Source organism: Synchiropus splendidus, chromosome 6, assembly GCF_027744825.2.
Source record: "Synchiropus splendidus isolate RoL2022-P1 chromosome 6, RoL_Sspl_1.0, whole genome shotgun sequence".
Classification (NCBI taxonomy): Eukaryota; Metazoa; Chordata; class Actinopteri; order Syngnathiformes; family Callionymidae; genus Synchiropus; species Synchiropus splendidus.
The window spans coordinates 21,043,109-21,155,136 of NC_071339.1; the positions used below are offsets into that span (position 1 = coordinate 21,043,109).

At 41.1% G+C, this 112,028-nt stretch overlaps 9 protein-coding genes across 11 annotated transcripts; 6 read left to right on the top strand and 3 right to left on the bottom strand.

The window, feature by feature from the left end:
- The first annotated feature begins 273 nt into the window (after positions 1-273).
- smarcd1 (SWI/SNF related, matrix associated, actin dependent regulator of chromatin, subfamily d, member 1) lies at positions 274-9,333 on the top strand. Its single transcript, XM_053869189.1, has 13 exons — positions 274-484; positions 2,851-3,026; positions 3,096-3,138; positions 3,218-3,340; positions 3,457-3,579; positions 3,697-3,813; positions 3,886-3,987; positions 4,099-4,260; positions 4,508-4,605; positions 5,240-5,375; positions 6,217-6,339; positions 7,820-7,921; positions 8,335-9,333. The coding sequence occupies exons 1-13, from the start codon at positions 299-301 to the stop codon at positions 8,386-8,388; spliced, it is 1,545 nt and encodes a 514-aa protein (XP_053725164.1). The 5' UTR covers positions 274-298; the 3' UTR covers positions 8,389-9,333.
- A 1,267-nt stretch (positions 9,334-10,600) lies between these two features.
- On the top strand, positions 10,601-15,946 carry LOC128760711 (glycerol-3-phosphate dehydrogenase [NAD(+)], cytoplasmic-like). Its single transcript, XM_053868325.1, has 8 exons — positions 10,601-10,694; positions 13,314-13,491; positions 13,557-13,697; positions 13,768-13,906; positions 13,989-14,101; positions 14,885-15,121; positions 15,189-15,295; positions 15,675-15,946. Exons 1-8 carry the CDS (start codon positions 10,651-10,653, stop codon positions 15,769-15,771), a joined length of 1,056 nt encoding a protein of 351 aa, XP_053724300.1. The 5' UTR covers positions 10,601-10,650; the 3' UTR covers positions 15,772-15,946.
- Positions 15,947-18,486: 2,540 nt separating this feature from the next.
- On the top strand, positions 18,487-36,872 carry cers5 (ceramide synthase 5). Its single transcript, XM_053868949.1, has 10 exons — positions 18,487-18,797; positions 27,663-27,768; positions 29,835-29,965; positions 30,094-30,151; positions 30,217-30,267; positions 30,575-30,667; positions 32,817-32,945; positions 33,010-33,116; positions 34,148-34,304; positions 36,096-36,872. Exons 1-10 carry the CDS (start codon positions 18,625-18,627, stop codon positions 36,255-36,257), a joined length of 1,167 nt encoding a protein of 388 aa, XP_053724924.1. The 5' UTR covers positions 18,487-18,624; the 3' UTR covers positions 36,258-36,872.
- LOC128761062 (cytochrome c oxidase assembly protein COX14 homolog) lies at positions 36,844-38,215 on the bottom strand. 2 transcript variants are annotated; one of them, XM_053868951.1, is made up of 2 exons: positions 38,158-38,215; positions 36,844-37,160 (listed from the first exon to the last, which is right to left on the bottom strand). In XM_053868951.1, the coding sequence occupies exon 2, from the start codon at positions 37,148-37,150 to the stop codon at positions 36,974-36,976; it is 177 nt and encodes a 58-aa protein (XP_053724926.1). In that variant the 5' UTR covers positions 37,151-37,160; positions 38,158-38,215; the 3' UTR covers positions 36,844-36,973. The 2 variants fall into 2 exon arrangements, with proteins under 2 accessions (XP_053724926.1, XP_053724925.1); XM_053868950.1 differs by having other exon boundaries at positions 38,082-38,209.
- A 373-nt stretch (positions 38,216-38,588) lies between these two features.
- On the top strand, positions 38,589-40,016 carry LOC128760964 (pre-miRNA 5'-monophosphate methyltransferase). The gene is made up of 2 exons (XM_053868763.1): positions 38,589-38,786; positions 39,143-40,016. Exons 1-2 carry the CDS (start codon positions 38,589-38,591, stop codon positions 39,677-39,679), a joined length of 735 nt encoding a protein of 244 aa, XP_053724738.1. The 3' UTR covers positions 39,680-40,016.
- A 769-nt stretch (positions 40,017-40,785) lies between these two features.
- ppp4r1l (protein phosphatase 4, regulatory subunit 1-like) lies at positions 40,786-55,848 on the bottom strand. Its single transcript, XM_053867844.1, has 20 exons — positions 55,631-55,848; positions 53,944-53,988; positions 53,404-53,533; positions 52,262-52,368; positions 51,933-52,075; positions 51,675-51,821; positions 51,468-51,575; positions 49,999-50,064; positions 49,764-49,922; positions 48,960-49,069; positions 47,419-47,933; positions 47,039-47,337; positions 46,757-46,840; positions 46,434-46,619; positions 46,124-46,285; positions 45,009-45,109; positions 44,415-44,535; positions 43,677-43,811; positions 43,096-43,237; positions 40,786-42,252 (listed from the first exon to the last, which is right to left on the bottom strand). Exons 1-20 carry the CDS (start codon positions 55,635-55,637, stop codon positions 42,107-42,109), a joined length of 2,913 nt encoding a protein of 970 aa, XP_053723819.1. The 5' UTR covers positions 55,638-55,848; the 3' UTR covers positions 40,786-42,106.
- On the top strand, positions 55,702-65,792 carry rab22a (RAB22A, member RAS oncogene family). Of its 2 annotated transcripts, none has more exons than XM_053867847.1 (7): positions 55,702-56,177; positions 56,946-57,025; positions 57,691-57,772; positions 61,038-61,109; positions 61,834-61,928; positions 62,409-62,518; positions 63,229-65,792. In XM_053867847.1, the coding sequence occupies exons 1-7, from the start codon at positions 56,142-56,144 to the stop codon at positions 63,324-63,326; spliced, it is 573 nt and encodes a 190-aa protein (XP_053723822.1). In that variant the 5' UTR covers positions 55,702-56,141; the 3' UTR covers positions 63,327-65,792. The 2 variants fall into 2 exon arrangements, with proteins under 2 accessions (XP_053723822.1, XP_053723821.1); XM_053867846.1 differs by having other exon boundaries at positions 55,706-56,177; positions 61,822-61,928.
- Positions 65,793-66,797: 1,005 nt separating this feature from the next.
- vapb (VAMP (vesicle-associated membrane protein)-associated protein B and C) lies at positions 66,798-84,868 on the top strand. The gene is made up of 6 exons (XM_053868782.1): positions 66,798-67,033; positions 74,086-74,238; positions 77,569-77,672; positions 78,006-78,086; positions 78,517-78,690; positions 82,077-84,868. The coding sequence occupies exons 1-6, from the start codon at positions 66,976-66,978 to the stop codon at positions 82,227-82,229; spliced, it is 723 nt and encodes a 240-aa protein (XP_053724757.1). The 5' UTR covers positions 66,798-66,975; the 3' UTR covers positions 82,230-84,868.
- An 8,474-nt stretch (positions 84,869-93,342) lies between these two features.
- Positions 93,343-105,156, bottom strand: apcdd1l (adenomatosis polyposis coli down-regulated 1-like). Its single transcript, XM_053868532.1, has 4 exons — positions 104,798-105,156; positions 95,363-95,540; positions 94,774-95,293; positions 93,343-94,583 (listed from the first exon to the last, which is right to left on the bottom strand). Exons 1-4 carry the CDS (start codon positions 104,880-104,882, stop codon positions 93,810-93,812), a joined length of 1,557 nt encoding a protein of 518 aa, XP_053724507.1. The 5' UTR covers positions 104,883-105,156; the 3' UTR covers positions 93,343-93,809.
- Between the last annotated feature and the right edge of the window lie 6,872 nt (positions 105,157-112,028).

A 112,028-nucleotide genomic window follows, 5' to 3' on the forward strand; every position in this document is an offset into this window, starting at 1 on the left:
ACACTACATTCTAATTCTGATATTGCATCTTCTGTTACTCCAAACACTGGCTCTGAAACAAGCAAAAACATCTCAGGAGACGCTAACTAACAATTCACAAAATGAGTGCAGTATTATGAATGGCATTTTTTATTTATAATTCAGTGGAGTACATTCTTGTAAACGACGATGAGCGTCGACGTGTAGCTCCACAGATGCACACCAGAGGTCAGTATGCGGTAGCGTCCGCCACCTCGCTCGCTCTTCTCGTTCTCGCGGGAGTTCAACAGTTTCTCCACCGGCGACATCCACGGAGGAGATGGCGGCCAGAGGGGGGTTTCAAACAGCGGCAACGGGCGGTGGTGGCGGTGCAATGGGACCAGGGCCTCCGGTACCTGGTGCAGGACCGGGCATGGGTCCCGGAACTCCCACGGGAAGGATGGGGCCGTCGTCGGGCGCGCAGAACCACATGTACCGCTCTCCGATGCCAGGGCCCGGGTACCCGGTGAGACAACTCTGCAAGAACAAAGCCTCCTACCATCGCTTTGTCACCGCAGGCTTTCGCTTCACGTAGACTCGGGTGTAAGCGGTAGCTTTTACGCTCTGCCCATCCGAACACACGAGCTTATTCTCGTTACTAATTTGCGATTGTACCGTCGACCAGAAAGCTTTCGATGTTTGTTTCTAAAACGGGCTGAACGCTCGCGATGCTATCGTCATGCTACAGTGTTGGGAAAGTAGCTTAGCATGCTAATATGTATGTCAGAAAATATGTATAATTGAGAAGAAACGAACTCAACTTGTACTCTCTCACATTTCCTAAACGTTTGTTTCCCCGACTTACACACTGCACTTTGGATTGATCTCGATATTGATCACATAGTTCCCACCTAAAGCAAAGTAAGCAATGAATGAGTTGATGCGCCGACGCTCATAATGTAACTACTAAAACCGCCTTTATGCTCTCCTGATCCATTGATGGGCTTCTGCGTTCGATACATTTACTCTGCTCATCCCGTTTCAATCCCCGTTATCGAACTGATCGGAATCTACCGCCATTGAGGCTGAACTTATAAGTCCTTTCATTGTCGTTCGTGATTCAGTGGATGAGATGCAATGGACCCAAATAAAGGTCCCCATCAATCAGCTGAAGTTTAACAAATGTGTAACACAAATCAGATGTCTGTGCTCAGACTGTTTAACATGGCTTGTTTTAGTCTTAGAGTTTGTACAGAGTGGCTTGTATTGGGATAGGTTTTTATTACATAGATTTTGCCAATGGTATCTTAAACTGAATTCAACAAATCAAATAAACTGTAATTGTCCCTTTTGACTTAAACTTTGATGCTTAAACTGTGCTGATGATGGTTGTAAATAAATTCTCTACTTGCCTATCATCGCAAAGTTTTAGATTTTCTGCCATTTAATATCAAGCAACTTTACTTAATGGATAATTATTTGAAACAACAATGTTTGTGTTGACTTTCTGTGAGTTCTACCATTTTGTTTAAAGCATTTAAAAATATTTTCAGTTACACAGTAAATGAACATTACACACATTACAAAATGGCTTTGCAACTTGGGCAGACTATCGAATTCTTTGCATAACCTAGCATTTATGCCAACCTAACTCAGATTTAAAACTGTGGCTAGTGTTTCCAGTGCCGTGACTCTTGTGTGTATGTGCTCAAACTGTTATAAATTGAGATTGTCTATTTTTTTACTCTCAAATCTGACTGCCATGAACTGCCATCGTTTATTCTTCCCCAAACTAGTTTTGCTTTCTAAAAACAGATGGTGGTCTGTTACCTCTTGACCGCAGTACAATTTGTATTTACTCACTTCACTGATAGTGTGCTTTACTCTTAAATGGGCACATTTATTTTAAACATTGATGAATTTCTTCCGGCTCTGCTGCACTGAAAAGCGCCTGTTGCTTGGTTACCGGCTATCTGAGTCACAGTTTTGTGAAAAGAAGTATCTTTCTTTCCTCCGCAGCGTCCTTGACTACTTTCACTCACACAAGCTGCTTTTCACAAAAGAGTCGAAGCAAAATTTCCACCGCACATTCCAGCTATTCTCAGGAAGATCAAGGTTATACGGGATGTATAGTCTAGTGCCGTGTAGGCTGTCCTTTCTCTCTGCTCACTAACTGGCTGTATTAATCTACTCCGTGTTGTTGATAAGCCACTATCTGCTACGTGTCCACACCACTACTGTGGTAGTTGGAGGATATTGCCTTCATTCTGGTTGGGCTGACCACAAGAAGGACGTCTTTACTGACAGTTGTTGCTTCGTTACTGCTGCAAAAATGCTCTCTGATACGAGAAGTCGACTTTTTGAGTTTTTAGCGCACGGCTTGGTGAGTTTTTGTATCTGTGTTTCTATTTTCCCTGTGTATTGAACGCTACTACATTGATTTTGTGCCTCATTGCGCTGCTTCTCTCATGCATGTGAGCATTTGAGGCACCAATTTGGTTTCCTTAGAGTCAAAACTGCGTATATCTGTTGTATTTCAATCGCTGTTGCTCCAGCTTTATTACGGAAACTATATCAAGAGCGTCTTTAATTTTTCCAACCACTCTCGACCATACTGAAATCTGTACGGCCATTTCATGACCTTCAGTAGCATGCCACATATTTTTCCTATTGTGAGTCATTTTCTGTCATTGAGGTCAGTTCCTCTTTTAATTCACATGAAATTGTTCCAAGAAAAGAAAAATCAGCTTTAGGATCTTCACTGGAATGTATGACCTGTTAACTATTAGCACAAATGGTTGTGCAACCAAGTGTATTTGCAGGTGTGTCTTTAAAACTAGATATTTCATGAGCGTGACTCTCTGATAATAGTCATGTGGTCTGCTTTAACAGAGGCCAGGCATGCCTCCATCCAGCCGCATGACTCCGCAGGGACCAGCCATGGGTCCCCCAGGATACGGCAACAGCCCGGTGTCTCGCCCAGGGATGCCAGGCGTCATGGATCCTTCTCGGAAAAGACCAGCACCTCAGCAGATTCAACAGGTTCAGCAGCAGAACCGCAACCAGCAGTAAGTGTTTCTGCTTCCTTTCTTCCGTCACGGCAAATGAATTCCTGTAACATGGTTTGTTTTTAACAGCACAAAGAAGAAGAAAATGGCTGACAAAATTCTACCTCAGAGGGTACGTTGATCTTCATGTTGCACAAGCCTCATTTTTGTAAGTCACTCCCAGCACTTTTACCATTTCATTACCTGTCCAGATCAGGGAGCTTGTACCGGAGTCGCAAGCCTACATGGATCTGCTTGCTTTTGAGAGGAAATTGGACCAAACTATAATGAGGAAGAGGTTAGATATCCAGGAGGCTTTGAAAAGACCCATTAAGGTGTGTTGTTACTTGCTTACTAGAGACATAATTCCTTTAAATTGTTGACTATTCAAGCTTGACCTGCCTTGTACTGTTACTTGTTAACTCCTATTTGTGTTCACTCTTCATTTTAGCAAAAGAGGAAGCTCCGTATCTTCATTTCCAACACCTTCAATCCTGCCAAGCCAGATGCAGAGGATGGGGAAGGCACAGTCGCTTCATGGGAGCTTCGTGTTGAAGGGCGTCTTCTAGAAGATGTAAGACCTGGCTTGACTTTAAATATTGATGCTTAAGTCCTCCATTTTAAGATGCCTTTTCACTTCCCAAAGAATTGCACATCTCAATCGCTTAACAAGTATTCCTTATTTTTACAGACTGCTGTGTCCAAGTATGAAGCGACAAAGCAGAAGAGAAAGTTCTCTTCTTTCTTCAAGTCACTGGTGATTGAGTTGGACAAGGACCTTTATGGTCCTGACAACCACCTTGTTGAGGTGAGATTTTTTCCCCCCTATGGTTGAATCTTTTTAGAAAGGGAAATATCTGATCACTTGGTTTCTCTTCAGTGGCACAGGACTGCCACTACACAGGAGACTGATGGTTTCCAGGTGAAGAGACCAGGTGACGTGGGAGTTCGCTGTACTGTCTTGCTCATGCTGGACTATCAGGTGTGTGCAATTTACTTATTCGATTCTAAAATAAGAAATAGTGAAGCAAAAAATTGACATTTTGTAAGTGTAATTGTTTGTTTATTCTTGTCATTTGTTTCTGCCGAACAGCCTCCTCAGTTCAAGCTGGACCCTCGACTGGCTCGCATGCTGGGCATCCACACCCAGACCCGACCGGTCATCATCCAGGCTCTCTGGCAGTATGTCAAGACCCACAAGCTTCAGGACCCTCATGAGCGAGAGTTCATCAATTGTGACAAATACTTGCAGCAGGTAAGAGGAGTCTTTTTGAAGGAATTGACTCTGTTTTGACAAGCCAAGCAGTCCAGTTCCTGCTTATGACGCTGTGCAGTGCCTGTCCTCCCTGTCAACCTTGTCTGGAGCCGTTCTCCCTTAACGGGTCATGGAATGTTTCCCCAGTGATAAACACAGCTTTGGAAAAAACCACCTCAAAGAATTATGCTTGGGATGAAGCAAAACGGTAACATGAAAGATTGAATCTCGCCTTTTGACTTTTCAGATCTTTGAAACCCAGAGGATGAAGTTCTCTGAGATCCCGCAGCGGTTGCATGCCCTCCTGATGCCCCCTGAGCCAATCATAATCAACCATGTCATCAGGTAGGTTTGAAGCCGTTTCAACATGAAGCATCTTCTGAGGTGACACACTCTGCCTTCAATTTTGCGTTTGGCCTTTGTAAATCTTGTTTGGAAAAATAGATTCTCCGACTGTGAACACTGTTTTTATTAAGCTAGCATCAAGTTGCATTTTTAATACTTGAAGCATCATTTTACGACTAAACATAATAGTGGTGGGGTTTTTTTTCCAAAATATTATAATGAGACAGCGCAAATGATTTGAGAGCTCAGGCCTGCCATCCTCGAATGGAGCAAGTCGTTGTAGTGGTTCCGTTTCAAACAAGACTTCCAACATTGCATCTACTCCCTTGGCACTGTGTGATTTCGACCAGCAGGAGGCGGCAGAATTGCTTGTCTGTACCTTTTTTTTAGGTCACCAAACATTCTGAAAATAACCTGAAAAATTGGGGCATATATAATTTATCATATGCGTAATTCTACTTGGTCTATCAAGATGATCAATTGTTTTGAGCCTGCCCTTTAGACACAAATTCAACTGGACACTTTGCCTTTTATTGCTATGGCTTCTGTATGTTGTATGTATGTATGTATGTATGGTCATATTCAGACTTCTTGTTTGATGATTTACATTCTGCATTGCATGTGCTCGAAACAGCGTGGACCCCAATGACCAGAAAAAGACTGCTTGTTACGACATCGACGTGGAGGTGGACGACACGCTGAAGACTCAGATGAATTCCTTCCTGCTCTCCACTGCCAGCCAGCAGGAAATAGCTGGACTGGATAATAAGGTGTGGAAACGTTACTTTCCCCTTGTTATGATGGGTAGGGACCTGCGGACTAATGGTCATTTAATACAGATACACACTCAAATCTTTCATTAAACCAATTGTCCTGGTGGTTAATAGGAGGGCTGAGTTCTCCAGGGTTATTGCTTCACCCATAAACACTTAAACCCTGTCCCTCAAACATCTTTTTAAAGCTTCTATTTTCGCTATGTGCCATGGAGCGCCTCAGTGAAAACTCTATATCCTCCTCGGGAGTCACAGGATTTATATCACCACCTCTGAGGAGGCACTTATGTTCGGAGGTAAATGTGAGAAATTCAGGGTCTATTGAGTCCGGGGGCCAAGCCCATAATTCACCACGGTAGAATAAGGTTCTGCTACAGTAGAGAAATCACTGCTGTACAGAGACGCAAGCTAACAAGGCGTGGCATTCACGAGAAGGTGTTTCAGGTGTTTTATCATTTTTGCCAACACTAAAGGTTGACGGAGGATGAGGTATAGTTGGACAATGAAGTGCAGCTAAGTGAGACACTAGGGGTTGATGAGATTTGGAGAAGAAACTTTTGGAGAAAAAAAAGTTACATTGTTTCAGATCTAGGACAGGTTCTCCTCAAAGTGTTATAACCTCTTAAAATCTTTCATCCGAACCCTGTTGTATTTTATTTTACCGGCACTGATGTTATCAGTATTTTTGTCATGACTTGCTGCTTATTCTAGCTCACACGTAGAGGCTTTGTCGGTCTGTGCATCAGCTCAATGCCGCAGCAGTTATAACTCGTCGCATTATAGCTATGCTGAATGCAAATTTTGAGCCAGTGGAGTCACTTCATTTGCATGTCTTCAGATCCACGAAACCATTGAGACCATAAACCAGCTGAAGACCCAGAGAGAGTTCATGCTGAGTTTTGCCAGAGATCCTCAGGGCTTTATCAACGACTGGCTGCAGTCACAGTGCCGAGACCTCAAGGTGAGTCTGAGCTCTAAGAACTCAAACATGACACGGTTGGCTTGTCAGCTTTACATACGACATTTTTTTAAATGAATTGAAACAAAGTGTTTAAGATCAGGATTTACCAAAATCAAAATGTATTTTTGTCACGTGCTATCCAGGTCAGGTGTATTACCTAGAACATTTTAAAATAAAGCAAGATTATTTTGACATTTAAGTCATTCTATTTGAGCTGCTCATGTGCTTATTGACTTGTGGAGGAAAGGTTGTATCAAGGGTAACACAGTGATGCCTTCACATTCTAGATTTTTAGCTGCGTGTCTCTTGGCACTTAAGCTGCTTGTTGCCATTACTGCAGATTAGAATGGCATCCACAGTCACCACTGTCCATTCATAGACCCTCTGATGTAACACTCATTACAGTCCAGGGCATTTTAGTCAAGTGAACCAAATAGAGGGGTTATTACATAATAACTAAGTCATTAGTTGACAGAGAATAGAAAACAATTGTAATTGTTGTTTTTTGAATAATGTAAAGCTTGTTATGTTGCTGTGATGCTGGTCTACATTGTGGTCCTGAAACACATCATAGGCATGAGTCAGCGTTCAGCCAAGCTCGCTGTGTCATGGTGACTTTAACATGTGGATGATGGAAACCGAGTCAATGTAAACACATGGAAGTGCGGCTTCCTCTCACGATACAACGATCGCTGTGAGGTGTTGTGCTGCCACAATTAATCCAGAAATAAGTTCAGAATGGGATCTGTTGCTGAAGAAACACTCAAGGTCTAAAAGCAGGAGCTCTGGAAGCCATAGACGGCAGGGCTCCAACGAGCACAGGAGAGTCACACAAGACAGTTCACAGATGAATCCATGTTTGTTTTTTTTGTTTATTTTAGGAGTATTTCTTGTCCCTAAAATACATCAGAATTGAAAGTAGATTTTGAAATGGATGAGATGCATCAAGAATCTTTAAATGGAATGTGGTTTAGATGAAATAAAACAACAAACCAACATTCTGTGCATTTTCAAAGTGTAATTTCATAATCACACATGCGATGTCAACGCTTGATTTCTGTTTTCAATTTTTTCTTACCCTCCTCTCTTTGGGTTGTGACGGCCCCTCTCAATGGTCACAATATATAGTCTGGCCCCTTTGGAAATTGAATTGCCCTCCTCTGCATGAGAGGCCCCCTCTGGTCCAGATACAAGGTCACTTGGCAATATGTTCAGTTCCTCCTGCCGTTTACCAGAGCAGGACAGGAAGTGAGCAGGAAGTGGGCAGACAAAATAAAACAAAAAGCGAGCAGATTCCGACGCTCATCCTGCTCCCTCAGACCAGAACCTCACTCTCAACATTGCATGAAAGAATGTATGTGAACCAGAGATGGTTCCACTGGTAGCCCACCCCTCTGTCTTGGATGGTCAAATCGCTTCCATCTTCCTGACCACTTCTCCTTTAATGCTTCAGCTCACTTTTGTTGTGTTGTTTGAGCAGACTATGACGGATGTGGTAGGAAACCCAGAAGAGGAGCGCAGAGCTGAATTCTACTACCAGCCCTGGGCTCAGGAGGCCGTCTGTCGCTACTTCTACTCCAAGGTAATGCTCTTCTTCTGAGCGGTGCAGTGTGTATCTAAAATGTGTTCACTCTTCTGGTGGTGATGGTGTCCATGTTGTTCAAGTTAATCAGTTGGGCTACACATTTTAATCTGCTGTAATAATGATAATCTATAGATACTAATCTGTTGGGAGTGAGTGACCCTGGAATGGATTTTCTGTGACCACTGAAGGGTATTGCCAATGCTTATATGAGTACTTTTTAATGATTAAATACTAGCTAATATGTTGCTAATACCCATATGAATAGGCTGGTTATTTCTGGCAATACTCTATATGTTCCTTAATCTAAAGTGGGATCCGTGCGATACTCAGAGTAGAGCATTTGTATCTCTGTATATAAAAGAAACGGGTTGCCTTCACTTTTCAAGCGTCTTGTTTGTGGCTGTCCTCAGGTCCAGCAGAGACGTCAGGAGCTGGAGCAGGCGCTCGGCATCAGGAACACCTAAAGAGCGTGTGTCGGAACACGGGAGCGAATTCTCACTCGAAGGCTTTTCATTCAGTTGTTTTTGTTTTCAGACTGCCGTTAACTGACTTCTGTTCTCTGTCTCCCTTCTCACCCCCACCCCCTCAAGAGTTGGGCATTCTCTCGTGCATGTCGACGCCTTAAATCACGACATTCCTTTCAGTATCACATGTTGCACACTAACTCATTCACAAGACGGAAGCAGACTTAGTCCACTGAAATACAGCTATCTGATGTCAGCAGGAATGTGTGAATGTGTTAAATTGACACTATTTTTTTTATGTAATATTCTGTTTAACGGATGAATCAATTCATGTTATTTCCTTTCGTATTTTGCTCATTAACCATGAAGACGTTTAGCTGTTTGGAAACCCGACAGAATGACGAGAATCAATCGTGGAAGGTTATTGTTTCTGATTAACTTTTTTTGTTACTATTTTGTCATGTATTTACATGTCTCATAGGTAGGAAAACTTTTTGAGAAAGTAGCTAGTATAAGTACCTCTAGTCTGAGTAGTTTTGTAAATACTGAGCAGGATAAAAAGTGATGGATGTGATGTGAAACTGTACCTCTTTATGCTCACACAGAGGAGGAGACTTGTTCCTCCTGCTCAGTCTTGTTGCTGTCTGAACTTTGATGTGGAGGACAGCGACGACCTCATCGTCGGCGTGGGAGGTGAAGAGTTAAATGTAGAGACGGTCATGACCGCTGTTGGTTTGAGCTCTGCCTCCTTCACACGTCACTTGAAAACACGTGATTTTTGCATCTGAGAAAAACACTTCTTTGGGTTTAGATGGGTACAAAATCAAAGTGTCATAGTGTTGGACAACACTGAGGGGCGGGCTTTGGGGAACTGATGTGTCGAAGAGTTTTTTGATGGACCAAACCTATTTTTCTGTATGTTTTATTATGTTATAATAAAGGATATGTACAACTCACCTTTCTTCGTCACTGTAGACAGTGTTGTGAAACAGGCAGCAGAACCAGACTTCATCTGGCTGTTAAAAAGGTACTTTTATTTGTTTAACTTGATGTCTTTTACCGAAATGACAAGAGAATGCATCCAGTATGCTAACTACGAATTGTCTTGACAAACTGGAAAACCCCAGACACTCATGCAGTGAATTTTCTGATGGGACTTTTCAGACTCCATTATTCAATGTAGGAGTTCACAAAAAATGACACTGGGATAACAGTCCATGGAGTTGTGAAATATTTTTAATGACTTAGGTAATACTTTAAAATAAAACTCAACATGTACATTTTACAGTGTGTTAGTAACACCACAATATTAGGTTTGTAGGTTGCCTGTCTTTAACATTTGGATTTTACAATGGCAAATTTGGAAATGTGGTTGGCAGGGTGTGCGTTATGTGAAATCTCATTGACCTTGAGTTTGACCTTGCACTATCCTGGGTGGATAAATAAACTACACAATTGGTCACATGACTGACAGCCCCATGTGAAGTAATCCTCAAAAACAAAAAAAAAATCAAAAGTGCCTGTCTTTTTTTTAGAATAATATCAAAATATCTTTCAATTGATATTTTGTTTAATTTATATTTAATCATGGGTATGTTTTATTATCTTAAAATTATTATATATTATATTAAAATTATTATATTTTTTTGTTATACTTGTCATATTTTAATATTTAGCTTTTACTCTTAATTATATTTTCATATTTGTTTATAAATCCATTTTATAGATATTTTTTAAATTGTCAATCTTTTTTCTAATAACTTCAGATATTTTATTTTTAAGAATATTTTGATGTTTGAACATTAGAAAATTAAATTTATTTATTTGATAATTTGCTATATATTTATTCATATGTATTTATTTATTTAGAACACAACCAAATTTTGGTAAAGGGTTAATTATTATTCTTATCATATTTGCGACGTTAAGTACTACTTACCGCCAAAATGTCGACGCATTGAAAGTGTACACTTATGGCGTCACTTCAAACGACGCTCTTGAGAAGAAAAAATATTTTAAGTCAGTTTGGTCAAAATCAGACGCGTTTCTGTCATTTAAAAACGTTGGTGTTTTCAGCTGGCGCGTATTTTAGAAGTGGATGTGGCCAATAGATTCCGTTTTAAAAAAGCAAAATAGTGGTAGTGACGTCACCTGTCAGAAAATCAGTGTGTGCGTGTGCACGCGTGTGGCGTATATATATCCGGCGGGTCCTCCGGCTGCAGTCACCGGTACCTCAGGCAGCGAGCGGCTCAGGAGAGCGCGATGGCGGCGTTAAAGAAAGTGTGTGTGATCGGCTCCGGTAACTGGTGAGTGAAGCAGCGCGTCGTATTTCGTGTACGAGTGTTAGTCAGATGATTAAGTATATTTGCATGGCATAACTTGTCCTTCAGGAACCGCTGTTTACTTTAATACGCACTTTTAACGGAGTAAAATCCAACATCATATATGACGCTTGATACCCGTGATGTTTCATGCATAAGTGCTTAGCTTTTGCTCAAAACAAGAGCATAAAGTTACAAAGAAAGCCGTAAAGACAATGCGATGTTTGTTCCTTAACTGCCACCTGTTGTTTTCTTAAAGCAAATATCCAAGTCACGTGACACACGGCAATGCACTTTTAAATAAAGAGGGGTCCCACAGGGGACTGTTGACTTACAGTTTAAATCAGTGGCTGCACTGCTGGCTGCTTTATTGTTGTGAAAATGGAATTTGGGTTGTCCTTGCGTCAACACGAGATTAAGGAATCTCGAGAAGACTTTTCATCATAACGTCTAGGATGCTGTTTTGCAGACCTGACTTCTAAAAATAAAGACTGTTTAAAGGACTTTTGTGATGTAACAAATTCAGTCCAAGCCTGACCCTCAAGATGGTGTCAGGGGCTGTCGATCGTGCTCAAGGACGGAACTCAACACAGCCAAATGTCAGACGGTTCGACCCAGTAACCTTTAAAACGCCACCTTCTTCAGGGTTCCTAAAAACAAATATAGTAGTAGTCACAGACAATCCTTGTGTGATTCTGTCATTATTGATGTTCACATTCTTGTCTTTGCAAATCAGAAAACTATTCTGAACAACTGAAGATGTCTTTTTTTATTGATCTTTTTTTTAAACCGCAGCCTCTGGAACACTACTGGACTGACTTTGGCTATTGGTTAGCATCACTAGCACATTGTCGGGGCCACATTTTCTAATGCAACCTCCAAAGTTCATTAGTCTTTGTGAGGTTATTGATTAGTGACCTTGCCATGTGGCTCCTGTGTGAAGACTTTAGCCTCAGAGGAGGGAGGCGTTGCACAAATCAACTCCCTAAATAACTCATTTAAGCGACTTTGACTTGTTGTTTTTAAATCAAAACTAAGTTTCAGTTTGTCAACACCAGCTTGTTTTTGCTAAATACAAGGCTATATTTCAATATTTACTTGGGAATATTTTGCTTGTTCAAAACTTTCTCCCTATAAACAGGTGGAGACCTTTTAGCCCTGTGGCTTGATCTCATCCTGCTTTGAAGGCCGGCCTTGTTGCCATAATTCCACAACGCTGTGTCACGCAAACACCAAAAATGCTGACATAGCACTTGACTTTTGAGAAGAGAAAACAGCTTGTTGATAATTCTTATAGTTTCTCTGAGTGTTTCGGGTGGTTTGTAACTTGCAGTGAGTGAGTTAATAGAGACCTCTCAAGTGCATTTATCAACAGCAGCCCACACTTTTTTCACTGGCTGCTGAGGCCCTGCTGATTGACATGAACTTTACATTGCATGTAAACAAGCGCTTCAGGCTCCAGGAAACCTAGACATTAAAATCCGTGTTTTTGAGAAACATTCGTCTTGACCAGCATGATGTGGAAATGAAATTCTCTGATTTGTACCGCTGCTCCAATCAGCTACCTGTTTAAGCAAAGACATGAATAAATATAATTCTAACTTTAAGATATATACAGTATCCTAGCCAGACTATTAGCTGGGAGGGCATCTGGGCGTCCTGAGGGTGCTGTAAAAATGGACATCCTCCTGTATCCACAGCAGGTCGCCCTAAATGTCCCATCATTAGTGCCTGTATAAAGCCCTGCTCGTAGTGTCAGCACATTGGCTTCAATGAAGAGGGTGTTTCCGCCCGGGAATTTTCCCAAATATGATCGTAACTGCCAGTTTTTCAACCCTTTTGTAGCCATAGCTTGGCCATCACAGGCGCCATATGTCTTTACCGGCATAATCTCACAGTTATGATGGGATGTCTGACGCAGATGAGGAGGAAATGTGGATTAGTTACAAAACGCACTCAGCTTTTTAATCGAAGGAGTATTTAGAAGGTTTTTTTTATTTGGCACAAAGCTCACGCCCCCTGCTCTGTCTGCTCCCCAGTGCCATGCAGCAGCAGTGAAGGGAGATAGGGGTCATGCAGCGCTTGGCTAAAATAGCTAAATAGCTTAATAGGGATAAAAATAAAAAATAATGTAAAAGTCACATGGTTCTATTTATTTAATCAAGAGGCAATATTTTGTCTGAATGGATGAATGTTTCAATCTGTGAAAGTTTAGAAAACACAGCTTTAGATACACATCTGATACAACACTATGCTTGTCCTGCATAAATATAAATATATAAAAGAAGATGAACAAAGCTGAAGACATTTGGCTTGTAGAATGGGAAAGAATCATGATAAAAATATGTAAATGTTTGTCTAATTAATCATGGTCATCTGAGATTCCATCTCTGTTCACAATTCTTATTTGACTCTGATGTTTGTTATTTTTGGACGCCCTGTTTCAAAATCCTCTCTAAAAGCCTGGTCATAGCTGTGCCTGTCTCCTTGTGAGCTGTTGGGGCGTGTAGTGTGCCAGCATTAAGCGTTTGTGTCGTCTTCCATGACTTGAGGCAGAGCCCAATGGAGACCAGCACTCTGTCTCATGCATTTGTGTGTGTTCAGGGGTTCCGCCATCGCTAAGATCGTTGGTGCCAATGCAGCCAAGTATGAGAAGTTCGATTCCACAGTCAACATGTGGGTGTTTGAGGAGACGGTGAACGATCGCAAGCTCTCCGAAATCATCAACACCGACCATGAGAATGTGAAGTACCTGCCGGGACACAAGCTGCCCACCAACGTGGTACGTGACTGTCGGTGCCATTGGACTGTCTGAAGCGTGTTGAACATGCGGTTTCTCCTGCTCAGCGTGCCGTTCCGGACCTGGTGGAGTCGGTGAAAGGAGCCGACATCCTGATCTTCGTGGTCCCTCACCAGTTCATCATCCGAGTGTGCGACACCATCAAGGACCACATCAAAAAGGAGGCAGTAGGGATGTCGCTGATCAAGGTAACAATGTAAAAACAGTGTGACTTTATCAGCTTGAGATGGGAGTTTTGGCTCAATGTGACCTTGTCAGGGTGTGGATACGGGTCCAGAGGGTCTCAAGTTGATCTCTGAGGTCATCAGGGCGAGGCTTGGCATCTGCATGACAGTCCTCATGGGAGCAAACATCGCCAGTGAGGTCGCTGAGGACAAATTCTGTGAGACAACCATCGGTGAGGACTTGTTTTCGATGTCATGTGAACAGTGTTGCCAGTAAGTTCCTGTTCTATCCGGTGTTTGTTATGCTGCTTTCAGGATGCAAAGACAAAGCACATGGTCCAGTTCTGAAAGAGCTGATGCAGACAACCAACTTCAGAGTGACAGTGGTGGAAGAGTCGGATGTGGTGGAGATCTGTGGAGCACTGAAGGTCAGAGAACTGCTTGTTGTTTAATCTTTCTGTGTTTAGGCAAGAGAAATGAGTTGTCTAGAGTAGCTCGAGTTGACTCTGTCAGCACTAGCGTGAAAATATTGATTTAATCCAGAGGAACCCGCATGCCTTTTTCTTAAAAAACAAATAAAGCCACATGACCGGCTGCCATCCGACCTACCGGAATGTCTTTACAGGATGTTGAAAATGTGACACCTCCGTGTACTGTGAGTCCTCATGGATGCATTTTTAAAAAAAGAAATAGTACTTCATTAATTTCTGCTTTGTCTTGTCATATTTTATTTTGTTTTATTTTATTTTTACTGGTTGATTTGTGAGTTCGCTTTTCAATCCTACTTTTCCCTTGAAACAGCTTTATTTCTTTGAAAGGTTTATTAACTAGAAATATTTGGTGTAAATCTTGAAATGATCATTGAGAATGGTCACCCTTTTTTATTTCAATTCATTTCATTAATTTTCAAAACTTAATTTAAACTGAGTTTTAATTTTATTTTGTCTTTTTTTTTACTTCCAAAGTTTGTTTATTGATCCTTTAGTAGTGTAGCCCATTTAAACTTGCATGACTTGACGCTCGATTACATCTATGATAGTGATCATTAAATCTTTTTTCAAATGTTCTGCAGTAACTGTGCTGGCCGATTTAGCTGCAGCACCTGACTCATATTAAAAAATAAATAAATACATAAATCAAAATTAAATCAACAAACTTAGGTCCAAAATATGATCAGCTTCAGAGCCACCAGCGGTTTCCTCTTCCTCCAGAACATTGTGGCAGTCGGAGCAGGCTTCTGCGACGGGCTGGGATTCGGCGACAACACCAAGGCCGCCGTCATCCGTCTGGGTCTGATGGAGATGATCTCCTTCGCCAGAGTGTTCTGCACGAACTGCCCCGTCTCCGCCAGCACCTTCCTGGAGAGCTGCGGCGTGGCTGACCTCATCACCACCTGCTATGGTGGCCGCAACCGCAAGATCGGCGAAGCTTTCGCTAAGACTGGCAAAGTATGACGACAACACCCCTCTGTTCATGGCGTAACAGTAACTGGTGCGTGAACAACTCTGTGCACAGTCGATTGAACAGCTGGAAAATGAGATGCTGAATGGTCAGAAGCTTCAAGGTCCAGCGACAGCAGCTGAGATCAATCACATCTTGAAGCAGAAAAACTTGGTAGAAAGGTAAGCATGAGCTTTGAAGCAAACGTGTTTTTTTATTCCACATACTTATGCAGGTGCAGGTTTCCCTCTGAATATCAGTGATTGAAGATGGTTGCAAACAACGTAGTACACATGCCAGTCCTGTGAGTGGCGCTGTGTCTCTGTGTAGCTTTTCACAAACAACATAAAAGGAGCCTTGCAAAACAGCTGACAAAACCCAATTTTAAAATCGATTTACATTATACGTAAGTGAATACATTTTAAGTTTTCTGCCTCTTTGGACTCCGGTTTCCTCCTGCTGTTTCCTCCCGTTTCCTTCCGAGCTTGTCCTTCAGCTGTCTCCTGTTCTCCACTTGAATGAACGCGCCGATTACTTATTATCCATCAATGTTTTCTCCAGGTTCCCTCTCTTCACGGCTGTTTACCAGATCTGCTTCAACGGTCAGCCAGTCACAGAGTTCATCAGCTGCCTCCAGAACCACCCGGAGCACATGTGAAGGACCAAAGACTTTTCCCTCCAAAGCTGCGGAACCTTGTTTCAGGAACTTGACTGCAAGATCACTGCTGACACGCGAGTGTGTCGACATTTCAGTGCCTTAATGTTTTTACCCACCATTTAAAAAAGATGAAACTCCCAACCTCTACTATTTAATGGGAATTCTTTGCAATAAATCATAGCTCTATTTACTTTTTCCCCCCCAAGGATCTGTTTGTTCAGGGAGAACTGTGCTGTGGAGGCTCTGCAGGGCTCTTTTGAGGTGTGTCTTTATGATCCCACCGAAAGGGCACTTCGACAGCATCCAGAGCGCCAGTAACCAGAGCTCTACTTTTTCTGGCTGCCATCCTAAACTCTTCACCTTTACCATTTTCTAGAGCTGGGCTGTCACGCTCACTCACGCAAGGGTGTCCACACAGTCCAAGTTGTGGGGCAAATGAAATGCTCTTTTATTGAAGGGTCATTGCTTTTAGAGGAAAGAGGAGCGGAAACACAATATGATATTTACCATAGGTCATACCACTTCACCACACACAATCTCAATATGTGATTTGTCACCTCAATTTTGTTCCCTCTCTTTTCCTGACGTCAAAGACTCCTATAGATTTAAGGATGGAATTCCAGGAGCGATTTCCTGCTCACACCTGCCCATGTGCTGTCACTTATTTTTGTCAGCATTTTCCCACAGACCCAGAAGTTATATAACACAGCTGTTGGTTGAATTACAGCCCCACTGTTAAATCCTTTGCATAGCTATTGACTCAACTGGAGTTCTAATAATAGTTCTTCTTGAGACGTGGATGTCCATCTACAGTCAAATTTGATCTCACTGCAGCTGCGCCGGTTAACTGAAGATGAACGCAGTAGGACAATGTGTCTGAAATGGAACTCAAAGGTTCTTCCAATGGTTCACCAGGAGGATAGAACAATGTAAGAAAGTGTGTTGACTGAGGTTTTGTAGTTTACTCAAAGATAGCTCAGAGCGAATGAGGTTCATGCAATGGTTGAATTGTTTCCAGGAGCTCAGTAGGTGGCGATTCTTACATAGACACAGGCGAGCAGTCACTATACTCTATTGTGAGGGTCCTACATTTGCTTAAAATATGTTATTTTAGTTTATAATTATCATAAATATTGAAAGATCTTTTTAAGATAAGTGTATCTAACATATCTGTGAGTAAAACATTGAAGTAAAGGCACTTTATTACAAGGTATTTTTTTCAATATCTTTAGTATTGTTTCAATATCTTTTGTAGCACTGACCTAAATCAGGCCACACAAAATACGGCTATAATAAGGCTAAGGGCTACTGCAGTAGTGAGAGTCATCTGGAGGACACAGTTTTTTGTTTGTTTGTTTGTTTCTTTTCTTTTTTTTTGCGCATTTTACTTTGACACCAGCTGGAAGGAAATGCAATTGATGAGTGATGATGACTCGCAGATGACCTGGGTCCACTGAGGTGATTGCCCAGAGCGGGAGGTTTCTTAAGAGAGGGACATGTGGGCCTCTGTACTTCACCCGCTGCCCCCTCGACCACACCTGGAGTTAGTGGGTGAAAACAGATGATTGAATGGGTCTCATGTAAAGACAATCACCATTGGATGCCTGAAGTGGTAAATTGTATGAAGGTCTTCCTACAGCAACCAGGAAGAATGGATGTAAGTGAAAACTAGCCTATATTTAGCATGGGACCTGCGTCAACCTGCGTCTGTTTGCCTTTGAGGTGCTCTCATAATTCTGTTAAATAATAATGCATTATTATTATTATTATTATTATTATGATTATTATTATTATTATTATTATTATTATTATATGGAAGAGGATTTTAAAGTGAGAATTATGCCTTTTTTTTCTTCACTGGCCCTAATCCTCTTCCATATTATTATTATCATAACCAAAATATTTGCCGTTAAAATGGCTGTTTTCCAGTGCGTCCGGGATGTCTGGTGTTTCCCTCAAATCCAATGTATTACCACCAACAAAGTAGATGCCATACAAAGTTCCACGGATAAGCCATAGACTCACAGGGAGCTCTAAATATTACACTGCAAAATCTCAAACCCATCACGTGCCCAAATGCTTGTATTCTCGCGTTCACCACTAAGCTGTGCTGTCGCATCAGTCCCGTGTTTCTGAGAGAAAATACATCACAGTTAAGCAACACACAACATGGCTCCATAAGCGCCAAAAAGTCAATACGCAACGCAGAGATGATTGACACACTTTTACTTCAAGAAAGGAAGGACTTGCCCTCACTTCCTCAATTCCTGTCATTACAAGGCGGCAGCGTAAATCGTCAAGGTAGCATCAGCTAACTGAGAGCGGCAGGAAGCTTGTGGCTTTTTTAGAAAGTATAAGCACAACGTACACTGTTCGAAAGGAAATTATCAGCAAAATATAAGTATTCATTATTGGAATCAATTTGGGCTTGAATCAGGTGCAGTTGACAAAGAATCAGAATTACACTTCAGTTGAAAATCAGGCGTTTGTTCAATATGCTAACAAATTTGAGGTTTATTTTATCTTTTATCTTTTAACGATGGAGTAATGTAATTGCTTGAGTTTAAAATCAGTGTATAAGTTTTAAATCGAAATATTTAGTCGCGCATCTTTGGCAGAATTCTAAGCGTGCTCTACTCGCGAAACCCCACCTTTCATACATACGTCGTATTTTGAAAGTCAACAGCGGAAGAGTCATTTCCCGGTCTGCTGTTTTACCACGGTACGTTGAAGTTGCGTGTGGCAAGTCCTCCCAGCGGCTCTGAGGCGCCCAGCAACTTCCAAAACACCGCTGCTTCTGGAGTAGCTCCCGATTTTATTTGGTCGGCACCGGGACGGAGACGCCGCGGAGATATGGCTGCGCTCTCAGCCTGGTTTTGGAACGAGCGGTTCTGGCTGCCACACAACGTCACCTGGGCGGATCTGGCGGACCCAGCACCCGGGGTGGAGTATCCAAAAGTCGGACACTTGTTTACCGCTTTGCCGCTCGCTTTGGTCATTTTCTGCTTGAGAATACTCTTTGAACGGTTCGTATAATTTATTTCTACAAGTTCTTATCCTAGAAACTGCACCTTTTTCTTGCCAATGTGTTTAAATGACGCTATGTAAGCGGCCCAAACACTGGTCAGCAGTGACATCTGGATCTTCCTCCTTTCATTCACATCTTTTTTTAAAATATATTTTTAGCCCGAATAAAACGAACTAGCTTAAAAAATGACATTTTTTTTACCAGATGTACGTGAATGCAACGCTGTGCGGTGCACACCGGATTTGACTTTTCAATACGCGCTCACCCACGTAGCATGTAAACGCCTCTGTTTGGCTTCGATTTCCTTCTCGTTATCCGAGCTCGGGTCGCAGTGGCAGCAGCGAGATCGGAGAAACCCGGGTGCCCTCTTCCTAGAGGCGTCCTACAGTTAATCTAAAATGAATATTTCTAAATATAATAACTGAGCTTTCTAGCTTTTCTTTGGCAGGTGTCTTGAGTTATTCTCACAAATCTCATCCTGTGAGATTCTGCAGCAGAAAAACAGACACCTCTCTAGCGCTGTTATGGTCCAGGGCAGTTTTGAACAAAAGAGAACGGACGATTGCTCAGAGCCTTTAGTCTGTATATATGGCTAAGAATTTCAGGTTTCCAGGATTTCTGGGAGAAGATCGTAAACCAGGAGTTGACCGACCACCTCAGGGTGTGACGTCCCGTAATTGCAGAAAAAAAAATTGCCATTCGACTTACAATACCTAAATGCAAGGGGATTAGGGTTAAAAAAAAATGTACATTCATTTGTTGTTTCCTTTAGATTTTGCACACATCCTCAGGGGTGGTCAGCTTTGTTAGGTCAGAGGAGGAATTCCACAAACGCAAAAGAAATATTTTGATGGCAATTTTATAAAAGCTTCTTGTCTTCTTTGAAGTGTTCTTTGCAACTGTTGTTGCATTCATTGGTGCTGCTGCTTCAAGTCTTCAATGTTTCATTCAACAGAAATGAAGCCTGACAGGAACAGCAGTCAAATCCCACCAAGTTTGAGATTCCATGCTTGACATTGAAGCAGCGCTTCCTCGAGTGAACCACACCTTGTTTTCTGTCTTTGATAATTCATGGACACGATGATGGTCAGTCTTGAGATGAGAGCGTTTCTGTGATCTGGGTGGAAGCTTGAAACCTCCTCTTCTGGGGCCGTTCCCAGGTCAACAGATGAGTACAATCTCCCCGTTGGTCCTGGGTCTGCCTCAGGGAGTTTATCATAACATCCCTGTATAATGGACTGGAACTAGAGAGAGGTTTGGGACTTCCATCAAGTCGGGGTCAAACTAGGTGAAACTCATTTTAAATCAGCAATACAGGTCTAATTGAAATATAAGACACTCAGAAGAGAACCATTGCTGTGAAGTATGGGACTTGTTGAGGCATCTACTGGCAGACCTAGACTGAGACTTTATGAAATCATCGGTTTGAGTTGGACATGCTGAAAACATGAACACGGTTAGCAGCTCAGTCTTGACGTCACCCCAAGCCGTAGGTGACCTGCCTGGGAGAGGTAGAACATGGCGTTGTGACTGTATGCAGTTTTCAAATTCAGTTAATTTTCTCCTGACTTTGGCTCTGAGAACAGTGTGGCTTTTGCAGAAGGCTACTGCATGTCTTGGCATTCTCGCACTGACAGGACTGTTTGCACCATATGATTCCCTCTGAAAGACAGGACATGGTTCTCCCTAGCTCTTGATACAAGTCGTAAGTCAGATTGGACGTACGTCGAATGCCATTCAAAATAGCCGACACGAGGGTTATAGTTACTACTGTAGTGGTAGATGGCTGTGTGAGAGTGAGATGCTGGGATACTGTGCTGTCGTAACTGTCGTACGTGATGCCGGGCTGCTCCGGGTGACAGTCATTGAGTTAAAAAAAAAAAAAGCATCTGCTGTCCGTGTTTATAAGTACAGGTGGACGTAAGTCGAGCAGGTTGTAATTTGGACGTTACTTGTATTTGAATCCCCGTCAAGCTTGACCCACGATGACAGTGTTACCTCATCGACTGTCATTAAGGTGGACTGTTAAGGCTGTATAGCAAGCTTTTAGCAAGGAGGGCATTGGGTGTCTGGGACGCAAGACATGGAAAGAATGGACGCCCAGTTTTTCTCAGCAGGACGCCCTAAATGTCCGATCATTAGTGCCTCATCACACTGGTTTCCATGGTTTGCTCACAGTAATTTCACCGACTATGATCAAAATTTGCAGGTTCACGACCCTTTTGCAGCCGTACCTTGGCGTATCTATTTGTTTACTGGTGTAATCTCGCAGTTATCTACATCTAGTAAGTCACCACACTCGCAGCATGGAAGGATGCTGTGACTGATGGGATGTCTGACGTGATGACAGGAGGTAACCCCAGATAAGTTCCAAACAATCGGTTATAAAATTAACTCGTAGCTTTTTAATCTGCAGAGTATTGGCGTGTCTTTTGGCTCGAAGCACGCTCCCCCTCACACCCCTCACACCCCCCACTCCACCCACTCCCCCCACTCCCCCCACTCCCCAGTGCTGTACAGCGAGCTGTGCTGAGGAGTCTGCATTTCTTATAAATATTAATATATAAAAGAAGACGGACAAAACTGTAGAAATTTAGCTTGTAGTAAAGGAAAGAATGATTATAAAAATATGTATTTTTGTTTAATTAATCTGAGTCAGATGAGTAAAGCGCTGCCCAGGAGGAGCATCTGTTATTGTGGCAATGAATACTGAGGTCATCTCTGTTGACTATTATTTGTTTGATTTGTACAAATAGATGTTTACAGCTTGCTTTTTTTTTTTTTTTTTTTTTTACAAAGTAAGTTAAGTCAGTCGTTGAAATGGCGTGTCTAGAGGGGAATAGAACCCATCTGTTCCATCACAATGTTTGGGCTGTAATGTAGACACTAAAATGTAAATAAAATGTTCAGAAGTTTGCTCAAGTAGTTCGGCTTTTCCAGTCACGTCACTGTAAAAGATACAAAGTCACAGAATGACTGTTGCATGTAGCCAAGATAAAAGATAAAATAGTGTCGTACTGTCGTTCTCGTTTATTTTTTGTCCTAATATTAGTATGTTTATATATTGTATCTTACATTGTATTTAAGGTTGTTGTTGTTTGCATTTTTTTGTTCCTTTTAGTTTATCAAATACTTTCAAAACATTTCATATGAGGGTGTATTAAAGTGGCAGGTGTCTTGCAATACAATACGTATCCTGATACAGAAGTGGTGATACGAGACATTGTGATATATTTTGACACTGCAAGTTCAGCACTACAGTGCAATACCATCTGCATGAAAACAAGTTTATTGTTATGACGTCGGTTAGTTTTCCCAGTCCAACAGGAGGAATGACTTGCTCCCTTAATAAACAAAGTAACTCCAGTGCACAAAAAAGATGTTTGTTTTAAACTCACCACAAGTGCAGCAGCATATCCAAATATATTTTGATTGATGTAGCCGGCGTAAAAAAAATCGCACAATCAAGCATCACGATATCTGAGTGTGTCGATATTTTTTTGGCTCTCTGTTTCACATGCTGTAAAAACAATGTTTGTGCGCTTCCTAAAATAAGGACAAAGTTTCCGCAGGATTTTTTGAAACTATGGTGGGAAAAAAAACAGAACAGAACACAGCCATTGGTGAAAACTACCATTTTTACTGTCACCATGCCGTTTCTTCTGTCTGGCAAGAATGTGCGACTTGAGTCCCGCGAGCAACAGACTTCAGTCTCTATGATGTTTCTTTAGGGATTTTTCACAAAGAACACAGTGAAAACCATCATGTTCATGTCCACCTCCATGATGTGTTTTGTGTTAACCATTTCCTTTGATGTTCCACTTCATTTTAATACGTATCACTGAGAGTGAGATTTCATCGTTTCATCATTTTTCTGATGGCGTCGAAGCTCTCATTTAAGCCGTGGCTGTGCGCCACGCTTGTTTATATGTGTCAGAAACTTCTAAATGTCCTTAGATTTTTGTGGGGAGTTGCAACAGATGGACTGGATGGATGGACGTCATTGGTCGTCATTAGAAATGCCAGGTAGCTCTGCCCCCAGAAAATTTGAACGCAGAGAAAATATTTGTCCTACACCGGAAATGACAAAGTGAATCATCAGATTGATGCAATAGTGACAAACGTCTGTTGAAGACAGCAGAGTCTGGTGTTTGGTGTCTGTGGCTTCCTGGTCAGGTTCACTCGGCGCGCGCCTAGCCTCCCATTTCGCTTCAAATAGTTTCGTTTATGCAGTTAGCTGAGGTCTCAAAAACTTCTCACATACCCACAGTGCCTTCAACATATTTCCCTCGAGTTAGGCATCAAAAAGGCTTGACTTTCGGCATCAAAGACCCAAGTATTGTCATTCATTCCGGGCTCTGTTTTGGACAAATCCTTGGATTAACTTCAGCTGCCAGTAGCATGTGTTTGCCCCAAAGGCTGCACCGTATCTGAGTACACACTCATCCGCCCCTTCGACCACGGCTTCTACTGCACTTTTGCCAACCTTTTCACATCCTTTTCTGAGAGCTAAGTGACAGCAGCCTGAAGTGAAACTGGCGGAAAGCTGTTCTGCTGGATGATGATGTAAAAGAGGTGCACACTATCACACTGGTTTTTTTTTTCCCACAAACCAAGGATGTAACCAAATACAAAGCTGCATAGTGTTGGGAATCTTTTACTGTTCAGGGGGCTGTTCATTTCGAGGTGAGAGAGGTGTCTGTTAAATATACTTCGCTGTACTGTAAAACCTGAGCATTTGATGAACTCATCTCATGAGGTCTGCGGTTGCTCTTTGGAACATCTGAATATGTGTTACCAAACGGCATCAGGTGCTTTATTGCACAGGTGTTATTATTTAAATGTCTGAATACTATCTGAATGTGAAAGTTTATGTGACCAAAGTCCATTGTGGGGGACAATAAACGACTCCATTTCCATCTGATATGTAATTGTTCCTCGACGCTGCTTCTTAGTTGTTGGTTTATTAAACATGGAGACAGGTGTAATTCACCTGTGCGCACTGTTTGCTCTCCTGTCTGAGTTCGGTGCTATATTTAGCGCCCATCAGGATTGGCTGTGAAATTCACGGTCAAGTGGCTGTAGAAGAAGACGCAACCAGATATCTGAGCGAGCTCAGGAGGCTTGAAAGTGTGCTTGATAAGATACGGGGTTTAGTCACCGAGCTGCCGTCTCAGGTCCCACAGGATGCTCAGGAGCCACAGCCAGCGTGATCTTATCGCAGTTCTCACTGCTGCCCATCTGACTGGCTCATTCATGCCGTTACGCCTCAGAAATAATGATCCTGCCGGAAACATGTGAGAGCTAAGCTTTATTTGATCAGCGTTTTGCGCCATGTAGAATAGACTTATTGAGCTCCTCCAGCATTTTTGGTGACTTCCTGCTGCTCTATTTCGGCTTATCATTTTTGACAGAATAACTTCCTCCAAATTAGAGGTTCAGACAGAAAATTTGCATGAAAATGTTGTGGTCACTTTTGCTGCCTTTGATGCTTATTTAAAATCCAGTTATTAATTGACTATTTGTGCTTCACCAGCAGGACATTGAAGTGTTTTATTTTGCCTCTTTATTTTACTCTATGAAGTAGTATGAAACAATTGATTTTGGGCTTCAGGATTAGTTAACTCAATGGTGTTTTTGCTGTAAAGAAAAGCCAAAATAACTGTTGCTTTTTTTTTTTTTTTTAACCAGTCAGGTTTTCAAGTTTTCTCATCATAATTAAATGAAGTAACAAAATAATAAAACATGCCCTTGTAAAAATAAAGAGTAATAAACCCTTTAGGACTCTTAAACATATTGCAAAACTTTTTTTTGTCTATCAGTATCATGAAGATTCATATCTTAATGTGGATGCGATAACTATAAATCTTTTAGCCCTGGCTTTAAAGAGAAGGGACAACATGCTTCTGCATTGCACAAAGGTCATATTTTATATTTCATAGTATTTTTTATGTTACACTTTATCATACAGATGCATTTTGACTTGACCGAAAGTGACTTATCAGTGTTGGATAACAGTCACTAGTTTCTCTTGTTCCTTGGTTGTGAGACTGCATTCTGCACGCACAGTGGATTTTTCGGTTGTTGGAGTCACTTTCAAATTGATGGAGTGTCAACAGACTGGCCCGTCAGGTGTTTCTGACAAAGAGGAGGCGTTATCTTTGGTGCACTAATTCATCTCTTGCTGTGTTGCATCACAGTCAGGATGAATTTTGAGAGGAAATAATCGTAACAGTGGCTAAAACAACAACAACAACAACAAAACATCAACCATCAGTGAAAAGGTTGCGTCGCCATGTTTGCTGCTGTCCCGCAGTAAACTGTGTAACTTCTCTGAACTTCCCCCTCAATCCAGGATTCCTACCTGCAGGCTCTTCCTCTGAAGCCAGCTGAATCAATCCAGCTGCATTTTTTTGGTCCAAACTAGTTTCTTCTTGTTCCCCTGAACGCATCTCTCACTCTTTGACGATGACTTTGTAGCAGACGGGCCGTCGCGAGCCATGTTGGAACTGTAAACTCAAGATTAAGCATGGTGAGATTTGCTCCGTAAGCCGTCATCCTGGACACGTTGCCAGGATTTCCAGACCCCTTGAGGAAGTGCAGGTCATGTCTGGCAGCGAAATGTTGATGGAATTTGTTTGACGTTTTTTGTTTATTGCAAGCATATTTCTCTATTGTCTGTCACTTGAGGATCAGAATCGGAAGACTTTTTTTTTAATCAAATATCTTGGTTGGGTTTGTTTACTTGTCCTGCCATTGACATACATTAGCACAGACCGAGCCCACCTCATGTTAGTTGGTTTACGGCTTCTCTGATGTCAAACAAGGAAGTGCAAATGGTTGCTGACCTAGTTTTCCTTTAAGATTCTTCTCAGGCTTTTAGCTAGGATGGCTTGCTCGCTTCTCAGTTGGTCTCCCCCTTGTTTGCTAATAAGAATCTCACATGGTGTGGAACAGCCAATGGATGGATGACTGTTAGCATGGGGGACCACCATGTCACTATTTCCTGCATTTTGAGTGCTCAATTTTGCGTTTTCCGTAGTGAAGCATATGTAGATCCTGATCACCAATGTACCCATGGAAAACGGCACCCATAATGATACCGCTATCGGCAGCTAGCTAAAGCACTATACAGGCTAGTGGTCCAAATGTTTGGGCATGCTGTTGACAAAAGATGGCGTAAAAGTGTGTGTAGCTATTTAGGCACCATCGTCGCAAAATTGCAACCGGCATTTGAACAAAATGCTCTGTATCTTCTGTAGGTAGAAGAAAGGATTTCTTTAGTGGACATTAAAACAATCACAGTAAAAATATTCAATGTGGTAATAAGAATAGGTCACTACTGAACTGATACAAGCCTAGACAAAAACCATGAAAACAGAATGATAACATAATACAGTACTGCATGAGTATGGCCAAAATGTTTCAGTGTAGCAGTATTTCTTTATTTTCTCCAAAACATTTCATTGAAAGCCAGCCAGAGTTTGCCTCATGACTTAAGACAGTGGGCGGGGTCAGACATGGTGTCAGTCAGACGCAGCAGTACTCTTCTGTTTAGTGTGAAACCTCCACTATCTGTACAGTGTGGCAGTTGGTCTGGAATTTACTCCTGCTGTCTGTTATGTTGCAAAGATGTGTTCCAGTGCTCAAATACATGCGTAACTTGTATCTTTTACTGTTGTGTTCCATGCTTTACTGTTGCATAAATTGTCAAACACACTTTAGATTGTCTGTAAAGCGGTTTGTAATATATAGCACATAAAGCCAGCTTCAAAATGCACTGCTGAACCTTGCTTCCTGTCCGGGTTGAAAAAGTTCTCATATAGATTTGGTCTTCATCATGATAATCCCCAGCTTGAGGAGATACTGATCCAGTCCCATCAAAGAGTCAGTGGTGAGCTACATCCTCTGCGGTCCTCCTGGCTCACGGGTGTCATTCATCAAAGTGACAGTTTTAACCCGATTATCATTTCAGAATCCAAATATAGACTTTGGTATGTGAAGTGAAACTGCAGCTCAAAGTTCAGCTCAAGAATCAACGACGGAAGGGAAGAAAAAAATTGCATAAATCCCCGGCTGCCATCTGAGATTTGAGATTGAGAGTTTGTCAGGTTGGATTCCAAATCTTTTGTCCTGTGCTTAATAAGCAGTTGTCGGAAGAGCTTTGTCGTCATCAGTTGTGGGTGAAAAGGGAAACGGCCGAGATGTAAAGCTGGTTTTTCCAGATAGTGGAGACAAGTAGTGCAAGTGGAATTGCATCACACAAAGGGCTTGGTTTTTCTGCAATTATTATTGTAGAACACAATAGTTCAAAGTGAGTGTCCCGCCACTCGGACCTTCCTCTGGCTTTGTTAACCATGCACACAATGGATGTTTTATCACCCAATGACACCCACTTTAATGTCGGGTGTGTACGGGCCCTTTTAAGAAGTGTCCATGGTAAATATTGTCAGATTAAAGGTCGAGCTAGAGTCGCACCCGTCAGATGCCTCCTTCGCGTTCATATGTCTGTGAAGGATGTTTCAAGCCTCGGGATCTTCCTCAAAGTTTTGTTGAAATTCCCCAATGTTTGTGCTTGTTATTGATATTTACCAAGCATAACGTAGCTGTTTAAGTTGCCACTGACATGTGCGCAACAAAATCCTGCTTGTTGTCGCTGTTGTGAATTCAATGTTCCCTCTGGTGACACACGATGTGGCATCTGTGGATCCCAGCGCATATTATCAGATGACTCACCTTTTCCATGAGAGTAGACAAAACACTTTTCCAAGTCCATCGTTCAGCTATCAAGTTAAAGCTGTCGCACATGATGATCATGTGTTGTCGTAAACCAGCTAACCATCCCCTTCTCTCCTCCTGGCAGATTTATCGCCAGCAACTGCGCCAGCAGCATCCGAATTTATCCAGGTGTGGGTCGCCGAGCGCAGCCTAACACCGTGCTGGAGAAAGTGTTTACATCCATCACGAAGGTTTGTTGTCTGGTCTTCTTAACGTTTGTTTCCTGCTTCTTGCTAGCTTTGTTGGCCTTTCCAAACACATCTGACCATTCTCACCAGACTTCAGCGACCAGTAGATGACCTTGGTCGCTCAGGTAGATCATGTGACTTGGAGGAACACCTAGAATACATTCAATAAAATCCCTTTATCGCTCTTAATATCACAGCTCAGTTCAGTGCATTCCAGTTATTGAAGTTGGAAGATAACATAGCGACATCCACAAAAGTTATTGTCACACGTGCCTTGTCTGAATATTAGCTAATGAGTGCTGCATTTGCCACTAGATCAACTGGAAACACACATTTGCTGAATGTGTTTGTTTCATTCATCTTATTTCATTACTAGTGATGGCGATGATGAAGATGGCGTCCTCAATGCTAAACAGTAGCGATGGGCTCGTGAAGCTTCATGAAAAAGTGTTGTCCTTTTTAAGAGCCCACGAGATGGGACTAAAAAAACCTCAATTATTTAACAAAGAGCGCCATCTCCTGGGCTCTGACACTGTTTCATGAAGCCTCATCTGCCCATCGCTACTGTTTAGCATTGAGGACGCCATCTTGGATTGCATACTTGGGGGGGCATAACCAGGAATTTCCCTGTTCCTAGAACAACTGGAACGTACCACTTTGTATTTTCCTTACTTTGTAAACCAGTATCCGCACACACAGCCATTTCAAATGAACTCCTCAAAGTACATATGTAGTGTCACTAAACTCAGTAATTCCCCAGGAACTATTGGTGCAATCACAAAATTCTTTATACGCACTGCAGCATTGCGGAAAGTTTGGCATACAATTTGTTGACTGTTTATTGAAAATGTGGCAGAAGTCTTTTATTTCAATTAGATGGCTGGTTGGGGAGGCTTTTTTTAAGTTAGTTTCTCACAAAACCATTGTACTGGAGACAGCAAGAGTCCGACCACACCAGTTAAAAACACCCAGACATTAACTTGTCAACAAGGAGAAAAACTTAATGAAAGTCCACGAGTGAATGTTTACCATTGGAAACTTGTGAAATAGTTTCTTATAGTGATGGGCTGGTGAGGCGTCATGAAACAGTGTTGTCCATTTAAGAGCCCACTAGATGGCGCTCTTTGGTCTAAAATCTTTGGATTTGAACAACCAATTGAAAGAACTTCATGATTTTTAATCAGACAGCGTTTCATGAAGCCTCATCTGACAATCACTAGTGTCTTGCCTGTTCGTGACATTTTGGGTTCTTATCATGTTTCCAAAAAATATCGTCATGTCTTTGCCCTTTTTATGACAGTTTAAGCAGATAAGAATTGTAAATAAAAATAAATAAATAAAATCAAAACTACTCAATGACCATGAAATCAATCCTGAACCACCTGTGTAAAACAACAGTCAAAGAGTTAAAACACCATTTAAAAGGACGGGAAAATCATGGTTGTTTGTGCCTGCTGTTCATCATGATGAAGCCCTACAAAACAGTAACTTTTAAATGATTATTCTTTCAAAAGTAGCTACTGCAGCCATGTCTGAAGTCCAGAGACTAATGGCAGCACCTGTTAAACTTTGACCCACAGCTTCCTGAATTTTACCACACTTAAACAGTTGTTTTTTATAAGGGACAGTTGCGGAGGAAAACTTTATTTTTCAAACTCATGGCAGCGTCTGCACAGAAGGTTACCTACAACTATCACTGTTCTGCTGCTGATTAAAAGTAACCGGTGTCTGAGGTCAGACTCGGTGCACTCCTTCATCATCATCATCACGGTGGTGGTCGTGTAAGTATGTTTTGTTTGTAGGACGTGCACCAACAAGTGATCTGGTGTTCAGGCCTGTCAGGCAGCCTTCTATCACAGCAGTGCCGACTTAAGGTCCTGTGTCGAGGTAGAGAAGATCAGTTTCAACTTAAAGAATCATAGGGAAATTGATCGGAAAACCCCGACTTTTAAGTAGTCAGAGTTTTAGTTGGGCGATCTCCTCCATTCCAACCATGATACCTCTGCTGGATTGGTTGATTCTCTGTGGATAAAAGTCTGGACTTTAAACATGCCTTTTCTCACCAACAGAATCCAGACACTCGCCATCTAGATGGACTCTCCAAGCAGCTGGACTGGGATGTACGGAAGGTCCAGCGTTGGTTCCGACACCGACGGAACCAGGACAAGCCTAGTACACACACTAAGTTCTGTGAGAGCATGTAAGGCTGCCTGGTGTTGGTCTGTTTTCTCTTTTCTTCAAACATCTGTTTGAGGAAATGTGTTTTCTTGTTTGGTACATAAATCTGTCCCAATTCTTTGGATGATTATTTGCCTTCTTCACGTCCAGGTGGAGGTTTACCTTTTATTTATGCATATTTATCTATGGGATCCAGTTTCTGTGGCAGGTGAGCTCAGCCATGATCATATTTTCTTCTCATCTGCTCAACTGAAAGTGCTCTGTCCGTGGCAGACTCCCTGGATGTGGGACACGCGGCACTGCTGGTACGGCTACCCTTATCAGGTAGGACTCTGCTAGTGCCGAATATTTGCATTACATCATGAGTATTATAAATACAATACAACAGTCTGAGGTCACTGTAGCCGAACCCTGGCTGCTTTGTGTGTCAGTTTAACTGACGTCTGCTGAGAAAGTTGTTTAATCTGTCATTCATTTGTCTACGCTGCAGCTCTTCTCTACAAATGTTTGTTGGTTTTAGTGAGCATCAAAACCCAAACCCGACTTCCTGATGACACTCGCCCTAGATGTAAACTTGTGACTCAGTTTGAGCACCGTGATGATCACATGTATCCACTCTCTGTGCCTCCAGACGCTGCGCCCAGGACTCTACTACTACTACGTGACAGAACTGGCCTTCTACTGGTCGCTCATGTTCTCCCAGTTTACTGACATCAAGAGGAAGGTGAGGTGTGCGATGGTGGTCCACTCTCCGTCTGCAGCTGCTTTGTGGCTCCAAGTTTTCCTGTGTTCACTTCAAGAATGCCGTGTGCTGCCTGTCATTTCTCATACTGTGCAGCAATGTTTAGGACCTGTAGGTGTGTGGTGCGGGGCCACGAGCGTCCCCTTCACTGCCCCCCAGAGCACAGTGCAAATCAGTTAGCAAGGATGTAATATTGTGCCATCAATGCAAAGTGTTGCCTCATTTCATATTTAAAAAAAAGTATTTTTTAATGCTCATAATGCTGATAATTGTTGCTGATTTATTATGTAAATATTTATATATTTTTTGAATATTGCTCATGTGTTTTATATATAAATTATGCTTCTTAGTAACCTTCAAAAATAGTTACATTTCACCTTGAAATTCATATTTTTTTCTCTTAATATTTCAGTGTTTTTAAATGAAAGTTAATTCATTTTTTATATGATCGCATAAGATGTATTTATTTTCCTATTTAACATGATATTGGCACTTCTTGTCTTTAAGCTAATCCTTTCTTTTAGGCTTTCCTCTTGATGTTCCATGGCATTTCTTTTCTTGTTAAATGAACCAAAATAGAAATGGTTGTTGAAGTCGGATTGTCCTCCAGACACGCTGCTGTGTGCCAAGTGTGTGTTTGACTGCAGATGCATGGTTAAGTGTCAACTATATCCCAGGTAAAAGAGGTCACATTTCAGCAGAGTCAAAAAGTCTCTTGAGTGTTTGATTCTCATCAATAGTTTGTTGACTTCTATTGCATATTGAAGTGTTCAGCTCTGCCTTTGCTCGCAGGCTCTTTTTCCACCCCTGACTCATGTTATTTGGCGTCTCCTTCCTCCCCTGTTTGACTTGTTGTGGAGCCGCATGTGTCCCAGACGAGGCGTGCGCCGGCGCTGCTGACTCTGTGAGCGTATTGTGTTTCCATCTCAGTGTCATGTGATTGCAGCGTGGCTCGGGCCTAACCGTGTTAGCATGATTGAAATTCCTCACTTAACTGTGTTTGTGAGGCTCATCACTTGGGTGGAAAGTTGAAGCGCTGGATCCCAGTTAATGATCTGCTCTGAGCTACTTCACTTTGAGTTCCTCGCTTTGTTTTTTTTCTTCGACGGTTGAGCCAGAAATAAGACAAGTGAATTCACGTCCCACTCTTTTGTTGAACTGTCAGAGCTGGTGACTGGTGACTGTCAGCTACATCTGTTGGCTGTCCAGCCTTGACGGCTCCGTCCAGCAGAACTGGCATTAGTTTTACCAATAAACAAGGAGACTGAGTGGATCTTTTATTTTATTTATTTTACATTTTTCTTATTTTGTTATTTTGTGGGGTTGTCAAGAATTAATTCCCTCATAGTTGTACTTTTTTTGTGCTGCATATAAATGTTAAAATGTTACAACATTGTGTTATACTTACAAATATGTATTTTACTACTCAGAAAACTCATTCCTATTTTTTTGTTATATATTTCTTTTATTTTTAGATTTTTTTTCTCTCAACTATTACCAACTATAACCATCTATTTTTTGCTTAAAATGTTTTCATTGTAAATTCATCTATTCCTGTCTATTTATATTTGTAATAATATATATATATATATATTTTAGATAAAAAAAGATATATTTTTTTATATCACACTATTTAGAACACTGTTCACAAGGCGCTTATATTAGAACTTATTTATTATTTTAACAGAGGGTAAATTAATCAAAGATATTCTCATAATTTCAACTTTTTTGTTTTAAATTTGTTTTTTAGTGTGTATTTACATTAGCATTACAAATGTTTTCCACATAATAACCTTCAGATTTTTCTTCTCTTTTGAGCATGTTAAGTTTCTTTCATAATTTTTCATGATATTATTTATTTTTATTGACATAATGGATTTTTTCATGATATCTTCAGTATTTACCAGCCAGAATTATGCGTACATAAGAGTCAATTATAGAGCGTTTTGGCTGTGGGAGGAAACCGGAGTACCCAGAGAAAACCCACGCAGGCACAGGGAGAACATGCAAACTTCACCCAGAAAGGTCATGAGCTGGATTCGAACCCAAACCCTCCTTGCTGAGAGGCAGTAGCGCTAACCATGAAGAGAACAACAGAATGAGTGGCTGAATGTCTTTTCACCTTCGGCAGGATTTCCTCGTCATGTTCATCCACCACTTGGCCACGGTCAGTCTCATCAGCTTCTCCTACATCAACAACATGGTGCGGGTCGGGAGCCTGGTGATGTGCGTCCATGATGCCTCCGACTTCCTGCTAGAGGTCAGCAGAATAACAGTCTGAAAACGACCTCCAGATTTCACACCTCGCCTCCTCTCCCTCGCAGGCAGCTAAAATGGCCAACTACGCCAAGTCCCAGCGTCTGTGCGACTTCCTCTTCGTCATGTTCAGCGTGGTCTTCTTCATCACACGACTCGTGGTGTATCCCATTTGGTGAGTGCATGACTTGGAGTACTATCTTGTCTGAGGAAAAAGTGTCAAAAGAAAATGTAGACTGAAGATAGTTTTACTTTTTGAGCTCCACTACAGTGAATTCAGACCGTTGCATCTGTTAAAAGTGGTCTCATGAACATCATGACAGATTTACCACAGAAGTTGTTCACATTGTGGAGAGAAATGACTTGTGTAAGTCAGGAATTTGAAAGAAAGGGGGAATTTAGATGTTCAATATTTTATTAATGTAAAATATTGAAAATATAAGCTGAAGAGAAAATAAATTCTGAATCAATGGGACAAATTGTGAAAACAGAGTCCAGAGCAGAAGAAATTCTACAATTGAATGTCAGCGGTTTGACCTCAGGTGGCCCCTCCAGCTCTCTCGGGCCTCGCGCCCACAAGGCAGCGAAAACCTTTCCTTGTCTGGTTGAATTGTGGCTGTGACGGCTGCATTGACAGACTGAGAAGGCCTGCAGTGATATGGCTGATGATAGCAGGTGACTAAATTTCTGCCGTCTACTTCGTTTGTCAGCTTAATGAACAAACCAGAAGAAGGAAGTGAGTGTCGTGATGCGGCGATAAGCTTTATCTTCTGCTATTAAGTTGCCAGATAAGACAGGAGCCGTTTGTGAAGGGATCTGTGTGATCAGACGAGGGGTCAAGGACGGGCGTTTAAGGAGCCGTCCAGCGAGTCAAAAGGTCTGAGATGATCCGCAGAGGAGCTGAAAGACCTGTTGAGTCACTCTTCCTCGACAGAGGGGAAAGTAACCCGAGCAGCGATATTCAGTGTCTTGGTGTGGACGCCGGATGGAGCTAGTGTTGCTGTGAAATCCAAACCTCTGCAGGGGGAGACGACTTCCTGTCACTCAGCTGGATGTAACGCATGACATCACCTCCTCAATGACTCAGTGGCAGGCCAGCGAGTGCGGCAACTGACTGGTTTTCAGTTGTGTGAGAGAAGTTCCGGACCACGGCTCCGGCGACGGCCTGTGCAGATGTGTAAAACACGTCCTTGTTCTGCTTCTCAGGGTCCTCAACTCCACCATGTTTGAGAGCTGGGCCATCGTGGGGCCGTACCCGTCCTGGTGGCTCTTCAACATTCTGCTGCTGGTCCTTCAGATCCTGCACATCATCTGGTCCTACTTGATCGCCAGGATAGCTATCAAAGCTGTGCTGCGGGGCAAGGTGGGTCTGCAGAACCGCGTGTGTTCACGTTGTGCGCAGCTTTGGAACTGAAGTCGTCCCAGGTATCTGTCAGTTTGACTGCAGCCAGTGAAGCTACTGAGGTGACTCTCCTCCTGAGGAATTTTATGATTCGCCTCATGAGGGAATTGGAAATCCTCCCGAGCAGAAGACAGGAATCCAGCTGACCCGACCTTTTCTCAGTGCGTCTTCCTTTCCCTTCTTCTTGTCTCCCATCTCTCAATCACTGTTAAAAAACTGGCTCAATCTGCTGGGTCATGGGTCTCAAGTCAGTGGAGAGGCAACTCAGCCTTCAAAAAATGGCAGAATTGAATCACCTGATCCTCGTGATTAGGTGGAACAAAAACCTGCGCCCACTGTGGCCCTTTGTGGACCTGTTTGAGACCCCTGCTCGAGAGGTTGGGTTAGGAGCTCAGTCATCTGGGAGAGACTCAGAGGAGACACGCTGCTCCTTCTCATCATGAGGAGACAGTTGGAGAGGTGCCTCCCTATGAGGTGTTCCAGGCATGTTCCACTTGGAGGAGGCCTGGGGCAGAGCTACCTAGAAGATACTATGTCTTTCAATTGGAATAACTGATGAGGTTTCATGAAACGGTGTCCTCATCTCCTGGGGTGACTAGATGGCGCTCTCCACTTTTCTTTGACCTACTATTTCAATGAAGCTCCACCTCATTTTTGGGCCGAGAGCACGGCGAAACTCTTCAAAAAGTGGCTTGAAACTGATCCACGGTGGGACTGCGCGCATGCTAACCAAGTTGCTGACCCACTCCCCAGTAAAAGAAGCTCTGGCGAGAACCCTCCTAAGTCAAAACTGTTGTAAACCTTTTCTTGTTTCCGCTCTTCTTTTCCAGCTTCCTTCACCGTCTCCTTCACCTCGCAGACAGGCTTTTCCGTCCCCTTCGGCAGCGAGAGTGGGAGACGCTGCCTTTCTGTCTTTCTCTGTCCTGTGATCTGCTCGTGTGTCTCTTCTCTCTGCTTCACCACTTCCCTCTTCTGTGTCAGACTGCAACAACGGCAGGTGATGAGTCCGCGTGTCGTGAAAGCCATGCGTGTTGTTTAAGTTAGTGATGGCTACAAGAGGTCTCATCGAACAGTATTGCATTGTTGCTGACACCGTCATAAATTTCAGTGGCCACTAGATGGTGCCTAGTTTAGAAATGAGGTGAGGTTTCATTGAGTTGTTGTTGAAGTCCAAACATTTACAGCAGACAGCGCCATCTGGTGGCCTTTGAAGATCATGACATTGTTTCATGAAGCCTCATCTACCCATCACTACATGAAACTGTGCCATAAACTAAGCAAGGACCTGTGTGAAACATATGGTCTGTGATATTGAATTGACCGTCCTGATGTTGTGTTCGGCTCTGTCAATACTCACATTACTTTTATTTTTTCATAGAAATGAGACAGATTTTTATGAGAATAAGGGTACTCAGCCTTCATCTGTCGGCCTCTGGTGTAGCTCTAGTGCACGTACCTGCAGCTCGAAGCAAACTAAAGTCAGCTTGGACATCCAAACCAGACTAAACAGAACCAATATGATGCTATTATAAAAACACAAACGTGGTGACCACGCCGTTCCTTCATGTCAGGTTCCTGTCACTCCACCAGTCTTCAGAGTCAAAAATCTGCTCCTAGTTTGTCCTGATAGAAGGGTTTGTGATCCAACATCTGCTTGATGTGCACGTGGCTGTAAAGATGTCCACGCTTACCCCACCCTCACTATAGCCTTGTTACCAGGAGACCCAAATCTGATGGTGTTTACCCCTCTAGGTTTGCAACGACGTCCGCAGCGACATTGAGAGCAGCTCAGAGGACGAGAGAGACTCGCCCACTGAAGATCACAAGACTTCCACTCACATGTCTAAAGGAGAGAACGGCACCAACGGTCACTGCGCTGCTCCCAGAGCCAGAGTCCAGAACCACAGCTTGTGACCAGCAGACTTGATCCAGAGTGGCCCCTGCTGGCTGTCTTGAACCTCCGACATTCCCCACCTGTCCCACCAGAGAGCCAGCTCCTCCTCTGTGATGTCAGAGGCAGTGACATGGTCCTTCACAGCTTTATCTTCGTTGGGATTCAATGCTGTTGTTTTGTTCAATGTTCTCTCCCAGTTTTATTGGCCAGATGAACTTGTGTTTTATGGTCCAAGAGGTTCCTTCACACTGGAGCTCAACAGATTACCACCGCTGCTTTCGGCTACAAAGAAACCACTGAGTGCCATCATTTTCATGACCACATTTTCTGTTAAACCATCTGCGATGATGCGGCGGTTTCTGTTCTCAGCTCAAGTATGAACTTCCTCTCTGATCTAGCTGTATGTGACTTCTGTTTTACTGTTTGTTTTTTTACGTCTTCTGAGACCAAATAATTATTTTTGCCACTGTTCCTGAGAGCTTGGAGGACTTGATGTGTGACGTAAGGTATTGTGTTTTCATTTAAGTGCCTTGTTAAACCTCTAAATATGTTGTGTTCAAAGATTCTTCTTGAGTGTGGAAACATTGCACCTTTTCTTGTGGATTAAATACATTTAATATAAATCAAACTTCCACATGTTGAGCGACTTTTTATCCACCACAGTTTGATATAATCACGAGGCTCCTCAGCGGGGCCTCATCTTCACACAGTCCTTCTTCAAAAACACAGAACGAGATCAGTCCTTGATGAGTTCAGCGTCCTGGTTTTCCGCTGCCAGTTTCAGCTGCTCCTGCCGCTTCATGTAGCGGTATCCTCGCATGGCACACAGGTATCCGCCGTACAGCGTCAACACCATCATCGACGCAGAGAACGCCCGGTACCCGATATCAGCCAGACGCTTCCCAGAAACCATGTTGAGGGCTCTAAAGAGAGATGACAGCAACAATGAATTAATATTGCAGCAGCACAGTCTTAACTAGAATGCTCCTGAAATCCAAACAGGCCTGAACTATCACTGTAAAGTGAGAGAAACTTTGCATTTTCTCTCAGACTGATTTCAGCAACCATAAAGGTTCTCATTTACTGTCCATCAAATGGCTTCATGCGATTCGTTCACTAATAACTGCTTTACTAGTCACTAACACTAGTGAAAAGGCATGTTATGTTTGGGTATCGATTATTTGAAAACTTCGATTATTTATCCTTTTGTTTCTGATCTTCACACTGACAGTCTGAATCAATAGCCATCTCAAACATTAAGTAATATTAAAAATATTTTACCGTTTAAACTCTAACACAATTAAAAATATACATGTTTAATTGACATTTTCATACGACCTAACCTGTTGTGTGGTATTTGCGAATTCAAATTGACTACAGGAACAAATACAATTCGGGTTTAGTATGAAGAAAATGTTTAAAGGGAACAGTACAATCATTAAAAAAAAAAAAAACAAAAAAAACAATCGTTTTGTATTGCAGAATTACTTTGGTAACAGAATCAATTGAACCACAAATCACAATATTTTTTCAAAAAAATGTAGATAAATGTTAATATCATTGCAGGAATGACAACTGAATGAACGAATATCAGGAAGTGGATTTTCTAATTGGAGAATATGAGAGAAATATTTTGCTTTTGACAAATGACAGAAACGATGCTAAACGATTTTGTTTCGCTCGACAGATTTAACACTTGATCCCAGTTAAAGTGTGAAACATTTCAGGAAGCTTTTGACATAAATAACGTGCGGACGTGACGCGAAGTCGCTATCTCTCAAAACGATTAATCCGTCAGCAAATCCGGCAATTTAAGACACGTACAAATGTGTATATATTCTTGCCTTTGTTTGTGGAAAAACTCCCGATCAGTTCAAAGTTGCAGCAGGAACATGCGAAATTAGCAGAGACGCTAGTCACCTTTGCTTTCGTAAGCTACGGAAGCCGAGCAGTAGCGGAGCCACTCTTCTTCCCTCATTGGACGTCCTCGCACAGGCGAGGCAGCGACCTCTCGTGGTTCGGAAGTGATGTCCGTTCTGCGTTACAAATAGATTTTAATGTAACTGAACGAAAACAGTGAATTGACTTTCAGATAGACTTTTAATTCTATCAAATTATGATTCACTTGACAGACATTTAAATACATCTAACGATGTAATGTTTGGTTAGTGCACATTTATATATATTTATGCATTTGAAGTACTTGGAATGTTAAACGTGTTCATGCGTCATGTCTGATATTTCAACAATCAATTACAATAAAACTCTCACGTAGCGAGCATGACAGACACACAGAAGGGGCGTGGTCTTGTGAGGGCACGTGACCCGGAAGTGACCCTGAACACGCGAACATGGCAGCGTGTGGAGACGATGGCGGCTCTGAGTCGATGATACATTCAGGGGCAGCTCCTTATGGCAACTTTATTAACTATTATACGTTCAACGAGCCGAAGAACAGGCTGAGTCTGATCCCCCCAACGTTGCTGCAGGATTTAGGATGCGAGGGTAATCCCCACACACTCCTGTTGGATGTTGGCTGCAACTCAGGGGTCAGTTTTCACGAATTCTGCCTCAGTTTGACTTCAGTTTGTTTTGGATTTTACGCCTGTGGTGTTTTGTTTGGGTTGAATTTATTTAAAAACGTCTCCTTCATTTACAATTCGAATCAACAGCCATATCTAAGACATAAACTGTGCTGAGCAGTATTTAATACATTACACATCATTAAAATGATTAAATAAAGAAGTTAATTCGTATTTTCCATACGAATTGTTTGCTCGTATTTTCCAGTTCTGAGCTGCGTCTTTTAATTTTGTTGAATGATTTTCTATTTTATGGTTGGGTGTCGTGACGGAACAGGTCCACTAGATGACGCTGTTTGATTTGAGCGCTGCTGTTCCTGCAGGAGCTCAGCATTGCCCTCTACAAGCATCTGTTGCAGGAGCCTGACACAAACGTTCACCTCCTGGGCTTCGACCTGGACCAGACCCTGATCGAGCAGGCGAGGAAGAGCAACCCTCTGCCCGCCAGCATCACCTTCATCCCCCTGGATGTCACTGAAGACTCTGAGCAGCTGCTGGACTACCTGGCCCAGCGCGGCTGCTCCCGCTTCCACCTGACTGTGTGTCTGGCCGTCACCATGTGGGTCCACCTCAACCACGGAGACTCGGGTCTCCTGCGGCTGCTGTCCCGCCTGGCGGACCTCAGCCAGAACCTGCTGCTGGAGGCTCAGCCCTGGAAGTGTTACCGCTCGGCGGCCCGGCGCCTCAGGAAACTGGGTCGCACCGACTTTGACCATTTTAAAACGCTGAACATCAAAGGGGACATCAGCCAGCACGCCACCGAGTATTTGGAGGGACAGTGTGACATGGAGCTGGTCCAGAATTTTGGGAGTACGACCTGGGACCGACGGCTCCTGCTTTTTCGGAGGAGGCCCACTTAGTTCACCCTTCCATTCGTCAGCTCATGACTTGTAGAATATTATCACTTTCACAGACCTTAAGAAACTGTTTTGTAAAGGAAGGTTTTCTTGCTTTGTCAATTTAATTTTAGTATTTTTAATAAATTTCCATGGTCAACTGCCATTACAGTTACTTAATATATTTGGAGATTTTCTATGATGGATTATATATAGTACATTATAGTACAGTATATTATAGTGCATGTATACATGTATATATAAAACCGATACAACAAATATTATTACTATAATATCAACTAAATAGGTGCACTAAACAACACCGATTAAATGAAAAAATAACAGACAAATGTGGACAGAAATGACAAGACTGCTGATAAATGAATCATCATAATCATTCATCAAATCATTTATTATAAATATTTTATCTATTTTTTTCTGCACATTAATAATAGCAATGTTTTTTAACTTAATGTAAATTATATTACCTTATATGACATTTTAATTTTAGCAAAATAATGTTTTGCTAAAATGTATGTTTATTGAAGCAAATTTTTGTTACGTTTTTAATTTTCACTTCATCTAATTACATTTATAGTTGTTTTGTATGGGTTTTAACCCAATTTCACAATATAAAAAATAAAATTAATTTCTACTAAAATAAATGTTCATTATATTTTATATAAACCTGCATTTTTATTTTTTACTTTGTGTTTTGTTTGTTTGAATCATCTGAATCTGCATCTCAAACACTGACAGCACAAAAAAATAGATCAAACGGTCAATGACTCTGAGGCAAAACTGAGTTCAATAAAGTGAATGCTTGTATAAATTAAGTGTATAAAATAACAGATGAAAATACCCCCAAAATATTCATTAAAAATACACTATAAACAAATAATGGATGCAGCACACAGTGTTGCATCTTCACTGATGAAACTCACCTTGTCTTCCTCTCTCGCTCCTGTGAAGAGCTCAGCATGCAGCGCACTATTTCTAAGACAGATGTGCAGTTTCATTAAAAAGTGCCACCTGGAGGTCTCAGAAACTCCTTCATAGAGCCTCAACACAAACACCAGTTACCAACAAAACACCACATAAAGGCAAAAAACGATTTTTATTCTCAGCATTTTAATTACAGAGTACTAAAAATAACATTACATAAAATGTCTTTTTAAAAGAAACCATTGAATATTACAAAGATTGTAAATTTTGTAAAGTTAGGATATAAAATCTTTGAACAGTGGTGCATAATTGAAAAGAAAAATATTTCTCATAAAATGTATATATTAACTGTTCTACTACATTTAAAAAAAATGAGATGGACACAAAACCGCAGACAGGTGAGATGGCGCCGCCATTACCGCGGCGAGCTCTCCTTTTTCCGAAAAAGGAAGAAAGACTTGAGATGCACAGCACACACCACAATCAGTCCTCGAGTTACATCAAGGTTAAAAAAAAAAACAAAAATGGGTTACCATTTACAACAGAGGGGGGAAAAAAGGAGGCGGGACAAAAACTTGGTGAGTGCTTCCGATATTCACACACTGGGCCGTCACCCGACTACACTGGCCTTGGTTCCAAGAACACGTAGTGGTTCCACAGGTTGGAGCTGTACAACTAACTGGTCAGCCAGATCCACAGTAATCGGGAGGTCAACTGGGCTCCAGTGTTCACAGGGCAGGGGGGGTGGAGAGTGGGAGTGGGGGGCATGCATAATCCAACAGTGTGCTTTGTGAGTGTTTCACATCATCAGGAGCCCTTTAAGATGATTTGAGTCAACACCACCCAAACTTGTGGGGGGAGAGAGAGAGCGCACGTGTGCGTCTCTCTTCCTCGCACGCTGGTCCTACAGAGGTATTTTTGCGTCTCCTGCGTTGAGTTTTTAGTAACCAAACAGGAATGTTCTCAAGAATGTCCTGTCCAAAAGGGTCCGGTGGAGGCGGGGCGGGCCGGGCGTCAACCAGAGGAAGTCCCACAGGACAATGAGGAGGAAATGAGGCAGCAGCACAGCTACTTGGTTCAGCTGCTCCACGGCCCACCAGCTGCTGCGTGATCACGTGAGCTAATGCTGTTTCGGTTCAGATGAGACCCCCTGAGTTAGTGCACGTCAGAGTCCTGTTCATTAAGAAATCCTCAAAAAAAGTAGTAGTAGTACAAAAAAAAAAAAAAAAAACAAGTCAGAGCGAGCTTACAATTGACTTTGGAGAGTCGGGAGTTTGAGTCCGTGTTAGTGTGGAAGAGGAATCCGGAGGAAGTTCCCTGACAGACCTGAGCCCTGCAGAGTCCGTGAGGAGCCTGACCAGACGTGCTCCATGCTGTGGCCTGATGTCGCTCTCATGTCGGGTTCTGGTCAGGTGCTGGTGTTGCGGTGGATGCAGACATGTCTCAGTCAGGTAGAAGGGCAGGCGGACTGAGACGAGGGGAGGAGGAGGTGGGAGAGCTCGGGGACTAGATCAAAGGCGCCGTCTCCATCAGGCCTTTGTTGGGGTCCAGGCTGGCGAAGAAGCGGACGTCTCGATCCTTGTCTGACTGCAGGGCCATGACGGTCTCCTCCAGCTCCTCAGAGAAGGGGCAGCCTGGTTCCTTGAAGTAGGCTGCACAGAAACACGCCAGGGGTCAGAGGTCATCACAGCGACACAGGTCAGTCTGTCTTTAGTGAGTGTTGAATGATACAGGAGCTGCGGTTCACAATGAGGCTTCTTTTGTGTGGCAGAATGTCTTGTGTTCCAATACAGACTCAGTCTTGTAACTATCAAACACTTGCAGCAACACCTGGAGCTCATGCAGCTCACGGATCAATCGGACTGATCCCTCTTGCACTTGATGTGGACAGGAAAAGTAAGAGGTGTAGCTGACCGAGTTCCATGATCCCACAGTGCTTTTAAGTCAATTGGTCACATGACCCCAAACGCAATTGACCAAAATATGGTGTAATTTGGATGCAATTAATGAATAATAAATGTATTGCAATGTGGACAGGAAAAGCAAGAGGTGTGGTTCATGTAGCGGACTGAGTTCTATGATGCTACAATGATATTGAGTTTCTTCTGCTTTCTTTACGTGGACATTTCTCAGACTCAGACTCTGCTCTCTGTTTGGCAGAATGTATCGTGTTTACTCCATCATTGTACTGTATTATTGTAAAGTGTATATTGGAGGTCTGTAGGCAGCTGGAAGGGAAATTGCTGATGAAAAAAAAATGGTACTGTTTCTTCGGATTGAAATGAAACACCAGCAGATGCCACCTGAATATGCTGACAACACTAAGTTAACACAAGCAGCAAACTCTGAGGGAAAAAAAGGCACTTCAGTCATGGCATCTTTCCTCTGGTCAGGAAACCCAATTCATAATGTTTCCAAAGTGTTTGTGTTCAGCACCACCAGAAGACTTTACGGCTCATGAGTGTGGAGTTATTGTTAGCACTTTCTGCATTTACCTTTCTCCATGACACTCTGCCTCAGTGCCTTCGCTACGAGGACTCGGACGTTTGCTACGGGATCGGAAGAAAGACTGAGCAGACTGGGTAAGAGGTGCTGGCTGAACTGGTCCATAGGCATGCAGTCCTCCTCCACAATGGCCTGCAGTGAACACAATGAGAATCAGTACATGTCAAGGTCAGCACTGGTGGCAACACTTGGTGAAGCACTTGGTAAGTAACATCAAAACAGGCCATGAATCGGTGAAAATGTTCATTTTTCAAAAAATTTGCATGATATAAAATCAACAAAATGTAACAAGGTGTCAGGTTCAAGCATACAAAGTGAAAACGAAATAAGTTGGCGAAGAAACAAAATATAAAACATGAATGAATTAGGCTCCTTTGCCTTACACTTCGCAAAAATACAGACTAAAAAAACAACAACAAAGGAGGCGTGTCTCTGCTTGACCAAAAATGTCCCAACTCCTAAGTCATGTTCAGTGTCAAGTTATTCCCCAGTAAATTCCACCCAACAATTCAACAGTGGGAACCTCAGAACTTTCAAATGGGCTGGAGCATGTCAGGCGTCCACCACTCACCTGGCAGATGAAGGCGAAGGCCTGCCGTCCGACCCACTTGGGGCAGTGACAGAACCTGACGGTGAGCTCATTGATGAAGTTCAGACCCAGCTCATCGGCTCCGCTCGTGTACAGCTTCTGAAGAATCTCCACAACCTAAGAATGGAACCGTGCATGACAGAAATGACCGGCTACTACTTTAAGACTGTCATTCTTCACAGTGGCATGAACAAGTTTAAACAGCAGTTATTACGACAAAAAACGTTTTAATCTCGCAGCAAAAACTTTTTGTAACGTATTCTCAGCGGATTCCTCCATGTTTGTTGTTGTTGTTGTTATCATCCTAGTTGTGACGTGTCTTGTGCATCAGTGGGATCATTGGACCAGGAACTCCTGCACTTACAAAGGTTCTGTGTTGTCTGGAGAGCAAACTGTTCAATTAATTACAACAAAAAAACGTGTTAAAATATTTAATTTAATTTAAACGTAATTAACTTGTTAAAGTCCCACCACTAATATACACATTTTAAATAGATCAATAAAACACTGTATTTAACCGGATTACATGCTGCATGTACATGCTGTGTTTTGCTGCACAAAACATAAGGTCGCACAGTGTTCGACCCCTGCAATCCAATACATCATCTAGAGTTCATCTTTTGTAATGTTTACACTGTGGTCCGGAGTATCGTTCGCTGGACTGACTAATCGAGACACCCCAAGTGAAGACACGTCCCATCAGCACAAGCAGTCACATACCAGTTTGTAGGAGATCCACCGCACTTCGGAGACCTTGTCAGAGCAGAGAGTGAGGGCTATCTGTCGGAGGTAGTCATACACGTCGTACTGGCTGTACAACTCTATGATCAAGATCAACTGTCTGGAATGGAGCAAAGGACAAGGACGTGAGTCAGCACTTAAATCAGAGGATGCTGCCTTCAGTATGAGCAACGCCAAAAAAACGGATCAATGACGACACAGTAACTGCTGGATTTTACATCAGCAGAATAACAATTATCTTTGAACTTATTGCATTTGTATGCAACTTATTTACAGCTGACATTTGGATGAAAACACTCAGAAAATGTCACCAATTATGTTTTGTCAAAACTGTGATTTAGGGAATACGTGAACCACTGGCCACCTGTGCCCTAACACAGATTGCCATGAAGCAGCTTTCATCAAAAGAAATAACCAATCTGATTCCAGAAGTGCAGTCTTCAGACTGTAAAATGCGCAGCTTTAAAGTTCGCTTTTAAACATTAACATGCTGCACATTCCAAGGTCAACAGTAAAAGTCAGAAATGTCATCATTTCCAGTTGAAATTCCTGAGTCAGGAAAAGGAAACATACTCCGCCAACTCATATCGGAACCTCCAGTTGCGACTGTTGTCCGTGACCATGAACTCCTGCAGCTGGTACAGATACTCTCTCCTCTTGTCCGCGTGCAGCAGCTGAAACAACAAAACAGACAACCACATTTTGCCTGGTTTAAAGGAGGAGGGAGAAAGAATCATGGAATTTATCAGACAAGCAGAGACGCGCCTTTGTTACCAAGAGCCTTCAGACAACCACTCGTTTGAGGATTTTGTTCCATGTCACAGTCATAGTTGGTGCAAAACCAAAGGATTTAATGGATCATTGGTATCAGATGATTTCCAATAAAAGTAACATTGACAAAACGCATTGAAAAAGGCTACAGTTTCAATCAAAATATGTACAGTCAGAAGCTCTTAAACAACAACATTCCTTAACATTTTTGCTTTAGTGACATTTAAAACTCTTCATATACTGAAGATCTACTCTGCTGACTCCACAGCAGCCAACACAGCTGCAACAGATCTGTTAAGCAAATCAACCGCTCCCGAGACATACACGGGCCCCTGAGAATCAAGCTTGTGATCTGGGCTGAACTATAACTCCTGGATGAAATTACGAGTTATTAGATTAAAGCTCAAGGCAAAACATCTGGATGTGATTGGGTGTTTCAAGATGACATAATCCAGTTCAGCAGAAACACTGGTGGTTTAATAGAAGATGACAATTCGGAATGAAATGCCATTAAATGCGAGTCAGAGTTCTCCCCAGAATTAAAAAATTCATTCGTTTTGCCAGGTTGCACTTTTATTTACGCCGTTAAAAGCTTACATTTTCATAAAGCCTTAGCAGTGGTCCGCATCCTCAATGGTGTGGTGTTTTTAGGCATCAGTTTTAAGTACATCCATAAATATTACTAGCAATTGTTGACAATTCGAAGATATTGGATCGGAATCAACACATCCTCGAGGCTGCAGTAGCAGATGTGCAAAAGTGGTATTCAGCCATCCCTACTTGCAAGTTACACTTCACTTCATGTGGATAGAAGCATCTGATTTGTAGGCAGTTAAGCCGCTGGGGAGAACCCAGTGAGTGCTGATGTTTAGCACCAGTCACAAAAGCTTTGAAAGGTACGGATGGCACAATCTTACCTTGAGGAAATCATACAGATGTTTCAGGACACCAATTCGGACTTCATCCAGATCTTTGAGGAACCCATTGAAGATTGGTACCAAGTCTGCCGCCGTCAACTGATCTCCAAGGATGACAGCCAGCTCATGGATGGAGAAAGCCAATGTCCGTCGCACTTTCCACTGTAAAAAAAAAAGATCAGAACAGGAGATAACATGACTTGATAACCACACTTGGAACCAGGTCACCTCTGTATTCTGGAGAATCAGAGTATTTTGAATCAGGGAATTTCCTCTTTAACCGTTAAACAAAAACGAACAGAACTCCCACCTGAACATCGGTAGCAAGGGTTTCATATGTGTCTTTGAGGCAGTGCCAGTTCTGACGTCCCAGAGTCAGTGCTACCCCTGGCAGGCTAAAGGCACAGTGTTTGGCTATCTCTGTATCCACTGTCTGAGCACGTGCAGGGTCTGTCATGGAGAGGTATTGGTCCAACAACTGTTGAGGAATGACGTTCTGCATGGACACAGAGGGACAAAAGAGTTGGAACTGGCTACTTTGACAGTTTCAATAGTGATCATGACACACACAGTCTTCAAATGCCTTTCTAGCTGATCAATATTAACAGCATGATCTAACAAATGCAGACAGACCTGAATCTTGGGTTTATCGTCGGACATGGGGCTGTCAGAGTCTTCTTTCTCCTCCACTTCCACACTTTCTATGAGCTCAGACTCCTGCAGAAATAAGTGAAAGCACAAATTAACTGAAAAATATTATCTGATTCGGGTTTAAACATTCAGAATAAAAAACAAATACCTAACAGAAGTAGCAAACTTCTCAGTGTTTCAATGTCGTGCAAAGTCACACTTTTTTCATAAGAAAGGCAACATGCATCTTTAACCCAGAATTAATCATGAGTCAAGTGTTCTTACTAGAACAGGTGAGTCAGGCGGCGACTCTTCTGTGTCCTCCAGGGTTTCTGTCTGCGTCTGCTCGTCTCCTTGCTCCTGAACAGGGCACACCTCTGTGGCTGGTGGTGTCTCAATTGGTGGCTCCTGCTCTTTGGGACCCTCGTCGCCCTCTGACTGTACCTCCACAACTTTGCTCTCTTCTGTCTGAGTTGAGGTGTTGCTTTCAAGTTCTGGTGTCGTCGGGGATTCTGTTGGACTGTCATCTGCTGGGCTATCAAGCTGAGCTGCTTTCAAAGCAGCCGACAAAACCTGGACTTGAGCTGATTGGAGGACTCAGAGTTAGCAACTAAGATAATCAAAATGAAGACAGCAGCAGTTTTCTAGTTTTCAACAAAACTCACCCTGGACATCTGGATCATCGATATGGGGTTGCAAACAATCCAAAACCATTTGGATCTTGTCACTCGTGCTTTTACCAGAGCTGGATTTTGCATCAGAACAGCTCTCCACCAATTCTACAACTGCCTCCTCTCTCTTTTCAGATTCAGATTCCTCCTTTGGTTCCTCTGTGTTATGACAACTTAGCATCTCCAGCTCGCCGCTGATGTCAGGCAAGGGCGACCTCCAATAGTGGAAAGAGTTAAAGTTCTCGTCTGTCTGGTCTGCCTCTTTTGTGTTCCTTGCGTTTTTCGTGGAGGCTGTTGCATCACCGCTATTCTGGACATGCGCAAAATCCTCATGCATCTCTCTGGAAACTAAAGTTTGGTTGTCGTTGAAATGCATTTCCTCGCCATCTGTTGAAGGGACGTGCTCCGGTGAGGGTGTGGCTCTGCCATCTTGGTTTGGAGGCGTGTGGGCAATGACTCGCTCCGTGTGGCAGCTACCAATATCAGAGCAGTTCAAGGAGTTGATGGAGCTTCATGAAATAAAAAGAAACATTTACATATATTAACAAACATACGTTTAGATCAAATTCTACCTTTATATATTTCCTCATTTCCAATGAGAAAATTTCAAGTCACTACATGATCATTTTAGTCAAAACTAACAAGTGAAGTATAACAAAACATGGTGATCTTAATTTCCGTGAACAGCTGACATCGTATGCATGTTTGGTGTCATTACAGTCGATTATGTTTATCTACTAAATGACTGAAGCCGGAAACAAATATTGGCCTTGTTTAGTTAGGAGTGGTGGTTTGCTGTGAATGACTCACACCACCACGTCTTCTATTACGATCAGATAACTGCAGGTATAAATTCTTAATGATGTTAAAGTACTCGGTCATCTGCTTATCCTCCAGTTCTGAGAGTGTGGATCTGCTTGAACTGACATGCGGCGCTGACTTCTCCTCCCTAACCCTCATCTGATACCCTAAAACAGGGATTGGGTGTGAGAGGCTGTAAATTAGCTTGAAAAAAATGCTTAGAACTTCTTTATTTTTTTAGCCTTTTCAGTGAAGACCTGAAATTACCACCAATTAATATGCTCGTATAATACAATCACAGATGGAACAGAGAATTCATTGATGCACACACAACACGATTCCTGTCAGAGTTACCAGTTGTTCCATCAACAATAAAGCTTAATAAGTAAACCAAACACCAAAATTTGAACACCGACTCTTTGAAATGATATACTGTATGTAATTGAACTCAAAATTGTCAAAGAGGAAACTTTGTGCAACCGGTTTGTCTGAACACTCCCTTGTGAGTCATGGGTCTTGATGAATATGACTCATTGGAATATAGTACAAGTGTATCAACTAAGCCTGAGATAAAATGAAAAGTGCTTTAAAAATAAAATTGTCTGCTATTAAAGGAGGGTATTTTACATTATACATTATTTTACATTAACAAATACAGCTAGTCATCCATCACATTTACACAAAACAAAAAGATATCAACATAGGAATATTGTGTGTTATTGAGACACTCTCACCTGGGAACCTCTAGTAGAGCCCCGTCCTCACTAAAATGGAGGCCAGTGCTGGTTGGGTTTGCAAATGTAGAGATAAAACGCCCTAGGGACTGAAAAGCAGCTTGCCGCACCTAGAGAATGAACAAAAGAATAGCTTGTTAAACCAACTCTGACAATGATGAGGAGAAAAAAAAAAAAATCAGAGAACGCACAAACAGAACTTCACAAATCAGCGAAGGCCATTACATATACTCCACTATCATTACGTCAATTGCAAACAGTCAAGTCCACTTTTTGGAAGTGGCATTATTGTATACATTTTTTTATTTAGACTTTCCTAAGAGCTATCAACCATTTGTAATAGAAAGATGACAAAGCAGTATTGGAATTTATATAAAGCAATTTTACAATTTAGGCTTCCACATCAGTTTCACACATATGAACTCTAACAAAGTTGTAAAATAGATAGAAACAAAAAATGGTTGTAAGAACATAAATATGAAATACACAGTCTGCAAACATAAATCAAACACAAACTCAAAGCTCATTCATCACAGTGCGATAAATAGAATAATTTCTAACCTCTCAACATGTTTTTAAGAGGAGCAACATTATACTCATCCACAGCAAAAAGCCAGAGTAAAAAAAGTTTCATGTTTGATGTTCATTCTTTCTGCAAAATTATTCTATGTAACTCACTTCTTAGATGACCAGTTGTGTGTGCCTTGATTGTTTTCAGTCAACATGATGGTAAGTTTGTTATTTTGTGGGTACGCTCTTTCAAAAAAAACAGTTTCAAGCCGTTTGAGATGCGGTTTGACATACCCAGCGCGACTGGTCACTGATGAGGCTGATGAACAGTGGAGACAATTTTGCTCGTCGCACTTCTGGAGATGTGGAGTTGGACACCATCATGAAACACTCAGCACAAGCCTTCCTGATTCCCCAAAGGCTGTCTGAGCACAAGTCGAAGAACTTGGGCATCTGCGTTAAAATTTATTGAGAAGAATAACATAAAGAGAGGAACAGCAGAAACAATTCATAAAAATAAGAAAATTACCAGTAGTTTTTCTGTTGCTTCTTGACCCACAATTGAACAAAACTCTCCAAAATTGGCAGCACAAACCTGAAATCAGAGGAGTAAATAAAAAATATTAAAATTGACAATATTACAATTAACAATATAAACATTGTAATGAACAGATATGACAGATAAACAGTCAACAGATATGAAAACAATATTCTTCAAGACATGATGTCTGGACTTCCAAACAATTTTACAATCCACAGAGTAGAACTTTGGAGTGTTGATAGAACAACAAATTAGAACAACATACAACCAGTACCATCTTCGAGAGCGAGTCTGCTAATCCACCCCAAGGCATACAGAGTCATGTGTCAAAATTAGTGCTGTGTTTAAAAAAAATCGATTTTCCGATTCTGAATCAATTCGTACATCAGTTCCATAAAATCGATTCGTATGTCCAAAGATCGGATTAATTAATTTACATTTTAACACATATTCTCCGGGTGAAGTCCAACCCCTTTGACGACCACACGAATCATGTGACGCGACATCACCCAGAGCTCCTGTCCAAGCCATCCACCGGGCCACAACAAATGAAACTCGAGCGAACTTTACCACTACCGGGTAATTCTGCACGCTCTGTCAAAATAACTGAAGCGATTGCGGGCTTCATTTGCAAAGATATGCACCCGTCTTCCGTCGTTGAAAATGAGGGCTTCAGGCGGCTAATGAAAGTAACAGAGCCACACTACGTTATGGTGTCTCGCAAACGGCTGTTATCCCAAACATGCACCAGTCAGTAAAAGAAAACGTGAAAAGTAAGCTTCAGTCAGCAGTCAGGGTGGGCATTACAAGTGATACGTGGACATCTTCGCAATCTTAAACGAATCTGACAACTCACTATATTGATGAGGAGTGGAACCTCTTCTCGTACGTACTACAAACCACAGAGAACTGTTTACATACTGCGTCAGGTTGCTGTGAAATCAGCAACCAGCACTCTGTTCACATTTTCAGTGGCTGAGAATATCTTTCTTTCATTTTGGTAATAAAATAAAAATGCATTAGTATTAAACAGCAGCACCTTTTGGGTGAATTTTTAATGTCATATTTGTAATAATGCACCAGTCCCATGAGCAGTCACATCTGGCGTTCTGTGTCTGGATCTTTATTATCATTTACTATGAATCCATCATTAACTTCCTGTTGAATGTCAATATGATACTAGTATTAATACGTTGCGTAACTTGTCATGTGATTATGGCAACAGCTCAGAAAATGGTTTATATACTAACCTGAATCGAGATTGGATCAAATCGAATTGAATCGTGATAATCGATTCTAAATCATTAGAATCTGAATCGAATCGATTCTTGAAAGTAGAATCGATACCCAGCCCTAGTCAAAATAGTCTAAAATAAGCGCCGGATTGCTGCTTTATCAGAACAAGGTGCAGCTTAGATGTGTCAAGGATAACAATTAAAGCTGCAAAATGTCCTTACCTTGCGAACTTGGAAGAGCCTGGCATCGCTGCACAAGTCGCAGAAACGAGGAAGTAACAAAAGTTCCACTGTGTCTTTGCTCAACATGGTGACGACTTTACACATGATCTGTCAGGAGACAGGATTGTTTCATTTATAGCAGCTGGCAAACAGAAATAATGTAACGTAATGAAAAAAATTAATGCAACAATGGAAGTAGTTTCTTACAGCGACCGCTTCGATTTTATAGTCATCATCACTGCTGGACTCTGTCAGCTCAAGCAGAACTGGGCAAACTTTGGTCTCCATATCAGCCTTGCAAATGAGGCCCTGTTCCAAAAGAACCAGCAGTGCTGCTTGGCTGGTCTTCCGCACCTTGAAAATGGGGAAGGGAAAAAAGTTTAAAACGTAAAAACGTCACAAGTTAAAATTTTTATATGAGCAGACAAGAACCACAAAAATAATGGGCTGCATATTTACACCTACCTGGTTATTCGGATCAGTGAGATACCGGACCACAATTGGGACCAAGTACCTTGAGAAAGCTGCGGGGAAATTGGGCCGGCTCTCATGCAAAAACATGGCAATATTTGGGACCTGCTCCATCAGTTCAGCTCGCACAGTGGGCTCTATATACAAGAAAGGACATACATTATTGATATACATAGCATGATAAACATTCCAGAGTATAACATGATAAAATGTAGGTCCATAGATGTATATTGGCATTCTTCATAAAAGGGTGTTATGAAATTGTCCAACAGGTATTAAATTCAATCTTCTGCCAAATTGCAAGAAAAGAACAAAACATGTACCTCCATCTTCTGACATTCTGGCCACTGTCTCCATGACACTGATGAAGTCGTTTTCATTCTCACTGAACTCTCGAAGCACATCCAGCAGGCCCCGAGCCACAATTTGCCTAAAAAGCAACAAGTTCGAAATAAGTGCATTGACAACAGCGAACAAAGAGCTGGGAGTTTAACACCCACAGTGCATGGAGTCAAAATCTGCAGAGATGAGTAATGAGAGAGAAACCAGCCACTGGACTAAATACTTTTGGCATTTCATTGGTAAATCCCTTTTTGAGGTTTGTGGCTCATAAAATACAGAGCAATGCAGACGGTGAAAAAGGACTTCCAAAAGAAATAGAAACGCAGTTTACTACAGGAATCTTGTATTGAAAAAAAGACATTTTTTTTCCACCCACCACATGCTTCCTCATCATTTTTGTTAAAACCCAGATGTTTCCTTATGACTACATTAACTTGTGTGGATACTTGCGCAAGTATCGAGTTGCCAACACGGGTCAGTGACAATGCTGTACTGCAAACACTTTCAAATGAACTAAACTTTCAGCTCAAATTAATCGATTAAAAAGCTTGCCACAGTAGTGACTCCCTTTTAGAGGAGAAACTATGAACCTCAGATTGACATACAGTGACACAGAGTTACAAAGTTCAATGTCATCAGCAAACGCTCTGATTGCAAAACTCAAAGCTGAGTAAAAGCTTAGAGAAATTGTGTTTTTAAACCTAAACAGGCGCAATCACGATGTGTCCTCTTTTTGCTTCAATACAACAGTCAAACTGCTTGTGTTGAGAATGACAGAAATCCACTTCAACATATACAGTATAACAAGTTTGCTTTCTCATAATAAATTAATTTTTTTCTGAAATATCACTGCTTTTCAAAGTTATTGTCATATAGTCATTTGACAATATAAATGCGATTGGGATGTAGCTAAAATACCTAAACTGTTGCAAAGAATGTGCAAAAGTTCAAGTTGCAATATGACCAAAACCACAGAAACTGCTCCATGGAAGATTCCTTCCATGAGGAGGGTCACATTTAACTGCATGACAATGCATTTCCACAAAACCATCCATAGACTGACATGGATAGTCTATGGATGAGGATACAAACAGTGGTTTAACAACCTGAGGTCTCCACTTACCTGTTGAAGACATTTTCACTGAAGGCATATTTCTCTAACCTCCCAAGAGGAGTAAGGTTGTCTTGCCCAGCATCTAAGAAGGCTGTGATGCGAATCCCGTCACATTCTGAACCATAGTCATCAAATCCAACTGCAAGAAATTAGTTGAATTAAATATCAGTAAAACCTAAGTCAAGAAATGATAGTGTCCTTTAAAAAAAACAACAAAAAAAAAACAACCAAACAAATGTGTTATGTCGTCAAGTAGTTCAAGACAAAGTAGAATCAAGCAAGCTTTGGAATTTTCCAACACTGAACACAATGGATTTGGAGGGGACTTTAAATGCCTTTTTTATTATCTGGGTTAAGAGAGTACAGTTGCAGCTGGTCTATATAAGTGATAATAATAGTATCACTTAAACCCTGAAATATCAGATGGCTTTAAATGGCATATGAATGATGCATTACAAAGATCACAATGTCAAGTTACAAGATGTTGACCTGTTAGCAAGAAAGGGAAAAACTTGTATGTGCTGCTGTAAAAAGTTTAAATGTACTCACAATCATCCAAATCATCATGCCCATCTTCAAAATATAAAGATAGACCTGAAGAGAAAAAGAGACATCCTTGGAGTCAAAAATATAACTCACATCATGCACCATTTTCATCCTCTAATTAAGAAAATTTCTCCGAACTCATGTCTTAAGAATCTGGAGCTTTTTTTTAATCATGCAAAAGCTTTTAATCAACTTGTATTCGTGAAAGTGAACTAATAATTTCTAGTCACTTTGAATCTGTGAGGCAAAACAAATAAAAATCAACTGTAACAGCCTTCCTGACTATGGTTGCTTCTGCTTTAATAGAAACTATCATTAATGTTACATGATAGAGATATGCACTAGATTTATGATTCATTGAAATCTGTCAATTAGCAGAATAATGTGCTCACTTTCTTTCCTCAGCTCTCACAGTGTGAGTCAACTTTATTTTGTAAACTGACTTGTGTGATTATAATGTTGTTAACAGTCACTTGCACAAAATGTGGTGTGATCAGTTTAATGTCCTGGTGATCCGACAGACGACAGTTGGCAACTAACTGATTAGTTTATTATAGTCCAACTCCTTGTGTAAAGGAACTTGCAAACCTGGCCTATCAAAATAAAAGATTAGGGGACTGATGTTGATGTGATGCGGTTCTAAATTCTGACATTGCACTTGCATCTACCTGGCTGCTTAAGTAAAGTGAAGGGATGACAAAGGCTGAACTACAAACAGACCTGATTTGTGCCGTGAAAAAACAAACATGAAATGTAAAGCTTAAACCTCCCAGTTAGCATAAGGTACAGCAATAACACATTAAATAAACGTGACTTCATTCAACTCGAGCACCCTACTGAATAGCAACAACGTCTCAGTTGGCTGGCTCACATCGCAACACACGTGTGCAACAATGTGAGGTTATGCCACCACAAATGTTTGTGTGACATTACCACATTCCGATACTGCCAGGTGACATTCAAATCGTTGTGTACGCTGTACCGAAACCCCCCATACTTAGTCCAACAACTTCTGAAGTGGAGGTCAAATGGTTTCTCTCAGACATAAGCCGCTGAGAAGGAAGATGGGTCGTGCCGGCTAATGCCAATGTTTACAGCTGGACTCGGAATGTGAGCCGAATTTCAAAAACAACCTCTCTAGACAACACATTGCTAAAGGCGGCGGTTTCAAAGAGCGGTAGAAGCCACAAAAAGTATACATTTTCCACAAAATCTGCACCCTCACGTCCCTGTTAGACACTAAAACAGTCTTGTTGATGGAATATGGAGGATTTGGTCAGCTTATGGAAGAAAATGACTTAAGCCACCAGGTTAGCCACAGCTAGGTCAAGTAGCGTTCGCTATGACAAGTTTTCTGATAAATATAGCATTCTCGGAGACTATTTTGAAATAAACCCAATTTGGGTCGTTTCAAAAGAAGCTGGAAAGTGACGATACGCTGGCCTTTTGGTCGCAAGTTTCGACTAGAGCACAGCTTTTGTTCGTCAAAACGCTAACAGAGCTAAGTGTGCTAACATGGTGTCCAGCGCAGGACTAGAGTCGCCGAGTCCGTTAGCAGTCCAAAGACTAGAAAATAAGACAACGTTTTCACGTGTTACAGTTATGTTGTCGTTACAGCAGTAGCACGTTCTCTAACCAAGTACAAGAATGGAATATATAAGGAACAACCCCGTGGGTTCGCTGCCGTTACCTGCCATCTTGAGTGTCGGCTCGGCTCTGCGGGCTGCCGTCACCACTGCTGTCACTCAAACGAGCCAGCAAACTACTTCCTGAAAGTACTTCCTGAAGCCAAGCAGGAGTTATGACTTGGCGATTAAACACCGATTAGAGTCGACACTTATCAATACGGATGAAGTCAGAGTATAACCGAGCATAAGTGCCGCCTTTGTGTACGTCCAAACAAAAAAAAAGCAGTGAACAGGGTCAGTCACGTGACCGGGTGTCGTACTTCAAGATGGAGATTCTGCGAAGTGTTAGCAGTTAGCACAACTAGCTGTTTACATTTGCAACAAAATGGCTAAAGACGCCTTTCTGGCTTTCATCTGCTGACATCCCTTGGATTTGACTGAGAGCTTCGTATTTTTGGGACGGCCATGAAATCAAATTAAAACGGAGCCGCCGAGGAACGTCCGATTTAAGTGAGGGCGAAAGAAAAACTGTCAATGTGCGTATTCGCAAACTTATTTTAAGAGGAAATCGAAATGGCATTGAGAGAGTTAAAAGTGTGTCTCTTGGGGGTAAGTCAAAATTAACTATTCTGTAATCAATGTGTTTATTTTGCTCTGAACCTGTAGCTGTTGCAGTAATACACATTGAAGTTGTATGAGTTTGGTATTGCCCCATGCTTGTAACTTTTATATTAATTGATGTACAAAGAAAACCGTGCGTTGCATCATTCTTCCAAATGTATGTTTAGCTGTGGTGCTGTCACGTAAATAAATGTCATGGTTCCTCAGCGGGATATATAAGCAAAAGGGAACATTCCTGTCATGATCTAGTCCAGTGTATAGGGGGCAAGTATCAGATGGAAAGGTTATGTCATCTGACATTGAACGTATTTGTATTCTTTTGTCAGAACTGCTTTCATATCAGCAGCTTGAGATAATACATTTCAATTAGTTCCTATGCACTTTATTTTAACACAAACAAAACCAAACAAAATTGATGACCAATCAGACAATTACTCTTGACCGAGGGTGTTATAAGCATTAAAAGCACTTCTTCAAAAATTCAAAACATTTTATTGCTTGTACTTGTGCCTTCGGACTTTATTGCATGTGAGGATTATTAATTTGTTAATTTGTCTGGGTGGTTGTTCACATACTGTTGACACCAGCACGTCCAAATTGTCTAAGTTATACCTGGGAAAAGAATTACCATACAATTAAATTCAATAAATCCCCTAGAAAACATAATAGCTCATTTATATAGAGTTTTTTTTTTATTAAACTATTTTACTTTAAAAGAATTTAAAGCTTTGTATTGTCTTTATTTTGTCTTTGCAGGAGACTGGTGTTGGAAAGTCCAGTATTGTGTGGAGATTTGTGGAAGACAGTTTTGATCCCAATATCAACCCAACAATTGGGTGAGTGGCTGGCATTAACTAACTATTAATGAGTCCCATACGTCATTCTGAATCTATACTGTAATTGAAAATGAGCATTAAAAATGTACCGTATAATCTGGACACATATGATGTTTACTTTTATTTAATTAATATCACTATATCACTATATTTCTTTTGAAAAATATATATAAAAAGAAAATAAAGATTAAAAAATAAGGAATACAATTTCTTAAGCAAACTAGTGTAATGCAAGTAAAATTCTATCACATTTACTTAAGTAAATGTTGAAAGTTGCAGTTAAAAAATAATAATTTGTAAAAGTTACTGGGCTTTCTGGCCTGCCTCGTGTGGCTTTAACAACTTCACCATAATGGCTCGTGAAGATCTGCAGATCTGATACATTGAAGGTCACACCTTCACATTTCAGGAGTGGGGATGCAGCACATTACCTGCGGTTATGTTATTAAAAGCAATGACAGTTTCCTCTTTTCAAATACAGGAACACAGGGGATTATAAAATTCAGATAAGTACATAGTTAATACTAAATATCAGTATGTGTTTGAAAAAAATGTTCTTGCAAAAAGTACAAATCCACAAAAGGCAATTATTCAGTCAGTGGAAAGTTTCTATATTGTACTTCTTATATGTTTACCAAATCTACTTCTTTGGATTTTTTTTAAAGGGCTTCCTTCATGACTAAGACAGTGCAATATCAAAATGAACTGCACAAGTTTCTCATCTGGGACACAGCTGGACAAGAGCGAGTAAGTACATCTACTTATATTCAAAATAATGTGGATTTTCTTTCACCATACATACGTAAATGGACCAATGTGTTTAATCTTAAATACTTTGCCAAATTCATTTAATTTATTTAATTGATTTAGCAGTTATTTATACAATTGCCTGTTATCTTTTCTCCTGTTACTGGAATTTTAACTTGACATTCAGTATTTATTGCAGTTTTGTTGTACAGTATTTGAGTTCCTGCCAGGTGTAAACATTGAACAATTGGAATCAAACTACACAATAAACTCAATTGCAGATCAATTCAGAAGAAACAAAATGTTGAATATGAATACATTAAAATAGATTTTTCATTATCCTGAACTATTGTTATACTGTTATTACTGGACACTTGCTTTTTGTCAGCTGTTGGAAAGGAAAGATGTTGATGACAATTGTTGAGCAAAAAAAGGCCATAATATAATAAATACTAATTAAATATACTGAAAGAAACAATGTTTTCAAACAGTCCTTCTGCAGTTGTGCTCCCATCTGCACGTCACACAGATGCTTTTAGAAACTCAATGTGCAGTTGTGTATGATGTCTGGTAGGGGGCAACATGTCCTTTCAAAAGAGATCCTCACGAGCTTTGCGTTCACACCACTTCTACATTACATTGGAAATATGAGCTGTTCGCTTCTTGACTTTAAGTCAATAGAAGCAATGAGGCTAGCGTTTAATTTTGAATTTAAAAGTGTAAATTGTATTTTGACAGTCTGTTTGCTGCTGTCCTTCACTTTCTTTCCTGCTGCTGCAATTCTTCCTGATTCATTCCTGCTGTCATCGTCTTTAGGGATGTGAGATAAAGTCCCGCTTGTCTCCCCAATTCTCCCCTGAGGCCACAGCTCCTTCAAGGTCTTAAAGAGGACATCAATACCTTCCCTTTAGATAAGCGAAGGGGGTGTAACCTGAGTGTCTCAGCCCACCTGCATTTGTTGTTACCATGTGTTATCTGTGATCGGCTGCCATTCTCCATCAGACAGATTGCCCCTTTTAGTTCCTGTCTGCTTTATCTCCTTGCGGTTATATGGGTTCCTGGTTTTCTTAAGACAGGATATTTTGGTTTGGAGATGTGAGGCTTTTGCAAGTGTGAACTGCGACCATGGGAATCAGCTCCTCCAATTCCTAAATACTTGAGTCAGGCATATAGTGTGGTTGGTTTCTTAAATGAATTTTCTAGATGAATTTATAAAGGGCAGCACCCACAAAATTCCAGGTGCCATGCGTGCAAGACGGTGTGCAGAGATACAAATGGCGAATGAGCAGGGTTCCTGATGTAGTAAAAAGATGTTCTTCTATAAGCTCTGTCTTTCACAAGAGACTTGGAGTAGAGTCGAAGGGGAAAACCTGGAAAATAGTGTTACTCCTGATGAGAAAAACACATTGAAGTCATGATGTCCTGCTTTAACTTGTTTTCTGTCTTGCTGTTTTTCACTCCCTGAAAAAGTAGCAACATTCCTTTGGTCGGCTACAAAGCCGATGTGGTATTTTAAAGCCTTTCATGGCTACTTTCCTGACCACTGCGGAGCCTCAGACTATTATAATCTATTGAGTTGAGAAAAGGAAACGGCTAGCCAGCAAATTCATGCCGAGGCAAACTAAGTCCACCTGGAAGGCTCCATGATTTCCACATTTCTGGGACAGATGAGTTCCTCTGAGCCAATAAAGCCTCTCCTCCTCACCGAAAAAAAGGATCAGTTTTGTTTGCCCCTGACCGGAAAGCTGCTGTTTTATTGTGCCGAAGTTGTGGTTTTCAAAATGAATCTGTGCACACCGGGCATCAATGAGGTTGCTTTCCAAACTGTTATGTGGTCAGACGTCTGGCCCGGTTGGTAGTGCTCCTTGAGTTCAGGCAGCGATGGACCACACAGGACTACCGGTGGTGCAGCCCACGAATACACAGAACCTCCTCAGTTTCCCTGCCAACTATTCCAAGTTGGATTTTCGTTGGTGGACTCTGCGCCAGTAACAACTATAATTATATGGAATGTGTGCTTTCCTGAGGTAACAGTGTCACTTGAAGATGGATAATATATTCCATCATATTGTAAGGAAAATAAGATTGGTGCAGAGGAAGGGTCACTGCAACTGAAGGCCAATTTTTCAAGCACTGATTATTTATAAATGCTTTTAATTTGATTATATGTCTCTCTAAGTTTATGAGTTCACAACTGGAAGCAGCGTTTAGAGAACCGGAAAGACTTAAATATCAACCTCAGCTTGAGAAGATAATCTGACCACAAAAGTAATTTACTCTGTGGTTTTCTCAACAAATTGTCAGTGATTTTCCTTTACATCATTTTATGTCTTTTAGCATCACTCATTTATCTTCATCCTTCACTTTTGCCAAGGCACAATGTTGGGCTTTAGCACAGCCACTTGCTCAAGTAGAGTCGCTGCTTGGTCCTCCTAAACATTATGAACTTGCAACGATACTTAAAATAATTCTATTAAGAAATGTGTTCATTTTGCTTATAACCATTTCTTTGTCATCAAGCTCTCTATTCAAATGTTGCTTGTTCTGTTCGTATGTTTTTATTTGACGCAAAGTCCCTTCTATGAACTGTGATTTGTTTTCATTCACTTCCTTTTCACATGACATAACGAAAGCCAAGGGCTTCCTCAGAGCTGTTCCATGTGAGAGCATTTCATCCTTACTCTATTTAGAGTCAAGCCTCATTTACTCGCCATGATGGAGTTATGTTAAACCCGATTAAAGAAATTTGCATCGTGCAATGTTTTTCCCCTTTTGTTCAGTGTTAAGGCAAATTCAATAGACATTTCATCGTCTATGTGGTTCCAAATGTCCCTGGCTGAAGGCATCATTTCTTTTGAGTTGGAAAGGTTTATCTCCTGGAAAAAATACTCATGACTGGCTCAGAATCGGAGGCGATTGAAAATGTTGAAAACAATATTTCAATTAGGCCACACTGGGAGATACAATGGGTTAAAATCATGTGTAAAGGCCATAAAAATCCAACAGCTTTTGACGCATTCTGCTCATCTTTCCCACATACATATGTGTGAGGTCTCAATGAGCATGTCTGCTGTGTTAACAAAAACACTTCAACTCATAAATGTCTGTGTTAACTTAATGTTGATACATGATGTTTTCCTACTCACTGTTTATAGCTCTGTGTGGTGTATAAAAATATCCATTTCAGTAATACATTCAACTTCAAAAATATCCTTTTCCTCAAAATTTTTTAATTCAAAATTCTTGGTCTTCTGTTTTCCCACAGTTCCGTGCTCTGGCTCCAATGTACTACAGAGGTTCAGCGGCGGCCATCATTGTTTATGACATCACAAAAGAGGTATTATCTATAATTGTACATTCGCAAATTGAGCGAGAAAATCCACAGAATAATAGCTTTACTTTTACAATTGGTCACCAAGTACAACTACAGAATTAGCTATGTAAATTAAGGTTTTATTATTTAATGAGTATAATTTTGCAAATATGCATTTCACCTCTTCTTTCTCATTTGGTGTATTATCATCGAAGTTATAAAAGAGCTAAATGCACAGTGAGGTTGTCACATACTATTGTTTGTGTAGCAAAAACTAAAATATGTTAAATAATCTTATCTAAATACATTTTTCTGTTCTCATATGTTGGTTAAAAAATGGGCAAGGGAGTTGCCACTGGTTTTCAAATGCAGCTGCTTCAGCGGCATGTAATATTGGCACGTTAATTTCTATACGTGAGAATATTAAAATCACTGGTGAAGATAAAGAAAATGTGACATAATTAAGTAGAATAATATGGCGCCTACCAATGTGTGTTCATATTAAAAATGAAAAGGTTACATGTGTTAAAAAGGGTTGCAAAAATAAATCTTTTCAAGACTCAATTTTGTAATTTTGAATAAATAATGCTAAATAATAATCTTTAAAACTACATAGATGATGTAAAATCTCTATGTAGTCACATGGTGAAGTGTAGTGCCTGTCCAATTGAAGTAACTGAATTGAGGATCTTCTTTGAATTATTTTAATTGTTAAGTGTCATACGTTCATTATCAGGAGTCCTTCCAGACACTGAAAAATTGGGTTAAAGAGTTGCGCCAACACGGACCGCCAAAGATCGTGGTTGCCATTGCTGGTAACAAATGTGATCTGTCGGATGCCAGGTGAGTCACCGGTCATCTACATTTGTCTTCAGTTGCACGACAACTTTTGATTCTCAGGAATAAAAGGTCCACCGTCATTGACTCATTTCATATTAGAATCTTATGTTTCTGGAGCCAGGAAATGAGAGTTGAAACACACACTCCAGGAACTACATCTGTTTAAGTGTGGACAATAGCTAAAACACGTTATTTTTCTGATTGTTATTCATTTAAATGTATTAAATGTGTCACGAAACATTCAAGATGGCAAGATGACCTCAATCCTACACCTAGCTTTTTAAACAGCCCAAACAGTGCAGGCATCTGCTCGCTGCATGTTTGAAGTTGTTGTCTTCACTCCTGCCTGCTAATAATTCAACGCAGCCAAACGCGTACTAAGACGATTAAATTGGTCTCCATACTGTTGACGCATGAGTGGAATGCAGGTCAAGTGTGAAATCAAACATGTATCAAAATAATAATGAGCTCATGTGTTTCCAGGGAAGTGTTGGAGAAGGACGCCAAAGACTACGCCGACTCCATCCACGCCATCTTTATAGAAACCAGTGCCAAGAATGCCATTAACGTCAACGAGGTGTTTATAGAGATAAGTGAGTGTTTTTAATTCCAATTAGACATGTGAACATGGTTCTCTTCAGCTGCATCGGGAGTCTGCACTGAAAAGAGAGACTTTTGAGATTTATGAATTTTAATAGAACCTGTTAATAGAGGCAAGTGCTGCAGTAAACAGCATTTTTCTTTTAGGTGAGATTTGCAATATTCTGAAGCAAGGATACAGCATTAATGGGTCTTCACTGGTGTTGGCTGTGAGTGTTTTTGAGATGGATAACAGTAAATATAACCAAGTTGTTAATATAATCACGACCCACTTGAGGATCCAAGTGCCGTGGCAGACTTTTATGGGGACAGCCCTTCGGGACCAGTCCAAAACAGATTTAGAAGCCATCAATTAAAATCTTTGTTGCATTGTGAATTCTTTATGGGTTGGTCAATTTTGTGTGTCGCCCAGATAGTAGTGAAAAGATGCGTGGTGGCAGTGATGGTCCCTCACGTGACTGAAGACATCCTGTCCAAAAAATATGTCAGAAACCAGTGTCTCTGATTCTCATCAGTAAAATTTTGTCATCAACAATGACCACATGAAATGCACCAATATGAAGGGCGTTTCCTACTGTGAATTGTGAACGACTTTGTCTTCGATCTTTCATACCCAGTCCCGTGCTTTTTGATCCCTGGTGTGGATGCATTTATGTTTTCTATTATTCAAACCATATCTTTGAATCTATTTATCTCCTCACAGGTAAACGTATACCGGCAGTAGATGAAACCGGAGGAAGTCCAGGTAAAAGTTTCAAACTGGGAAGGCAGGCTTCAGACACCAGCAGGACGTGCTGCTGAGGATGGGAACGGTGACCCTCTGCACATGATCTATGACTTCGCTTTTGCATTCAATCCTGCAACTCTGATTTGTGCTCTCTTCGACACCAATAACAATTTATTATTTTTTTGTTAAAAGCACCGGCCACTCTCCTCTCTTCGCTGATGCACACAGCAAAGTTTTTTTCCACCCAAATGTAATGCTTATTTATTACAATAACTAGGCTTTTATTTTCATTTAAAACCTGTTTGATGATGTGTGGGTGACTGACAGTAAAATAACCATTGAAATATTTTTATATTTTTGACTAAATTGCACAACATGTCATCATCCTTTCTCTTGTACTAAAGCATCTAGTCGCCTATTTGTTTCATCCAAACAAGGGAAAATTTACATTTAAAGTTTTAGGAGAATGTTAAATTCTTTGTGCTTTGTGTCTAATTGGATTTTTTTTTTTCTCGGTTGGTGTTACGCTCATAATTCTTTGCACACTGAACTTAACAGTAATGTGGAACACATTAAAATCAAAGGACTTAATACTATGAAGTAAATACTTCAATATTTTATTTTTACGACCCCCTAACTCATGATTAAATACTGTTAAAATGTAACATTACTTCACCTTTCAAATGATATTTAAATAACTTTTGGTTACACTTTGTTAGATTAGGGAACATGTATTACTGTGAATAAACTACTAGCATCATCATATTGGCCAGTAGTTAAGCATAATAAAGTGTCGATTAGCATCTTGTTAAGATGCTAATATTAACTATATTTTACCCTGGAGTGGTCACTGACAGTTTACTCTAAACAACTGCACAATTACTGATTATTAACAGCAAATCAGAAACGTATGCGCATTTAAGTGGTTAATATGTGCTCTCCAATCTTAAGTGTTACCCACATTTTTGTAAACCACCATTAAAAATGTATGACCTACCATTTTAAAGCTACTTGTATTTCAAATAATTCCATTATTGCTTTGTACGTATGGGGTCTTTCAAATGTTCTTGGATGGCTGTTGCAATTCATCTGATTTGCGTAGTCGCAAAGATGCATTGCAAGTGCAGTATTTTCCCAAGTTCCAGCCAATTTACAGTTTCCTGGCCGGCATGTGTGCCTTCATTTCTTTACTGCACCTTTAGTAGAGTTTAACGCGAGTTAATTTGCAGAGTATTTCGCGGAATTGTCCTATAAAAGTCCTTCAGCTCTATTTTTCAACATGCAGTATTGAATTTATGACCTGATGAAAAACCATGGAAGCTCACCCTCATGTTTAAATGAGCAAGAGGTGCAAGATGCTGACCTTCGAATGAACCTCTCTCTCGCTTCTGCTCTCAATTACGGTGTTTGTTCCCGGGCCTGCTCCATGGTTTTTCTATCTCTCTCTGTTTTTTTTCTCTATGATTCCTTCACATTATGAGCTCTCAGTCTAAATTTAGTATACAGTACTATAGAATCTCCAACTGGCAAGTGTTGTGATAACACCATGAGTTTTAGGTAGCAGCATTGACTTGTTTGTGGTTAGCGGTCAATGTAAGGTTGAAATCCAATTTGTAACAGTACTTTAATATCTTCTTTAGTCTTGTAATACAAAGACATACATTTTTGACCTCATCTGACACCACCCAAAGTTAAATCCACCTCTTTGCACTTCAAGTTTTCAGCAGCTTAGTGCCTCTTTTTTGTTAACCAAACCATGAATTTTGGGATAGTAATTTTATAATTATTTTCCATAGTGCCAGCCAGTTGCATTCATTATTTACACTTTTGTGCATTATACTATTTTACCTGAAGACATTTGGGCTTGTATATGGAGGTCATTTAAAGTTCAAAAGCTTGCCAGAGGTCTTTAATGTTTGATTTTAGTGAGTCATGCAGCACTACATTTTATTGAGATTGTCCATCGGTAAGAAAGAAAGCTCTGGTCATTGGATACCTGCACTTTGACTGTCTGTGTTAATTGACGTGTGATATTGACTCTAGACAATGTTCTGTTATTAATGTGGGTATTATTAATGTTTTTTTTTCATATATGTTTATATGCGGTCGTAGGTCTTGAGCGTTCCTGTCGATTTGAAGAATATGGTGCCAATGAAGCCATTTAATGTGCAGTTAACCATTTTTATTGTTTATGTTATGCAATGATTTTAAGTGCTGATTCATTACTTTCAATGTGTAACATTAAAGTGTTTATTTTACCTACTGATCAGAGGGCATGACCAGAAAAAATGTGAGCTTTATATAAACGTATGCACATGAATCTTAGGCTGGCCCTGGGAGCGTGATGGATCTACGAAGTGTGTTTTTGTCATCATGTCAAAAGAGGTAATAGATCAGTCGATTTCTTTGCTTGTTGTGCACAAAACATCTGTAAAACTTCTGCAGTAATCTTTTTCCTGAAAACAGTTGTCATACAGTGTACTTACGAATGTGTGAAAAGGGAATTGTTCATTTCTAATAAAACATTGATGAACTATAAACCACTCAGGGTTGGTTGGTTTAAATGTCGTTGGTTGCCTCTTGGGAATCAAGTGACAATGTTGTTAGCGTCTTGGCATCCAGCTCTGTCTATAAATACAAATATGACACTTGATATGCAGGTTTGAGTGGCATGGGGTGACACAAGACGAATAGTGCCAAATATATTCAAAATACCACAGTGTACATGTCGGCCCTTCAGTAATGTAATGTGTAATTGATGTATTGGTGTTAACAGAAGTATAGCAGTTTCTTTTTCCTAACATAGGCAGTGTCTTCGATCGGGGTGGCGATTGACACAGTTGGACAACAGGAAAGACAAAAGCAGGGGGCATTGTGACTGTGATGGAGCGTTAACACTGCAAGTAACACCTTAGTATTAACAGTATATTGACAAAAAGAGCTGAAAACTTCACCTCTGCACCGAAGGAGGTGAAAATAGCAGGGTATGTGTGCCCAAAGCTGTTCAAGGGCCTCGGAGAACCCTGAAATTAGTGCAAACATTCAGCCATGCTTCCAGCTGAAGTCTGTAAAGTCTGTGAAGTCTTTTTTTTTTTTTTTAACCAAGATAGCGGATAGTTTTGTAGGTGTATACAGAACCGGGAAACTGATTGATAGAAGCATGTAAAATAGATTCAATTTAATTGAGTTTTGTAGGTGTATACTGAACTGGGAACCTGATTCATAGAAGCATGTAAAATAGATTCAATTTAATTTCTGATTAAAATATATTTGAAAATGTAATTGAGCTGGAAGTAAACAAACTTAGTCCTCTAGCATGGAGGCGATATGTCTTTTATTTATAGTCAGTAATAGCTTTGAAAACTACCGGGATTGCCCAGTGTAACATATTATGAATCAATCTGTTTCTGAAAAAAAAATGCCGTTAAAAAATAAAAATAAAATAAAACCGTGTCTGCGTGTCTCCTCTCGAGAGACCCTCCATCACCCCGACTCACCCTCCTCACTCCCCGCCGTGTGGCTATGCAGAGGCAGTGACGTCACCGAGCTGGCTCTCACTCCCTTCCTGCTGCATCACAACAGCCTGAGCAAGTCGACAAGCAGTGTTTACCGGGAGGGAGGCTGCCTCGCTAGTCTTTCAAAACAACTCCACGGACGTCCTGCCACTGGGGTGACCGACGGGAACTGGTTGCAGAGTGATAACCCCGCGCCAGCTGTTGGGACATGGCGAGGCCAGAACAGGTTCTGCTCTTGGAGCCTCAGCAGGAACTGAAATTCCGAGGTGAGAGGGGAGGGCCCGGCTGGAACGGAGAGGGGGAGCTGCGGAACCAGTGGTGTTCGGAGGGGGCAAGGAAGAGTGTGGGGGTACTCTCCCTCGTAGCTTCAATTAAACGACTTTATTGGAGTTTATTCCAAGTAAAAGCGTGGTGGATGACAGCTTGCTAGCTGCGCGCTAGTTAGCACTGGTGGCTAAATTAGCAGGCCCGGCTGCTCATTTATTCTAAAACTGGTGAGCTAATGCAGCGTTAAGTGGTGGCAAAAGTGTCGTAAATCCATATATACGAACCCAATAAAGCGACTACCTTTTTATTATCTCGCGTTTTATTGCACATGAGCTGCGACATCCTCGACAGATGAAGCTGGCTACCAAACATTGGCTTGCCCTGTCATTCAATAACCTGACAGCTCCAAGAGCAGGAAACTGGAAACCTTTGCTCGACTTCATCAGCATACTCTCACTGTAGCAAGGTTAAGAGGCTTGTCATCAGGTGCCACGTTGTTTTAGGCCTAATGATGTTACATAAACACACTTTGTGATATTGCACATTTCTCAGGAGATCATTAGCACAGACGCAGTTTTTTTCTTCTCTCGTGAATAATTCGGGAATTATATCCACCTGGTAGTTATTACAAAATCTTAACATGGCAATTACACATTTTGAACAGAATATTTTCATCATCAGTCCATGCTAAATATAATGTAGGCCCCTTCAGTTTTGACCCATCCCATTGAAAAGACTTCTCTCGGAGCTCGTATTCATACTTTCCTGCTTCCTTATGATTATCTGAAGAAACCTAACACATCACACACATTCAATTCTACTAGCACCAAAGTCGCAAAACGTCAACTTCTAAACAAGCCCAGCTGCAATTATGTAGCCTGACTTAGCTACTACTGTAACTCCTACTCCTACCCCTGTAACTTCAATCTGTACAGCATTTGAGGGCGTTTCTATGAATGTTTTGTGCCATGTTATGCCAGGGGATGAAGCCGGTTGTAGTTTCAGAGTAGTACCACAGTATAGGAGAGCAGATTTGACTGACTCAGATTCTGAAGAGGAACATTCACACATCAATGAAGATCGCAGAGTAACTGCGAGTCTGTTCAGCCCACAAGAGGCTCATTATGGAGCTTCGCCTCGTCCGAAACGTGTTAGAGGCACGGTCAAAATGGTGACAGAGGAAACGGGAATGTTAAAAAAAAAAAAAAAACAGTGGTAGAGTACACATTTGAATTGCAGCACTGATATTCACAGTCCTTTTGTAGGCAACAGTGATGATATTCAGCAAGCATTATCGTCATTGTTGCTTGAGAGATCAGGAAGAGTACTTCTAGTAGATTAGATGAGCACCTGTAAAAGTATGTAATTCACTACATCACCTGGTGACATCATAATATGTACAAATCAGACGAGTGAATTTACTCCCCTACCAAACTCTAGATCATTTACCTTTCACCATATGTCTTTATCTCTAACCATTTTTAAGCTACAAACTTTAGAAATTGTGACATGAAAGTTGTTTTATGCATTGAAAAAACTTACAGGATTATCAATGCAGTAGTTCACTCATTGAAAGTATCTCATATAAAAATCAACTACTACTCAACACTTATATCCCTTATTTGTGAAAATGGGAGCACAGATGTGTATAACCCAACTTGTAGCAACAGGGGGCTACTGCAAAGCAGCAGATTCTTATGAAGCTTTCTGCTGTGGCCATGGGGTTAGCCTTTGCATACTGACAAGCAGCTTATCTGCCTTATTTGCAACAGACATTGATGCTTTGTGGGTCTTAATTGATCTTTAGTTACATTTCCCGCCAAGAATTGCCATTTTTATTTTTTCACACATCAGTGGGAAGCTTTCTTCCCCTCATGCATCAGTGAGTCTGAACTACCGCTATCCTCGTCTGGTTTATTCCTTCGCCTTCTTTAGACAAGGTTTTCCATTCAGCCAAATGCACTTCAGGCAATGGCCTGTGACAAATTATGAATTCTCACACTCAACAGTGGACCAGAGATCATCTGGGCTATGCATTTTAATCCACCTTATATTACAAAAAAACAATATTACTAGGATGGAATTTATTCACCCATTTGTCTTCACTGAAAACTTTGACTACAGTTTGCTGTAACCGTGACTTATTTGTCACATATGAGGTGGAAATAGGGATGGACGATAACTTATCATACGCAATATACCACCAAAAACTATCTCCATGATTGCAATTCTGCATCTTACGACAAATTCGAGAAACACGCGGAACACTCGCTGCATTGGACTTGCATACATGAACACGACTAGACCGTTAGAGCACGTAACGCTCTCCTGCTCCGACAGCTGACACTGGCATGTGACAGTTGTGGAGAGTTTGGTGGACTTTGGTTCCCGATCATAGTTTTTAATTTATTTTCAATACAGGAATTCTTTGACAATTACGTTGGTCGACTCTGAGTCTCTGGATCTGTGTTTATTTTATTAGATGAAGGCGTCCTAACATGGTTGTCTGCCTTGGTTCACTGTCACAGGCAGCGCTAATGCTACAACCCAGCATCACTCAGGGACCCTCAACAAATTCTAAAGCGGTCATAGTGTTGGTGACATCTTCAATAAGGCGATGAAAAACAACCATTTTAGGAGCAAGAATTGTGAAAAGGTTTTTCATCACACAAGACAAAGGACCGACCACTTGTATAATGATTTTCGAGAATAGAATATAACTAAATGATCATTTATTTCTTCAATAGCATCCACAAAATGCGTCTAGACTGGTCCATAGTTAAAGTAAACTGTGAAGAGACATGAGATACAGCAGACAGACAGCTCAATTTAACCCCTAAATAAAACTGGCAGAGCAGTCTGTCAGACACAACCAGGTTCTACGACTGAATTTGTCATCTCTACACTTAGTTAACTATTATATTTAAACATTAAATATGATGTAAAAACAAAAAATAATGATGTTGGCGACTAACTCCACAAATAAGTTTCACCATAAAACACTTTCAAGAGAGACTGTAATGTGTACAACACATGTAATAGAATGAAAATGTATTTATTGTGATAATTATTGTTATCGCCGAAATGATATTAGTCGTAGAGTAGAGGACCCTAGGTTGTACTCAGTTTATATTTATATAGGATTTCAGTCACTCATCTCTCCTCAGTTCCTCGTGTGTTTTATTATCTATCAATGAATAAGACTGTAGTTACTTGTTTCCTTACAGATGGAATTCAACTACATATTTGAAGCTACTGCAAAGTTTGGGGCATTGTATAAGTGGGTTGAAAACTGTCTCTCATACATACCTGTGTGTGTGTCATGATACAAGAATTCTGTCTCTATCATTTAATGAATAGAAGCATATCATGTATCTGAAATTACTCGGAACAATTCAAGAGTGTAAATATTGGAACTTAATTCTAGAGATTTCATACTTGGTGATTGGTGAATTGTTTTTCATAAGTAGTTTTATCTAAACATGTTGTTTGCTTTTTAAAACCGTATGTGCTTCAAATATCAGTCAGTCTCCCAAACCTTTCGTTGTATTGTAGATCTACTTCTTGCTGACATTATAACATTTCCCATTACTGAAGAACACTGCACCTGAAACTCAGTGACAAATGATGCTGGTGAAAACTCACTATGATTAAAAATGTCTATCACTTTAATGTACTTGTAATCACATTACAGGGATGCTTTAAAAGTACTGGAGAACCTGAATAAATCTTCATCCATGCCTCAGTTCAGCCATGCTACACAATACTACATGTGTTCCATGTCTCTAATTTATTCTTGTTATTTCTGGCAACACTTACTTACTGACAGAATGTTCAGTGGATTCCAGAAAGTGCACAGTGATATCTGTATAGTTGAAACTGGTCACTTCTGTGTTCATGCACCTCAAGTGAGCACTAATTCGCAGCTTAGAGAGGCACCACGATGAATGACGGGTGTACAGTGCAACTTTTTAAACCTGGTGGAGGCAGTTTTCTTATGCTTATTAACTTAATACATGCATGGTCTACCATGTCCCAGGTATGTGGTGTGAGAGATAGTCATTTCCATCATTGAGACTTTATGCACTTGAAACATAAACACCTGCTATTTTTAAGCTGCTGGAGCACTGAAAACTATATCTGTCAAAAGAACAAACAGGGATTTCTTACAGAGGATAGTACTTTGATGGTCATATTGTGTTGTATTAACCTTAAACTTGAATTGGGCTGTGGCTTGGCCAGGTGCCAATACAAATTTTACGTAAATAGTTGTTTCAGAAATTTTAATAATCACACTAGCTTTCCAGTTAGATAAAGCTGTTTCTGGAACAGTACATATTTGTCTTGCCGCTTTATCTTTATCAGCCATTGAAAGCAGCAGTTACGTCCTTTCCCTGCTAAGCAAAAACTGGGAGGAAGTCCAGTTGCTCACAGATTTGGCCGGAGACCTTACATCCTTTAAATTAAAGCCAGGCATAAACTAGTGACTTCTGAGCAGCTGATCTTCAGCTTCCTGAATGTTTTCTGGTTTCTTGCTCAGGAAAACCACACATGATATTTCAGCCCTGTTGTCAAGGTTAAATCTGACATTTACATAGCAGTGATAGCTGCTTGTGGTGCAGTGTATTTATTTCAAATACTGAGCTGATGAGATTCATAGACTGTAGTAATAATAATTTTCTCAGGTACATTAAAATATATCTATATACATTTTTTCCATTTTGTTGGAAATGTCTCAAGATGGAATTGCATGATTCTTTGGTATTCACAAGAATCTGGCCGTCAACTGTTTACTGGCTTGATAGCGCATGTCCAAAGGGGTAGAGGATAGAAGCAGGAAAAAAAATGCCCACCATGAAGACAATAATTTTTAATATTTTTCATAGTTTATAGCAAAGACAGACTCAGAATCCAGATTACAAAAAGCTATGAGTATATTTTTTTCATTTAGAATGATAAATCACATTGTTTAACATGGCTCACACTGAGAACAGGCTCTCCATTACATTGGACAGCAGCATTGTAGGGATGTCCAAAAGTTCCTTTCAGAAATGCAGAAATGGATTAGGTAATGCTTTATCTTGACAACTGTCTGTGTTAAAGACAGAGGGACGATGAATGAGTACCTGCACCCTTTAGTGGTAGAAATTAAAAACTGAGTTTCTGTGAACATTTGGTTGTATTTCATTTTATGGTTTATTTGGTTGTTTAAATTATTTTTTACATCATTTCTATTATTTAGGGTACAATTAGTCTTCTGGGTCCTTAAGAAGCAGGATATTTATCGCATCTATTCAAATCTTCATCATCAACCTCAGAGATTCCTGCAAGATGTGGCCATAGATCATCCTTCTTACTGCTGCGTTACATTTTCATTCTATTATGACCTGAGTGTGTATTACTCTGTTAATGGTACTGCTAGAAACCTTCAGTTGTCAGCTGTTTTGCTTAGCCATCACAAGGTTGATTCATTCTGTGTCAGAAGCTCCTCGCTTGTTAGAGAAAAACAAGTCAATTAAAAAGGCTACTACTCTGTTTAAGTACATGGACCTGAGTGGTTGAAATGAGGTTCCACACAACTGTGTCCAAAATTGATGTTGTGACAAGTTGTCTCATCCTCTGTTGGTGAGTAGTGCTATGTCTGTCACACATCTAAGAATGATATTCATGTTGGCTCTTGAATAAATGACACAAGTTTGCTCTTCTTCCGAGGAATGTGTGAACATGTCCAACCTAGGTTTGGAACTTGTATTGATGATTCATTCAGTGTTCTCAACTACACCACAAAGAATTCTTGATTGAAACCAATGCCTCCTTCATGCCGGTAAGAGACAAAGGCCAGCTATTAATTCACTGTCTCACACAGTTTATCATGCTTGAATTTATCGCCTTGGATTCATAGCCATTACTATGATGGCAAAGATTGATATGGTTTCACTGTGGCAGAGGGATTAAAAGTATATCTGCAAATCTACTTCTACCCCCTGCATTGTCCCTGACACGAGTAGCCAGCAGGTCATGTTGAAGTGACTGCTAAATCCTCTTACTGTTGTCATGTAATAATCTGATAGCAAAAGGTGAAACATATGGTGATCCAGTATAGTCCGGATGAGATGATCCAGATGAGTTATTTGCCTATGCATTGCTCCATGTGTGCAATAATTAAAAGATCAGCCTTAAATGAATGTGTTATTTTGAGAAAATCCCCAGTGTAAAAAATTGTCAAAACCACTGCAAACCTGCAGCAGTTAAGTGCAACTTTGTTTGAGAAAGTGTCAGGTTCAATAAAACAAGCATCTAGCAGAAGCTTTAAAATGTTTGCAGCATGCCGAGTTTGCCATGATCAGAGTTATCTTCAATCACACTTTGATCAAACACAATTTGTTCGAATAAAAACCTTTTTACACAGTAACATTATAAACAAAAGTCTTGAACTCATTGATTTTATGCCTTCCTTACTTGGGTTACCTTTTTGTGCTCCCCTGTCCTTACCATAGCTAGGGATCATTTTTTGGCGCCCAATGTATGTATGCTTGGCTCCTGCCCCCCATAAATTTTTATTTGTATGAGCATTTATTCTGGTGTTATTGCGAACTTTGAGATCACGAATATTGTATACTGTTGTCATTTAGTTTTATGTACCTCTTTACTGCAACTTCATCCTTCATTACATTACAAAGCATTTGGGTTGGATTTGAGGTTTCAGTTTTCAGGAACACACACACAAAGCTTTACCTTCCTCTGTCTAAAAACAACATCACATAAAAGTCACACGAGCATGTCGCACTATTTCACTGGTCCATCTGCAAAAATATAATTGAGAAGTGATTCAGTCCCAATACAGCTTTATTGGCCCCAAGTACAGTGTTCACAAGGGCAAGTGTTGCAACATATTCTTAATCTTTAGCTCCCTTGCTTGGTAGCTTTTTTCCCTTCCATTTAATGATCCATTTTATTTCCCCACCCGTCACTCTTTTCAAGATTTAGTGCCTGAACCTTTTAGTGTGATAAAGCTTTTCTCAGTACTTGTGTTGTATATCTGTCTCTGCAGGTCCTTTCTCAGATGTGGTCACCACAAATCTCAAGCTCTCCAACCCCACAGACAGAAATGTGTGTTTCAAGGTTAAGACAACAGCACCGCGCCGATACTGCGTGCGGCCGAACAGCGGAATCATTAATGCAGGCACCTCAATCAACGTCTCAGGTAATGAATAAGGAAGTCAAACTCCATTAAAGGTTTTTCTACAGGTTGGTTTAGGGTCCATTTCTGTGTTTGTTCGTGGAGTCTGTTACCCCGCTGTGCATCAGGTTCAAGTTGTACCCATGCATTTGTGGGAGTCAGGCACTGCTCTAGTGTTTCCTGGCCCCTGCCATTTACAGAAACTGACTCAATGTACAACCTGAAGTGTTTGGTGTAACACAAGTGCAGGTTTTGCGAGCAGTCAGCAGTCATGTTAATTGAATTCTCCATGATCAGTTAATCCATTATCAACTATTTCAAGACACAGTTTTGCAGTTCTCTGAGTAAACAAGTTTGTCCAACATACATCATGTTGCTGTTATTTCTGTCAACGAACCTTGTTCCTTGTTAATACTTCAATTGAACTCAAGGGTCCACAATCAAGAAAAGCAGAAAGGCTAAAGCTTCGGTGAATTCTGTCATAGTATTCTATACATCATCACAAAATTGTCCCTTTGGAAATATTTCACAATTTGTGTCTATGTACAAGTCTACCTCAAGACCACCAAAAAATTATTGTATCCGTCTCAATATGTATGCCAGGAAAAAGAAGCAGATACATTTCAAAGGAAAGTCAAATGGAAGCAATGATAAGTGGCAATTTTAGTATGTTTATGCGCTACAAAAATATTTTTAAACCTTCTGGGTAACAAAGCAATGTATGGTCTAACCCCAGCAGGATGTGCGATCAAGTGAGGATATACACTGTGGTTTGTTCAAGCTCATCATGGCCGTAACTGTATATGTTAAACTCGGCCTTGACCTCAGGAATGTTGCCTAGCTTGATTGGAGTTGTGTAGGATCCAGCAAAAATTGTGAGCCTTAAATGATTTAAAATCCAGCCAAGCCAAAAAAATGTTATCATGTTTTAAGCTTCTAGTTGAATGTGTGCAAGTAGCTGAGTACACTTCATTGCAGAAAATCAGTTTGTCAAGGTGGTGGTGAGGGCGCTACCTTACAGACAAACAGGAAACCCTGCACTTTCTTCACTGTCATTGGGCATGGTTTACTTCTTATTTCCTAGCATGATGAAAAGGTCTTTGTTTGACATTGGCATGTTGGGATCCTGGCTACACTATCTCTAACCCTTTCAAATTGTTGTTTATTTTGGGTTAAATGAGTTGTACATTTCAACTTTTAAATTCAATTGTATGTGATATGCCCTGGAGGGAACAATCAGGACTGCTAAGCCCTGCTACCCTGTGTGAATGAAATATGAATATGTTTGGTAACTGAGCTTTCACATACTGATGTGTTTCTCTTTGAGGGTTGCACTCTTCCTCTGTCCTGCTTGATCTTTCATTTCATGTAATGGGGTTTCCATCCACCTATTCACGTTGTCACAGTAGAAATTTGGAAAGGAAAAGATAATCAGAAAATTTCCATTTAAGAGTTTTGGAGAAGGTCGAGTTGTCTTTGCATCGATAAAAGGAAATTAAGACTTTTTGCTATGGCAACAGGTGTTGCAGATAAATGATGACTGGACCTGGTATCACGTCACACGTATACATAGATGAAATGTGTTTCGGACATTAGTAAACAGAAATCAATCTGTCCATTATCAGTTGTTGTCACCTCACGGTGCACTCTCCTCTCTGTAATAGCAACATAACATTTCTTTTTGCGCATTTACACTAAATTCACAAAAATAATGGCAAAACATTTGGATGGAAACTGACTTGTGTGAGCTACATTGTTGAAGGGGCAAATATAATATTATATATATATATACATGTATATATATATATATATATATATATATATATATATATATATATATATATATAGAGAGAGAGAGAGAGAGAGAGAGAGCGAGAGAGTAAGATCAGAGACCACATGCAAACCTTCTGGACAGACTTATACGTAAATACTTAGTGGTAATGGTGTTACAAGTGTCCTCACTTAGGAGAAACAATGAATTAGGCACAGGAAGGGAAAGTTTTCTTACCTCCGTCCTCACCCCTCTGATGGTTCCGTTCATCACCCCTAAGCAGGCAGGTGATTACCATCCTGCTTGACCATGTTGACCACAATTAGCCTCTGTAAGTTTCGCAAATGACTTGCGTGTGTGAAGTACGAGTAGTAAATCATACTGTAACCAAATGTTTTTTTTTAAGTCCATGTGCAAATACTCTGATATCAGAGTTGATTTAAATCACTTTCTCTCCTACAGTGGCTTTCTTTTTTTTCACCCCTTCATTTGGCTGAAGGTCTTTTCAAGTTGTACTGTGTTTCTTTAAAGAATTTACATGCTTTCCTGATTCCATTCTCCAAATTTGTCCCCTCGGACCAAAAGTAGATTACAATCCAAATTGCTTTCGACTGAAACAGGACATTCTCAATCTGCTCATGCCGTCTGTTTCTGGTTTATGATATTGAACTGCCCTGATTACTGAATTGGGGCACTACAGCGCAGAGATTTCTTTCACCCTGGGACTAAAGGCCTGTGTCATATTTGAATGTACTCTAGACTAAGTCAGACTTGAGAGAAGAGGTCATTTGTTTTTGGTCAAAGCATGGAATCGTTTTGAACCAAAGTCAAGGTGTTAATTTACAGGGTTTCGTTCCAATCATCTGTTGTAGGTCTGTAGGCACATTTTCTCATTGCGCGTTGTAGCTTGCCTTTTTTATTTGCCCTTCCTCTGACTTCAGTCATTTATTTTAACACGGCTGAGACTAGTTTTTCTTTTATATATCTAATAGTGCTAAGGTAGTAGGGAGTTTGCCATCCTTGGTCGGGGAGGGGTAGAACTTGCTCAGCGTTATGCGTGTACCCCACTTCACAGGCATCTCTTTCTACCTTGTCTATTTCTTCATTTGGTCTTTATTTCCATCTGTTTCAATGCTCTTTAGTCTTAACTTGCAACTTGGTTGTTATGCAGCTCATTCTTTGGTGTTTAGTATTGACTGCATTGGATAAGAATCAAATTACAGTGCAGTTATCAGACAAACATTAATTAATGCACAACTAACCAATGGAATGATGTGGTGGAGTCCAGCAGAGCTGCTTTAAGTTAATGAGATGCATATTGTCAAAGAAATGACACAAGCTGTGTGTGAGACAGCTCCACACCCAGAGTATTTTCTTTATTCTCTTTATTTCTCTTTATTTCCTTTGTCACTGTTTTCACTGTCGAAGTTACACAAACATGCAAGTGAACTTGGGCCGCTCCTCCAAGCTATAGGAACTAGCCTCACAAACCTCAATTGGCAGACCTGTTTCTTTAGAACATCCTAGTTTGTGCTGTAATTTAATTTTCTTTGACACCTTTGACTGTTGTTTTTGAATTTCAGTCATGCTGCAGCCTTTCGACTACGACCCCAACGAGAAGAGCAAACACAAGTTCATGGTCCAGTCAATGTTAGCGCCCCCTGACATGACCGACATGGAAGGAGTGGTGAGTCGTTTGCTTTTGCTTTGATGAATTCTTGAACGCACACAGTAACTTCAGCCTAAGGACAAATTCACCGTGAGGTTTAGACACTTTTGCCTTGTTGCTCTTAAGAAGAGGAGCCTTACTCAGGGGTTAGGTTTACAAGTGAAACACCATTCATTGCAACAACCAACTGTGATGATTATGTTTAGTTTGGATGCTATCAATCAGCCTTGTTGTGATTCAGGAAACAATCTCTGATCAAAATGTCTTGAAAGAGGCACACTGTGTTTCAGACACTTGAATGCTGGTGCTTGTGTGTTATGTTTTCTACCACTAAAGCTCCTTTCTCTCCAGTGGAAGGAGGCTAAACCAGAAGAGCTAATGGACTCCAAGCTGAGGTGTGTTTTTGAGATGCCTGTGGAGAATGAAAAGACGGTATGTACAATTAATCTGCATTAAAAGTTAAAGTGAATATTAATATTTATAATAACACAACACTGTTTATTTTTTACTTTTAGGCTTAAGCCCAATTGGTGTTTTTTAAATGTTACTGAGCCAAGTCCCTTGTTGTAGTTTAGGCTTCAGAGCGTACATAAACAGGTCAACGTGAGCGTCATCATAATAAGCATAATAAGTAAAGTAGTCATGCTGTTGAACAAGCATCAGCTCCTTTAGAGGGCATTGCAGTGAACCATGAATACATACGTTAAGATACATGATTTAATTACGCCCGTGGGCGTCAGAGATCCCCAAATGTAAACTTGCAAACATTCCCAAGCTTTTAGTGACCTCACATTCGTTCTGGATACATTCTGACAGTAACTCAATACTCACCACATTCAAACATATCTGTCTTCTCTACCAGCACGACATGGAGTCCAACAAGATGTCATCCAGCTTGCTGAAGTCAGAGTCCTCGCTTCCTCCAAAATCCTCGAGCTCCAATCTTGATGATGGCGAAGTGAAGAAGATAATGGAGGAGTGCAAGAGACTGCAGATGGAGGCGCAGAGGCTACGGGAAGAAAACAAACAGATCAGAGTGAGTCAGAACTTGTCATTTGCACTTCTCCGTCTACATGTTGTAACTGCGACTGACTTCAGCTCAATTGAAGTCATGTGAAACAACAGAAAGAGTTCTCTCACAGAGCCGTTGCCACTCAACTTTCTCCACTGACTGGTTAAGATTTCCACATTTTATCTCCAAACAATCGCATAAATGAAGGCTTTTTGAGCTGACACCATTCAGTGGCACCATATCACTGCACCTAATCATCCACTCTATGATCATCTGTGACATCATGGGAGCCAAGTTCAATTGGCTTGCTAAAGAAAAGCGTTTCTGAACTCCAGCTTTACTGTGGGTGACATTTGTAGCCCAGAAGAGTTTGATTTTAGTTTGTCATACATGCAAGATGTTGGTGTCCACAAGACTGATCCATGAATTACTCTCAGTATGCGAAACTATTTTAAAAATGTTTTTTATTTCTACTTCTGCAGTAGTTTAAGGTGAACTGTATCTGTTCTGTTCGTTTGTTCATTTATTTTATATTTTGGGAAAATAGTAATTGAAAAAACAGTCTTGTCAGTAAAATTGTTACATCTCAAATAAGGCTACAATTCCATCCTGACATCACACATAAACCCTGGAGCTATGTTTTCCTCTTCTCTCTCCAACAACCTGCTTTCCTGTACTGACACAGCCATCATCTGATACTCACAAAGTCACTATATTATCTGTCCTGCTCTCAAATAACCACTCCGTTACTCTGGTTCTGTATTGTTTTTACATTTTTAATGTGTCATAAGTTGACCCTGGATCTCATTAAAAGAGCATTTAAAGTGAAACATTTTGAGTTAAAGCAGACCTATTTAAAAGCCAGACCCTCCAACACACACAATAGCTCCTAATCTCTTCTGTTGAGGTTTATGTATGGATCAAAACCAGAGCCCGTCTGCCTGGAGTGAAACGCGACCATGCATGATAGGCTCTTCAGGTTACTCCAGATTAGTTTTTTCATTAAGTCCACTTGTTTTTAAATCTTCAACAAGTGGCAGGGCACATGCACAAGGCCGAGGCTTTCAATTAAAGTAATATCAATTTAATCACCAGTAACAGAAGTGAACTTTAGATTCTGCCCACATCTGGTCAAGACCAGCACCACAGCCTGAGATTTTTTTGCCAGAGGCAGTGTAACCGTTGGCTGCTCCTCTGGCTGACATGAGCCCCCCACCCACCCGCTGCTGGGAAATGAAGTGTGTAAAAGCCTGGCGCCTTTTAAACTCCCTTTGAGTTCAGCTGAAGATGGAACCAGATTCCATTTCCCTAGGATGATGAATAGATACCAGTGACTTACTGATCTGAATCTCTGCTGTTTGTTTCTCCACTGGCTCATTCATGAATCACAAATATGCTGAATTCTGTTGAATACACACTGCCGGTAAATTTTAAATATGGTAATTCAATGTCTTTTATGGAAAGATGGAATATTCATGATGGGAGAGTTGCAATAGAAGGAAAGACTTAGTTCAGCTATTCAAAAAATAAACGACTATTAGAAGACATCATGGCAGTCACCGCATGTAAAACATGGAAGTCCATGCACATGACAGCCTTCAGGCTAGGAGTATAGCCGAGCGCATCGTATGCCCTCTCAACTGTTCTCCTCAACAGTCTTCCTGTTCTTCGATATTGACTGTGACCACCAGGTCAGCACTAAGGGGTTCTCATTTTGGCTGTCGTTTTGTGGGTGAAGGTGATGGGCACTGCCAAAATTGTCACCTGAGTAACATGAACAAGCCTTTGTGACGGTGTATCAAGCAGGATTATGTCCAGTAGGATTATGTCTCGACAATTTGGATACCACCATTCCACCATCCTGAGGCCATCAAACAGGGACCACCAACGTCCAGGCTACTCACATGTTAATGCCGCCAGCCCAAATTGAGATATTGTTGGGCACCGTAGTGAGGATGTAGTGGTTTGGTTTGATCTGTGAGTTTTCGTTGTCAACTAGTCACCAACTATCCTTATGCCTTGTTGGCATATGAGATGCACCGGTTGAATGACGAAATGTCTATTTGTATCATTAAATATTTGACTTTTAATTTCCTAAAATATGGTAAAAGCATAAAACTTTACCCATGTTTGATTTTGAGTGTGTACGTGATTTTAACATCTATGTACTTTTGAGTATTTAAGTTTTGGGATTAAAGTGTGTGAGTGAGCGACAGCCGCAGTCCACTGAGGAAGGCGCTGTTGCTGGATTTAATTTACATTGAGCAACTAATTTCTCAGTGGTTTGTCAGAGCGGTTAAAATTAAATGTGCCATTTAAAGCTTCAGCACTTGACAGAGCACAGAGTTTTCCAGGCTCATGAAAGTGAGACTGCTGGTTCCTCAGCAGCAGGCTGTTAGCACAGATGGAACGCTAAGAAATTATCATTGATTTCACCGAGCTAGATGAGGTGTCAGGTGTCGTTGCAGAGACAGAAACGACTGGATCCGTGCAGCATTCGTCAGCCCCCTGAATCTGAAACTTTCGAAAACCAGAGTGGAAACTTTCATAAATGCAGTGGTCTCTGTCTCTTGAGTCCCACTATAAGCAGCCAGTATGTAAATATTTCACGGACATGGCAAAGTCTCACAAGATTCACCAAACTGCGACGTCTCACATCAAATTAAAGGTTTTTCAGTTGTCCTTTTGACAGAATAGTTGCTGCACTCTGCAAGGTTTTTCTCTGTACAGTATATATTTTTTTGCCTTCTTGAAGAGGTATATTAAAACGAATAAAAAAAAATACATTTTTTTTAAAGTTCATGTTCATCATTTACACAGGTACACATTATTTTGACTGCAAATTCATTGTCAATCCATGCGATCGGCATCGGTGAGCATCCCTACTTTAAGAAATATGTGTTTCCAGAATAATAATTCCAATAATTCCAAATATGTTTCATCAATGGTCCCAGAGCATCAGTCATTTCTGGTATTGTGTTCGCTCGTACATTTGTACAAAAGAGAGCAATGACTAATGTACTGGTCGGCTAGTCATTGCAGCCCAGTGTCCACCATCCAATGTTGTCTACGTGCTGCTGGAATACTTACATTAGGCCCATCCTGATAGAAGTAAGCATTGACAACAGCTGCAGGCTGAACACCTTCATGTGGCGGTTGCGATTTTGGCTTGGTGTTTTCCTCTCAGATGAGTCATGCCGAACGGCGTTGATGGGGCAAATGTTAGCTAGACTGTGTTACACAGATGGATCCCGCCTCGCAGAGGTGTTAGCCACAGTCATGTCAGAACGAATGACAACATTACCTTTGAACCATAAGTCACGTTGTTTTTCATCAGTCAATTGAGACCTGCTAAATAGTGAGTTGAAATTGATGCTTTGCTATTTCCTCTTGTATCCGAATCTCCTCAGGAGGATGACGGCCTTCGAATGAGGAAGAGCAACATGATGTCCTCCCACGCTCCAGTGGGGATGAAGAAGGAGGAGGGCTTGAGCGCCCGCTCCATGGCTCTCATCGTCATCTTCTTTGTGGTGGGCGTGGTGGTGGGCAAGTTGGTCCTGTAGAGCACAGTATGGCGGGCCGCAGCATGCTTCTGTGGGGATCACACCAAACATGGGGTCTGGGGATTTTGGATCAATGCCGTACCTGCTGGGTCGGATTGGGTGGGAAGGGTCAACTTTTGATTTGTGTATAAAAGATGATGCTCAAGGCAAAAAGAGTTTTCGGAACAGACCTGCTGCTACAGATTGGGTTGTAATCCACACAGTTTTGTTCAGGCCACCCCCTCCCCCGCCCCCAAACTGAAGCGGACCATGGGTGAGTGTCAGTGTACAATAAATGCCCCTTTAGAGTCTCTAATCCGGACCAAGTCTGTTGTGCGAATGTCATTTTCAAACCACAGCATTTGCAATAGTGGGTCGGCCACTGCAGAGCATATCAGGGAGTTTCCTTCTAAAGAAGGTGATGAGCCAGAGCAGAGCTGTAGGCGGTCGGGTCACACAGGGCTAACAAGTCAGAGACTTGGTCTGTGATTGCACTGCGTTTGTTTGTTTTTTTAATTTCCCACCGCACCTGTCACTCACACACACCGCACATGGACTGCATGAAAACACAGTGTGGCATCTGGACCTTTGAATCTAATTGAATTGCTTTGATATTAGAGTTCACGTTTGGTTTGCCTGTAGGTTTGCACATTTGTCCTGTTGCTTTTTGCCTGACTCTGAGGGTTGTTTCTGTTCATGTCCTGTAACACACAACACACCAGGCGCTTCGCCTTGTGACCTGTGAGGCCGAGCCATTCTCAGGCCGGGACCGAGGTATAAAGTACACGCATCCACCCCCGTGATGGTTGTTTAGATTCACCTGGTCACATCACCGCTACGTTCTCCAGCATTTTAGTTCCGTTCCATGTCCTTTCTCAGAGCCATATATTGTTTTCATGGATCGAGCGCTAACTCTGTTTGAACTCCTCCTTCTGCATGTCGGGAGTATATTTTTGCTGAGTCATCAAGGCGTTTCATTTGTTTCTGGGCTTAATGCACTGAACTCATGTCTGACTCATCGACCGCCTTTACACCTGGCATTCAAATGTTTCATTGTTCCTCGATTGGAGCCGAGGTACCACTGCAGATTTTTTTTTTTTTTAATTAAAAGTGTAGATTCTATCTGGGCCTCATGCCAATGAAACAAAACAAAATCCTCATTATTCTCTAAGGCTGCATCAAAGGGTTAAAGCCTTTTTTTGCTGAAAGCTTAAAAAAGTAATTTGTGTAATGGTTTTTATACGTGGCAGCTTTGCCTTGTTTTATCTGATCAGATGGAGGAACTGGAAAACACTGTCATCATTCATGTGCAGCTCATTTTACCCACTGATGTTTTTTGAAGCGTCTTTTTCCCCCAAATGCTTGGCAGGAAAACAGCCAGTTAGTGAGTTTTTACAACACAAACTTCCACAAGTGAAATTGTGCAACCACTCACTCACCCAAATGTGTCCGAATAAAGTTTTCCCAAAAGTTATTCCCAACTGTCAGTTACACTTTAATTTAAGGTCCATGACAATTACCCGGGTGAAAATGAACCAAATGCCACATGTAAAGGGGCTGTCGACTCTCACGCTTAGCAATGGGCATTATCTGTTTATTTGGGGGGAGAATGGAAAGTTATCTCACAGATTGTTACATTTGTTGTATTATTTCATGTGTGACAAATGTATAAATGCAGGCTTCAATGCTACCCTGTTAGATTGCAAACAAAGAAAAGTTTTATTGAGGTGAACAAACTGCATTTTAGAGCCGTTGAGAGAGTCTGATTCTCATGCCACATTCAAAAGTATCTTGGTTCCGTTTAAGTGAAGTATCCCAATCACAGCACATACTGTCAACGTATTTTCCGTTCCAGTGGCTCTCCATTTATCCATTAGTTTTTCTTTTCACGAGAGCGAGTGAGGACATTTACGAAATCAAAAAGAGTCACCCTGCAAAACTAAGTCAGTAACAGGAAATGGTGATGTTTGAGTCTGAGCCAGACATGCAGTCTGAATTAAAGTTCTGAGCAGCTCATCTTCTTGTCTCGTCTGTTTGAGGTGGTTTTGTTTAATGAAACGTGAGGCAGCCCATCCCTCTCATGTCCAGAGCTAGACGAGGAGAAACTGATCCATGTGGACTGAGAGTCTGTGGATGTGAGGCCAGGATGTTCTGCTGAAGGTGATGTGTGGCAGGGTGCTTATGAACATCCACAGTCACCTGGTTCCTTAGTGTGGCTTCACAGCTTAATCGAAGAGTTGCGTTTATAGTTGTTCAAAGTTTTTGCCGCAGTTGTCGAAAGGAAGTGACGCAACGTACGCCCCAACATTTCTAATGTAGTTTGCAGAAGACTTGCTGCTGACAGGGAGGGTGCCGCCGACCCCCATCATCTCCGCTCGCCCACCGCATTTTATCCAAGGAAAGTCGTGCAGCTCTGCGGAGGAGCCATGTAAATACTCCCTGGTCCAGGCCCAGATGTATAAACACTACACTGACCAGTCTTCAAGTCACCGTGATCTGTGTACGCAGACGGGAAACTGTTTTGTATGTAAATAAATAAATATGTCTATCTGAGAAGAAGGTTACTATTCCCAGTCAAGTACTCTCTGGTGTTTAAAACAAATGAACCTGGTTGGACAATGTAGCATCTTAATAAATTAATAAATTAAGTCTGGACTGACTTCTTTCTGTGTTTTTGAGATGTGTGTTTTGAGTGTTCAACTCATGTCGTCTACTGGTGGTGACGGACATCCTTCGACAACAGGCCTGGTCAACCAGTGGCTCCTCTGCACCAAGTGAGCTGCCAAACTGGCTGCCATTTTGATTGGTTGAAGTTGCCATTGAGATGATCGTTTAGATGTGAAATAAGACGGAAAAGTAAGAGCTATTCATATATATATATATATATATATATATATATATATATATATATATATATATATATATATATATATACCCTGTATATATTTACAGGGTTGTGCTTGAACTGTTGTACTGCTGTTAAGTCACGTGACCAGCTGTTCAGGTGAGCTTTACAACCTTATATATTTGTAGGACTTGTCTCTTCAGCAACACAGTAAAACATAGTGACTCTTAGTCTCTGCCTGGTTGACCACCCCTGTTTTATAAGCACCAAGCCAAGACAGCATTTTCACCACTTCATGCGATGAGCCGACTCTAATGTGCGGGTGTCAGTTGGGATTTACACTCGACACGAGACACCTCCTCCACCAGCTAACACTCCATCAATGCATTTGAACAACCATGCCAGACCTGATCCTGCCTCGTTCCAACTCTTCACCTCACTCCCGGAGCCATGGCTTCACCCCTGGCGAGTCCTCTCTCACTGAGGCCTGTGCATCATTAAGAGCGCAACAGCAGAGATTTCCTGGCTCCCCAGGCGCCCGAGGTTGGACGCGATAACAGTCGTAAACACTCCGCAACGGTTGCTGCCAGGAAGCGAAGAAACACAGATACCTGTTTAATTGTGTCAAAGTTGAAGCAGAGGCTAAAATCGATGCTCATCAGATCTAAAAATGAAGAGCCAACTCTCCGAGTTGGAGTGGTGTTGGAATAAATTGGACTTCAACTTCAGCGTGGGTTTGTCTTACAAATCCGCCTCGTTGTCAGTAACATCATGGGGCTTTGTGTGCTGTTAAACTTGTTAAAAGAGGCTCAGGATGGAAGTTGAAAGGACATTTACAGGGTATGTAACCAATGAGATTGCTTGAATGATTTTCATTCAGGTCAGATAGCAGTATATTCAGATTTTGAAGACATCCATCACATCACACAGAGATTCAATATTTATTCATATACAACACAAAACAAAAAAAGATACCACCACAACTAGACAAAATGCTGCCCCTTAGAAAAGACAGAATTATATTTCTCAAACAAAACAAATCCTTAATAAATTGTCCAGATATTTAAAGTGTTCAATGTGAAAGAAATGAATATTAAAGTTTATATAAAAGTGTTTTGCTGGCCAGCTTAAAAAAATTCTTAAGAATTCCTTTGTTTATGAAGAGAGTATCAAGAAAAATACTCATTCCTATCCAGTGAGGTGAGAAATGAGGACTTGTCCTCTGTAACCTTCTGCACACGTCCTTCGTAGATGCAGTCTGGGTTACAGGTACGCTACCTAGTTCTTTAAAACAATAGTAAAAAAATGTCGATCCATTTGTTAAGATTATTTTATGAGACAAATCATTAAAGTAAAAGCTAACATTTCGGAGATGAGGCACCATTGTTCACCTCACAATTTATAGAATCCTGAATACCAACTCAAGAGCAACCCTCTCTTACAAGATAACAAACTGGAAATAATTTGAGGCTGTGACACATTCATTTTGATCGACTGATTGTTTTTTTGTTTGTTTGGTTTTTTTTTTTTTATGAATGAAACGTATAACAAATACATTTTTAGGAAATGTTGCTCCAGTATTCCACCCTGAATATGGCTTGAAATTGAAGAAACAACAAATGCATCTCTTTTAAAATAAGACATGAAAATATGAATTCTACTCAAAATATGAGTAAAAAAAAATGTCAGTTTTTGTGGTCTCAAATTTTGTGTAGTTATTATTATTATATATATATTTTGAAATGTGTTAAAGTTATTATCAACATTGTGGCCTTATAGTGAACTACAGGAAGAAACATGTATGCTTTTTGGGACGGGAAGTGTACTACAGTCATCCTGCTGAGGCTCCGACTAGAACCTTGTCTTCTCATGACTAAGAGTTAGACCACAGTATTCACTTGAAAAAGGGCTGTCAGGTCTCCAGCCACCCTGTCAAGCAGGACAGAGACACCTGGGTGCAGAAACACAGGTGTACAGCCTTGACATCTGGGAGAGGCTCAGAGTAGAACGGCTGAGCCGACACATATATATTGAGTGGGCAACTTTAAACTGTGTGGTCTCCAGACACGACCTCTCTGGGATCACATCTAATGAGTCTAATGTGGTGCTCAAATGAGAGGAGAGAATATGAACATTAAGATAACAAGTCATTTATTACACTCACGTCCAGATGAAAGTGTTTAATCCCACAGTACAGTAAAAGAAACCGTCCAGGGAGAGACAGAACTAACACAGTGTGTGAGATTATTACTCTCCCTGTAGCTGCCAGGGACCACGCTGGCTCTCCAGTTGCTCCACTCCTGCTTGACTTGGCAGCCGCCGCATTGACAGTGGGATAAAAGTGTTAGAATATATGGCTGTGGGGAAGTCAATTACCCTCAGGTTTCTTCTTCGGAGGCTGAGGTGGGGAACTAGATCCGGTGGATTAATCCTGTGTTATTGTATCAGTAACAGTCCGGCAGAGGGGCGGTGGTTTGTGTAAGAAACGCCAGGTGTGCTGCTCACACCAGGGACATCTGTGTGGACTGTCAAATGTTTAGATGACAATAACTTTTAAAACCACCAGGTAGGAATTTCTGAGTTACAAGCGAGAAGCTACACCTAAAATACCCCCTTGAAGAAACAGGAAGTTTTGGTAGCAATAATGTGCCTTTGTGTTTCCTCTGGTGTGTTTTCAAGTTGTGTTTTTGTACAAGCCTAGTGCAGGAATTGTGTTTCTTTGAGGTTGGCATCTTGTTCTCCAACAATTTCCAACCACTTTGCTGAGTCTGGACTGGAGGAAGCACATCCACTTCTCAAATATATTTCATACTTTCTGTTTCTCAAACGTATCTGATTAACAACCTCGAATGTTTTGTTTCTTCTCTGTTTATTCAAATTTCAACCTTTTAACTTTTAAATGAGTTTGAGCTCCATTGTCTCCCTGGGTTTCTAACCTTTAAGAGATGCACTACTCCACGCAAGCTGGAGCATTATCTGGTGCTTCAGTTGCCCTAAAATAGCCTCCACAAACATCAACGTAGAAGTCCACCATCAGGACCTCAAGTTACACACCGCCAGAACCAACAGAGGAGGCTTCTGTCAGCGCACCAAACACAACACTAAGCTGAAATATCTCCTGCTAAATGTTGCTTTTTTGCCGCCTGCTGTGTTGAACCTGCAGAATAAGAGTCGGGTGTTAACTCAGGGAGATTCAATAAATCTCAGATTAGTGGGAAGGAAAGTAAACGCTGCATTTTTAACCGGCTTCGTTCCATTTAAGGCGGCTGATATCTGCTGCTCTGGAAGGCATCAGCATGATTTCATACACGGTTTTGCAATGCTGTGAGCAGCTTTTCCTGGAAAGGGTGTGAAATCATGAGTCAGAAATGTTTTTACTCAAGATGCTTTTTTACCATTTTTTTACCAAACCATGCAAATGATGCGGTGATGTCATCTTCTGTGAAAAAAATATACTTGATCCAACTGAGCACAATTTCATAGCTCTTTTACTGTACTTGTGAAATATATATTGCAGAATGATGAACTCACATCAAATGTGCTGTCAACATCAAATATATTCACATGTATTCACTTGGCATATGTTATATAAAAAAGCAAAATACATTCATTCAATTTATTCTGTTTCAGTTTTGTCACTACTACACTACTATACTACACTATATATATATATATATATATATATATATATATATATATATATATATATATATATATATATACATATATAATCAATTAAAATATACAGTACATATCCAGTCAGGCTTGGTTAATGATACCAGATTGTTAAAAAAAATCATATTTACAGATCATATAAATAGTTATATGATGAGGATATATGTTTCACACACATATACACATGTAGTTTGGAGAAGAAAATACCATTTGATTACCAAAAAATACCATTTGATTAGAAATTAAAGCTACTGTAAATAGCATAAAGAAAACTAGCTTTTATTTGGAATACATATGCAAAAAAAATGGAAATACAGTATTGTTATTTTTAGCAATTGCAAGACAATAAATATATTAATCAGGACTTTTCAGTATAAACTCTATAGAAGTAATTTTATAACATATCAATAACAAATATGTACATATATATGATGACATATATATTCCTGTCCGGAATAAACAGCGGAAAATTAATGCATTACTAAATACTTCTTGAAATGTATTTGACAGATCACAGAATTTCATTAAAGGTTTTCTTTATTTGTGGCCTCAAAAACCAGGTTGCAATGTAAAGAAAAATCATATGATAGGTTTTTGTCACGAGACCAGCTCACTTGAACTAATGCAAAGTTTATGAAAAATGCTGATTTATAATGGGTTAAAGAAGTGCAAGTGGAGAGACAGTAATGGAAATATTGTTCTATTATTCTACAGCAGAAACTGTATTAAAACAGAAAAATCAACACTGAAACCAACATTTAAAATGATTTGTTTGTGTCACAGCAACTTTTTGTGGCCCTGAGTCCCCACTATTGGAGGGCCGATTCTAAGTCATTAACATAACGTTCCAAGGTTTTGGTGACTTGCTGACGTTTGAAATGTGCTTTGCACTTGGTTTTGAATACGTTCTGTCGTGTTTCAACTCATACTTGAATCGCTTTAAAGTTGGGCATTTTGCAGGAGCAGTAAAGCAGCTCTCCTGTGAGGCCTCTGAAAGAGAGCATAAGATCACTTCCTCTGCGGCTTGTGTCCTGATGGATGAGGTGCTCCAAGAAGAAAAGAACAAAAAAGAGAGCAGCTGGAATGTGTTGTTGAAAAAAGGGGCATCTGTTCAGTAGTTGGTTAAGTATATGAGCATTAGGTCATGACAGGACTTTTTTTTTTGGCGTGAGATCAAGCAGACTCGTGGTGGTTACTCAGCAGCTCCACAGCTTGGTGGGCCAAACACAATTTGTCTTCAGTCTTCAGTCTCATTTGTGTAACTACAGCTCAATTCAAACAGAAACAATGAGCAAATCTAAATGAGCTCAGGTCGACTTCACTGCCATCAAAGTGTGCTTGCAGCATACAGGAATGGGCAGAAGAATCAAGGTGGACGTGTGAAGATATATATCTCTGCCCTGTTTATTTTCCCGCCTCTGTTAAATATCATATTTTTGTGTTTAAACCGCCAAAATATTTGTGGCTTGGACACCTCAGTTTTGCGAAAGGAAACTGCTTTAACCTTGTTTTCTCTCTTTTGGACGTTTCTCTTCGACTGGTTTTAGTGGATCTGACCAGTTGGCGCTGAACTCTTCTGCCACATTGGTGATGGAGCCACTCTGAGCTTTTAACAGCATCCAACCGTTTTGTACCTCCCCGCTAATGTAGGATGACATCACGTTTTCAGTCACTTTCGGGATTGTATTTTCTCCTCTGAGGAATTTAATAAAAGTTCTTCTGTATGTTTGGAGAGCCTCTTGAATTTCATCTCACCAGACTGACAACGTAATAAATCATGAAACTATCGTGACCTGTTTTTCCTGGAGGAATGATCAACCACGGCGTCCGTCTTTTGACATACATTGGAACTCTGTGAAAAAGCAGCTTATTTACAGTCACACTTGAGCCATGTCTGTATTACATTGGCAGAGTCGGCAGGCTGCCAAACTGTTCAGAGAAGAGACAAAGGCAAGCATGTCTTTTCACCAATAGATGGGTCTATTTCTATTGATTTGAAATTATGCCAGCAGACATGGCTCCACGTTTCATTATATCAACCTAAATATCTCAGCAAAGGTGTCATTTTTAGTACAGTCTGGCACACTGAAATAGCCGTCTACACTGGGGCTAAAACTCACTCGCGATGACTTACAAAATCAACTGGTTATTCTACCTTGCTATCAGTCCATTCCACTCAGCAACAGTCCATTGTAATGTGTTGACTTGTTTCAATGCATAGAGACAGGGTTTTAAACCCGGTCTTCAAAGGGCCGCAGTAGGTGTGGCTTTTCTGTTCCAGCCAGTTGCCTTCTCACCAGTCAGGGATATGAAGATTGTCAGCTGTTTATTGTGAGTCTAGTGCAGCTTGTTCCACCCTTTGTGGATCAGTTTGAGACCCCTGCCACAGCGTGATGTCATCAACAAGCGACATATGTACCTGGTTGGATTCATGGTTTTATGGATACAAATGTTTCATGTGCCTTTGAGACATCAGTTTCAATGAAACTGCCATGTGTAACATCAAATGGCGCTGGCCCTGACACTGTCACTGCCTAGCTAGATTCTATTTATCACGCAAGCGATAAAACACTTACAATGCATGCAGCTCAATTTATACACGACTCAAGAAATTGTTGTAAAAGACAGCGAGAGAAAGCAATGTAAATCAAAAGGGAGGCAGGGCCACAAATACACAAGCAAGACAGTACAGGATGGTCCTTACTGGCAAAGTACAAAGGTCACCCCTACTTATTCATGTGGTGTATTAATAATCCAACCATCAAAATTATTGTCTGCTTCCGATTTATTTATCAACATAAAGCACTTTTGGCCATAATTGTGCACTATTGCAGATAACATTGGATCATGAGATAACTGGGGCTTGATGTAAAGCGTTTGTCTGAATGGCATAAAGAAGTAGGGATAACCTTAGTACTTTACTAGTCAGGATCAACCTTATCATACCACGTTGTGTGTGTACTTTGTGGAAGCACCGTGCCTCCTTCATTCTTCATTTTTCTGGTTTATAAAATTCCATTAAAATGTATGCAAAGCCAAGGAAAACCTTTAGCTTTGACAGCAGTTCAGGCATTTAACGAACCATTTCAAACTTTTAACATTAAATATTTTATTTTTATATTGTAATTTTACAAGGCAGGTAAAGTGTTGTTTTTTTATTGTGTATATACAGGAGTTGGACAAAATAATGGAAACACCTTAAAGCTTTTTTTTTTAGCTTTAAGGTGTTTCCATTATTTTGTCCAACCCCTGTATGTTAAATGCAGGTGCACTGAAGTCAGGGGGTACTGAAACGTCAGGCAAGCATGTGACCTGAGGCTGCTCTTCACATATCCTCCATCCTGACTGATATTATTAGGTCAAATCTGAGTTAACCACTAAGTTGACCACTAAGCATGCAAGTCACATTGCAATTGTATTGCAGAAAAATTAAGACAGAAGCTGCTCACGCTCAGGACCAGAGGAAAAAATGGAAGATGGAACTTGGACTGGACCCATTATCTTTCCACAGAGACTGCATGAGACGCCACAGCGACAGGTCACTGGAAGTATTGTCTTGGTGAGTGTTTTTGGAACAGGATCACTGGGATATTTGCTGATTTTGTCGGCATTCAGGATGGTGCTTTTGAAATATGGTTTAAAACATCGGCTGCCGCAGCATGAGGAGTTCTTGGCCAGAAGAATGTCTATGCAATGGAAAGGAAACTATAAGATTCTTTGATGCTGTTGATAGTTTGAGTATGAAGCCTTTGGTTTGCGTCTACTATAGCCTGCATGGCTGCTTTAGGAAAACAAACACTTCCCTCTCCAGACTCCTGGCAGCAGGTGGAGCTCATGTACTCAGATATAGGTTTACCGCCGAGAGAAAATAAACCTCAAAGTCCTTCAACACTTTTGGCACGTTTGCTTCTCTCACCAAATCAGGTCACAGTTTAAAGTCTCTCCCTGCTCGTCGAATGGATGTATTCAATGTTCCCCTGATTGCTAACAGCTTGGCTCTGGACTCCCTCCTACGTTGACAGACTTCGTACATCGTGGCGCCCAACCAAAACCACAAACAGAAAATGAAAAATCCCCCGAAGCTGACCTGTGAAGAGTCAAGTCCAGGGCTTTTTGCGACAAAACCCGATATTGGATAAATACTTTATGCCCATTTGACTCCCTCAGTTGACGGCAGTCTTGGTCCTCGCTGCTTCTCTGAGGCTTGATGTCCTCCATCGACGCCTTGGCGATGATCTCATGGGGCGAGCAGCTGCCACGGCCCGTCTCTCTCTGGAGCTAATGGGAACAGTATGGACTTTCTGTAAATGACCACCGCCGACTTTGCTTCCTCCTCGCTTTGTCACACCGCTACGAGAGCGGAGAGCCTGCTAACAAGCCTTGCATTCACTTTCAAGTTGCACAGGGTGTTTTTCTTTCATAATCTGTTGACAGAGAGGCAGGAATGGGCACCAGTGGCCGTCATCACTCTCTCAGTACGGAGAAAAACGAAGTTGAGGATGTGGGAACTTCATACTTTCATAAGCCATTTTGAGTCTTACATTATCCCAGATGATGAAGGAATGAGTGAAAAGAAAAGTATTCAAATCTATTTTAATGAACAGAGCATACACAGGTATGGCGATACAAGCTGAAGCTAATTAAAAATCACAATTAATATCCTTTAGAAATAAATAGCTTTTCCATCATGGGTGACTGAAGGGAGAAAAAAAGTCACAATCATAAACAGGAGGTGAATTTTGTACAAAGTGCATCAGTTGTGTGGCTGAAGGCTTTATTTGTTTGCTGGAATGTTGGATGACATACAAAGGTTTTAATGTAGAAAATCATTGATCATCAATATACAAAATGGCTTGAAAGAATATATTATTGAAAAACAGCATCAGTGTCAAATGTTGTTACTGGTGATGGTTTCAGGAGAGATTTCCTTTGAAGTGTTCCTGAAGGCAACATCGACTGTAGTTGACCCCTGCACGTCTCATAAAATGTCTGCACCATCGGCGGTCAGCGTGAATCAGGAGGGAGGCGCTGTTGTGAACAACTGTGTCCATGTTTCTTGTTGTGGCTTGATTTGTGAGTCTCTAGAGAAAACAAATCCAGCTGCACACAACCAGTCCAAACAGCGCTGATACCGCCTGTGCTAGCTTCTCTGCTCCACTGGTTGGTAGCTGGACTTGCTTGCTGTTAGAACCCAAGTCATGTGAGTATGATGCTTGTGAGTCTTCGTGGCTGCATCGCTCCAGCGGAGCCTGAAATGAAGTGGGTCTTCTCAGCGGTCGGTCTGGACTCGACCCATCACTCGGCCTCTCTCCGATAAAAAGCAGCGGGTGTTTCTCGTGGTCCAACTCCAACTTGAAAAGCTCGTACTCTTTATGAGGCAGCTTGATGCCCAGAACCGTACAGCCATCGGTCTGGGTCAGGTCCTGCTCCACTCCCACTGCCCATCCACCAGCTTGACCACACTTCCCAGGCCTGGTGCTGTTCAGCAGCTTCGCAGTCGCCTGCTCCTCAGGTGTCACGCTCACCTGCGTGACCTTGAAGACAAACTCCGTAGCGCCTGACACTTTAGCGGATGGGTGACCGGGAGCATAGTGTCCGGAGGCCCGTAGAGTGAAGGTAGGCTGGGAGCAAACGGGGTCGGAGAAGTGGCGGTAAATACCCTCCCATCCATGGCGTTCCGGCACAAAAGTGAATTCTCGAGTGAGGAATAGAATCGTAGGGCGAGTTTCACATCGCTGACTGACCCAGCGACCCGCCAATGAGAGATGAATTGCTCGAGTGTGGGGCAACACCGGGGGGCGCTGTTCTGAGGAGCGATACACCAAGGCACACACAGGGCAAGGATGGACGTGATGCTGCGAAACAGAAGAAATGGTCAGTGATGCATCAAATGCATTATTTCATTCAAGTGTCAACAGCATAAGAAACATGGCTGCACTTGTCCTCCATTCTGTACTGAATGGTTCATGTTTGTGGTTTGATTTTACACCACAGAACGTTTAAGGTTTGCTTCTGTGTAAAGGACCAAATGTATTCAGGTCTCACCAGGGCATTCTGCAGGGGCTGCTGGTAACCCGTGGGTCTGTACTGAGTCCTCAAAGTCCAGTCAGTGTGCAAGTCTCCCAAAAACAGCTCCTGCACTTTGCCTCCATGACCATGATGCTGCGTCTCCACTCGAACCAGATCCAGCTCCATCATGGAGAAGCCGAGCGCTGCCAAACACCCTCTGCCAGCTCGGGTGTTGTACAGCTCGTGGAGCTTTCCTGGCACAGCACGTCCCAGACTCAGCCCAACACAGGATGAAGGAAGTCTGGAGGTTAACCTTTGCTTGGCCACCGGCGTGTGGACCACAATGCCCACCTTGCTAAGGTGATGTTCCGCCTGAGTGGCTCCCAGAGTGATCCACGAGGCCTGTCTCAGCCGGAGCTTCCCCCTGATCATCAAAGAGTAAGAGGGGTCCTCACAGCCACTGTCGCTGTAGTAGTGCTGCAAGGCCAGGAAGTGACGAGAGGGCTGGAAGGTGTAGGACCGAGTGAGGAACTCTGGACCCGGACGGACTTCACACCTGTGCATAAATCATTATGTTTAATTTGTATGTAACGGAAATATGATGTCTCTGTGTAAAACTGTGCACCTTGTGGACACCCAAGTTCCATCCAGTCTAGGAGGAAGATCTGAGGTGATCCTCACGCCGTCCTGTGGGTGGCGCTGCAGGCAGGAGGGCTCCCATTTTAAATTCTTGCTGATGTTGGTCATGGATGAGAAGGAGGCTGTGGGCACTTCCCACAGTTTATTCCCAGCCACAAACACAGCTAAAGAGAAATAAAGTTGTTAGTCAATACTGGTGTCATCTGGAATAGACACTGAATACAATTATAATTTGCTTTACTGACAGGTTCACCAATTCCGAGTGACTTTCCGGATTGCGGCTTTGGTCACTGCCTGAGTATCACGTGGTGAGTGAGGACTATTGAACGCGTTCATAGCTATTAATCAATTTTTTTGGCTGCAAAGATGAAGGTTTTGGCTTGTCACGCGCATCAGACGACAGCTGCGTCTTATCGTCCAACTTGGCTCCAAGAAGTCAAGCGCTCGCGCGTCTTTAAGAACATCATCACCTCGCGCTCTTTGTTCGTTTCAATCAATGCAGCCAGCCGAGTCGACAACATCTGCTAATAATGTGGTTTAAGAAAGTTCTGATGATGGATGGCGGCGACCGAATTTTCCCAAACACTTCTGCGTGTAATGCTTATTGATTTGACGTGAGCACATCTGCAATCTCTCAGGCTGTCACTGGTCATAACTGCGCTTTCCGCTCAAATCCTATTGCGTGGATATAAGGGTCTGTGCGTCTCTGATTTGGTCTTATTAAAGACATGGACTGCAACATGACAAAGAGGGTTCTGGCAACGAATTTCTGGATTCAAGGAAAGTTGGCTTTGCTCCTGTTTCCATAGGTGAGATGAGTTCAGGCAGATGGTTTCACGCACGTTTGACTTCTTTATGCGAGTCAAGTTTTGCTTCAATCTCTTTCAAGTGAGCAGAAAACAAAACAACAATCTCCCGCCCAGGCTCAGTTGAACATTAGGTTTGTGTCTGTAATGTATTGGATTGAAAATTCACTCAGCCCAGCTACATGAACCTACAGGCAAGTGACGTCCATGACAGTTGCTGCTTCACCCACCTTGGTAAGGCATTGTTAACCATTATTAATCTCTAACTATACAGGGGGACGTGTAAGACTCACCCATTCTCACTCCTAAAATGTCATGTACCAACTGTTCCCAAGCAGTTGTTTGCGTCTTCTTCCCGTGTATCCAAATCCCACCTGCTCTTTTTGGATATTTGACTCCTTTGAATGTGTCAACATGCAACATGGGGTAGCATGTTGGCAACTTAGTGGAAGGGCTCATGGCATCAAAGATGGTGATCCAGTAAAGTCTCTGAAGAGAGACATCGAGCCCAGCCTCACCAAAGCTTTGCCTCTTGCAACCCCCTTCACGCAAGTCTTTCCACAGACAATTCTGTGTTCAGATCATTGCCCATGTCCCCGGAGTGACTACTAGCTGTCTGGTCTCAGCACCTCTGATCCCTGGCAACCGACCTCGTCTTTTGTCTTCCCCCCAATCTTATGATTAAATGTAGCCTCTATTAAAGATAACCCAAGAATGAACGCTACATTCAGATGAGCTATGACCTCATCTTGAAGTGAGTACCTTCGGAACGGCAATTATCTATTTCACAATTATAGCAGAGTGTGTCATATTCACTTTTGCAATCTATATTTATGTGAAACTGGACCATAACTACATGCCTGGCTTCACAGATTCGAGCTAACCGGGTGATGTGTGCTTATTAAAATTATTAGCGTCACAGGCAGGATATTTTTGTGCCTCATATACTGACCACAACCGCAGACGTGTGTGTAGTTATTTCCCTTCGAGCTAATAAAACGATACACAGAGCTTGCAATATTTCAGCTGAACACACACTTCTGAGAGCAAGATGTTGGCAGATGCTGCTTTCACACAGACACACACACGTTTGAAGGTTATTCATGTTAATGATCTTTGCTGGAGATTCGGATCACGTTTGTCGGTTTCTTGTTTGCTTTCGCTTCCCTGAAAAAGGATGCGTGAAATGACTGATTTGATTTCAATTGCTCAGATGTACACGCTGATTTTGGCTGCTGAATGGACGGACGGACGAGTCGCAGTTTGGGTTTGGTCCTGCGTGAGTTGCCAAAAGCCTTTCTCTGGAGTGACTCTGGAGGTCACTTGTCATTCACGCTCTTGGATCTGGGTCCAGTTAGGCATATGGTTGCACTTACCGAAAGAGAACTCATAAAACGTCGGCTTAGTAAAACAAAATTGCTCATTGTGGGCTTTTTTTTTTCGCGTGTTGCTTTCGAGCACAGCCACAAGTGATGTTGTAATTCCGATGATAACATCCAATCTCCTCATCAATTAGAGGAAATGAAGGATTGTAGTGTGTCGGCATTCGTTCGCTTGCTTTCTATCGAACGTTTTATTTTCAATTCCACCGTGGTTTTCTGCTTCCTCCACTTGATTCTGCGGCTTTGAAAACGTCCTGATCGAATGAAATCTTCGGCAAAAGTGATGCAAAATACAGTAATCGTTCATGACATCACTTCCACAGTGACTGATGAGTGAAATGTTGGAGCTCTTCATGGACCTGAGGTCAAGAACTGTGCTTTTAACCTTGCCTTCTGAAGGAACATCATTTTCTGGCGCTGCCCAGGTTCTCGGGGCGAGTGGCAGGTATCACACTGGACAGGTCAAACAAACACAGCCCACAAATGGATGGTTTTGGACTGTGGGAGGAAACCAGAGTGCCTGGAGGATATACATAACCACAGGGAGAACATCCAGACTCCACACCAATTGGACCTAGTTTGCGTTGCCACAAGTGTGATTTATAAAGGTTTGTGTTTTGTCCATTGAGCTGTCATTACGTCTCCAATCCCAACGTAGTTAAATAGAATCTTGGATTTGTCTTTTTCTTCAACCGCTTCTCTGTTCTTTTGGGTGAGTATCGTGACTTTGATTGTGATCCTGTGTGAGTCACAGGTTTTTTTGCAAGCGGGTGACAAGAAGGTCAGTTATATTCTCGTAACTCATAAAAAAAGGTTGCTTTTACTGACACCCAGGATGAATATCTTGACATCGTAATGCACCTGTGGCCTTAACAGTGGTGATATTTAGAGCAGCTCTGTTGTTTACAAAATTATTCCGAGATGATGAATAGCTTTCTCTCGTAGGAAGCCAGGAGTTTAGTGAGACAAACCACTGTGTTTTTGCCAGATATTCCAGTTTATTTTTGTTGTGGAAATCCAATTTTAAATGCCAAAGCCCTAAATTATGTATTCCACGCATAATTCTTCTTCTTCTTCTTCTCAGTCCCGTGTTTTGAACTGTTGCCATGCAGTATCCACATTCCTCCACAGAGGGTCAGTGCAACAGTCTGTCACCACCTCATGACTGATGACTGTCTGACACACACATGCAGGCACACACGCGTGTCCTCAGACACACTGCACACATTGATCTTCACTACAGAAGGGATTCTATTTATGAAGGACCTCCAGGCTGCTCGCCGCTTGTTTGTTTGTGTTCCTGATTACATTTTGGAAACTTCGCACACATCTTATCCGCCGTGCCAAAGTCAGCTACATCTTCACTCCCGGTTGTCCAGCGAAAACATCCCCCATGAGGCAGCCACTTGTGATTTAGGGGTTTTGTGGAATCGAATGCTCTGTGGGGGCCAGTCGACTTAGAAGTGGTGGTGTGATCACTTTTATTTGGATTTATAGGCGGCTCTCTGTTCCTTGATGGGGCCAGGATGAAGAAAACCTAACCACTACCCACAACTGACCCAACGGAGAAGCAATAGCTTCTCAAGGAACTGTGGCCTCCTCAGGGCTGTGTCGCTAGTGACATCCCTCACAAGAAGATCCGTGCTGTCAAGCTACTTTTGAACAGCCAGTCTATCCTCAAATGCAACTATCCACCGTCTCAAACACCAACACCGAAGTCATGAACAAAACAGCTCCATTTGTTTGCTATGTGACACACATTTTTAGCTTCCAGTAGAAGCTCAACTTTTCAGAATGCAAGTTTTAATACGCAGTTTTGTAACCTTTTTATTGGTCTAACTTCCTTTTAGACTTTCTGTCGAACCGTTTGATCCCTCAGATTTACTAGATTTTTCAAAAGGCTGCATTAACTAGCGCAATTTAATTTCCTGAGGGGCCATATACTGTAATATACAGCGACCAACATTAGAGGTTGTAAAGCCAAAAGCCAGAAGGACAGAACAAAAATAATCTTTTGGACTTTGATGTTATAAAAGTGGGGAAAAAATAGTGCGATAAATCCATGACATTGATGCTTCATATATAATATGTTAGCATGTCATTTTATATGCATTTTATGTCTACTTCCAAGATAGAGCGTTTCAGACATGTAATTGTTTTAAGTTTTTTTGTTTTGATTTCTACATTGTAGGTCAAATAGAATTAACAACTGTAACTGCTGCAGCTTTTGGAAGAGCTTCTGCTGCTGCACTGCATTATGGGACTTCCATGGATGGCGGGAGACAGGAAACTCACGGGCTATTAATGATAGACATAATGAAATGAAGTTGCAGTCCCTGAATTTGAGTAGCTTGGTATTGGTGTAGAGCAGGGGTTCTCAACCTTTTTCATCTCGGGGCCCACCGTTTCCAGAACAAATGGGCTCGGGGCCCATTCAAGTAATAAAACTGATTCACCACTCTTGATTTCATTCGTGATCTATAACCATATTTAATCTATTTACAGGTAAACCTTGTGAAATGTCATGAAACCATGTGATCATTGCAAAGATATTTGTCATGGAAAAGTCCAACCAGCAGCAGAACCAGGTGCAGGTCATATTCATCAAATTTACTAAAGAAAAAAAGAAAAAAAATACACTTGATGCAAACTGCTGAGAAAACTGGAAAAACTGAATGCATTCTGAATAAAAGAAATATGTCAAGATATCATAAAATAAAAATGATATGTTATATTCCCCAAAGAAGATATGAGTGAAGTGTAAATTAAAGTATTGTATATCGTATAAAATGTTCTAATTCATTTTCAAAGAAGCTTCTGCAGGTACTTTCATGAACAGTTTTTACTTTCATTTTTTCTTTTTCTCCATAGTGCCACCATATGTGCTGTCCTCACGGCCCAAAGGTGCAAAAGAAGAAAACTTTTAGCGGCCCTCTATGATGGGCCCCGGCCCTATGGTTAAGAATCATTGGTGTAGACGATGGATAATGGAGGGGTTTATTTTATCAAGCTCATACATCACGTGAGAATTTTTCATTACATTCTACTAAACATCCACCAGATGACCAATTTTACATTTCTAAATGTCTGGGTTTCACCAGAGCATGTCACCGATCTTGGCACAGAGAACTCCATTTCATCGCATTAATGGTGATGAGAATGTTTTATTCCTCCATTGGAGCCTGTCATCACTTCCAAATGCTGAACTCATGTGGAGCCACGTAGCTTGACAATCCTTCGGCATGAATATTTCTCATGACTTCCAAAGCCACCAGCAGTTAAGGACACACTACAATAAGCCACATCGCTCAATGAGCAAACTAAAACTGAAGCAGTGATGGAGAGAATTTTCATTTCAGTCCACTGTCTCCTTCTCTGCAAGTCACGCAAGGGTCAAGTTGATTTATGGTTTTTGAAAAGTACTTGAGTTGTGTTGTGATTTTTGATTTCCTCTTGTCCCCGGCCCTCCAGACACCCCCCTGTGACCGGGAGTCATGTTTTAGGGCCGGTGGTGGACGACTACTGTTGTCTTTTCATCTCAGTGTAAGCTGCTTAATCCAGCGGCCGCGTTTATTTGGACAAGGGATCTGGAGGAGTTTGCCCAGTGGACCCTGCTGCCAGATCTACTGCGGTTCAGCTAACTCTGGCTCCCGTTCACAAATATGAATAAAACAGCTGTCACACAATTTCCACCCTGTTTTTATTTCTCACCATCTTAATAGCAGAGATGACCATTTGGACCATCCGGAATCACAGCAGGCCCACATTTCAGCAGTTGTGAAAATTTCATGAAAAGTCATAACATGAAAAAGAACTATGGCGCTGTGTTCAGTTCTTCAGCAGGACACAAGGGGACAAAGATAAATATCTGGATTTGTCATACTCGCGTTTGCTGCCATAAAAAAGGTAGAAGAAGGTCTCATCTAAAATACACTACCAGTACATTCTTAAGACATCATGATGCATTTGTAAAACTTGATAGAGGAAGTTTTGAATGATCACAATCATGTATCACAGAGTGAATAGTGTTATATAGGTGTCTTTTTCGCCAGACTAGTTAAGTTAAATCCACAATTTATTTCACTTTATAAACCGTGCCATCAGTTACCATACATGGTTATTATGATGTCTGTTGAATGTACTGATAATGAATTAAAGATGACAGTAAAGTATTAACAAATATACATCATCTCACCATGAGGTAAAATGCCATCATATTTATCACATATTCAAAATGACTTATATCGCCATTCAAACGTTATCACAGTGTCTGTATGTTTTTACTCATTTAACTATTAGCTTTTTCATAATTTTATGTATTCAATGTTTTCCTGCTTTCCATATCTAATTTTGCTTTCCAATACGTTTTCAAAATAATTACTGATTTATTATTAATACTTATTACCAATTACTCACTCGTATCATAGAAAATCAAACAAATCCGAATTAATAAAATAAACAACTCAACTTTTATTTAGAAAATTGGCGAACGCTTCAAAAGTTCATCATTTGAAGAAGAGCAAAATGTTGTATGTGAACTCACGATTATTGCACTGGATTTCGTTGGATTAGCAGTTGGTATTTGAAAGCAGGAGGCAAGTAAATACTTTGTTTTTAGTCACATGAACTATTAGTTAACGTTAGCTAGTTTGATGTATTTGCTGCTACATGCTAGAATGCTATTTTCACACTACCCATTAAACTTCTGCATTGAGACTTTTTAAGGCTGAACAAACGTAAAGTTTAATGATAGGCTTTGAAGACAAGCTGGTCAGATGTTTATTTATTTCATCATATTTAAGGAGACGCTAAAAGTTCTGATGTCAGTATATTGATAAATGAATGGATTCATCTTTCAGACTAACCAAAACACACAACAGTCGACACATATATCTGCTATTTTCTCTCTCTTCAATACAAATATAGTCTCTTGTTTAGGTGCTAGGTCCTTATGTAGATAATCGAAAATGAAATATCTAGAATATAAATATATAATGGCAGGACTTTCACACAATTGCAATATATTTTAGCTGCAAATGGCCCAATTCAAATGTATACACAACCCAACTGAACATACAATCACGAGCAGCTGTAAGACTTCACAATAAGTGTTGTAATCTGTGAATATGTGAACATAAATATGCGATCTCGACCTATTATTTTAGAAGGAATGATTTCCCATTATCATGATCTGGAAGCATTTAATAGCAAGTAATGATCATAATTTAATTCTGCAACTAATCTAGAACATCTTTTACTGTATCTGTGACTTAAAGTCAATTTGAAGTCATTTTTCTTCTTCTCATCCATCATGGGTTGCCCTCACAAGTCAGACTCCTCCAGCTCCACTTTCAGGATCACCCTCCTTCTTCACCCCTCCGTCCTCACCAGTCCCTCCTTCACTGCATCCATGGAGCTCTTTGGTTCCCACTTCGGTCTAGCATCTCCATTTCCAACATGCTCCCTGTCTCGCCTCTCCATGTATCCAACCCATCCAAGCCTGGCCTTCCTAACTTCAGATCTGGACTGGTCACTCCCAATGAAAACCAGAGCATCTGAAACTCCCTAGTTCCAGTGTCATAACCAACATCCTGTTACATGTCTCCCTCTGGTGTTCATTGACCTAACATCATCATCCTCACCTCTGTGCCCTTCATAAACAGAATCGCCTGGATAAGTTCCTAGTGAAAACCTCATTATCAGCTTTATTTGGGACGTGATTCTATGTGAGCATCCAGCCACTGACTCCTGTTTGACTTGAGCCCTGCAACTCACTGAGAGCGGGTGGGGGGTGGTGGCGGAGGATTCTCCCGTCTCCACATCACTCTAAACTTTCCTGAAAGCTGACAACACTGAGCTTCCGCACCCGAGGCGGCAGTGCAGCCCAAGGTGAGGTCAGAAATGTCTGTCTCCTGTTATTCCAGCCATTAACATAATAGCAACATTAGTTCCAGGGCCATGCTTCTCCGCTCGCACAGAGCCATTGTTCTGTTAAGCCAGACTCCTCTGCTGTTCACCGACGCAACTCGGGCCTCAGAAGGCAGGAACACAGACTGTCTATTCATAAGTTCTGTTTTCTCTCTTCAAAGTGGTTTGGAAACGCTGACAAATGACATAATCGCTTCCTGGTGGTCAGTGAGCCTGTCATAACTTTGTTTTATCACCCCGTCCTGCCATTGCCTATTAGCTCAATCTCTGAGTGCTTGACTTATTCCTCACAGGAGAAAACATTTATCTCATTGTTTCCTGACCGAGGGAGATTAGATTTTAACCGTTATCAAAACACAAGTGGAATATGTTTCATCCACGACTTCGTTTTTTTCGGCGTCTTTGATCCAGAATCACTTTCAGGGTCGTCGCTTGTGCTGAAATTTAAATTGCTCCCGGGAGTCTTCAAGAAAAGTTGGTGAGAGGATTCTCCAAGATATTAGATATCGCCTCACAGCTCTGTTAGCGCCAGAGATCTGGTTCTTTTACTTGATACTACATGACTGAAGTTCAGGATCAACAGTTTGTTGCACCTTTTTCTTGGATTTTAGCTACAATTATAGTGCCTTGTTTCGTCTAGCAAGCGAAAACATGAAGACATTTACTTCACGTATATACGTGTTAAGAATTTGTAATGTTTATAAGTAGACAATAGATGGTCATTAGTTGTAAGGTCAAGCATTTTTTTAATCACTTTCGCCTTTTTAACTTGTCTGATGCCCGTTTAGCGACCAAACTCTTGCATTCATTTTTTGTTTTTCACTATCATACAGACATAATGTACTATTGATGAATTGATCCAAAATGCTGCTGACTTGCGTAAAACAAGAGTTGTGTATTTCCATTAAAAAATTGAATTATTGACATCAAAACTTAAAGTTACTTTAAACGTCAATATAACAATTGCAAAAGTGCAGATAACTAATATGAGTTTTTTGGCTCCTAATAACTTAATTTTAAGTTCAACTTCTGTTACAATAGAAATACAATTCTATGTAGGTCATTTTTTTTTGCAAAGAAATGAAAAGTTTCAAACTTGTGATGAATCCCAGTTAGTTTGTATTTTGTGTTTAATATTTAAATTCCATTTTGAACAGCAGCAAAAGTCGCTTGACATCAAAGGGTTGCGCTTTTAAACGTGTTATACATTATCACATTAAACACGTTAGGAAATGTGCCACATTCAGAAAGTACAAAGCGATGATCAAAAGCCTGGTAAAGAAGCGCTTGTCTTTGAGTGCTCACCTTGCCAGAGCCAGAGCAGCCAGACTCCCCTCAACAGGTGACCGAAACATCTGCTGGACATGTTTTCCTGCCTCTTCTGCCACATTCACCCACACTTGAGAAACTTTCTTAGAAGTCCAGCAAAGTCAGCGAGAGAGAATCATCACATGTGAGCGGTAATCCTCCAAAAGATGAAAGTCTGCAGGTTGACTTCTCTTTATCTCTTCTTCTCAGCTTCCATGCTCGGGATAAATTGGAAAAACAAGGCCGCGCTTCTGATGCAACTTTTCCACACTTTTCTGTTTTTCTCAGCAAGAGAGAGTTAAAACGTGAGAATCCCTGTCACAGCCGCCTCGCTGCTGCTCGACTGGGGACTTCCACTTGATGCATGTGCAGCAACTGTGTGAGTGTTATGAGTGTGTGTGCCCCACCGTCTGCCTCTCAGGCTTTCTGGAAGTGGGTGTGTGTTCGAGTGGGAGAAGGAGAGAGAGGGAGGAGGAGATTTAAGATCCAAACTCACAGGAGTGAAAACACCATGGAGCTTTTAGAGGAAGGTGCAAAAGGTCAAAATCAGTAGGTGTCCCTGAAAATGTTTGCATTATTCTGGTGTGAGATTACATTTTATTCCAGGAGTGGACGTAACAACTGGTGACAGCCTTTCGACTCACAAGACGCTTTTCAAGGGAGGTTTGTTTTTTATGTCATAATGTCAAAAGAATAATATGAGTATCACTTTAACACACAACATCTTTCTTTCATGAAAATATACCTGCTTTAATGATAGACTTATAGCATATATTCACACTTGGTATGGTCCTCACTCAATACTTTAAGGTCTAAAAATGTATTTATAATGTATATATAATAGATTACAATTTTATTCTCAATTAATTGCATGTTGCTTAAATCTTCTCTTAAGTTACATTTAGCACAGACACAAAACGTTCAGCTTTTGGTGCGATTAATAGAGAATAGATTGTAATCTATTGGCAGCCCTAGTTAATAATTAAATGGAAACAATATAACACTGTAGAATCCAAATGAGTCTGCTTTGTGTCATATCTACTTGACTTTCAACACATTTTTTCTTGAAATCTGAATCTAAAACCAAATTAAACTGATGAACACAAAGAAAATATGGATAAAAAGAGATTGCTTTGAGATTGTACTCACAATTTAAAGCCTCCATACGATCTGCTTTTGTGTCCATATTTTATGAGACAATAGTTCCACATTTCACAAATAACGCAAAGCTGCTCTCCAAATACAGGTGATTGTACAGTGTGCTATTTGTAGTGATGACCTTTGTAGAACCTGCATTTTAAAGAGATATTTATCTTCTTTACACTCAATTTTTGACTTCACGCCCAGATGTAGAATGTTTTCAGAGCAGAGTTTGTCACACCTGATGTACTGTTGACCCTCAGTACATCGGGGTCAGCAGTACAAAACATGTATTGCGTAAACAGTAGGACTTTCAAGGTGTTTTACCAGAGTATTGACGCCTCCTCACGGATGTTTTCGATAGTTTCTGTGCGCTGTTTTCATTGGTTGGTATCTTCGATTGCTGTTTGCGTTTGAAAACCAGGACCATTTGCGGTCGGTTTAAAAATCCGTATGAAACCGGGGAAAAAACATCCTGCAAAGCAATGAAATGCAGTTGGTTTCCACACATCCCTCATTCTATAAACTTGCTTTACCTATTTCTGCTGATTCTCTTCATCTTTTGGTTAGAAGTACAGGCTTATATGCTCACTGGCGCCAGTATAACATCCAGATGTCATGCAACGATCAACGAGATGATCATTTCATTCTCCATATTTATGCATTACTCCTGAGGCGTGTCCTTCCTCAGAATGACCCAGTTGGAAGTAGTGTGTTTGAGCATGGTGTGGCTGAAAAACTGAAAACGGCATTCTACGGAGGGTTATAGTGGTACATGGAATACCCAATACTGCACTGCAACGGTTGAAGGTTTCTTCAAAATGAGTACTTCTGATTAAACTTGGAAACTGAACATTGCAAACTTGTAACTACCTGTGATGTTGATTCTGAAACCCCGATCTCTGAGAGGAAAATTTAGTTCAGAGGGAACATCATCTTGATTTCAACATAAAGGAAACTGTTGGTGGATGAAACCCTCTTTTGTCCATAGTTGTATTGTACCGTATACATATATACAGTATACTTTATCACTCCGACAACCCGGATAGTTGCAGCATTTCATTTGATCTGACCTGGTTTGACTTCTAAACTTGGATGTGGTACATCAGAACATTTGTTTGATGGACCATTATAAAAAAAGTGGAACAATCACAATGTCTCCTTTACCCTGGACTTTCATCAGACTGTGCTGTTTGCACTGGAAGACTGTTTGTGGAACAAGAAGTGATATATTCAGGCTGTCTGATTTAGGCCCACACTTCAGACTCAGACAAGAAAAGATATTTTTCAGAGTCCCTCACACAAGCTCTTTGCTTTCTTGATGGAGATCCAAACAGCCACGATCGCTCTCAGATTTTACTCACAGTTAAGAACTTGTGACTTGGCTCGTGACGCGTGGCGTATGAAACACGTATCAATTGGGATTTTTTGAGGTTTAGCTTTTGTCAACTGTCAACATTTGGACTCAAGCTTCGTCTGGACACCCTCAGATTCAGACACTCGTGGTAAGAGTTTCCCTCCCCTAATTGTTAACATTTTAACACATCAGAAACACGTACAAACGCTCCATTCCGACTGATTCATAAACTCCGCACACATGTGGTCTGTTGACACTGTGGACCATTGCAGACATAGATTTGGGTTTAAAGTGGCTGCCAAGCGTGAGCTGGCAGCACACGGACGTGGGGTGGGCTGACCAGAGTCCTGGCACACATGAGCGATGACCAATGAAGAGTTTTACTGAGCGACTACAGCACCGGTGCAGAGTTTTATTCGACAGATGTCTAATACCTCATCCTGCTTACATTAGCCTTTCTGTTCCACTCACATCGCCTAAATCTGGAACTCTGTGGTTGCTGCAACAGTTTCTCACACGGCGCCTCGCTCATATTCAAGGTCAGTTTATTTCAGTAGTTTTATGAGTCACATACTGACAATCGGGATTGATGCATATCAGCATTTTTAAAAGTACAAAGAACGAATTTCAAAATTCATAAAATAAATACCCAAACTATGCTGAACAATATATGTCCAATAAATGTACAACCTGCAAGGATTCTGCGTGTCACCAATTGAAACAGTTATCTCCAATTATCCAACAGTATCTTTTATGTGATCTCAACCTAAAAGCACTCAGCAGAGTTTCTCTGAGTGCTTAGCAACTTCTGCTCCAGCTGATGTTGAACTGATTGTTGTTCATCACCTCTGGCAAAGTGCTAAAGTGGTGTGACAGACCCCACAGAGGGTGTAGAGGAGGGGGCGCAGACGCCGCCAATCTCTGATCCCAGATCTGACGGCAGGAAGACACTGCCTGGGGAGCTTTCATCTACCTCTCCGGAATGCACGTACACAAAACTGCATGGCTAGAACATCTTAAGATAGAGACTGTAACCTCTAACAGAAATATTTTGACAAATAGTTCCCACCTAGCCGCTCATTTATTACGCTGTTGTAAAAACTGTGCTGCGTCTGCGTTTTACGTACAGCGCTATACAGGTCAGTTATCTTGCTGAGAATCAAAATATGTAGTGTGTGTGTTGAAAAATGCTGAGACAGTCTTCTTGTAGGAGGGTGGATGTGCCGCTGGAGGGTCCCAAACTGAAGCGCTGTTGAGGCACAGTGGCTTCTTTTTAATTGAGTTTATTTGTAGTATGGGTAGAATATGAGGATAGCTGTTCATGAGAAATGGAAATTTAGTCAGTCAATATGTGCGTAAATAATAAAAATGGATGACCTCCAAACTTTATGCTGCAAGAGCTTCACGTGGAAAGTGAGGAAAGTCTTTTTTTCGATTAGAAACCTTCAGTCATGAAACTGGTTGTATGGCCAGTGGCATTGCTCTGTTTAAATAAGAGGACACAATGAATACATGTTTCTGAATTAACCTCTGGTTTGTTATGATATGAACAGACATGGATTGACAATAAATCCGTGGCCTGTTTAAGACCCCATAACGGCATCAACACTTCATCCACTGACAAGATGGGCAAGGTACTTTGGCGTGAGTTGATATGTACATTTCTACATGTCAGCACATGCACATACGCTATAAGAGTACAGTCATTCATAAGTGAGCTCTGACAAACTGAACCTGTACCACCTCCTGAAGTGCTAGTGTTCACACATACAAGCCTCCTACTTGGATATGTCAGAATTTATTGTCTTCTTCTTAGTTTTACATAGAGACAGACTGTCCCATAGAGGATAATTGGCTTTTGTCCCATGTTGGTGTGTGTAAATGAATTGAATGGGACGTAAATTACTCCACGGGGCATGTCTCTCCTGATCTGGGAGAGAAAAGAAAGGGACTAGGCAAATGTCTGTCAGTTAAGAGTTTAACTTTTGTGTTCAAGTTTATTTAGGGTTACAGGGTCAGTGAGTGAGTGTCTCAAGATGTGAACTAAAACTGCTAAATTCCCTTCAGGCTTAGATCCAGAGTGTGCTAAAGCTAACTGCTTGGCTTTTGGATTATTATCATCCTTTAGTTTCTGAACAAGACTTCCAGATATCAGTATGTCTCCACCAGACCAGATCCTTTCTAGCATGAAGGATTCTGCTTGTTTTCTGTGGTATAATATGATCATCATCGTATGGGACCAGTCCAATGATAAGTAAATACAATGGGCTGATAGCATGACATCATCTGCATAAGCAAGCCAACAAACCAACCTGGGGCTACCTCAAAATCTGGACATTTGTAAACAGTAAGTACTTAAAAAGAAGATGTCACACTGTGAAAACAATAATCCAACCTACAGAATTATCAGTTCATCTTTGGATTTTTGGCTTTTTTTTTTTTAGATTCACAAGACAAATGCAGTCATAGAACTCTTCATCCAAGCTGGTAGAGTAATGAGTTGTCTATTGTTCCAAGACCAGGGGAATCTGCATTGTTCCTTTTGGCTCTCAAAGTTCAGACATTGGTCAGGACTGTGAAATGCCCTGGAGGTAACGCGGTACCCTCTTTATGGGCACACACAAGAGCGGAGCAGGAACTATTCTGACTGCATGCCAGACTTCCCTGCTGTGTCCAAGAGTAGTGTCTGCCACAACGTTGTATCACCCAGTAGTTTTCAGTGTTCAGGCTCTGCAAAGATGTCATCGTCTCTCCATCCTAGTTTTTTAAAACCATCTTTTTCAAGTACCCAACAGTCCACCCTACCACTAGCTTCATCCATTCGTTGACTAGTTTTCTAGCTCCTTTAAAATCAAAATAACGCACCACAATAGTGAAGTTACCAACGCTGATCAAATCATTTACTTTTAATGATACTGCTCAAATGAATTCTGGAGAGAGTGGTCAACGGGTGGCAGGGTGGCAGTTTGGAGACTGGCAGGGCACATTGTACATCCTTGACGGACCTCGACTGATGGTTAGGGTGTGCTGACATTGCGAGTCACACTCCACTACATGTTGATAAGAATAGTGGACAACTACCCTTTCGCTGTGAAAATCTCAGTGTAGCTGGTTAAAATCCCAACGTAGGAGCCCATATGGTATGCGAAGGTGCAAGGGTCAGAGTCCTGTCATACTGGCACATGTACTGATATTTTGTGGGGCAGGTCGATTTGTTGTGTCCTTATTCAGTCATATTACTTATATATTACTTCATTTGACATAATAAAACAAAACATGCGACCAAATCAGTGAAATAATCAACTTCAATGTGTCTGTTGTGACAAAAATGTACTGTTCATCATCACCATCAACTTCACAGCACTTTTACTAACAATCCAAAAAGGTCAGGATAAAAGGCATCAAAGCTCTGGCTGAAGGAGGTCGCACAAACACTGCATTCATCTGTCTGATGCTGAGGGTCAGAGGAGCCTTTTGACTGCCTTTGTGTGCGGCATGAGTGGGAAGGGCAGCTGTGTCGCCTTGTGTTTGTGAAGTCAACTCAAATACATGTCCATTCTCATACCAAAATACATTCGGATATAAATGATTTTTTTTTCTCCTTACATTATCAATGACGAAACAATGGGCTCCAGAAGGGAGCACACATTCAGCTGAGAAAAAAAGGCTGATCTGATCCAGTTTGAATGTATATCCATACGTCAGAGTCAAATGTAATGTCTTGGACTTATAGTTTCAAAAATCATTCTCAAGCGCTTTTGATCATCGATAAGACAATCTGTTTTTTTTTTTGTTTTTTTTTACCTCATTGTAAGTATCAAGTTGACTCCAGCTGAGTTGCTTTTTGACCTTCTGGTGTTTTGAAAAAAATAGAAGTATTCATATGCAGCCAAGGATAGGTTTTAAGTTACACCTTTATTTTAACTGACAGTGGGGAGCTGAGACATCACCGTTGCCTCCAGTCCAGAATGGCCTGTTATAGCAATAATGTGATGTGAAAGTAGTTGGAGATTTGATGAACTGTACTGCAGTGAGTTTGGCCCAGTAAGGTACTGTCATGAGAAAACCTCTCCTCTATCTGTTTACTCTCTGAATTGGATCTCTTTTGACCAAATGGATTTATTAAATTACTGTTATGTTCATGGCGCTTGGAGACATTTCGGTTACATTAAATAGAAAAGTAGACTATAAGAGTGAAAGCACTCAGACCTTAGATTCTCATGTTCATGATCTTTCGTGATTTTATGTTAAAGACAAACTCATACTGTATTCAATGAAACACAACCACACACCCACAGAGCAAACTGAAGGCAAGGAAAGTATACCAATAAAAACAGATGTTCCAGTCAGAGAAAAAGTAAGTCTGAGGATAACAATATAAGACATATGGGAGGATGGCCAAATGTTCTGGTAACCTCTGACCTCTTGTTAACCCTGCAGCGAGCAAGGTTGATTGGGATCTTGTGCGCTCATTCTTGACTGCCATCAGGTGTGACGTTTCAAATGGTTTTTAAAGTCGAACCAGTTGGGTTTTCACTGAGACTTGCTGGTGAACAAGATCTTTGTGCCTTCCATACAACGGGGAAATGCAAGACATCTAATTTCAGACTGATAACTTGGCTACAGGTTAAAATGAGGCAAATATTTTAGTGGTTATAAGTTGGCAGTGTCTTGTGCAGCACGCACACTCACACACACACACACACACGCATACTCGCACTCAGATGTCTG

Coding starts and splice junctions, on each gene's coding strand:
- LOC128760711 (XM_053868325.1), top strand. CDS start 10,651: ATGGCGGCGTTAAAGAAAGTGTGTGTGATCGGCTCCGGTAACTG. Junction 13,907..13,988: donor ATTCTGTGAGACAACCATCG/GTGAGGACTTGT, acceptor TGCTGCTTTCAG/GATGCAAAGACAAAGCACAT. Junction 15,296..15,674: donor CAGAAAAACTTGGTAGAAAG/GTAAGCATGAGC, acceptor TGTTTTCTCCAG/GTTCCCTCTCTTCACGGCTG.
- rab22a (XM_053867846.1), top strand. CDS start 56,142: ATGGCATTGAGAGAGTTAAAAGTGTGTCTCTTGGGG. Junction 56,178..56,945: donor TAAAAGTGTGTCTCTTGGGG/GTAAGTCAAAAT, acceptor TTGTCTTTGCAG/GAGACTGGTGTTGGAAAGTC. Junction 57,026..57,690: donor AATATCAACCCAACAATTGG/GTGAGTGGCTGG, acceptor TTTTTTTTAAAG/GGCTTCCTTCATGACTAAGA.
- vapb (XM_053868782.1), top strand. CDS start 66,976: ATGGCGAGGCCAGAACAGGTTCTGCTCTTGGAGCCTCAGCAGGAACTG. Junction 77,673..78,005: donor TGACCGACATGGAAGGAGTG/GTGAGTCGTTTG, acceptor CTTTCTCTCCAG/TGGAAGGAGGCTAAACCAGA. Junction 78,691..82,076: donor AAGAAAACAAACAGATCAGA/GTGAGTCAGAAC, acceptor GAATCTCCTCAG/GAGGATGACGGCCTTCGAAT.
- cers5 (XM_053868949.1), top strand. CDS start 18,625: ATGGCTGCGCTCTCAGCCTGGTTTTGGAACGAGCGGTTCTGGCTGCCA. Junction 30,268..30,574: donor GGTACGGCTACCCTTATCAG/GTAGGACTCTGC, acceptor CTGTGCCTCCAG/ACGCTGCGCCCAGGACTCTA. Junction 34,305..36,095: donor AAGCTGTGCTGCGGGGCAAG/GTGGGTCTGCAG, acceptor TTACCCCTCTAG/GTTTGCAACGACGTCCGCAG.
- ppp4r1l (XM_053867844.1), bottom strand. Junction 49,070..49,763: donor TCAGTGACCAGTCGCGCTGG/GTATGTCAAACC, acceptor TTCATTCTCTAG/GTGCGGCAAGCTGCTTTTCA. Junction 43,238..43,676: donor CCTTCGCCTTCATCTGCCAG/GTGAGTGGTGGA, acceptor TGTTCACTGCAG/GCCATTGTGGAGGAGGACTG.
- LOC128760964 (XM_053868763.1), top strand. CDS start 38,589: ATGGCAGCGTGTGGAGACGATGGCGGCTCTGAGTCGATGATACATTCA. Junction 38,787..39,142: donor ATGTTGGCTGCAACTCAGGG/GTCAGTTTTCAC, acceptor CTGTTCCTGCAG/GAGCTCAGCATTGCCCTCTA.
- LOC128761062 (XM_053868951.1), bottom strand. CDS start 37,150: ATGGTTTCTGGGAAGCGTCTGGCTGATATCGGGTACCGGGCGTTCTCT.
- apcdd1l (XM_053868532.1), bottom strand. CDS start 104,882: ATGTGGCAGAAGAGGCAGGAAAACATGTCCAGCAGATGTTTCGGTCAC. Junction 95,541..104,797: donor GCTGCTCTGGCTCTGGCAAG/GTGAGCACTCAA, acceptor ATTTCTCTTTAG/CTGTGTTTGTGGCTGGGAAT. Junction 94,584..94,773: donor AGCCCCTGCAGAATGCCCTG/GTGAGACCTGAA, acceptor TCTGTTTCGCAG/CATCACGTCCATCCTTGCCC.
- smarcd1 (XM_053869189.1), top strand. CDS start 299: ATGGCGGCCAGAGGGGGGTTTCAAACAGCGGCAACGGGCGGTGGTGGC. Junction 5,376..6,216: donor TAGCTGGACTGGATAATAAG/GTGTGGAAACGT, acceptor GCATGTCTTCAG/ATCCACGAAACCATTGAGAC. Junction 6,340..7,819: donor CACAGTGCCGAGACCTCAAG/GTGAGTCTGAGC, acceptor TTGTTTGAGCAG/ACTATGACGGATGTGGTAGG.